We start from the raw sequence: 107,997 nt of genomic DNA on the forward strand, positions 1-107,997 counted from the left end.
ACATCAAAGGGGTCCAGGCACAGAAATGTGTCTGTCCATACAGAAATAACAGCACAACTGTCACACTGATGGCTTGCTGCATGCCTGACAGGTCACATCACTGCCACCACTGCTGTGAGGGTGAGGAGCATTGGGCACCACTGCAATTTGGGCAAAGGGTGCTTTGGGTGGTGACTGGCATTTACTTCTCACTCAGAGGGCAAGGAACCAGCCCCAAACACAGAATTTAGACCAAATATGACTGAAAGTGTCTGGCCCAAGAGACACTTTCAGTTGCTTTTATTAAAGGGTCTTTTGCAAGACCTTCCTGTGAGGGTAGACATCTACCTTGGGACAGTGTGGAGTTAAGGTTTTAACATATAGCTCCAGAAAGCTGTTGCCTATTTAAATATTATTGCTAGATTATTCTTGCAATGGATAATCTGGACAAGACCTGTGATACTTTGTCAGGCCAAGTTTTACAAAGCTGAGAGCTTTACAATTGCTTGGGAGATGTTATAAAAAGAAATTATTTTATCCACAAAAGTGAGTGGCAGCAGGGATCTGTATGAAAACTTTTAATTCTGTCTCCAAAGAGCCATAATCCTGCATGAAAGGGGAAATTTTACACCTGTCCAGAAAAACCCAGCCCAGCTTTGGGAAAAAGTAAGAATCTGGAACAAATGTAGTGAACTAAAAGAGTAAGAAAAACCCTTTGAAAACTGGAAACCCTGGAATAGCCATAAAGGAATAGTCATGACATAAACAGCAGTACATAAAATACTTCACAAAGCAGCAGGGGGTGAGATTGGCCATGATTAGGTGAGGAAGGTCTGTCTGCTGGCACAGACCCACGAGAGCATCAGGCCATCCATCTGTGATGGCCATGGAAGAGCTCCAGTACCAGAGCAGACACAGTTCATGTCCTGGGCTGGGTGAAAACCTGTCCTGTAGCAATCATTTAGCTGCTTGTCCTTCCAAAAGGAGATGATCGTGCAGATGCTTCTTTAACTTTGTCTGCCTTGGCTGTTTAAAGGAATAAGATTTCTGAGGCTGGGTCTGTGCCTTAGGATCTACTGCTTGAGTAGGGAAGGAGCAGGGATCTCGGAGTGAGACACTGGGGTAACTCACTGAGAGCTGAGGGCTCTGCCTCCTGGTGAATCCCATGGCCCACAGCATCCTGCATTCCTCCCAGGAGCCAGCACTCCTCTCTGCCCACAGCTGGTGAGGAATAACAGGGCTCAGCCTCTGTGTCCACACTGGGGTGGCAGAGCCCTTGTCAGCACATCTTACACCTCCCTGTGCCAGCCACCGCACACCTGGGCAGCACTGAAACCCAGGGCATGCTGCCAGTACGGTGCTGGGGGCAGAGGGCTGTGTGCAGGGCCCCAGGGAAATGCTCCCAGGTCAGCAGCCAAACCCTCTTTTTATTTGATGTACACTCTTGGCAAAACAGAATATTTTGTTCTCTGACCAGAACACAGAGCTCTTCTCATGGAGCGCTGTGAATTCCTGCTGCTCTCAGACAAAGTCCCAGTGATGCTGCACCTCCCTGACCCCAGGGTCTGTGGCCTTGGGAAGAGCTGGAATAGATAAATGGCACCATGTCTGAGGGCATGGGAGAGCACAGCACACAGCCTTGCTGGGCTCATGCTGCCTGTTGCAGAGGTCAGCTGCTGCGCAGAAGGCATCTGGTTACACATGCTCCCTTAATCATGGAAAGCAAGGAAACTTGACAAGAGGTTAGGCTGAATTTTTTCCCAACCATAGGTGCAGCATGAGTGTAAATGGGAAACTCTGGAGGTTGCAGTACTTTGACTCACAGAGGATTAATAACACAAGCTGGATCCCTCACTGTTCCAGAGCAGGAGTCCTCTTTGCAGACTTCGTGGAATAAAGTCATATAAAAGCTCATTTAGCTGAGAGCACAAGCTGGAATCAAAATATTTACTTGTCTGCTGCACATGGGCAATAGGAATCCTTGTCTGGGTGCCAGCCACCGGTGAACAGTCAGCTGTTGGCTGGGTGGCTCTGGCATGAATTAAACACTGACAGAGATGACTGTTTGCTTCTCATTTATCAGCAAACCCCTTTGCTCTTCAAAAGGGAGAAGCACAGCTGCCAACCCAGCCTGATTTCTTCCAGCTCCATTCTCTGTCAGAATCAGAGGGACAAAGGGAAGAAGTGCCTGTTTGTGAACCTCAGGACATCTGCTGCTTACCTGCCAGTAACACCTGAGCAGTTGGTCATGATCAGCTTAAGCAATACCTGTCCTACTGCACCTTCTCATCCTGACAATCATTTTTAGCATTTTTCTGTATATCTGACCCTTCCTAGCAAGCAGGATGAACCTATTTCGTTAACACTTGCATGTTCTTCCCCTCTCTGAACACACTCTGAGCCCACAGAGAGGTTATTCACGCTGTGTCCCAGACAGGAAAGCTTTTACCACAAGGGATGATTTTCTGATGAAGCATGTGCTGGATGTGTGACCTTTGTGGGTTTACACTGGAGAAGCTTCTGGAGTCATTTAGACAAACAAAGCCCTGAGCAAGCAGGATTTATGTGTGGTTTTTTGTAGCCTTTGTGCCCTGAACCAGCCGCCGTGCTTGCTCCTATCAGCAGCAGGTAAAGTGCTTCTTACAGAGAGTGTGTGAGGGACTTTGGAATGGGCTGTGGGACCCCTTGGGAAAAATGAGGTGCAGGCAGTCTGCCACTGCCTGGGGACTCTGGTTTGCCATGAGATCCGAGCTGGAGATCTGCTTGTATTTGTTTCAGCTGCAAAGAGGGAATTGTCAAGTGACTTCTTGCTTGTGCTGTCAAGTGACTTCTTTTGCAAGAGCCTTTGGACAGCAGGGATATTGCAGAAATGAAAGATGAGAAGGTGCATGTCTATGATGGGCTTCCACCAAAGCCTTGGAACTGGGCTTTGGGGACTATTAAACACAAAATTCATTTATTTTCTAAACTGAAGTGGTTCCCTTGGGAAAAATAATAAAAAAAAAAAAGTTGTGGGCTGAGACTCCCACATATCTGGCTGGGACAAACCTTTTGGAGATGTTTGGCACAGAGGCAGCGGAGATAAGGTCAGTGGAAAGAAGTGGCCGGGAAGGGGGAAGGGATGAGCTCGTGGAGTGAAATTGCCCAGAAGCAAAGCACAGCCACTCACTTTGCAATGAAAAGCTTTATCATCTCTGCACAGATTAGTGCAGCTAAAAATAGCTTCAGCTCAAAGTAAACAGTTTTCTGAGTGTGCTCTGCCCTGCTGGAATGCCAGCCCCGCACACAGCCACGATGGAGCAGCCACAGCCGTGTCCCCATGGTCCCAGAGGGGCTCCCCCAGCCCTGCTAATGGGGGTGACCCTGGAGGGGGTCACTAATGAGTTTAGCCTCATTACAAGCTTTTCTGTGTTTCACTTGTTGAACCTTTCTGGATGAGCAACTTCTACAAAAACAAAAAGGGTCTGAACATGGGGTAATTCATTCAGACATCCCAACACTCACCCTCCTTCCCTAATCAACAGCAAGCTGTGTCCCTCCCTTGACAGCAAAAAGAGTGGCTTGTCACCAAAGCTGCTTTTACTTGTTGGCTTCTCTTCTCATGAATCTCCAAGTGAAGCTGTCGTTTGATGGCTTAAGAAATCCACTCTTGCCTTGGGGAGCCCAGCACATCAGTGAAATATGTTCTGTGGGGTTTTTTTGGAGCAAAAATAGTTTATTTATTTAGAGTATTTATTTTACGAGAGGAAGTCTGGAAAAAAAAAAAAAACCGGTTGTCCCATTTTTTCCATGCGTGTCTTGTGCCATTCCACATTTCCTTGCAATCCTGATGACATCAAGTGACACAGGGACCTCAATGCCTGGGAAAGGCAGGGGAAGCTGCTCTTACGTGGGGAGGCTGCGTGCTGCCACTGCTCTGCTCTAACCCTGGCAGCAAGGGCTGCTCTTCTCGGGGAAGCCAGGCTCAGGCTGTGAAAACATTCGGGTCAGAGGCAGGTCAGAGCCTTCTGAAGTGACAGCCTGGCTCCTTGGGCTGCACAGCTTCCCAGAGTGTCCTTTGTGCTGGTGTTTTCCTTGCTGGGCGGGCAGCGTGCAGTCCCGCACGGCAGCGCTGCTTTACATTGCACCCTTGGGGATGCTCTCACTTCATTCGGACATTTGCCCTCTAAGATTGCTTTGGTTTTGTCCCTCTCCCAGCTAAAGGTTGACAGCCAGTCTGCAGGGCAGCTTCTTGCTCTTCTCTGAGTAGCAAAGGTGGCACCCACGGCAGGGGCTGCCAGCCAGCACAAGCCCATCCTTCCCCTGGGGTATTGCCCTCTGCATCCCACTCTGTGGCACAGAACTAAAAAATTCACAGTTCACTGCTGACCAACTGCAAGGTCAAAAGCAGCAGAGCCAAACCTCCAGTTGTCCAGAGTGGTAATGGCATCACCATCGATCCTGGGCTACGCAGGACAGCACAGGATGAGGCAGATGGATACAACAGCCTCTCCAAAGCAAACGTGTGAGTAAAGCTGGGGCCACTAAAGGCTGATGGTGGCTGCAGCTGAGTCAGTCAAAGCTGTGACACCACCCAGCACGCAGGGTGAGCCACGCCAGCAGCTCTGACATCTGCCCATCACCTCGGGGTGAATGGTGGACAAAGCAGCAGGACAAGAGATGAGCCTGGAGCAGCCTGGAGCACTGTTCTGGAGCCATGTCCTTGCCTCATCTCTCCCTCTTCCTGCTTCCTCCTGCCCTCAGTTTGTCAGAAGCTGTGCACTGCCCATTTGGATGCTTATTGGGTACATGTGAGAAATGAGGCTGAGAGTTGGATTGCTTTGATTTTAGCCAGAGACTGCAGAGTAGGTGAGAGTCTCCAAAAGAAAAGGGAAAAACCCTAAGGAAAAAAAAAAAAAAGGGAAAAAAAGCGCATTCTTACAAATTTCCAGCAGTTTTTATTGTGAGCATGAGCATCAGCTAAAAGTTAGGGTGCATCATTGTAAAATGTCAGCTTTTGCTTAAGAGCAGGAAGATTGAGTACAGCCATGCCTTTTTATCCTAATAGATAAGGCTAAGATTTCAGGCAAACTTTTTGGCATCGTGGGACTGCCACCTCTTTTCCCACCTGCAAAAGAAATACAGTCTGTAGAAAAACTGAAACTGCATTTGTTTTACTTAAAATGAGTTTTGATGGAAAATGTTTGAGTAGTCCTTGCAGGGAATGGTGTTAGATGAGAAAGTCACTGTAAGGACACACAAGTGTGTGCAGAAAGGATGGGCTTTGTGGTAGATGCTCTGGGGGGCTTGTTTCCAGGACCACACACAGGACTGGGAGCTTTGAGCAAGACAAGACATGTCTTAATTTAGAAGTACATACACTGAGCTCTTTGCTTTCCAAAGGACTTGGCTGTTGCCATTGTTCTTTGTTGTCTGCTCTGTAATGGTACTGCCCACTTTCTGCCAAGAAAATGCCTGGGTGACTGGGGTAGCACTTGCATTCTCACCAGACTTGGCCTCCAAACCCTGTGCTCCAAGTGTTAGTGTGGAGCTATAACCTTCTGGATCCCTTTCAAATGTCAGCTGGAGTAAAGGGAAAACTGCAGCCTTGGCCAGAGCAGCCCAGCAGTCTCCTGAGGCTGTGCTGGCCCTCCTGCCTCCCCGGCAGCCCGTGGAGACAGGGCATTGTGGTGAATCCCTTACTGCTGCTTTTGGGTGAGCAGCAGCAATGTGTGACTCAAAACAGCTGGAGGGAGATGAGTTCTGCCAGGCAATGCACCTCAGGAAACCAAGTGGGCTTCTTGGGGCTGAACTGAAACTGAGCTGGGTCAGGAGGCTGCACCAGGTCGGTTTAGGGATGCACAGAGCTTGGGTGTGTTTTGCTCTGCTGAGGTCCACTCCCCTTCATCTGTGCCACAGTATTGTCATCAGGGTGTTTTCCTGTGCTGCTTGCTGCTGTTGTTGGTGCTTTTATCTCTTCCTCTGATCCTGTGGGTATCTTTCACAGCAATCACCACGTTTTTGGCCACACACAGATTCTGGCTGGAGGTGGTGATGGCAGCAGAGGTGGAAAAGGTCCAAGTGTGCAGGGTGGTGCCGGGGTGGGAGGGGAGGCTGATGCTTTTCACCTGGCACTGGGTGGCTCTGGGTCCCATCTGTCATGGGAGAGCTGCAGGAATGCAGAGATGCAGCTCCTGTGCCTGCCTGGTGCTAAGCGAGACAGTGAGTTGGGAAAGTGCTCCTGGCTCACATCACTCACTTTGCATGCAACCTGAAACAAAAACTCACCCAGCTCGAGCGGGGGCTGGATCCATTCCTTGGCAAACACCCTTTGTGCTCCCCAGCTGAGTTGTGAGGACCTGAGTGTCTTAGGGCAGGGATGGAGCAAATCTTTCCCTCTCTCAGCAAAGCTATTAGCACTAATGAGCCCTGTCCCAGGCAGCACTGTGCACATTCCTGTGTGCTCACACACCTTCCCTCCACTGGTGGAAAGCTCAGGCCCACAGGATGACTGCAACCTTGATTGTTTGGTTTCAGCCACCCGGTGGGGTCTGCAAGGCTGGTGGGACACCAGGAGGTGATGCCAGCTACAGGGACATTCCTCAATCTATGTGGTACCAAGACCATCCAAAATTTCCTCTTCTCTGTAGTGACCTCGAGCTCCCTGAGAACTCTCAGGGTGTGTGGGAGACAGCAGGGTGCTACAAAGGTGTGTGTTTTAAATGGGGTACTGCCTTTGCACCTTCCCCCTTCAATCCAGGTGCTGTCACCAGCCAGCTCTGCACTTCACCCCCAAATACAGCTGGCACTCAGGGGCAGATGAGCTGAAATACTCCTGGGATTGACTCCATGGGAGGCAGAGGAGCAAGAAGCACTCCAGAACACAGAGCTGGGATTTTCTTGGGAGGCACAAAGGCTTTTCTTGGGAGGCACAAAGGCTTTTCTTGGGAGGCACTTTCGCCGTGCTACACCTGGTGGGATCGCTCAGGCTGCAGGGGTGTGATGGTGTCCCTGCCATCCTGGTGGGGAGGATGAAGGGTGGGATGCAGGTGGGACCCCTGGGCGAGCAGCAGGCAGGAGGGAGCCCCCGGCAGCAGAAAGCCCAGCGCTGAGCATCGCGGGGAGGATGCTCGGGCACACGCAGCTGCCGGGGGATGGGGTTACAAGCCGAAGCTAAACAAAGATCGCTGCGAAAAGGAAACGGATCCCTGCTGCCGACTGTAAGGTAGGAGCCGAGCGGGACCCGCTTGACATCATCGGGCAGAGCATTGGATTACAGCAGGCAGGGACTGACTCCAGGGGAGGAGAACACGCCCCTTGGCCCCACAAGTGCAACTTCATTTAGCAGCTCCCGGCAGAAGGAAACTGCGAGTCTGGAACCGGCTGCGAGGCTCCCGGCCGGCTTGGCAGGAGGGCAGAGAGGGCAGGAGGGTGGGATCCAGCCGCGATCCCTTCATCCATCCATCCCCTCCTCGGCGTTGGGACCGCGGGCTGGCTGTAAGTGGGGCTGTGCTGGGGCGGGGGGGGACAGGGACACCTGTCCTGGAGGGCAGCCAGGAGCAATTCTGGCCGTGCCACCAGCGCGGTTTGTTCGGAGATTCGGTGAACTTTTACCCAGCCGACCGCGAGCAGCGAGGGGTTTGGAGCCGGCAAACCGTGGGCTCAAACAGCAGCGCTGCATCCCGGGTTTTGTGCTGCTGGGAGGGAGAAGCCGCTCGCAGGCTGATGGAAGGGAGGCGGCGACTGCTCCGCTCGGAAATAACGCGGTTCTGCCAAGGGGTAGCGGGGAGAGAAGGCTCAGAGCACGGAAATCACAGAGCACCGTGGATCAGTGACCCCCGTGGGGATTTCTGGCCTCATTTCCTACATGTGTCCGCTTGTTGTGAGCGGTTTGCCGGAGGGAAGCCCTTCCAGCACGGGAGCTGCTCTGTGCTCGCATGGGAGCGGGACAGGCACCCGGGTCCGTGCTGGGGGGGAATCGGGGAATCATCCCAGGGGATGTCAGGGAATCCATCCCATCCCTCGGGATGTCAGGGAATCCATCCGTCGGGATGTCAGGAGCCGGGGGCTGCCCGGACTCCCCTCGCAATTGCGGAGCTTTGGGAGCGTGGCAGCAGGAGCAGGCTCGGAGACTTTGCTGGCATCCGGCTTTCCAAGCAAATGTTTGAAAAGGCAAAGACTCGGGATAAAAAAAGAACTGCTGTGTGGTGGTATTCTCAAGAGGCTTTGCAAATTCCTCCACCTCGAAGCTGGGTGTCTTTCCTCCCTCTGGATTCCCCATAGCAGCTGGTAGCGAGCCGTGGTGGGGAGCTTTCACATGCATGCAATGCCTTGGCCCCAAAGGCGTGTTTGGGAAATTTCCCACTGCTTGGAAGGGGTGAATGGTTCTGCAGACCAAGAGCCAAGTGTAGCTGTGAGCCCAGAGGCAATGCCCTGGGTGGCCGTGCTGGTGACTCAAATGGGAGGAGGACACGCTGGGGTCAATGAGCACAGACAGCCACAGCAGGATGCTGCTGCCATGTGAGGGTGAAGGGACATTTGTAGGGTGGGTATGGCTTGATTGGGTGGCTGAGACTCTCCCATGGTGACAGCCCCTGCAGCTCTGGGCTGTTTGCTCAGCGTGCCTGGCTTGGTTGGTGTGGGGCAGTGCTTGGCTTCAGAGACTCTTGGCTGGAAGGAGCCACCCTGCTAATGTGTGGCCACCCAGCTGAGAAATTGCCACCTTTCAGCTCTTTGTGAGCAATGGTGTTTAAGAAAAAAGGATCCATGAAGAGATCCTCAATGGCTGTATTAGTTTATAATGCAGATGCGGGTTAAATGGCCATTTATAAATGTGGATATACCAATACAGCTTAATGTACCTTGGGCACAGAACACAGCATTGAGTCCTTCAGACAGAGTTCCACAGGGATGTGAGCAACCCATGCCATCGTTTTGGGGGACACTTTCCACAGAGGGTGGACTCAGATGCCTCAGAGAACTGGAGAGCATTGGCTACAGCACATGGGCAGCTTGGTCATGAGGAGATGAAACCCAGGAATGTTCACAGCTGTGCATCCTCCAACCACCTGGCACTTCTGTACCAAGGCTGGTTCTGAGGGGTGTACAGACTCACGAGGAGCTAGGAGCTAGCTGCTTTTTCCTCTCATTCCAAAGAAAAATCAATGCACTTTTGATCCCACTCAGAGGAATACCCACAGGCACACAACCTTGCCACCCAAAATAACTATGGAAGATGTTTTCCAAGCTGCTAACATTTCCTGATCTCCCACATTTCAGAGCCAGTTCCTGCAGCACACTACTGTGCATTAATGCCTCCAGCCTGTCTGGGCACCCAGGCACCAGCATCATTCCTGTTTTACATGGGTCTCACACAAAGCAGATCATTTCCCTGGGTCACACAGGTCTGTGGCAGAACAGGAGGTGAATCTACAAAGCCAAAAGGAACAGCAGAAGCTTCAGCCTGTTTTTTTGTTTGCCTGTGTCACCCTGTTCTGATCGCTCCCATTTTCACATTCCATTTGTTTCTCCACACCATTTTTTTTTAATGTCACCAAAGCTGTTTATATGGACTGAACTGGAAAATAAGTTTTCCATCACAACATCCATTTCAGAGAGGATGAGAAGGGAAAAAGCCCATTGCTTCTAGTTGTCTTTTGCTCAAAACTAGAATAAGACAAGTCATAAGGGAAGCTGCTCCCCAGGCTTGCCAGCAGCCAGGGAGAAGGGAAGGTTCATGTGCTCACAGGCCTTGTCCCAAGCTCCTCATGGTGCATTTAGAGCGGCTGAGGTCGCTCCAGACCTTGCCTGGAACCTGCAGCACAAGCAGGAAAAGCAGCAGTTGGACTATGAACTGCCCTGGGCCCCGCTTCAAAACTCTCACTCTGAGCCTAGGGGAATATGGACTTTACACCGCTCATTTCTGGTTTCCACAGCGAGCTCCCCAGCACTTCCCCTCCCAGGAGAGCCCTCTGTGCCAGGTGCTCTCTGCACAGCTCCTCCCTGCAGGCACACTGCTGGTCTGGGGAACTCCCTGGCGGCACCAAAATGCCATTTCTGTTGATATTTGCAGTGATGTCATAAGCCAAACACGTCCCCACCAGAGTGTCACCAACTTTATGGAGTTACTGTTCCCACAAAGTGTAATTAATCCGTGGTGCTCATTGCCATGAGATACCGGTGGAGCAAAGAGCTCTGAAGGCATTTTCATGGATATCAGGTAGTTATCTCACTAACAAAACAATCCTGGCTATGATTAAGAGGATATTGCACTGGAAGGATTGTAACACCTCCTGGTTCAGAGTCATTAGTGACTTATGGAAAGCATTCCATTATAATTAGAGGTTTTCTTGTGTGTCTGAGGCTGGGGATGCCAGCTGCTGCTGGAGACACTAAATGAGGCAGTCTGGCTGCTGTGGGAGAGGCAGGCTGCTGCCCTGCTCAGCCCTGCATGCAGCCTGGTGTTTACCCAGGAGACACCAGGACAACCTTCTCAACCTTCCCTCTGCTGCTGTCACCTTGCTGGGAACCAGGAAGGGTTTCCTCCCTGGATCAAAGCAGCACCACAACAGCTGTTGTGTAGAATAGTCTTGGATTCTGCCAAGAAAACATTCTGGGGTGGGTTTTTTGGAGCGTGCATTCATTTTGAAGCAATGCTGAGAGAACTGAGGTTGTTTCATGTGTTTGCTCCTTTTGGGTAACAGCTGATCACCATGGAGGGAATCTGAACCTCAAACATGTGAAATGTGCACATCGAATAGGATGAGAGAAAATGGTCTTAAGTTACACCAGGGAAAGTTTAGGTTGAATATTAGGAAAAATTTCTTCACCAAAAGGGCTGTCAAACACTGAAATAGGCTGCCCAGGGAAGCAGTGGAGTCACTATCCCTGGGGATATTAAAAAGATGTGGCACTTAGGGACATGCCTTAGTGGTGGACTTGATGACCTTAAATATCTTTTCCAATCTAAATTATTCTATAATTCTATGCTGATTCCCTTGTAATTCATCCTGATGGGCTATGGATGCTATCTAGCCAATGATCCTTTCCACTAGAGTCTCAAAATAATCCATGGTACCTTGATGTGTTCCAGGACTAAACTACAAAACAAAGTGTTCTTTAACAATTCCCTGTAGCCCATCCTTAGGTAGCACCAATGTACTTATGCTACACCATAAAGTTCCAAACAGCCTGGCCTTTGGGCTGAGGGGCCTCTGGAGCTCTGCCCATCACCCTGGCAGCAGCAGGACCAGGTGAGCCAGAAGGGGATGAGCCTTTGGGGATGGAGCTTCAAATCTGCAGACTCCAGATGCCCAAGCAAGAGCTGTGGGGAGGAACATCTAGGTAGAGCCAGGCCTGCAGGGTTGGAAAGCCAACACCAGCTGCAAAAGAGTTTTTGTCTCCAAAATCAGCTGGTTTTGAGAGAGAAAATGGGAGTTTCCCATCGTGTCCCATCACAAACAGTGCTGCTCAGTGCTAACTTCTACTTGAGAGCATCATTGCTGCTCCAGTTTACTTTAAGCCTCTCTTGGCAGGGGCCCACGTGTTTGGAGATATTTTGCAACACTGCTGAAGTGCTGAAGGTTTAACTGTTTGGGCAGTGGAACACACAAGCCAGGGCAGGAAGGCAAAGGAGGAAAATAAAGGCTTGTGGGTTTCCAAAGCTGTGTTTCTTCCTTCCTGCTTTTGTTTGGTTGTTTGGTGCCCAAAAAAGGGCAGTGCATATTCCCAGAGTTGTGGGAATGCTGTTTCTTTTCCGGTCCAGGGTTTCCAGTAAGCACTTTGCTATAAATGGGGTTAAGACTAACAAAAGTTTATTGTTAAATCCCTGTGTCTTTGTTTAGCTCCTGTCATGATCATAATTAGCATTTTCCACTTCTGCAAGCCTGTCATCTGCAGAGCTGAAAGTGCTTTAAAATATTTGAAGCATCTAACAGGGGGAGGGAGTATTAATAGCTCCATTTAACAGATGGGCAAACTGACACATAAAAGCAGCAAGTGCCCTGTCCTTGAAGCAGGGCCAGAGCCAGCAAGTAGTCAGCTCCAACTACAAAGTTTTGAAAGTGGGTCAAAAAAATAAAGAGAAAGGCTGTGGATCTGTCCCAGTTTGGGAAATGATGGGAAATAGTTCCAGTCTCAGTGGTGCTCAGCCCAGATGGACCAGACAGATGAATTGCTGGATGAGCTACTGCTTATATGGTTAAGTGGCTCATCTCTTGATTTCTGTTCTGCTAACATTTGTCCCTGGGACAAAGGGAAAAACACAGTCCACGATGTTCCAAAATAGTCAGAAAGCTGAAACAGCTGCTAAAATAAGCAAGTGTCCTGTTGGCTGGGCTCTGCAGGTCAGGGATTGCAAAGCACCCACAGATGTTGAGGCCACAGAGGAAATGTCTGAGCAGGGCCTGGGGACAGCAGGAGGAGGCTCAGCTGTGCACCAACAGCAGGGACCCAAAGGGCTGGACGCAGACCCAGCAGAGCGACCAGAACCAGATTAAACTTCCCCTTTCACCTCAGAGGAGCTGATATGGGAGTTTCACTTCTTTAAAGAGCTGCAAACCAATATTCATTTATACTCTGGAGGCAGCTGCTGGTCCCTGCAGCGCAGGTCAGGACAGGAGCTGTGCCAGTGCTCCCAGCACCTGTGGGAGGGCGAGGAAAGCAGCAAAAGCAAAGAGGATTTCTCTGTGCTGGACTTTCCATGGGCTTTGACACAACAGTCCAAGTCCATTAGCACAAACCCTCCTGAGGAGGTGCCATTTGAACACAACATCCCAGAGCCCCTGGGCTGCTGTGCCCCCCAAGCCAGGCTCCACCTGAGCCTGCTGGGCAGAGCCCTGGCACCCTGTGCTGCTCACAGACAGTGGGAAGAGCAGCTGAGCTTTGTGCTTCCCAAAACAAGCACACATAATGTTTTCTTACTTTTTTTTTCTTCTTCTTTCCCAGAAGCTGTTGTCCTGCTGTGCATGAAGCGTGTTTGAAGTCATGTCCAGAAGGAAAGTCCTCTAAATCAGGTAGGGACTCACACTATGGCTCATAAAGCTTTTATTCACAGGGAAATATTGCAAACAGAAATGGGTTTTTTCCTTCCTGTAGCATTGAGTCACTTGACCTCCCCTCTGTATTCTGAATTACTAGATGCTAGAAAGCTGCTAAGAGGAAAAAATTACCAACAATTCTGCTGTAATGATTTTCCTGCTGTATTGTCCACACGTCCTTGTACCAAGCCACGTTGCAGCTGTGACTCCAGGCAGCCCCAGTGCCAGTTGTGCTCCATGGCCTCTCCCTTCCAGTGCAGTGCAAATCCTGCCAAAGGCTGCCCAGATCTTTGCAGGGCAATGTTGTTTAGATGTGAGTTCTGTTCTGTGTGTGAAGTTAGCCCAGCAGATCCAGGGAACCCCCAAAGCTGAACCTTTCCCAGCTCCTGCAGAAATGGCAAATCCTCTCTGTGGATACTCCTGCACTCAGAGCATCCCCTCTGTCCTCAGATCATCACTGCTTTCCCTTGTCCTGTGCTTGGCCCTGGCACAGAGCTCCCAGGGCTGTTTTGGGTTCGCTCTGCAGTGCAGGAGCTCAGGACTCTCTGGTGCACACAGACATCCCTCCTCTTGCAGGTGTCTCAGTTCATCTCTCCATGCAGCACCTTCCCAAATGTGCTGCAGACACCCTGTGTCTGCCCAGGCTGCACATGAAACACCTGGAAATTGATTTTATTGGGAGCTTTCCCTTTTCTGAGGCTGGCAGTGATCACTGAGCACCCTCAGGGCAGTGCTGCAGGCACATCTCCAGCAGCACTTCAGCTCAGGTTTGGATGTCACATCCCTGGGACTCAGGCAGAAAGGTTCACCCTGCCTGCAGGGAGGGTCAGGAGCTGCTGGCACCTGACACAGCTGTAAGGAAACTGAAATCCATCACAGAAATCTTCAGCAAAGGAGGGGTGCAGGCCTGCAGAGCTTCCCCTGCCCAGACAGGGCTCCCAGCAGGGCAGCACAGCCAGAGGGGCTCCTGACTCCATTGGGTAACAGAAGCCATGGAGCCACCTGGAGCCTCAGCCACCCCTCAGTGCCAGCCTGCTCTGAACCCCAGCACTCCCCTTTTCTGGGGGAATGGCCCCAAAGCCAGATCTCCCCCATCCCCCTGCCACAGCCAGCACTGCCCCAGAGTGGGGATCCCTGCAGTGGAGCAGCCACACAGGGCAGCCAAGCCCAGGGAGCAGAGCTGAGCCTGGCTTTGCTAATCAGGTTCATTCTGTGCTGACAGACACTCTTAGGAGGTGCCCTGGTTATTTTTAGGCACCTGGGAGCTGCCAGGGCACCCCAGGAGGCTCCACAGCCTCTCTCAGCCCCTTGCGCTGCTCTGAGTCAGGAGGGCTCGCAGGATGCTGGATGCAGATTCCTGTGGGATTGTGCAAGCCCCACCGAGGCAGAGCCAAGGCAGGTGGCTGAGTCTCAGCTCCAGGCACCCTGTGCTGAGCAGAGCTTCCCCAGCCAAACCTGCCCAGTCACAGCCCTCACAGCTCCTCCCCAGTCCTGCAAGCCCTGCTTTCCCACAGCAGCAGAGCACAACGAGCTGGACTACATGGCTCTGCTTCATCTTAGGCAGAAAAACGAGCATTTATCCTTGTTTATCTCTGTCCTTGCAGAGAGGTCTCCCCCAACCCAGAAACAGAGCTACACCACCAAAGGCTGCTGTGGCTTTGCCTTCCTCTCACATGTGCTGGAAAACAGCCCCAGCTGCATCTCCTCAGCGCTTGTCTGACTCCTCCTTACCCTGCAAGGTGTTGGGGAGATTCTGCTGGGGTTGAGCATCCCTGGACCAGGAATTCAGGTGGGGCTTTAGAGGGTGATGCTCCTGCAGAGGTTGGTGCCTCTGAGCTGTGGGACTGCTGGGGATTCTCCAGCCTTTGAGGTGGGGCCCAGCTGTTCATTTTCTTCATGAGCAGTCTGAAGGAAGGCAGGAACCCGAGCCTGAAGGGGATTTCCATTGCACAGGAGTTCAGCCCAGGGCCTGGCTGTGACAGGGTGATATCACAGGGGGATATATATATATGTGTGTGTGTGTGTGTGTGTGTGTGTGTGTGTGTGTGTGTGTATATATACATGGGACCTGCCTGCCACAGCAGCTGGGGGACTTGTGCAGCTGAAGGGCCACTGCTCTGTGGCTTGTCTGCTTTGTAGCTTCAGGCACCAGCAGATCTTCCACACAGCTGTTGGTGTAAAAATACATTGACACATAAAGGCAAATAAGTAAGAAATTGTGAGAAAATAAAAGTAATGGAGAAGGGACTCAAAGCCCCAGGCTCCTTAGAGCTTTGAGAGGGGTCAGAGGGTCCTGTGGGTGCTCATGGCTGCTCTGGGTGAGGATTTGGCTCTCTTCTCTCCGCCATGCAAGAGCCACAGCTGTGTCCATCCAGTACAAGCCTGCCTTGGGGGTGAAAATGGAGAAAGGTGCCAGCCTGCCATGTCCTGAAGGCCTGCAGGGGCTCAGGTGCCTTATCCCCACTGTCACCCATCCCTCAGAGCCATGGGTGTCTTTTGGAGGGAGCTAAACCAGAGTGCCCACATTCATTAGCACCTTGAGGCTGAGAGATGGGAAAAACAAGCTCGACCTGGGAACAAAACAAAAATACAACTGCTGTCAGGGCAACTGTCTCCAGATGCACAAAGAGACCAATTATTTCCATTAATCAGCTTAGCTAGAAGCTGCAGAAGAGGCTTGAGCTGTAGTGAGGGGAGGGAGGAGCAGAGGGGCTCCATCAAACAGTGATGAGTTTTTGGAACAGATTCTCAGCCCCTGTGCCTTGGGGGGACTGACAGAGGGGTGCTGCCTGCTGCAGGCATGGGGGTGGCCAGGGCTGGGCACTGGGTGGATGGATGGATGGATGGATGGATGATGGATGGATGGATGGATGGATGGATAGATGGATGATGGATGGATGGATGATGGATGGATGGAGTCCGCTGGGGCTGAGCATTGCCCTCCTGCCTCCCTGAAGCTCCCCCTGTCCCCTGGGGATCAGAGCAGAGCACACAAGGCTCGCCCTGCCCCATTCCAAGGCTCAGCTGGGAGTTTGAAATCTGGCTGCAGCATTTCTGACATCAGTGGGGAGCCAGGCAGTGGCTGTGGGGGCGTGGGACAGCAGGAGGTGCCCTGGAACAGCGAGGGCTCTGCAGTGGGGGGCTCTGCTGAAGGCCAGCAGGGAGGAGAAGGAGTCTGGGGAGCTTGGCAGAGCTAAGTACAAAGTTTGTGAAGTCACAGAGGAGTCAGTCTAAGCCTAATCTTAAACACGGGGCTTAGCAATTGGTTATCAGTCCTACAGGCATGAAGTGATCTTTATACTGTAAAACCAGGCCAAATGAAAAGAAGGGATCTATTTGTGGACACTGAACCTCAGCTGTATCTGCTCTCCTCCTGAAGGAATTAAAATTTTCCAGCAAGTCCTAGAGAATGCTGGAAGCTCTGTTCCTGCAAAGCCATTGCAGGGGCTGGAGCAGCTGTGATGTCTGTCCTGGCTGAATTTATCATTTTTAGTGTAAAAGTCTGAGGGTGCAGAGTTATTACAAGGAATCCCACAGCAAAAACCTTCCATAAATACAGATGTGCTGGGCCCAGTGTGATGTCTCTTCATCACTGAAGTCTGGTGAGGTTTTTCTGTGCTGTTCCTGCCTGGGCAGAAGCTGCTCAGCACAGGAGATGGACGTGCCCTGGGAGGAGATCAGGCTGCTGCCCTGCTCCTGTGTCCTCAGCAAACCAGCACAGTCAGAGCTCAGCAGTTTGGAGCACACACCAGTTCTGGCCAGTGAAACCCATCACCGCCACACAGGGCCAGCAGGAAAGCAGGGCAGCTCTGTGCCTGGTGCAGACCTGTCCCCAGCCTCACACAGCTTGGTGCAGCCAGACTGGGCTCCCAACAGCACCATCTTCATCCTCAGCTGCATTTCAGCTCAGTTTCTGGCCATGGATCTGAGCTCTGGTGCATGGGGATCATGAGACGTAAAGCACAGTCACAAAATACCCCAATAACCCCAAAATACCCCAATAACCTCAAAATACCCCTATAACCCTGTTACAGAGCCCTGGCTGGAAATACCCCATTACAGAGCCCTTCCTCTCTGATGCACACCCCCTCATGCATGTTCCCAGACAAGGCCCAGTGGAAAATTTGCTGAAATTCCATCTGGATCTTGTCAGACAGTTGGTGGAAACCCCCTGACCTCAAATGCTGCCTTCAGCCCTGCGGGATATTTTTTTCTGCTCGCTGGATGTGACTGTCCCAGCAGGAAACCTCAGAGCAAACCCCCAGGGAGCACAGAAATCCCGGTGCTTCCTTCTCTGTGCTCTACCAGGCCCCCCTCTTTGGGAAACCATCCTGCACTGTAAATATTTTAAAAGCCCAGCAGGGCTGTGGAGTGTTTTGCTGTTGTTATGGATCCGGCCCCAGCAGGAGAGGTCTAAGAATAGTCCCTGCGCCCTGGAATGAAAGGGCAAGGGGCACCATGAGCAGAGCTGCAAGGAGGCTGCACCACTCCATGCCTTGCTGGTGGGATGTGATGCTTGAGCAGAAAAAGGGGTCAGATCTCTGTTCCCAAGCAGAAATTTGGAATTTCACCCCAAGAACGCAGCGAGGTTTTGTTCAGCTTCAGAGCTTTACAACTTCAAAAGTTTGGGGAGTGTTAAATCCACTGATTATAAAATCTGCCCCTACTTTCCCAGGTTTGCTGCCCAGGAACCAGCAGTATTGGTGCCAGTGGGAAGAGGTTAAATCCACCAGGCAGGAGGGAGAGCGTGTCCTGGGCTGGGCTCTGGGATGTGGGAGCTGCCTCCAACCAAAACCTGCAGCCTTCGGTCCCAGCTGCCACTGGAATGGGCAGCACCAGGCCAAAGCTGGGCTGCAACCCCTTGGGAAGGGCTCCTGAAGCTGGGAACTGCCTGAGGGTGTCCCTGTCCTGCCTCAGGTGTCCCAGGGACAGCACAGCACGGAGGGCAGGGCTGTGCCCTGGATGTGCCAGCAGGGGCCTGAGCTGCCCCAGGGCTCTGCAGTGTGCAGAGAACAAGGTGAGGAAGGTGAGAGGGCAGAGCAGGAGGCACAAAGCAGGCAGGGGGGAATGTTATCAGCTCAGCCTGCTGATAGCCAGCACCCAAAAATAGCCCTTCCTAGGCATAAGGAGGTTAACCTAGACAAGGGACAGATGCAGGATTGTGTGAAAGGTTTCCTTGTGACTGTAGCATCCACCCAGCCCAGGGATCAGCCCTGGGCACTGCTGGGGTGGCAGAGCTTGGGCAGAGCCCTGGGCTGAGGGTCACCTGCCACTCTGACCTTGTGTGCAGGAGCTGTGTGCTGCAGTCCCTGACATCTGTGCTGAGAAGCAGGCAAGGGCGCACAGGAATTAAATGCAGGCCTGTGGAACCCAGCGGGACATGGAGCCGAGCCAAAGGAAATGCCTCAGTTTATTCCACCAAAAGGCAGAGGAAACATTTAACCCTTTAATTTTTCAGCACCTACCTTCTAAATGGGCAAAACTCACCCTGAAATGGGTAGGGCTGGTTTAGGTGCAGCCCCCAGGGCTGAGCCAGCTGCTCTGTCAGCTGCTGGGTGATCTCCCTGGAAAATGCCAGCAATCCCAGGTGCGAACCAACAGCAAAACCACTCAGGAAGCCAAGTCCCCACCAGCAAAGCCGAAACTATTAACAGCTCAGAATTTTTAGTACTCACATGACACCACAGACAAATAAGTCCAAACCAAAGAGCTTGGCAGATGCAGGCCCAAGAGCAGAGGCAGCTCTGGGGACACTCCTGGTGGCAGTGGCAGCTTGTGAGGGGCTTCTTCCCTTGTGGCCAGCTGCCCCAGGACAGTCCCCATGGCAGAGGGGACACAGGGACACTGCCTCCCTCCAAGCAGCAAAGATTTGAGAGATGTGTAAAACGCAGCAGATCCCAGCATCCCTGCCCCATCCCTGCAGGCTGGCACGCTGTGCTCAGGGCACAGGGGCTGTTCCTGTTACACCAGCAGCAGAGAGGGAAGGGAGGGCAGGAAAGGACCCTCTGCATCACCTCTGTGAAGAGCCCTGGAAACCTTTGCATGCTGTATGTGTGGGCCATGGGATTATTCCTGCAATGCCTGGCAATAGCAGGCCTATCATCCTGTCCACAGGAGAATGAAAAACCCAAGGTGGGCAGCCAGCAGGTGATGCAGCTCCCTTTGCACCCCTGCCACCCTGAGTGACTGCCCACAGTGACACAGGCTCAGGTGACACTGAAATGTGTAGGCAAGAGGGAAGGGGTTCCTTCACTCAGTTAAAAGCAGTAACTGAGTGAAAACCCACAGAACGGTGGGTTCTGTGCCTGGAATTATGGAAATGCTGTTTGAAAAGTCAGGTTTTCCTATCACAACTGCTCCCATCACCCTCTCAGCCCAACAGCTCCAGGAGGAGGAGGCTGGAATCTCTCTGCAAGGGCTTTGAGAGCCACCCACCTTGAAAATCCCGGGGGAATTGCTCAGATATGAAAGTTTCGCTGTTAAATCTGCCTGTCTCCAGCTCCTTGCACAGAGAGCCGAAGGCAGGAGCCCTCCCAGGCACGGAAATAAATAAATCCCATGCGCCATCTCCCGGCCACCGAGCGGGGAGCCCGAGCTGCACACTGCTGCTTTCTGCTTTTATTCAGGATCCCATCCCTTTCCCGTGTGAGGGGAAATTATTGTATTAAATACAATTATGGCACAGCACTGCCAATAATAATAAGCCCCGTGTTTAAGATTAAGCTACCATTGGCAGCCACATCAAGGGAAAATGCTGCATCCCTGGGCTGGCTCCTGCTCCCCAGCTTGGGGAAACCTGCTGCTCCTGCCCCTGGGACCAGGGCAGCAGAACTGGAGCAGATCAGCTCTGGAATGACCTCAGTGCTGGGAGATGGACCTGGGCTTGTCTGGATCATTTCTAGGGAAGCCTCCCCAGTCCATGGGGGCTCTCTCTGGCTGTAGAACATCAGCAGAGTCTGGGCTGCAGTGACCTCTGAGAGCTTGTCTGGGAATGCTGGATGCTTGTACTGTCCTGTGTGACAGTGTTCACAGGGGTCTTAGGATGAGGGAAGAGACGAGGATCTGACTCCATGTTTCAGAAGGCTGATTTATTATTTTACAATATATATTTTATATTAAAACTGTACTAAAAGAAGAGAAGAAAGGATTTCATCAGAAGGCTAGGTAAGAATAGAAAAGGAATGATAACAAAAGCTTGTGTCTGACTAAGACAGTCCAGACAGCTGGACTGTGATTGGCCATTAATTAGAAACAACCACGTGAGACCAATCACAGATGCACCTGTTGCATTCCACAGCAGCAGATAATCAAATTTTGTTCCTGAGGCCTCTCAGCTTCTCGGGAGAAAAAATCCTAAGGAAAGGATTTTTCATAAAACATGTCTGTGACAGTCCTGGTGGAAGGCACTTTGCTCACTGAGCTCAACCAGAGTAGGTGCCTTGTCCCAGGGATGTAAGGAGAGAAGATGGGGAAAAATATCTGGGGCATCTCTTCCAGGGACAGATGATGCAGCTTTTCCCAGGGCTCATCTAACAGGAGCTAGATGGATGCCAAGTCTGTACAGGAGGCAGGTGGTCACAAGAATTGTTAGCTTTGGGGAAACAGGATCTCCTGCAAGATCTGGGTGGGCCAAGCCCCACATCCCACCAGTGAGGCCAGCACCCCCTGAGCTGGCATCAACTCTAGGAGAGGACTCCCTGGGGCTGCCAAAACATGCTGGGTTTCTGTGGGGCTTTGGTTCCTGCATCCTCCTCAGCTCAGGAACAGAGAGAATCTGACCTCTTTCATCCCAGTTACTGCATCTTCATCTGCATCTCCTTTCTACTGCCTTGACATTAAAGTGAGGAAAGAGTGTGACTCCTGTTCAGGCTGGTGCCTGAATCTGCCAGCAGATTTCCCTGGCAGAGAAATCAATATCAAGCAGGATTTGTAAAGGAGACTGAGCAAACTCCTCTGTGGGTCATTAACTGCAAGGCACAAAGGCAGTGAATGTGCATTAAATGTGCATGAATTTGTTTTCACTGCACACGAGCATTTCTAATGGGGCCTGCTCCAGGCACTGCCAGCAATCAGCAGGGCTGGAGGCACATTTCACAGTGATCAGAGGCACAGATAAGACAGCAATTAATTTCTTGATTCCATGCAGTAAAACAAAGTGCCAAACAGGAGCAGGAACTGGGAGCTCCAGGTTTCCTGTGCAGAGGCAGTGTGTGCCAGCTCTGTGCCCAGCAGCCAGGATGCCCACAGCACCATCCTGAACTCTGTGTGCTGTGCAAGTGCTGGCAAGGGGAGCCAGCAGCCAGAATGAAAACCCAGCAACTTAGGGATTCCTCAGCTGCACTCAGAGCTGGCTCACAGCAGAGCTGGCATGTGACAAGTGGCTGCTCCGGGCCTTTCTTGGTGCTGTGCACTTGGCACTGGCACAAATTTGCAGTGAGGGGATCCAAATATCTCACAGAAGGGCTGATTTTCACATAGTAAAGTGTTTATCTCACAGCAGTCCAGCCCAGTGCTTCTTCAGTGCCATCCAACAGCCGGAGGAGGCCAGTACTGCTCCAAGCCTGTACCTATAAAATATTCCCTGCTCTCCTGACTTTCCACTGGGTATCCATCATTCCCCATTACAAATTCAGGTTGGATCACCACCCCATCCCCCAAGCAGTGAGCTAAATTTGGCCTGGGTTCAAGGCTCCCGTGGCATTTTGAGGAGGAAGCAGGGTTTTTTCTCTGTAGTGCTTTTCCTGTAGGGAAAAGCTGCAGCAAGCGACCTTGTGTGCCCAAAGGAGAAGGCTGGAAACTCCCAGGAGGGACAAACACCGTGGCTGCCTTGGCAGGGGAAGGCAGAACAAGGCAGGCATCTGGGATGGAGCCCTCCTGCCTGACAGAACCCAGGACATTCCTCTGGCTGCCCTGGAGGACTCCAAACCCTGGCAAGGGGCTCTGAGACCTTGGCACAGAGTCAAAAACACCTGTGCCTTTGATTTTAGCCCATGGAAAAAATTACCAACTTTATGTGAGGATTTACAAGCCACAAGAGTTTGAATAGAATGATAGTTTATTTGTCACAGGGTGAAAAAGTAGAATTTTGGGGATTTAGAATGGGGGTTCAAGAGGCAAGATGGAGGAGTCTGGGTGAGTGTAGGGGGATACAATATAAGAAAATAAAGAGAGTGTAGAAAGTAATCTCACCCCTAAGGAGTTGCAGCTGGGCCAATTATCAAAGATTAGGAACAGGCCTGACTTTAACACGCCACAGCTGTAAGCAATGAGAAGCAGATGCTATAAAAGAGTGGGGTGGCTGGGTTGGGAGGGGAACTGGGGTCAGTGGCTGCTTTGTGAAGGTGAAAGAGCCAGTGCTCTGAGGAGATGCCCATGAGAAACATCAGGAAGGTATGGAACTTTTGTGATAAGGAGACAACAGTATGGAACCCCTGCTATAAGATGATGACAGATGTGTCCTGTCTACCCCCTTCTTTGTCTTCTTTTCCTCCATCTTCTGCTGTGATGGTGACACTTCTGGATTGATTTAGAATAGAGACAGTCTAACATAGGTGATAGGTATTGGAAAGTTATTGTAAATAAAGTACATGTAGTTCTTAGTATAAAAAGCTAACACCACCCTAAGGGCAGTCAGTGTGCCACAAACCAACCTGCTGGACAGACCTCAGCAGGTCAGAGAAAGAATATTATGGATAAGAGAAAATAAGCAACCTTGAAAAGCAGAGCTGAGGCATGTCAACTTCTTTGGTTGTGGGGCTGGGAAAAAAGACTTTTTAATATCTCGAGAGATATTTCAACCACAGAAAACCCAAGACCTGCCCTCACCTGTCACAGTGGGTTACCCAGCATGGTGGGTTTCCCCACACATTGCCCCACATGGGGGAGGTGATATCTGGCCTTTCAGTGCCTGCTGTCTGAGGAACTGGAGCACAGTTACAGGCACTGTTCTCTCAGGCTGTAACCTAACCTGGAGGGTGCCATGCTGAGCATCCTGGGCCTCACAGCTGTGTTTTCTCCACAGCATTTTGCAAGTGAATAGAGATGCAATGGAGGTGGAGTCCAGCACCTACACTGACTTCATCTCCTGTGACCGGGCTGGCCGGAGGAACGCTGTCCATGACATCGAGAGAGAGGCCACCACCATCAGCATGCGCCAGCTGAGCCAGGACATGGGGGAGCTGGCTGTGCAGGGAGCAGGTGAGCTCACACACACACAAAAAATCAACGTTTAAATAGTTCTGCAGAATTTCAAATAACAACAGAAATAGCTTTCACACCAACAGCCATGTCCAAATCCCCCTCTGCAGCCCAGATGTGGCAGAGGCATCACCCTGCTGGCCCTCAGGCTGTGAGGAGCTTCAATCCTCTGTCCAAAGATCTCATTTCACTAATGAGCAACACAACATAGACTGTCACTGTAGAAGGGAAACTCAGTTTTCCCCCTTACTTGCTTAATCCTCTAGCCTACAACCTGTAACTATAAAAACACTTTAAATACATTCATTTCCCCAGCTGTACTTCTTTTAGCATGACCATACCAGCATGTGTCCATCCACCCATCCATAGTAAGCACAAATTGGAGCTGCTTTACCAGAGCAGCTTAGGCTCTGCCAGGCTGTCAGGAAAACAGTTCTGGAGCACTTGAAAGTTGGGTGAGTGCACATCCCTATCTTGAGGCTCCCTCTCTGCATTGCCAGGTGTGTTGAGAAGTGGTTTTACTCCAGGAATGTGGAGGGAGAACCCAATATTCTTAATCATAGAGTCATAGAAAATGGTTTGGTTTGGAAGGGACCTTAAAGACCCCCTGCCATGGGCAGGGACACCTTCCACTAGACCTCCCAGTGCAATCCAGCCTGGCCTTGAACACTCTCATGGATGGGTCAAGTATCTGGTCACAGGAGGGGAGAGATAGATCTTCAGGTGAAAGTCTTTTGTCTCTCTGCATGAAATCATCTGTAGCAATCACTGATGGCTTCAAGTGTCTTCAGCAGGGTGTAATAACTGTGCTTTCTTCCCAATCCTCCCTTCTGCAGAAAGCCAAAGAGATGCCAGTTCTGACAACGACCCTGGAGCAAGACCAAAGGGGCAGGAAAGCAGCCCCTCCCCATGAGAGCAAAAAGGGTGTGGGATGGGCAGAAGGAGGGCCTTGCTGTAAACATTGAACAAGAATTTGTGCATCTGTGGACAAAAACCAACCTGGAACAGCAAGTTCTCTGTCAAATGCCTCTGCTGGATCCGTGCTTGTGTAGAGAGACACAAGACACTTGCAAGGACTGGCACCTCCAAAAGACTTCTGCCCCCATCCCTAATGGTTTAGAGCAACACTGCCATGGTTGTAGTGGTATGAGCCATTCTCAAGATGCCTTAGCTGCAATTTTCTCTTAGGAGAAAAACAGTTTCACTAATAATAGACACCAGATTTTCCTGTCCAAGGTACCTTCCTCCTTTGCAGATTTAGACTATTATTTATTCTGTTTCCGTAGGTTAGAAATTTCGATTCTTGGTTTTTCTAAGCCTCGCCCTCATCTGCAACTTAGGCCTGGCCTCTGGATTGTCCACATGGCCCCTCATCAGGGTGGGCAGTGGGGAAAGGACCCAGCCTGTCCTGCTGCCCTCATGGCAACACCACTCACCTGTGCTGCTGCTGCTGCTTAGCATCAGGAAAGGACCAAAGCACAGCTCTGTGGGGATCAGCCCCACCTGGAGACCCAGCAGCACCAGCCACAGGCATCTTCTTCTTCAGGTTTGAACACTTCAAGATGTTATTAAGGGGAGGGGAGAAACATTTTGCTGGTTTGACTGTTGACATTCAGGCTAAACTTTGCAAGCTGTTAGCTGAGATGATCTCTGGTAGGATCTCACACCCTTCTGTCTTTAAGGAGACATGTTTTGTGTTAAGGATGGTTTGATAAAACTACATAAGCTGTTGGAATAAATGACACAGCCTTCAAGTACTGAAGGTGGTTTCTTTCTGCCTGGATGTTTCTTCTTCCTTTGTTTTGCCTTCAGCTGTGGGGTGGTTTCACAGGGAGACACAGAGCTGTGCAAGAAGAATCCCATGGATTGAGGTCTGTGAAGCCCCAGGGGTTTGCAGCACATGGAGGGAGGCAGATGTAGCTGGGCACAGATTATGAAAGTCTGTCCCCACTTTCCCAGGTTTACTGCCCAGGAGCCAGCAGGATTGGTGCCAGTGGGAAGAGGAGTTTTCCCTCTGCAGCACAGAACTACAGGAGCATTGCTGGTGTTCCACTGATCCCAGTGGAGCAGCCTGACTGGGACTGACCCACCAGCACAGGGACAGGGCACAGCTGACCTGGGAAACTCCACTGGGGACAAATCATCTCCCTGACAGCCTGGAGAAGAGCTGAGTGTTACAAGTCTGAGACTTATCAACCTAAACAAGGCCATAAATCAGTAAAGAAGTGGCTGCCAGGCAGAGGGAGAATTGTCTGTGAGAAGCGATGGCCACAGGGTGAGCACAGAGGGCTCCACAGCTCCAGCCCCCACAGGAAATGAGGAGTTGGCAGCCAGGCTTTGGCAAAGGGCTCCTGGGCTGGCTGGGTGTCACTGCAGAGCCGTGGATGGTGGCCAAGAGCCTGCTCCCACTTCCCGTGCCCAGGGGCAAAACAGCAGGGAGCTCCTGGACCTGGCTGACTGCATAGCTGTGGCTTTAAGACCCATTTCCAGCTCTCCTTACCACACAACAGTAATCTTGGCTCATGCTGACACACACACAGAGCTGAAAGGCAGAGCAGAAGAACTGAGCACCACACAGACCTCCAACAGTCAAATGTGGGCTAATCTTAGCTCTCCCTGGTCAGAAAATATCTGTTTCAGAATTATATTTAGGCAGAGGAGTAGGGAGCTGTTGGCCAGCTTCTCTCAGGGGCTGGGTGAGAGGCATCAGGTTCCCCCTGCAAGTGCCAGCCAGCTCAGCCACTGTCACTGCTGAAAGACCAGGGGCACTGCCTTAATCCAGCCCCATCCTCATCTGCAGAGCTGCTGAGCACAGGGATGCTCCCAGCCCTTCTTTCCAGCTGAACACGGGCATGCCAGAGCTGTCAAAGTCCAACCAAGCACTAAATAACCCAAAAACCTTGGGGCAAACACTCCCCTATCCACGCTGATGGTGAAGCCCAGCAGCCCAGACTGCCCCTCTTTGGCTCTGAGCATCACCCAGCTGTGCAAAACCCAGGAGAAAGGAAAAAAAAGTGACTACTTTTGATAAACACTTGGAAAGGTGAGATGTGATGGCATTGTTGCTCCAGCAGTGGCACACAGCCCTTCTATTACTGAAGGGAAAAGGACAGGGGAGGTTGGAACAACCTGGAGCCACAAATCCAACTGGGCTGCTGGGCAAGGGAGAGGCTTCCCTCTGGCTTCCCTTCCAAGCTGGAAGCAGGAGAAGGCAGCAAAGCCCCCATCACACCTATCAATGAACCCCCAGCAGGGATTGGACACCACAGGCCACAGCTCCTAACACTCACCCTTGAACAGAAAGGCACAAGGATTTCTCTTTTAATACAAATTTGTTATTTTATTAAACAGGATTAAAAATCAACTATCCAGAATCCAAGCAACTTTTCCTCAGAAACAATTGTTGGAGAAAAATGACTCAAAACCTGTTTCTTACCACAATCATGTCCTTAAAAGTAATAGTTTATCTTTTGCTTTATAAAAGTAAGAAAATCACTCTCTCATCTTCATTTATCTATGTGTCTATATGCACCACATTCTTCAGAGATGAGTGTTTTACTCTGAAGACCAGCATGGAAGCCCAGAAAGAATGGAAACACTCCCAGCACACCATCCCTGCTGGCAGGGACTGGGCCAGTCCATGGGCTGTCCGTGGCAATGCTGACCATGGCCCCTTTGCAAAGGCAAACTTTTGGTACAGAATCTTTGGAGTGAGCATCTTGGCAGAGCCCTGGGATGCTAAAGCACACCACACACTCAGGTAAGAAAGCAATGGTCTCTTCTTCTCTGGATGCACAGCTCTATTGCTTATTGAGTAAAAACACTCTAATGCCATAAAATCACTAAGGAAATTTTGGTGAGTCTCCCTGTATAAATTCTACACCAAACTGAAGATTTGACTTCTAGCCAGTGTCATAATTGAGTGAGAGAAGCAATCAGATGGGACCCGAGTCAATGTGTGACATTGGGTCCAAGTTAATTTACTTATTCAGCCTTTAGAGTACCTAATGATTGAGTCAAATCAGAAAGAGGGCAGAATTGTTAAACCAGGCAATCAATCATGCTTTTTCCAAGCCCTAAACAAAGGTAAGAGGAAGATCAAACTGCAGTTCACAGGAGTTCTCCAAGATTAAAAAAGTGGGGAAGATCCCAGAAGGCAGATTTTGGCCTGAAGTGGTAAAATTATGTCCCAACTTGCCCTGCATGTGCAAGCATGGTCATGGCCAGCTGTGAGCACAGCTGGGGCCTGAGCCCAAGGTGTGCACTCTGCAGCAGTGACATTGGCAGGCCTGATACATGGGAGTTCTCTGCAAGAATGGATGCAAAACAAAATTGTATTTTGTATTAAATGCCCTTTGGACTTGTGCACTGGCAGGGGCGGCAGCTTGCGGCTTGTTCTTGTTCCAGTCTTGTTAGTACAAGACTAACCCTGGGTAAATAGAGCTGAGACCAGGCCCTCCCACACACAGGGACAAGAATAAAGCCTCTGTGTCTGAAAGGGCTGCCAGCACTAGCACGCCTCTGCCCTGGAAAGGTGAATTAAGCCAGGCCACAGCCAGAGCTCAAAGTGGATATTTCAGCACTGAGGCAAGGGCCAGGCAGGTCAGTGGGACAGGACAGGTAAAACAGGGAAAGAGGGAAGGAAAAAACCCCTAAGGGAGTTTGTTCTGTTTGCATTTGCAGCACAGAAAGCCCAGCAGATGGAGAAGGGAGGCAGGCCAGCAGGCAGAACCAGTCTGCTCGCACAGCAGCAGGACAGGAAGCTGGAGATCCATTCAGGAGACACTGTGGGCTACAGGTAGGTGTGTGTGATTGATGGTCTGATTCTGATGGGCACTGTGAGGGTCAGCACAGGGCTGCCAGCAACAGAGGCTGGCTCTGGGCACCCCCTGCCAGTGCTCCCACTGGCACACAGGAGAGCCAGGCTCTTGTGCAGAGGGGCCCCACTCCAGGCTGGCTCCAGGGACAGGTCAGGATGCATTGGGCACCATCCCATAGGCTTCATACAGCTTGCTGAGCAGCTCCTGCTTTTCCTTCTCGGGTAAGAAGCTGGACTGGGCTGCATTGATGTTCTGAGGAAGCAGAGGGGGAACACAGGGGCATTAGGACACATCAGACATGAACACACAGCTGTGCACATCCCAGCACCTGGCTCTGAGCAGCAACAGGCAAGGGAGGGCGTAAAGTTTCCACTCTCAGATTCATTGCCATGGCCTTATTTGATGCCAACTGCTCTGGCCCACCACTAGCAGCAGTCCCAGGAGAAATGAGACCAGCACAAAGCAAAGGCCTTTAAATACTCTGGAATTTTTGGGAGATGTACTTTGAGCCTGGTCCTACCTTCCTGCTTACAAGGCCAGAGCGGAATTTTCTGCTTCCCATTAAAAACTCTTCAGCTTATAAATAAAACCAGCAGGTTGTTCTGGGCTGCACTGACACACCAGCAGAGCACCCAGCCAAGGCTGACTTACAACTCTCTTGAACTCCTCTTCAGTGAATCCCATGTGTTTCTTCACAATGCCATAGTCCTTGTCAAGGGTGGAGTTGAAGATCAGGGGGTCATCTGTGTTTAGAGAATAGTTGGCACGATCCTTCTTAAATCTGCAAGGAAATCAGGTTGAACTGGTGTGCAGAGCACTGGCTGTGATACTGTGCACTTCTCAGGGTGAAATGCAGCAAAAGCAAAGACTTTGGGACTCCTGGAGAAAAGCACAGGGCTCAGCTTGTCCCCTCATGGCTCTGCACTGACCTGCCAGGAGTGGCTGGGCTGTAGCTTCTCGTGCCCCATAGCTCAGAGCAGGGCAGGAGAGACAGGGGAGCATCCCCAAGGGACCCCCACACCCCTCCAGCTGCACCAGGCTCTCCTGTGCCAAGGTACATGGATGTGCCACATTGTCCTACATAATTAGGACACTGTGCCTGAGCTATGTAAAGCAATAAAGCAGCTGTAACAACCCCAATCCTGGTTATTTGAGATTTCACATAATTGAGAAGTCTTACTGTATTACAGGGTGTTTGGTGAAGTCCGGAGGACATGCCCCAGTGAGATAACTGGACCAAGGACAGACCTGTTTGGGGGAGTTGAGCAGGAAAACCAGAATCAACCACATGCATCTGAACCCCAGCTGTGGACACAGATAGCTCAGCACTGGTAAAACCAGATCAGAGCTTTGTTCACAGCTGCCCCTCAGCACTGCTCTGACAGACCATTGTGTGTCCCAGGACAGGGATGCAAGGAGCCCACAGCACTGTGACAGGGCTGTGGGATGTTCCCCATGGCCAGTCAGTCACCAGCCCTGTGCCAATCACAGCTACAAAACCACCTGCATTAAGTACGTATTCCCTCTATTAGTGGATATCCCCGTTCTGGGGAAAAGCAAAAGAATTCCTTACGTGCACTGTAACTCCCAGGCATTCCTACCCACTAACCTGACTTGTTCTGGTACAGCAGCCTGATTTGTGGAAGGATGAGCCTTCAGGCTTGAGGTGTATAAATCAGTGAATAACCCCTCCAGAATTCATCCATGGCCACACAAGGATCCATTCTCTCTGCTGCATCCCTCCCACAAGCTGCTGCGCACACCAGTGCTCCCAGCAGACACACAGATTTGTCCCCAGCATTTTTCCTGTGCAGCTTTGGGCATAAACACAACATCACTGTACACATGGTCAGCACCTGGGTGTCAGGTCCTGTCTCTGGCTGTAGAACAGCCTGAGTGAGTGCTTGTTTTCCTCTCAGCATCTCCCTGGCTGTCACAGTCCCATGGCACATCCTTACCTCAAAATGCATCTTTGTTTTCAGCAGCTGCTTGTAGAGCTCAGGGTCCTCCAGGACGTGGTACCCATGGCCAACACGCTCGGTCTTCAGGACATAAACTGCCTAGAGAGCACAGGAGAAGCACTCAGAGCCTCAGGCACAGCTCAGCCCTGCCTGCCCAGAGCCCCCATCCCACTGCAGGTACAGCCACACCACCGAGCTGGCCCCTGGCATGTCCCTTTCCAGCCATCGGGTCAGATCTGTGCCCATGTCCCCAGGGTTCCCTCTGCTATGGATTTGGGGACAACATGGATGCCTCTGTGCCCTGAGGCAGGAGCTCCTCATACCTCCTTGACCATGGCAGCCGGGCCAGCCTCCCCAGCATGGACGGTGCGATGGATCCCACACCTCTCAGCTTCCTGCAAAACAAGGGACAACATCCTCCTGTGCCATCCCTGCAGCAAGGACAGCCAGCTCTGGGGCTGGCACTGCTCTCACTGCAAGGCTCCTGTGCCAAGAGCCCACAGATCACGAGCCTTGCGCTCCAAGGGCTGCAAGAGCTCTGTATGTCACACACAGAGACACTTAAAAATCCTGGTTATCTTCCACTGGAGCCCAGACAGGCTCTTCACGGGCTTTTAACCCTGGCTGAGTTCACCACTGCCTCCTCTCCAGACAGCAGCAAGCTCTGAGCTCCTCTTCCTCCACTCACCAGTCTTTCTGCATGAAACATGCAGCAGTTCCATGCTATGGAACTTCTACATTTTTGGCTACAGAGAGGCTTTCCCTTCCCTTGGAGCCACTGCAAAGGCTGAGGTTTGGGGAGAGCCTGGGATCAGGCTCCTGAAGCCATTCCAGTGTTTGCACTTGAGATGATCAGATAAAAGCCCTGCAAATGTGCAGTTTCTGCTCTGCTCCTCAGTCATTTCTGCCAGACTGGAAAGGCCAGTCTCTTCCACCCCTGGCTGTGGTTTCACCAAGCCCCAGGAGCCAACAGCAGAGGGGTGGGGGTTGCTTTGGGCTCCATGGAACTCATGTCACACTCACAGAGTGCCAAGCCCCAGCTTTGAGGCCATGTTTTAGCAATGATGCCTGCCATTAATCACTTAGGAAATATAAACAAATGCTTTTTCTATTTAACTGAATGTTTTTAATAGCTGCAATGAATTTATAAGCTGTCCCAGCTGTTTTACAGTTTGAAAAGCATCCCTTCACCCACACCCCCTCAATATATATTCTTCTAGTAATTTCTTTTTAAAATCTTATTCCACAAACCTCATAAGCCTTCTTATGCTCAGCATAATCCTCCACCGTCAGAGTCCCATCTCCAGCCAGGTCAACACCCACTACAGAGTCATTCTGGTACTTCTTGCAGAGCTCCACCACCTCTGGAGACCAGCCTGGGAGAGGCAGCAGCAGCATTCAGGAGGAAGCATTCATAGGGTCAGCCCTTCAGCATCTTTCTAAACAAATCCTGGTTCTATAACTAGAGGGCAAGAGCTATTTTCTTTAGTCTTTCCCAAAATTTGATGCTCAAAAAGAAAGCTAGCAAACTCCTAGGAAGGTCTGTCATCTCTCTGATCTTCAGGCAGATAAAAGCTGTCAACTGATCAGTCTGTTGTCAGTGAAAGGGAAATTAAATGCATTCACCAGCTATTAAACTGCTCCCATCATGTTTTTCTGCTCACTTCAAGCAGGGGAAAATTAATTTAAAAAATTCCAAGCAGTGGTGACTGCTGTAGTAGCTGGAGGTTAAGATGAACTGCACTGCCCTGGGGCTGTAACATGATGTGTTGGAGAAATCCCCCAACTCCTGAGCTCTCATCCCCTCCCTGGCTGGGCAGGGTGAGGGTAAAGGCTGGAACTGCCCCACCAGATGAGCTGTGCCAGGGAGGAGATTGGGCTGGGAAGGGTCTCTGGGGGGCCCTGTGCTGCAGCCATCCCTGTCCTGTTGCATCCTTGACTCTCCCAAGGATTCTACTCCTGATAGGAAGGAGCTGAAATTTTATCTATTTGCCAGCAGGGACAAAGAGACTAACAAGTGGCCAACAGCTGCTTGAGAGCTCTGTGATAAGGACAGATATCCTCTGAGAGAGAGACTGCATCTACCACCTCACATAGCACTTAACCACTGCAGAAGGCCAAGAAACAGAGAGAAACATTTGAGTTAATAATTGACAGGCACCTGCTGTGTACAGAAAATCCCCAAATCATATGAACACACCAGGATGATGTGTGCAACTTCATCATCTAGTTTTTCCACCATTTTGTAATTTGCTGGGTTAGAGTCATTCTTTTATTAACAAACTTAATATGAGTCAGTTCTGGCTGGTATCTCTGCCTTTCTCTCATCAGTTCATTAATTACAGGGTGGCCTCTCAGTGTGCAGCACATCCTGAATGCACTGCTAAAGACTTTTATCAAGCACACCATTGGATCTGGGTATCAGCTGGGACACAGGTATGAGAATGCCACCTCTGCTGGTTGCAGCAGCAATCCCTCCTGCAGGGCAGTGCAGGCTGCACACACCCTTGGGTGCTCCTGGCCTTTGGGCAGGGAGCAGAGACCACAGCTGCCCCAGGAGAGCACAGAGGAGCCCCTTTTGTCTCTCTAGCAAGGCACAACCAGTTAGGATACTGGTTGTACCCACAGACCCCCACTCCTGCATATAGCAGAGCTTTGCCCTACAGTGAAGGAGCAGAGACCCCCAGAGACCCCCAGCACTGACTGGTGCTGCACCAGCCCCACAGACTGGGGCTCTCTCCACATCCTGCAGGGCCCCAGCCCCAGGGACATCCCCCCACCCCTCAGGGAAGGGAGCAGAGCAGCAGGGCAGCTGCAATACATTACTTGGCATATGGCTCATGCAGCATAGAATAGACCTGGCTTTGATGTGGAAATCCCTCTCTCCATCCTTCAGTCCCTGATTAACGAGCTGAACCACTTCATCTGGAGTGAGGTCCCCCCTGCAGGGAAGAAAAGCCATCAGCAAGAGGCCACACACTTGCCAGGGAGGCAGGCAGGTCCAGCCCAGCAGCCCCACAGCAGGACAGGCTGCCCCAGGTTCCACTTGCCCAGGGAGATCACCCAGAGCCCTTTTACAGCCCTGCCACAGCCACATTTACCTGGTACAGGTGTAACCCCTGGGCCACTGCAGCAGGCACAGATGACACCAAGATTTAGAAAGGCCTTGGGGAACTGGGTGTCCATCCTGCCTGAGCAGAGCAATCCCCTCTTTGCCAGAGCATCTCATTGGAGCACACAATTCTCTGCAAGCCCAGGGCTCTGCACCCACCACAGCACACTCTGCAGGGGCCCCAGAGCCCAGCACTGATTTAATGAGAGGCACATACCACAGAGGGGATGTCATGAGAGGAAGGGATCAGAGCAGCAGCCCCCTCCAACACCAGCCACCACCTCTGCCAGCTCAAACTCCATTCTGTGTCAGGCAGTCCCTATGGGCACATTCCTTTCCCTCTCACAGGGAAGGCCTTCAGCCAGAAGGTTGAGCACAGAACTCAGTGCCCAGAGCAAGGGACATTAAAACACTGCAGCACACAGAGGTGTTCAAGGTGAAAAACTCTGCTGATGGGAGAGGTGGAGGCATGCTGGCTCTCACTGCATGGAGGAGAAAGGAGGTTTGCTACAGCAGCCTTTGAAGGCACAGTGGCTGACTGGCATGGGGATGCCTTCTCCATGCCCACCCAGCAGCTCCCAGCTCCCCAGGATCACTCACTCAGCTTGTCCCCAGGGGATGGGATCCACACCAGAGTTGGCCAGGAAGTGAGGGCTGTACCGAACCTCCACATAGGCAACTCCTTCCTTGGCTTTGGTCTCCACAAACTCGTAGGCAATTCTCCTCACTGCCTCACGGTCACCCCTGCAGGGATGGCAGTGCCACTGTCACCCTCAGGGCCCACAGGGCACCTCCAAGGCTGATCCTGACAGGGGTTGAGGGGGGAAAAGCAGAAAGCAGGGTACTTACGCAATGGCAGGCATGTAGTAATTAAATTTCTCTAGAAACAGGGCAAGTGTCAGTGGTGTGTCACAGCTGACATGCTTCATGAGCTCCTCAACAGTGTTCCCAGGGAGAGGGATGCCTCTTTTCCTGGAAACAAAGCCACATGTTACTGACAGGGAAGGTTATCCCATTTTTAATCAGCCCATTGTACACACCAACTGCATCCAAAGCTGGCAGCATCAACCATCATCTCCTCACAGGAAAGATCCAGCACACCCTATCCTTCCAAAAGCTCCTCACGGATGGAGCCCTGAACATCAGCAGAGAGGAAGGCAATCCAAAACACAGGCAAAGCACAAACAAACCCAAATACAAGCCCAGGCTGACCCAGCAGGAACACAGCCACGGCACATTTTAAGCTTAAGAAGGAGTTCATCTAAAGGGGCTCTGGATTATTTCTTGGCACCTCCTAGACCTCGCAGCAGAATTGTCAAAATTCTTCAGAAGAGTTTTCCATTCATGCAGGCTCAAAGGATTAAAAAACCAAGGAGATGCTCCAGGGCCTGGGATCACACCGGCAGAAGTGTTGTGGCCCATGGGTTTAGTGCCAGCAGCTCCTGAGAGGGAGCTGCTTCCTGAGCCCAGCATCCTGGTGGCATCTCCAGTGACAGGAACAGCTCTCACACAGGAACAAAGGGCAACAACTGCTCTCACTGAAGGGACACACACACTAATCCCCACGTAAATGCCTCCAAGAGGGAAGAGCCACCTTTCCCAGGAGCAGCTGGAATTCTGAGTGGGTGAAGGTGTTCCTGGTGAGGGGACAGCTGAGATACAGCAGGGAGCTGCCAGCCAAGGGTGCTGCAGCTCTCTGGGCAAGCTTTGCCATCTCCCCACCCTCTGGTACCCTGCACAAGCCAAAACAAATTTGAAATAATAACCAGACATTTGTTTTTAATCCCCTTTCCTGCCACAATGAATTACAGCTGACTGATGGGAGAGCTCTGCTAATAGAGACAAAACACCAGAGCCAGCTGCAGTGCTGCCCTGCCAGCAGCCATCCCCATGAGCCATGCAGGGACACAGTCCAAAGGACCCTGCTCCTGGCCTTGGAAAACATTGCTCCTGCCCCACTCAGGCAGCAAGGAAAGCAGCCCCATGCTCAGCCCTCACATGCAATCTGCACAGATTAAGTTGCAGGGAACACTCACTGCTGCCAAGGCATCGGTTTTCCTCCCTGCCTTGCCCTTTCCATGGCACTCACACCTCAGTCTCTGCTCCAGGAGCCGACCTGCACCTTCCTCCACCTGCCCCAGCAAAGTTTCCTACAGCAAAGCCACCTCCCTGACCTGCTCCATGTGCTTGCTGAGGCAGTGCCTTCCTGCAGGCACCAGTGGCAGTGCTTTGGGATGATCCACACTGGAACCACGCCTCTGCATGGGGAGACCTGGTGCATCATGCCAGTGTGGCTTTTGGGGCTGCTGCTGCCCCTCCTTGTAGGTGGGATCCTTCTTGCAGCAAAGTCGCCAGAGGGGAACGTGTTTGTCCTCACTGCCACCTCGGTGTCCTGCCCAGAGCTCCCTCCAGCCACGGGCAGCACCGTGCACACCGTGCCACCACAGAAAGGGCACCTCTCCTGGGGACACCCAGGCCCCACGAGGGGTCTGTCACACCTCTGAGCCCTCTGGCTGAGCAGGAATGATGCAAAGGCTGACCCAGACCTGACAGAATTGGAGACAAGGTTTCTAGAAACAGCTCAGTTCAGCAGTGCACTGCCCATGGGGGCCTGTGCATCCCAGCAGCTTGGGCTTCTGTCTACACGGTCAAACACCACCCAGCAAAATTATGTCCAGCTCTTTACCTTTAAAAATAGACCACAAGCAGCATTTCCTACCCAGGCTGAGGTTATGAAGGCAGTCAGTCCCCTACAGCCTTCTGCACTGCCCCAGAGGTTTGTGTGTGAGTGCAAGTTTCAGAGCCCATGAATAGCACAGCCTTGCTCCACCCCAGGGCTGGCAGCTCAGGGGGTGCCAGGGCTGTTTAAAAATAAGAGGGAGCTCAGCACACGCTCAGGCAATGAAGGTTTCTGCCCTAAGAAAGGATCCTGGCACAGGATCCCCAGACAGCCAGTGCCTCCTGGGTGTCAGGGCTCCTGCAATTCCCCTAGGGCACTACACTGGCATTTTCTGTTTGCAGGCAGAGGGACCCAGCACAGCCCCAGGGAGTCAGCACCAGCTCTCCTGTTCACTTGGAGCTGCATTCCAGCCCTGCAGCCCAGCAGCAGGAACCCTGAGCTCACCATGCCAGCATCCAGCAAGCAAATGGGATGGACAGCCCTGACCCACACTCCTTTCTCTGACAGTGCAGCAAAAAGTATGGCCAGGGCTGCAGAAAGAACAGTCCTCCCTAGGACTGCACTGCCTTGCAATCTGCTGGGCTCACAGGATGCTAGAACAAGTTCCCATCCTCCTCCCCAAAGTACCAGAACTGACTTCCTCCCCAAAATACCAGAGCTGTGCCTAAGAGCCATTTACTGAAATCCTTACCATTGCCACCTTCTTGGTGTGAGAGTATCAGTGACAGCTGGAGGAAATCTTGTTTGTTTTGCCTACAAATGTGGAGCCAGGCCCTGGCACAGGTTAATCATTCACCCCGTGCTTCCCACACAACCCACACTGAAGGAAGATGCACGTGGGCTCTGTCAGGGAAACAACCTCTCTCTGAACCCCTGCCAGGTGCTTCCCTGGGCCAGCCCCACACCAGTGAGACTCCCTGCTTGCTGCACCAGGCACACAGCCTGGGATTCAAATGCCCATGGCAGCAGGGCAGGCAAGGCCACCCAAGCTGGCTTTTCCTCCCAAACCATGTAGCAGCAGCACCACCACCAACACAACACTCCCAGCCTGCTGCCATTCCACTTGGCCTTGTGAGGAGGAATGTGGAAAAAGAAATGAGACTGCAGCACCTCTGCTGTGTCATGGGTACATTTCAAAGGCTGGCAGCTCTTTATGAGACATCTTCTGCACTTCTCTCATAGTGCTCCTCTGAGCTTGCCCAGCTCCCAAACCCACCTCAGTCCCATTCCTGCTGCCTGGGAAGCCCCCCTGTCTTTTGGGGTGTGCTCAGTGCCCTCACACTGGGCAGGTCTGGGCAGAGCCAGAAGCAGCAGCAGCCAGGTTTGCTGCCTCAGGAGCTCCTCTGTCACAGACAGCAGCAGCAGAAGGGAGGATGCCTTTGCACTGCAGCTCCCAGAGCTGATCTCCCCCCACAACTCACTTGCCAAAGTACAGGATGGTCTCTGGTCTGATGGCTCCATCCAGGTGGACGTGAAGCTCCACCTGCAATGGGAGAAATGGGTCAGGCACTCTTGAGCTGCAACAATAATTCAGACAGAAGTAACTGGTGCTCAAATGGGTATAAATGTACCCAAGACAGGGACAAAGTCATGACACATCAACATTTTTTAAATATAATCATTATGAAATTTATTTTTCAGTATCTATGTATTGTCTAAGTATTTTGCTGCAGCTCACACATTTAATGAATCTTTAGAAATTTATCCTATTTACAGTAATTTTGAGGAACTGCCCTATCCTTATTTAGAGTTCAGGAGGAGTGAAAAAAGCAAACTCCAGACACCTTGACTTTCCAGCACACTTCCTCCCTGAAATCACAGGAAGCCAAACCCTAATTAATTTGCTAAGAGTCATTACATGAAAACTTTGACCTCAGTTCCAAGAGTCAGCTCCTGATGGGTTGTTAGTTACATGGTATTATCAGGGTTTAGAGGCTCTCTAATCCTACACAAGGGGTCACAAAGGTGCTGTAAAAAAATAATGATAACAAGTTGCCCCATAGAGATAACAAGGTTTCAAAATAACACACTTAAATTTTTACCCATTAAAAATAGTACAGTAACTCATGTCTTTTCACTCTGAAGCCCTATTTCCCCATTATTGTTGAAACTTTGAATTTTGGAGAAGGAGAGCCAGAAAAGCAAAAGCAAGCTTTTCCCATTAGCCAGCTGGGGCTTTCAGAGGAACATGACAAATGTGATTTGGAAGTCGAACTGGGAAGGAAAATATTAGCTGTAAAATGTTTCAGCTAGATATCCATCTTTCCAGAACTGTTTTCTTTAAGGTAACAGAATAGCTTACAAAGTACATATTTGATTTTACTGTATTTTTAAATGAAACTGTAGATTAGAAACTTAAAACAGAAGGATCTTTTAAGTTATAACATCATGGACATTTAGTTATAACACCCGTGCATTTTCCTGCATAGATGAGAGCTGCAGGTGCCAAGGGTAAGAAAGGAGTAGGACTCAGAAGAGGACTGGATATTTGCATGGATAACTGACCTACCCAGGGTTACTAATTCCAACCCAAAAACCCTCTGGTGTCAGGGCAGATATCAAACAATAACTACCAAGGAGCTGGGAGAAAACTGAGTAAGCAGTGCCTGCCAGTGCCCAGGAGCAGGTGAGGTGAGCTCCTGGCACAGGGCTGGCAGTGCCCATCTCTGGGGCTGCACGGGTGCCCAGGAGCTCACTCCATGCCCACACACACCCTGCACACCTGCCCTGCAGGCACAGCGCCTGCCTCACTGCCAGGGCTCCCACTGGCCGCTCCTGCTGCAAAAGGCAGGGCAGGGACAGGGCTGGGGCTCAGGCCACCCCCTCATGACGGCCACCAAGCTGCCACCCAAACACTGCTGGGTGCAAAACGCAGCTGGGGCAGGCTGAGCATAGATCAAACTGCTGGTGGCAATCAGCTGGTCCAGGGTCAGGGATACACCCACAGCCACCACTGACAGCAGATTGTAAAAACACACCCCTGCCACTGCTCCTACCCTCAAGATACCAGCTCAACCTACACAGAGGAAGATTTTTAGAAGGGCAAAACCTGATCTTTCCCCTCTCCTTGAGTTATGCAATCCTGCTTACGAGGACTAAGTGTCCTGCAAAGCAGCAAATAAAATAACAGCATACAAACATGGTCTGCATTGCCAGATGTAGATGCCTGGCATGTTTTCCACTCTTGAGCTCCAATTCTTATTTCAAAACCATGCAAGATCCACTCCTTGAGGTATTCAACAGCCCTCAAGTCTTTCTGATGGAGTTACAGGCTTGAAATTTCCTCACATTGGATTTAAAATCAAAGCAACCTGAACCTGTTGAGGTCTTCTACCTCAAACACTTTTCAAGTATTTCCTGCAAGAACATCCCAACATGACATTCCCATCAGTGAGAAAGCAGATTCCATGGCACCTTCACCTATGTAAGTCACCTCCTCCTGCCTCTTCTGCAGGTGCCATGCTTGTAAAGCAGCAAGTGCCTCTCCAATACCAGCAACAGGCTCTTTGTCCCCTGCCAGCCTTTTTTTTGGGTCTGGAGACACTTAAACCAAGTGCTAAGAAACCCTTGTGCAATGTTGCTCAACCCAAAAAGTTTTGGCTTTCTGCCAGATCAGTGCTTGAGAGCAGAGTTTGAACTCTCCTATGCTGTGTAGATGGCCAAAGGACATCCAAGAGCAGATGGAAGTGCCTACAGGCCTCCAGATAAAGATGCAATCAGCAGAGGCAAAACCCAGCACTTTATCTGCCCCTGGGCACCTTGCTCACAAACCTTGAGGGTTTCCAGGTCCGTGGGAGGCTGCTCCCTGCAGATTACATTGCAGCTCTCTTCCTGCTGTGTTTGTTTCGGGTAAACAAGGCACAAGTCTTTTCCACATACAAACGGGTTACATGACCTTGCCTTAAGCCAAAGAAAGTACCCAGATAAGGATGAAAGAGTTTTCTCTGAGCTGTGGCTCCAGGGGACGATGCCTGAGCAAGCAGAAATCAGGTGAATGCAGGAGTCCAGTGCTCCTTCCAGAGCTCTCTGTTCCTCAGTACACAGCTCCATGTGCATGTGCTCTCACACCCCAAACCTTCTGATTTATTTGTAGAGAAAGCACGAGCACACACATTGTATTGGGATCTCAACAGCTGGTGAAGGATCTGAACAGCACCACAGGCTGCGGGGAGCACCGGGCCCGGCCAGCGCAGCGCCCGGCCGGGACCGCGGGGTGACAGCGGGGGCACCGAGCGCTGACCCGGGGCACATTCCCAGAGAGGGCACGGCCGGGCCGCAGCTCCGGCCGGGGCAGCCCCGGGCTGCGGGGAGCAGGAGCGGCCGCCTCGGCACCGGGCACGACACCTCAGCACCGGGCACGGCACCTCAGCACCGGGCATGGCACCCCCGAACCGGGCACGGCCCCTCAGACACGGGCACGGCACCTCAGCACCGGGCATGGCACCCCCGAACCGGGCACGGCCCCTCAGACACGGGCACGGCACCTCAGCACCGGGCATGGCACCCCCGAACCGGGCACGGCCCCTCAGACGCGGGCACGGCCCCTCAGACACGGGCACGGCACCTCAGCCCCGGGCACGGCCCCTCAGACACGGGCACGGCCCCTCAGACACGGGCACGGCACCTCAGTACCGGGCATGACACCCCCGAACCGGGCACGGCCCTTCAGCCCCGGGCGCGCCGCGTTCGCTCCCGTTCGCAGCGCCTCGGTGCCGGTGCACGCCCCGTTCCCGGCCCTGCGCCTCCGGCAGCGCCGCCAGCCCACCTTGGGTCCCTCGAAGATTCTCCGTGCCTGCTCCATGCCGCCGCTGCCGCCGCCGCCGCCGTCGTTGCCGCTCCGCGCCCGCCCCGCTGGCCCGGGCCCGCCCGGCCCGCCCCGGCCCGCCCCGCGCACGCCGGCACCAGGGCAGGCAAAGGGCGACGGAGCGCTTCGGCTGAGGGGAGACGCTGGAGTTAACTGTTTATCTTTTGCATTTTTAGGGAAAATTACAGGCAGCAAAGTAGGGGTAAAACTGATCTTGGAAGTTATTCCAATGCTTATTTCCCAGGAACTGTATTTAAACCTGTTCCCTTTCTCTTGCCCCCAGTAGTTAATACCAGCTGTGTGTCAGGGCTGCTGACACCTGAAAACAGCTTTCCAAAAATATTAAGAATATTTATGCTAGGCTTAGATCTTAAAAAAGGTTCCCCCTGCAAGTGACAGCCACTGTCACTGACTGTGCTGAAAGACCAGGGGCACTGCCTTAATCCAGCCACATCCTCATCTGCAGAGCTGCTGAGCACAGGGATGCTCCCAGCCCTTCTTTCCAGCTGAACACGGGCATGCCAGAGCTGTCAAAGTCCAACCAAGCACTAAATAACCCAAAAACCTTGGGGCAAACACTCCCCTATCCACGCTGATGGTGAAGCCCAGCAGCCCAGACTGCCCCTCTTTGGCTCTGAGCATCAACCAGCTGTGCAAAACCCAGGAGACAGGACAGGGACTACTTTTGATAAACACTTGGAAAGGTGAGATGTGATGGCATTGTTGCTCCAGCAGTGACACACGGCCCTTGTGTTACTGAAGGGAAAAGGACAGGGGAGGTTGGAACAACCTGGAGCCACAAATCCAACTGGGCTGCTGGGCAAGGGAGAGGCTTCCCTCTGGCTTCCCTTCCAAGCTGGCAGCAGGAGAAGGCAGCAAAGCCCCCATCACACCTATCAATGAACCCCCAGCAGGGATTGGACACCACAGGCCACAGCTCCTAACACTCACCCTTGAACAGAAAGGCACAAGGATTCCTCTTTTAATACAAATTTGTTATTTTATTAAACAGGATGAACAATTTAAACAGTCCAAAATCCAAACAAGCAACTCTTCATCAGAAACAATTGTTGGAGAAAAATGACCCAAAACCTGTTTCTTACCACAATCATGTCCTTAAAAGTGATAGTTTATCTTTTGCTTTATAAAAGTAAGAAAATCACTCTCTCATCTTCATTTATCTATGTGTCTATATGCACCACATTCTTCAGAGATGAGTGTTTTACTCTGAAGACCAGCATGGAAGCCCAGAAAGAATGGAAACACTCCCAGCACACCATCCCTGCTGGCAGGGACTGGGCCAGTCCATGGGCTGTCCGTGGCAATGCTGACCATGGCCCCTTTGCAAAGGCAAACTTTTGGTACAGAATCTTTGGAGTGAGCATCTTGGCAGAGCCCTGGGATGCTAAAGCACACCACACACTCAGGTAAGAAAGCAATGGTCTCTTCTTCTCTGGATGCACAGCTCTATTGCTTATTGAGTAAAAACACTCTAATGCCATAAAATCACTAAGGAAATTTTGGTGAGTCTCCCTGTATAAATTCTACACCAAACTGAAGATTTGACTTCTAGCCAGTGTCATAATTGAGTGAGAGAAGCAATCAGATGGGACCCTGTCGCAGACATTTTTTCACAGAAATCCTTTCTTTCAGATTTCTGCATTTTCTGGGAGGCCAGAGGCCCCAGAAGATGAATGTAAACAGTTGTTATCAGCTGCTGTGGAATGCAACAGGGGCCTCTGTCATTGGTCTCATGTGCATGTTTATAATTAAGGGCCAATCATCAGTGCAAGCTAGGGAACTGAGTCCCTGGACACAACTTTGTTTGAGATTCTTTCCTTTCTATTCTTAGCTTAGCAGCATCTGCAACTTCTCTCTTTATTCTATTTAGTATAGTCATAATGTATTTTATATCATATATCAATAAATCCAGCCTTCTGATCAAGCAACAAGATTCACCGTCTCTCTCTCACCAGCAGCGACCCACTCAGGCGCTGTAACATCTGGTGACCCCTCGTGTCAGAGCAAAAATTAATTTGATAAGACCAGAGGAGCAAAATTGCTGCACTGGGTAAAAATCCTGTATGTGTAGCATTTGATGGTTGCTTTGAAGCGACCACAGAAGTGGATTCAAGCCAAGAACTGAAGATCCTGATTTGGACAGAGTTCACAGCCAAGGCTAACCACAACAGAACCTTCTTCTGGAAAACCGTCAGGAAAGATGATGGAAAAGAGCAGCAGACCTGTGGAGCTGGCCAGAGCAAGCTGGACTCTTTCAAAAGGTACTGTGGGCTTTTCTATCCCTGATGAACCAGCCCTTCGTAGCTTGTGGCTGTTTGTATGGCAGACACATGCCTTGCCAGAAGAGATTCAATTCTCCCCTTCAGAGGAGAAACTTATAGCCCTCTGGAACCATTGGTCTAGAGAAGATGGTTGCTTTTTGTCAGAAACAGATCTCTATAAATTCTTTAGATGGGCAAAGCTTTTTGGGTTCTTTACTGATGTCCTGTACGCTTTAGATGCTTTTGTCTGGGAGTGCATGGACTCCATTTTCCAGTTCGTCTGGAGCCAGGGACGTGTCCTGCCTTCTATCTACCCAGCATTTATACAGCTTTTCCCACTTCTGAAACGCAGAACAGCTTGTTTCCAATGGATTTCTAATTGTTATGGCCAGGCACCGTTTCCCCCCTCCTTGGCAGAAGACCCGGTGGGTGATGACTTTGGGCTTTTCCCCCCGCCCTGCTTCGCGGCGGGGGGGGCTGAAACTTCGCTGGGCGAAGAAGTTTTTTTCACTCTTGCTCCGGAGCATGCTCAGATGGAGTTTTCTCCTTCCCCCCCTTCTCTCTCTCCGGGGGGATGGGAGTGGCCGCTCAAGCCAGCGCCGGCCTCTCAGACTCCGCCTTCAGACATGGGGGCGGCACCGGTCTCTGAGGTTTCTCCGGTCCTGCCAGCTCCGCCTCTCCAGGAGATCCCGTCTCCGCCTCTCCAGGCTGTCCCGCCCGCGGTTTCACCGGCCTCCCCGCCCCCTGAGCTGTTGCTAGGCAACGACGAGGATGCGTCTCCAGCTTCCGGCTCAGCGTCGGAGAAGGCAGAAGAGACAGCACTTCCTGTGCTTGAGCTGTTGCTAAGCAACAGCGATGCTCCGCCGCTTCTCCCGGCTCCGCTGCTGCCTGTGCCGTGCCTGCCGCCGCTTTCAGAGCCAAGGGACGCAGCAACAGCGTGTTCCCGCGCATCCCCGCCGCCTCAAGGCGAGACAGTTCCTGTTCAGGATGGGGCTGAAAACGGCGCTGAACCTGCGGGACCCTCCGAGCAGCCCGCGGCTGATCCCACTCTCAGCGCGGTTCCCTCCCCAGTTCCGGCCCCCCCCTCGCCGCTCGGACTGGCCGCTCCAGCGGCTCTGGCGTTGTCGGAGGCTCTGTCCTCCGTGTCGGCGTCAGAGACTGCCATGGCACCGGCGGCTGGTTCGAGCCCGGACCGTCCTGAACCGGCCGCCCCAGCAGCTGCCCCGGCCGCGGGTCTCTCCTTCGGTGGAGCGGGGGCTGCCCGCCAGCTGACTCTTGCGGCAGCCCGGCTGCCGGCTTTCAAGCTCGGTGGTTTGGGGGGTGGTGTTTTGGTTGCTGTCCCATGGAGGCTGCCGCCTCTCCTGCGTCCTAGTGGCATGGGGGGGCAGGTGCATCCCGAGAGCCCTGCCTCTGATCCCCAGCCCGGAGGGGGTGGGGGTGATGCCATGAAGCGGATGGAAGACAGACCCCAGATGGCATTGCTGGGGAAGGCTTCTATTTCCCTGCTGCTGGCATGCCTCAGTGGTTTTGGGGAAAGGAAGCATCTCACTACCCGTGCTGCCACTGTGCTGGCAGCAGGGTTCAGGCCTGCGGGAATGCAGAGCCTCTGTCATGGGTTTGGCCTGGGCCATTGGGCTGAGAAAGTTTCTGGGCCAGGGCCAGCATTTGGCCTCCTGATGTTTCTGGGGGTTGTGGTCTATCCGACAGGCCCTGGTCCCCCTTTGTGAGCCAGTTTTGGGGTTCCTGGTCCAGCATGGGCCAGGGCCCCCAGGGCCTTTCCTTCTCTGGCACTGCTCTGCTCGGCTTCTGCTCTTTTGCTTCTCGATCAAAAAAAAAAAAAAAAAAAAAAAAAAAAAAAAAAAAAAAAAAAAAAAAAAAAAAAAAATTTAAAATTAAATAAAAAAGATTGAAAATAGCGGGCAGCGGCTCTGAAGCACTGAAGCACTGAAGGGCCAGAAAAGGACATTCCAAAGTTGTTCAAATTGTTTGAAATTGTGTTATGACTGTCAATGGTTTTTTGATAACTATTGATGGAACTCTTTTGCAGCAAGTTTGTTTTCAGGACCAAAAAGGACTCTCAGATGTCCAAAAGAAACAACTTCAGCTGATGGACTGTTCCTGAAACTCAGCTGCATGGACTTGAATTCTCTTTGCATTGTTTTTTGCATTTTCTTAGATTGTAGGATTGTTTTTAGTGATTTGTTAGTATTGTATATTTTACAGGTGAAGAAATTTCCTGTTCATTCCACATCAGCATTTTTTTTTATTTTATACAATTTAGAAAGGTGAGATGTCGCAGACATTTTTTCACAGAAATCCTTTCTTTCAGATTTCTGCATTTTCTGGGAGGCCAGAGGCCCCAGAAGATGAATGTAAACAGTTGTTATCAGCTGCTGTGGAATGCAACAGGGGCCTCTGTCATTGGTCTCATGTGCATGTTTATAATTAAGGGCCAATCATCAGTGCAAGCTAGGGAACTGAGTCCCTGGACACAACTTTGTTTGAGATTCTTTCCTTTCTATTCTTAGCTTAGCAGCATCTGCAACTTCTCTCTTTATTCTATTTAGTATAGTCATAATGTATTTTATATCATATATCAATAAATCCAGCCTTCTGATCAAGCAACAAGATTCACCGTCTCTCTCTCACCAGCAGCGACCCACTCAGGCGCTGTAACAGGACCCGAGTCAATGTGTGACATTGGGTCCAAGTTAATTTACTTATTCAGCCTTTAGAGTGCCTAATGATTGAGTCAAATCAGAAAGAGGGCAGAATTGTTAAACCAGGCAATCAATCATGTTTTTTCCAAGACCTAAACAAACGTAAGAGGAAGATCAACTGCAGTTCACAGGAGTTCTCCAAGACAAAAAAAGTGGGGAAGATCCCAGAAGGCAGATTTTGGCCTGAAGTGGTAAAATTATGTCCCAACTTCGCCTGCATGTGCAAGCATGGTCATGGCCAGCTGTGAGCACAGCTGGGGCCTGAGCCCAAGGTGTGCACTCTGCAGCAGTGACATTGGCAGGCCTGATACATGGGAGTTCTCTGCAAGAATGGATGCAAAACAAAATTGTATTTTGTATTAAATGCCCTTTGGACTTGTGCACTGGCAGGGGCGGCAGCTTGCAGCTTGTTCTTGTTCCAGTCTTGTTAGTACAAGACTAACCCTGGGTAAATAGAACTGAGACCAGGCCCTCCCAGCCACAGGGACAAGAATAAAGCCTCTGTGTCTGAAAGGGCTGCCAGCACTAGCACGCCTCTGCCCTGGAAAGGTGAATTAAGCCAGGCCACAGCCAGAGCTCAAAGTGGATATTTCAGCACTGAGGCAAGGGCCAGGCAGATCAGTGGGACAGGACAGGTAAAACAGGGAAAGAGGGAAGAGAAAAACCCCTAAGGGAGTTTGTTCTGTTTGCATTTGCAGCACAGAAAGCCCAGCAGATGGAGAAGGGAGGCAGGCCAGCAGGCAGAACCAGTCTGCTCGCACAGCAGCAGGACAGGAAGCTGGAGATCCATTCAGGAGACACTGTGGGCTACAGGTAGGTGTGTGTGATTGATGGTCTGATTCTGATGGGCACTGTGAGGGTCAGCACAGGGCTGCCAGCAACAGAGGCTGGCTCTGGGCACCCCCTGCCAGTGCTCCCACTGGCACACAGGAGAGCCAGGCTCTTGTGCAGAGGGGCCCCACTCCAGGCTGGCTCCAGGGACAGGTCAGGATGCATTGGGCACCATCCCATAGGCTTCATGAAGCTTGCTGAGCAGCTCCTGCTTTTCCTTCTCGGGTAAGAAGCTGGACTGGGCTGCATTGATGTTCTGAGGAGGCAGAGGGGGAACACAGGGGCATTAGGACACATCAGACATGAACACACAGCTGTGCACATCCCAGCACCTGGCTCTGAGCAGCAACAGGCAAGGGAGGGCGTAAAGTTTCCACTCTCAGATTCATTGCCATGGCCTTATTTGATGCCAACTGCTCTGGCCCACCACTAGCAGCAGTCCCAGGAGAAATGAGACCAGCACAAAGCAAAGGCCTTTAAATACTCTGGAATTTTTGGGAGATGTACTTTGAGCCTGGTCCTACCTTCCTGCTTACAAGGCCAGAGCGGAATTTTCTGCTTCCCATTAAAAACTCTTCAGCTTATAAATAAAACCAGCAGGTTGTTCTGGGCTGCACTGACACACCAGCAGAGCACCCAGCCAAGGCTGACTTACAACTCTCTTGAACTCCTCTTCAGTGAATCCCATGTGTTTCTTCACAATGCCATAGTCCTTGTCAAGGGTGGAGTTGAAGATCAGGGGGTCATCTGTGTTTAGAGAATAGTTGGCACGATCCTTCTTAAATCTGCAAGGAAATCAGGTTGAACTGGTGGGCAGAGCACTGGCTGTGATACTGTGCACTTCTCAGGGTGAAATGCAGCAAAAGCAAAGACTTTGGGACTCCTGGAGAAAAGCACAGGGCTCAGCTTGTCCCCTCATGGCTCTGCACTGACCTGCCAGGAGTGGCTGGGCTGTAGCTTCTCATGCCCCATAGCTCAGAGCAGGGCAGGAGAGACAGGGGAGCATCCCCAAGGGACCCCCACACCCCTCCAGCTGCACCAGGCTCCCCTGTGCCAAGGTACATGGATGTGCCACATTGTCCTACATAATTAGGACACTGTGCCTGAGCTATGTAAAGCAATAAAGCAGCTGTAACAACCCCAATCCTGGTTATTTGAGATTTCACATAATTGAGAAGTCTTACTGTATTACAGGGTGTTTGGTGAAGTCCGGAGGACATGCCCCAGTGAGATAACTGGACCAAGGACAGACCTGTTTGGGAGAGTTGAGCAGGAAAACCAGAATCAACCACATGCATCTGAACCCCAGCTGTGGACACAGATAGCTCAGCACTGGTAAAACCAGATCAGAGCTTTGTTCACAGCTGCCCCTCAGCACTGCTCTGACAGACCATTGTGTGTCCCAGGACAGGGATGCAAGGAGCCCACAGCACTGTGACAGGGCTGTGGGATGTTCCCCATGGCCAGTCAGTCACCAGCCCTGTGCCAATCACAGCTACAAAACCACCTGCATTAAGTACGTATTCCCTCTATTAGTGGATATCCCCGTTCTGGGGAAAAGCAAAAGAATTCCTTACGTGCACTGTAACTCCCAGGCATTCCTACCCACTAACCTGACTTGTTCTGGTACAGCAGCCTGATTTGTGGAAGGATGAGCCTTCAGGCTTGAGGTGTATAAATCAGTGAATAACCCCTCCAGAATTCATCCATGGCCACACAAGGATCCATTCTCTCTGCTGCATCCCTCCCACAAGCTGCTGCGCACACCAGTGCTCCCAGCAGACACACAGATTTGTCCCCAGCATTTTTCCTGTGCAGCTTTGGGCATAAACACAACATCACTGTACACATGGTCAGCACCTGGGTGTCAGGTCTTGTCTCTGGCTGTAGAACAGCCTGAGTGAGTGCTTGTTTTCCTCTCAGCATCTCCCTGGCTGTCACAGTCCCATGGCACATCCTTACCTCAAAATGCATCTTTGTTTTCAGCAGCTGCTTGTAGAGCTCAGGGTCCTCCAGGACATGGTACCCATGGCCAACACGCTCGGTCTTCAGGACATAAACTGCCTAGAGAGCACAGGAGAAGCACTCAGAGCCTCAGGCACAGCTCAGCCCTGCCTGCCCAGAGCCCCCATCCCACTGCAGGTACAGCCACACCACCGAGCTGGCCCCTGGCATGTCCCTTTCCAGCCATCGGGTCAGATCTGTGCCCATGTCCCCAGGGTTCCCTCTGCTATGGATTTGGGGACAACATGGATGCCTCTGTGCCCTGAGGCAGGAGCTCCTCATACCTCCTTGACCATGGCAGCCGGGCCAGCCTCCCCAGCATGGACGGTGCGATGGATCCCACACCTCTCAGCTTCCTGCAAAACAAGGGACAACATCCTCCTGTGCCATCCCTGCAGCAAGGACAGCCAGCTCTGGGGCTGGCACTGCTCTCACTGCAAGGCTCCTGTGCCAAGAGCCCACAGATCACGAGCCTTGCGCTCCAAGGGCTGCAAGAGCTCTGTATGTCACACACAGAGACACTTAAAAATCCTGGTTATCTTCCACTGGAGCCCAGCCAGGCTCTTCACGGGCTTTTAACCCTGGCTGAGTTCACCACTGCCTCCTCTCCAGACAGCAGCAAGCTCTGAGCTCCTCTTCCTCCACCCACCAGTCTTTCTGCATGAAACTTGCAGCAGTTCCATGCTATGGAACTTCTACATTTTTGGCTAGCTGCAGCCATGTGTGAGGGTGTAGAAGCACCCCAGGGCAGAGATGAAGAAATGCTCTGACACTGTGAGGGGCTGGAGGTGGAGGCAGCCCAACCCTAAGGACCCTGTGAGTCCAGCTTTGGGTTCAGCTCCATCATCACCCAGATAATTTCTTTGTCTGGGGGTCACAGGTCACCTGGCCTTTGGGAAGCCATGGAGCCTGGAGGGAAGCCTGGCTCCTGCTCTGCTGGAGAAGGGCCACCCAGCTGGCAGCAGCAGACAGGCTGCAAGCCCCATCTTGCAGCACATGTTGTTCACAGACATTCCTTCAGGGCTTTGCACTCAGGAGTGTTTTGCTGTTACTTAATAGGGATGGGAGGAGAGGTTGCTTCAGCATCTCAGAGCCTGAGTGAGCCCCTGACACAGAGACAAGAGGCATCCTTCAGACAGAGGAGGCTGGACCTGGTACTGCTGGCTCACCAGCGCAGGATGAGGCTGCCTTCCCATCAGTTAATGAAGCCCTGCTCCTGTGTCATTGTCTACATCCACCCTGTTCACTCAGCACAGCAGGGCAGCCCTGTATCAGCTCCCACTGATGGGTAAAGACCCCAAGGAAGCCCCAAGTCCTTTCAGACCTGAGCAATGCTTGCAAACCACCAACCTTTCTGTCAGTGATGGTGCACAGCCTCCTCCCCACTGATGGTGGGGACAGACAACCCCAAACTCCCACCAGCCAAGAGCAGAGAGGCTTTCCCTTCCCTTGGAGCCACTGCAAAGGCTGAGGTTTGGGGAGAGCCTGGGATCAGGCTCCTGAAGCCATTCCAGTGTTTGCACTTGAGATGATCAGATAAAAGCCCTGCAAATGTGCAGTTTCTGCTCTGCTCCTCAGTCATTTCTGCCAGACTGGAAAGGCCAGTCTCTTCCACCCCTGGCTGTGGTTTCACCAAGCCCCAGGAGCCAACAGCAGAGGGGTGGGGGTTGCTTTGGGCTCCATGGAACTCATGTCACACTCACAGAGTGCCAAGCCCCAGCTTTGAGGCCATGTTTTAGCAATGATGCCTGCCATTAATCACTTAGGAAATATAAACAAATGCTTTTTCTATTTAACTGAATGTTTTTAATAGCTGCAATGAATTTTTAAGCTGTCCCAGCTGTTTTACAGTTTGAAAAGCATCCCTTCACCCACACCCCCTCAATATATATTCTTCTAGTAATTTCTTTTTAAAATCTTATTCCACAAACCTCATAAGCCTTCTTATGCTCAGCATAATCTTCCACCTTCAGGGTCTCATCTCCAGCCAGGTCAACACCCACCACAGAGTCATTCTGGTACTTCTTGCAGAGCTCCACCACCTCTGGAGACCAGCCTGGGAGAGGCAGCAGCAGCATTCAGGAGGAAGCATTCATAGGGTCAGCCCTTCAGCATCTTTCTAAACAAATCCTGGTTCTATAACTAGAGGGCAAGAGCTATTTTCTTTAGTCTTTCCCAAAATTTGATGCTCAAAAAGAAAGCTAGCAAACTCCTAGGAAGGTCTGTCATCTCTCTGATCTTCAGGCAGATAAAAGCTGTCAACTGATCAGTCTGTTGTCAGTGAAAGGGAAATTAAATGCATTCACCAGCTATTAAACTGCTCCCATCATGTTTTTCTGCTCACTTCAAGCAGGGGAAAAAAATTAATTAAAAATCTTCCAAGCAGTGGTGACTGCTGCAGTTGCTGGAGGTTAAGATGAACTGCACTGCCCTGGGGCTGTAACATGATGTGTTGGAGAAATCCCCCAACTCCTGAGCTCTCATCCCCTCCCTGGCTGGGCAGGGTGAGGGTAAAGGCAGGAACTGCCCCACCAGATGAGCTGTGCCAGGGAGGAGATTGGGCTGGGAGGGGTCTCCGGGGGGCCCTGTGCTGCAGCCATCCCTGCCCCGGTGCATCCTTGACTCTCCCAAGGATTCTACTCCTGATAGGAAGGAGCTGAAATTTTATCTATTTGCCAGCAGGGACAAAGAGACTAACAAGTGGCCAACAACTGCTTGAGAGCTCTCTGTGATCAGGACAGATATCCTCTGAGAAAGAAACTGCATCTACCAGCTCACATAGCACTTAACCCTAGCAGAAAGACCAAGAAACAGAGAGAAACAATTGTGTTAATAATTGGCAGGCACCTGCTGTGTACAGAAAATCCCCAAATCATATGAACACATCAGGATGATGTGTGCAACTTCATCATCTACTTTTCCCACCGTTTTCCAACTTTCTTGGTTAGAGTCATTATTTTATTAACAAGTTTAATATGAGTCAGTTCTGGCTGGTATCTCTGCCTTTCTCTCATCAGTTCATTAATTACAGGGTGGCTTTTCACTGTGCAGCACATCCTGAATGCACTGCTAAAGACTTTTATCAAGCACACCATTGGATCTGGGTATCAGCTGGGACACAGGTATGAGAATGCCACCTCTGCTGGTTGCAGCAGCAATCCCTCCTGCAGGGCAGTGCAGGCTGCACACACCCTTGGGTGCTCCTGGCACCTCCTGCCTTTACCACTTGTGCACTGGCAGGGACTGTACCTGCAGATCACTGTGCCAGTGCCTGACAGCTCTCCTATTTCTACAAAGGAAAACATTTTCTTCCCCTAGAAACCAGAAATATAAGGATCAAGTTTTCAAAGTAATGTTTTGCGTTGACTGTGCAAGTAGGAAAAAAAAAAAAGAAAACCCCACTTTCAAATCTACCAAGATTCTACCAGCTCCCAAGAATATAATTTTTGACATTTCTAGATACAATTTAATCATGTACTCACTAGGAAAAATCTTTCCACCATCTACCCTACAAAGCCTACCTAAAACTGGTGTGAGATATGAAGATACTCAAAATAAAACCTTCACATAAAACACCTGCTGTCACACAGCCTCTCTCTGGCTGCATCCTTCCCTAGAGGAAGATGCTTGTGAAACTCAGCAGCCCATTGAAATGCTTGTAATTGGTTTTCTTCCTGTTCTGGGTCACAGCACCTGTTACCAACAAAGCTTTTTGTCAGAACTGCTGATTTTTAAAAAAACCATTTTATATACGTGCTTAAGTGTATCTGACTTGTGTTTTCAGTTTAGCCAGCAGAGACTGGCTGTGCCAGTGGATTCTCTGGCTGCCCCATGACCAGGCTAAGGAAAGAGCATCGTGCAGTAGGACCATGAGCAGGGAATGTGAGATGTGCTGCCTGCTCCACCTCCCACGACCATTTTCTCTCAGACCTCCAGCCACTCATGGCAGATGAAAGTGCTCACTGTGCCAATGGCATCTAGTGGCCCAAGGTGAGCTCTGGCCTTTGGGCAGGGAGCAGAGACCACAGCTGCCCCAGGAGAGCACAGAGGAGCCCCTTTTGTCCCTCTAGCAAGGCACATCCAGTTCAGATACTGGTTGTACCCACAGACCCCCACTCCTGCATCCAGCAGAGCTTTGCCCTACAGTGAAGGAGCAGAGACCCCCAGAGACCCCCAGCACTGACTGGTGCTGCACCAGCCCCACAGACTGGGGCTCTCCCCACATCCTGCAGGGCCCCAGCCCCAGGGACATCCCCCCACCCCTCAGGGAAGGGAGCAGAGCAGCAGGGCAGCTGCAATACATTACTTGGCATATGGCGCATGCAGCATAGAATAGACCTGGCTTTGATGTGGAAATCCCTCTCTCCATCCTTCAGTCCCTGATTAACGAGCTGAACCACTTCATCTGGAGTGAGGTCCCCCCTGCAGGGAAGAAAAGCCATCAGCAAGAGGCCACACACTTGCCAGGGAGGCAGGCAGGTCCAGCCCAGCAGCCCCACAGCAGGACAGGCTGCCCCAGGTTCCACTTGCCCAGGGAGATCACCCAGAGCCCTTTTACAGCCCTGCCACAGCCACATTTACCTGGTACAGGTGTAACCCCTGGGCCACTGCAGCAGGCACAGATGACACCAAGATTTAGAAAGGCCTTGGGGAACTGGGTGTCCATCCTGCCTGAGCAGAGCAATCCCCTCCTTGCCAGAGCATCTCATTGGGGCACACAATTCTCTGCAAGCCCAGGGCTCTGCACCCACCACAGCACACTCTGCAGGGGCCCCAGAGCCCAGCACTGATTTAATGAGAGGCACATACCACAGAGGAGATGTCATGAGAGGAAGGGATCAGAGCAGCAGCCCCCTCCAACACCAGCCACCACCTCTGCCAGCTCAAACTCCATTCTGTGTCAGGCAGTCCCTATGGGCACATTCCTTTCCCTCTCACAGGGAAGGCCTTCAGCCTGAAAGTTGAGTGCAGAACTCAGTGCCCAGAGCAAGGGACATTAAAACACTGCAGCACACAGAGGTGTTCAAGGTGAAAAACCCAGTTGATGGGAGAGAGAGGTGGAGGCATGCTGGCTCTCACTGCATGGAGGAGAAAGGAGGTTTGCTACAGCAGCCTTTGAAGGCACAGTGGCTGACTGGCATGGGGATGCCTTCTCCATGCCCACCCAGCAGCTCCCAGCTCCCCAGGATCACTCACTCAGCTTGTCCCCAGGGGATGGGATCCACACCAGAGTTGGCCAGGAAGTGAGGGCTGTACCGAACCTCCACATAGGCAACTCCTTCCTTGGCTTTGGTCTCCACAAACTCGTAGGCAATTCTCCTCACTGCCTCACGGTCACCCCTGCAGGGATGGCAGTGCCACTGTCACCCTCAGGGCCCACAGGGCACCTCCAAGGCTGATCCTGACAGGGGTTGAGGGGGGAAAAGCAGAAAGCAGGGTACTTACGCAATGGCAGGCATGTAGTAATTAAATTTCTCTAGAAACTGGGGGAGTGACAGTGGTGTGTCATAGCTCACATACTTCAGGAGCTCCTCAACAGTGTTCCCAGGGAGAGGGATTCCTCTTTTCCTGGAAACAAAGCCACATGTTACTGACAGGGAAGGTTATCCCATTTTTAATCAGCCCATTGTACACACCAACTGCATCCAAAGCTGGCAGCATCAACCATCATCTCCTCACAGGAAAGATCCAGCACACCCTGTCCTTCCAAAAGCTCCTCACGGATGGAGCCCTGAACATCAGCAGAGAGGAAGGCAATCCAAAACACAGGCAAAGCACAAACAAACCCAAATACAAGCCCAGGCTGACCCAGCAGGAACACAGCCACGGCACATTTTAAGCTTAAGAAGGAGTTCATCTAAAGGGGCTCTGGATTATTTCTTGGCACCTCCTAGACCTCGCAGCAGAATTGTCAAAATTCTTCAGAAGAGTTAATTTCCATTCATGCAGGCTCAAAGGATTAAAAAATCAAGGAGATGCTCCAGGGCCTGGGATCACACAGGCAGAAGTGTTGTGGCCCATGGGTTTAGTGCCAGCAGCTCCTGAGAGGGAGCTGCTTCCTGAGCCCAGCATCCTGGTGGCATCTCCAGTGACAGGAACAGCTCCCACACAGGAACAAAGGGCAACAACTGCTCTCACTGAAGGGGCACACACACTAATCCCCACGTAAATGCTTCCAAGAGGGAAGAGCCACCTTTCCCAGGAGCAGCTGGAATTCTGAGTGGGTGAAGGTGTTCCTGGTGAGGGGACAGCTGAGATACAGCAGGGAGCTGCCAGCCAAGGGTGCTGCAGCTCTCTGGGCAAGCTTTGCCATCCCCGCACCCTCTGGTACCCTGCACAAGCCAAAACAAATTTGGAATAATAACCAGACATTCGTTTTTAATCCCCTTTCCTGCCACAATGAATTACAGCTGACTGATGGGAGAGCTCTGCTAATAGAGACAAAACACCAGAGCCAGCTGCAGTGCTGCCCTGCCAGCAGCCATCCCCATGAGCCATGCAGGGACACAGTCCAAAGGACCCTGCTCCTGGCCTTGGAAAACATTGCTCCTGCCCCACTCAGGCAGCAAGGAAAGCAGCCCCATGCTCAGCCCTCACATGCAATCTGCACAGATTAAGTTGCAGGGAACACTCACTGCTGCCAAGGCATCGGTTTTCCTCCCTGCCTTGCCCTTTCCATGGCACTCACACCTCAGTCTCTGCTCCAGGAGCCGACCTGCACCTTCCTCCACCTGCCCCAGCAAAGTTTCCTACAGCAAAGCCACCTCCCTGACCTGCTCCATGTGCTTGCTGAGGCAGTGCCTTCCTGCAGGCACCAGTGGCAGTGCTTTGGGATGATCCACGCTGGAACCACGCCTCTGCATGGGGAGACCTGGTGCATCATGCCAGTGTGGCTTTTGGGGCTGCTGCTGCCCCTCCTTGTAGGTGGGATCCTTCTTGCAGCAAACTGGCCAGAGGGGAACGTGTTTGTCCTCACTGCCACCTCGGTGTCCTGCCCAGAGCTCCCTCCAGCCACGGGCAGCACCGTGCACACCGTGCCACCACAGAAAGGGCACCTCTCCTGGGGACACCCAGGCCCCACGAGGGGTCTGTCACACCTCTGAGCCCTCTGGCTGAGCAGGAATGATGCAAAGGCTGACCCAGACCTGACAGAATTGGAGACAAGGTTTCTAGAAACAGCTCAGTTCAGCAGTGCACTGCCCATGGGGGCCTGTGCATCCCAGCAGCTTGGGCTTCTGTCTACACGGTCAAACACCACCCAGCAAAATTATGTCCAGCTCTTTACCTTTAAAAATAGACCACAAGCAGCATTTCCTACCCAGGCTGAGGTTATGAAGGCAGTCAGTCCCCTACAGCCTTCTGCACTGCCCCAGAGGTTTGTGTGTGAGTGCAAGTTTCAGAGCCCATGAATAGCACAGCCTTGCTCCACCCCAGGGCTGGCAGCTCAGGGGGTGCCAGGGCTGTTTAAAAATAAGAGGGAGCTCAGCACACGCTCAGGCAATGAAGGTTTCTGCCCTAAGAAAGGATCCTGGCACAGGATCCCCAGACAGCCAGTGCCTCCTGGGTGTCAGGGCTCCTGCAATTCCCCTAGGGCACTACGCTGGCATTTTCTGTTTGCAGGCAGAGGGACCCAGCACAGCCCCAGGGAGTCAGCACCAGCTCTCCTGTTCACTTGGAGCTGCATTCCAGCCCTGCAGCCCAGCAGCAGGAACCCTGAGCTCACCATGCCAGCATCCAGCAAGCAAATGGGATGGACAGCCCTGACCCACACTCCTTTCTCTGACAGTGCAGCAAAAAGTATGGCCAGGGCTGCAGAAAGAACAGTCCTCCCTAGGACTGCACTGCCTTGCAAGCTGCTGGGCTCACAGGATGCTAGAACAACTTCCCATCCTCCTCCCCAAAGTACCAGAACTGACTTCCTCCCCAAAATACCAGAGCTGTGCCTAAGAGCCATTTACTGAAATCCTTACCATTGCCACCTTCTTGGTGTGAGGGTATCAGTGACAGCTGGAGGAAATCTTGTTTGTTTTGCCTACAAATGTGGAGCCAGGCCCTGGCACAGGTTAATCATTCACCCCGTGCTTCCCACACAACCCACACTGAAGGAAGATGCACGTGGGCTCTGTCAGGGAAACAACCTCTCTCTGAACCCCTGCCAGGTGCTTCCCTGGGCCAGCCCCACACCAGTGAGACTCCCTGCTTGCTGCACCAGGCACACAGCCTGGGATTCAAATGCCCATGGCAGCAGGGCAGGCAAGGCCACCCAAGCTGGCTTTTCCTCCCAAACCATGTAGCAGCAGCACCACCACCAACACAACACTCCCAGCCTGCTGCCATTCCACTTGGCCTTGTGAGGAGGAATGTGGAAAAAGAAATGAGACTGCAGCACCTCTGCTGTCATGGGTACATTTCAAAGGCAGGCAGCTCTTTATGAGACATCTTCTGCACTTCTCTCATAGTGCTCCTCTGAGCTTGCCCAGCTCCCGAACCCACCTCAGTCCCATTCCTGCTGCCTGGGAAGCCCCCCTATCTTTTGGGGTGTGCTCAGTGCCCTCACACTGGGCAGGTCTGGGCAGAGCCAGAAGCAGCAGCAGCCAGGTTTGCTGCCTCAGGAGCTCCTCTGTCACAGACAGCAGCAGCAGAAGGGAGGATGCCTTTGCACTGCAGCTCCCAGAGCTGATCTCCCCCCACAACTCACTTGCCAAAGTACAGGATGGTCTCTGGTCTGATGGCTCCATCCAGGTGGACGTGAAGCTCCACCTGCAATGGGAGAAATGGGTCAGGCACTCTTGAGCTGCAACAATAATTCAGACAGAAGTAACTGGTGCTCAAATGGGTATAACTGTACCCAAGACAGGGACAAAGTCATGACACATCAACATTTTTTAAATATAATCATTATGAAATTTATTTTTCAGTATCTATGTATTGTCTAAGTATTTTGCTGCAGCTCACACATTTAATGAAACTTTAGAAATTTATCCTATTTACAGTAATTTTGAGGAACTGCCCTATCCTTATTTAGAGTTCAGGAGGAGTGAAAAAAGCAAACTCCAGACACCTTGACTTTCCAGCACACTTCCTCCCTGAAATCACAGGAAGCCAAACCCTAATTAATTTGCTAAGAGTCATTACATGAAAACTTTGACCTCAGTTCCAAGAGTCAGCTCCTGATGGGTTGTTAGTTACATGGTATTATCAGGGCTTACAGGCTCTCTAATCCTACACAACGGGTCAGTCCCATGGCAAAAGGTGCCATAAAATAATAATAGTAATAACAATAAGAATAATAATAACAAGAAGAAGTTGCCCTATAGAGCCAACAAGGTTTCAAAATAACACACTTAAATTTTTACCCATTAAAAATAGTACAGTAACTCATGTCTTTTCACTCTGAAGCCCTATTTCCCCATTATTGTTGAAACTTTGAATTTTGGAGAAGGAGAGCCAGAAAAGCAAAAGCAAGCTTTTCCCATTAGCCAGCTGGGGCTTTCAGAGGAACATGACAAATGTGATTTGGAAGTCGAACTGGGAAGGAAAATATTAGCTGTAAAATGTTTCAGCTAGATATCCATCTTTCCAGAACTGTTTTCTTTTAAGTAACAGAATAGCCTAGAAACTACATATTTGATTTTACTGTATTTTTAAATGAAACTGTAGATTAGAAACTTAATACACAAGGTTCTTTCTAGTTATAACTTCATGGACATTTAGTTATAACACCCATGCATTTTCCTGCATAGATGAGAGCTGCAGGTGCCAAGGGTAAGAAAGGAGTAGGACTCAGAAGAGGACTGGATATTTGCATGGATAACTGACCTACCCAGGGTTACTAATTCCAACCCACAAACCCTCTGGTGTCAGGGCAGATATCAAACAATAACTACCAAGGAGCTGGGAGAAAACTGAGTAAGCAGTGCCTGCCAGTGCCCAGGAGCAGGTGAGGTGAGCTCCTGGCACAGGGCTGGCAGTGCCCATCTCTGCGGCTGCACGGGTGCCCAGGAGCTCACTCCATGCCCACACACACCCTGCACACCTGCCCTGCAGGCACAGCGCCTGCCTCACTGCCAGGGCTCCCACTGGCCGCTCCTGCTGCAAAAGGCAGGGCTGGGACAGGGCTGGGGCTCAGGCCACCCCCTCATGACGGCCACCAAGCTGCCACCCAAACACTGCTGGGTGCAAAACGCAGCTGGGGCAGGCTGAGCATGGATCAAACTGCTGGTGGCAATCAGCTGGTCCAGGGTCAGGGATACACCCACAGCCACCACTGACAGCAGATTGTAAAAACACACCCCTGCCACTGCTCCTACCCTCAAGATACCAGCTCAACCTACACAGAGGAAGATTTTTAGAAGGGCAAAACCTGATCTTTCGCCTCTCCTTGAGTTATGCAATCCTGCTTATGAGGACTAAGTGTCCTGCAAAGCAGCAAATAAAATAACAGCATACAAACATGGTCTGCATTGCCAGATGTAGATGCCTGGCATGTTTTCCACTCTTGAGCTCCAATTCTTATTTCAAAACCATGCAAGATCCACTCCTTGAGGTATTCAACAGCCCTCAAGTCTTTCTGATGGAGTTACAGGCTTGAAATTTCCTCACATTGGATTTAAAATCAAAGCAACCTGAACCTGTTGAGGTCTTTTCCATCAAACACTTTTCAAGTGTTTCCTGCAAGAACATCCCAACATGACATTCCCATCAGTGAGAAAGCAGATTCCATGGCACCTTCACCTATGTAAGTCACCTCCTCCTGCCTCTTCTGCAGGTGCCATGCTTGTAAAGCAGCAAGTGCCTCTCCAATACCAGCAACAGGCTCTTTGTCCCCTGCCAGCCTTTTTTTTGGGGTCTGTGTCCTAAGAAACCCTTGTTCAATGCTGTTCAACCCAAGAAGTTTTGGCTTTCTGCCAGACCAGTGCTTGAGAGCAGAGTTTGAACTCTCCTATGCTGTGTAGATGGCCAAAGGACATCCAAGAGCAGATGGAAGTGCCTACAGGCCTCCAGATAAAGATGCAATCAGCAGAGGCAAAACCCAGCAGCTCATCTGCCCTGGGCACCTTGCTCACAATCCCTGAGGGTTTCCAGGTCCGTGGGAGGCTGCTCCCTGCAGATTACATTGCAGCTCTCTTCCTGCTGTGTTTGTTTCGGGTAAACAAGGCACAAGTCTTTTCCACATACAAACGGGTGACACGACCTTGCCTTAAGCCAAAGAAAGTACCCAGATAAGGATGAAAGAGTTTTCTCTGAGCTGTGGCTCCAGGGGACGATGCCTGAGCAAGCAGAAATCAGGTGAATGCAGGAGCCCAGTGCTCCTTCCAGAGCTCTCTGTTCCTCAGTACACAGCTCCATGTGCATGTGCTCTCCCACCCCAAACCTTCCGATTTATTTGTAGAGAAAGCACGAGCACACACATTGTATTGGGATCTCAACAGCTGGTGAAGGATCTGAACAGCACCACAGGGTGCACCAGCACTGGGCAGGAGCCTTCAGCCATCCCACGATCACTGATCATAGAATCACAGATAGGTTTGGGTTGGAAAGGAACTTAAAGGTCATTCAGCCCCAGCCCTCCTTGCCGTGGGCAGGAATGCCACCCTCCAGAGCAGATTGATAACTTCCCTTATCAGCCCAGCTGGATGTGGTACCACCTGCTCTGATGAAGAACAAGAGAGCAGCAGAACTCTCCAGTGCTTTCCTGAGGAAGCAGCTTTGTTCTTCTCCCAGGTACAGGGAGGACCCTCAGGACCAGCTTTGTGCAGGAACCCTTCAGTCCTTCCTGCACCTCCACTGACCTCCCACCAGCACATCAAAAACCCAGAGTGTAATGCAATAAAGCTTTTAGTTTCACTCCAGACTTGTTGGAAGCCAGAGGCATGGGTTCAAAGAACGTTCAAAAGTCTGTACATTGTGTGTTCCTCAGCACAGACAGTCCCCAGCAAGGCCATCAGAGCAAACCCAGCCATTTCCACTTTTATGCAAAAAAAAAAATTTAGCTCAACCATGGCACATGACTCATTAGTGCAGATATCAGCAAGTTGGTTCAGATTTTTAAAAAGGAGAAGTGTTAAGGGCTCTGGCTTGACTTCTCTGAAAATATTGTAATGTTTTCTTTGAGATGAAATAAGCTTCAAAAATAAATTCAAACACAAAATGAAGGTACACATATAAGTACGTTCCATTCCAAGATCAAGTGTGATTATTTTCATTTTAGTGAAATTAAGGGGAAAAAGTTAACCAAACATTCAAAGTATTTTTATCCACAGTCGACCCAACACAATTTCTCTATTATGGTTTGATCAGTGGACCATGGCAGAGCAGTTACCTGCTCAGCTTGCCCATTATATGGCATAAAAAGAGCCATTCAAGCTAAGGCACTTGAAGGATTTTCTGTACTAGGGGGTTGTTAGGGTCTTTTTAAAAATATATACAATGACCAAATTCAGTCCTCCCCTTTTATTGTGAGGTTTGCAGCAGACGTTAATAGATAATCAGGCTGCTGATAAAGCTGCATCACTTTAAAACCCTTCACAGTGACTTTGCCCAGGATTATTTATCAGCCTCTTGAAAGATGGTGATTTAGGCTCATTCTATTAATCTCAGTGGCTGAAAACCAGGCTAATTACAGCTCTAATTTGTCAATTATTTGATAAGCATGACAAATCACTGGAAAAAACAAGTCTGGTTTTAAGGAAATGTGCTGTTAGGAAAAAAGAGTTCCTCATCCTAAATTCATCTCAAATGCTCATTTAGAAGCAAGAGGTGAGAGTGGCTCAAGAGGGTTGTGAAGTGGAAGTAGCACAGCATTATCCTCAAACCTGAACACATCACAAATGCACCTGGGAGATGTCACCTGCTGGAAAGGGTGAGCCTTTACAAGAGGAACATGGGAGACTACAAGCCCCACAGAGCTCCCCTGGAGGAAATATTTGTGCTTTCTATGCATCTGGACAATGATTTATGGGTTTGGTGGCTGAGGAAGAGGAGGATGCTCCAGTGCTGAGCAGCCTGGCACCAACTACATCACTGACCTCAGTGGGAGACTCCTGGTGACATTAATAGGTGATGGTGGCTGTGTGCCATTACAGGTGATGGTTCCATGGGGTGGCAGGGCCGTGTGCCCACCGACCCACCACAGAGCTCACCCCCACCCCTGGCTGGAGCACAGCACCCCTTCAGAGCAAAACAAAGAGTAAAGCAGAGTCCTGGCACTTAGTGCAGCACCAAGACAACCTTTTACTGCCACCTGGATCTGGGATGGTTATCCAAGAGCGTCCCTGTGCCACACTGGTAAAGCACTGAGCACACAAGGCAGCACTGTGTAAGCCTGGCTCGAGCTCAGGGCAGTCTCAGCAGCACCAGGCTCTGACCACGCCAAGTCAGGGCTCAGACTGGGCACAAGAGGTGGAGGAGACAAATCTAACATCATCCTCCACACACCATCGTGGACCTGCAGTCCCCTGATGGGCAGGGAGAGTCTGCAGGGCCACAGGGAGTGGGGCAGGACATCCCAACCCAAACCCCCTGGGTACAGCCAGCACAGGCACCTTTGGTACCACCCAGACTGAGCCCGCAGCCACTCTTCTGTGAGAGGCTGACACACACAGTGTGCCTCACAGAAAAGCTCCCCCATGTCACCTGATGATTATTTTATAAATGAGCTACACCAGTCCCTGGAGAGAGTGGGCCTGACCCCAGAAAGCCCTGTTCCCATTCTGCTCTCCACAGCATGGCACATGGAGCTGCAGGAGAAGACAGCCACACGTCCCGAAGCCCCCAAGCTGGGGCTGGCCTACAAGAAGAGGGCAGTGAGCAAGGACACGGTCTCTGCTCTGGCTGTGGGACAGAAAGGGTGATGGCTGACATCAAAGGAACATCAAACTTCTCTGTTCTTTTATGGCCTGAGATAAGCAGGGTTCAAAGTTGTCCTGCCACAGCTCCCTGTTCATCACTGCCGCCCCTGGGAGTCAGCGAGTTCCTGAAAAACACAGAGGCAGCCCCAGCCCCACATTCAGCTGGGGCAGAAGCTGCTCCAGTTGCTAGAAACATCTCTAAAACACAAAACTGATCGTTCCCAATGGCAGAGCATCCAGAGGAATGAATAGAGCTCATTAACTGACTTCAGGCCCATTTTTTTCACCCAAGCCTGACTTAGCAGGTTCACAGGACTGAAAGGGACTGCCTGAGTCAGGAAAACCAGTCCCATAATTGCCAATAGCCAGACAACAGAAGCCTGATCTTAGCAGTCAAACCCTGCAGTTTTTCCTAGGTCTTTCTCTTTGGTATTCCAGTCTCCCATACACTGGGAAAGTAGAAGCACAAATGAAAGAAGAACTTAAGTTACTTGTCTTAACCAAAAGTTTAAAATCACCAGGGTGAATCAACAGCCTTTTTTCTTAGTGGAGCTGATGAAGCACCACCATCTCCCAAAACTGAACTGCACTTAAAAAGGCTTTAGCCATCAGCAGCTGCCAATGCTCCCTGGATTTTGGTATCAAGGTTTGCCTGCTACTGCACAGATCAGCTTCCTGGAAAGGGAACCATAGTGATAGAATGAAAAATGAATCAGACCTGTGCACACTGCCCTTTCCAAGTATGTGAGACTTTCCTGGTGCAAACTCAGCTGAGAGATAAACAGAGTGGGAAAGGATGCAAACAGCAGCAAAACCCCCCATCCTTTTGTGGTTTTAGAGACAATCTTCTTCTCTAGAAAAGCCACAAGCAGTTGCCACCACTCACGTTCTCTCAGAGCAGCACCACAACTCCCACATCACTTTTCTTGGTCTCCTCTGCCTTGACTCCTACTTTCCCACAAGAGCCCAGCCTGGCACACCAGGTACAGCACCTTACCCAGACCACAGCGTGATGGCTGAGCCATCCTGCAGCACAGGCAGTGCTCTTCCATCAGATACAGGACTATTGCTAACCACAGCTCTTTCATCGTCTTCCTCCTCTAGTCCTCTAGGTTACAATCTGGATAATAAAAACATTACCATATGATCCTACTAGAGATGTAGTACACAAGGCATGGAGAGAGTGAAAGACTGGTGCCTGCTGTCAGAGAGTGCTCCAAAGTGGTGCCATGGGTATCTGAGGAATAACTGAACTAAATGTGTAAGAGAAAAAAACCAATGAAACCACAAAAAAAAAAAAAAAAAAGAAAAAAAGAACAAAAAAAGCACACGCAAACCAACCCCCAAAACAAAATAAAAGACACAAGAGAAAAAAAGACAAAACATCTGTTTTAGCAGGCTACGATAGCGGTTGGGACGCAGGGCCCTTCAGAGCCTCCCCTTCCCCAGCCGGGCCACCTGTGCATCCCCAGCCCGGCGGAGCCGTGTCCCCGACCGGGTGCCGGGATGAGCCTGACCCGCATCGCCCCGGCGGCGGGATGTGCGGGACACCGGGCCGGCCGTGCCCGTCCCTGTGGGGAGCACCGGGATGGCCCGTGCCCGTCCCTGAGGGGAGAGCACCGGGATGGCCCGCGCCCGTCCCTGAGGGGAAAGCCCCGGGCCGGCCGTGCCCGTCCCTGAGGGGAGCACCGGCATGGCCCGTGCCCGTCCCTGAGGGGAGCACCGGGACCGCCCGTGCCCGTCCCTAAGGGGAGCACCGGGCCGGGACAGTGCAGCGCCCTTCTGGGACCGCGAGGTGACAGCGGGGGCTGCTAGCGCTGTCCCGGGACACCTCCCCAGCGAGGGCTCGGCCGTGCTGCAGCTCCGGCCGGGGCAGCCCCGGGCTGCGGGGAGCAGGAGCGCCCGCCCGGCTCCGGTGCATGGCCGGACCGCGGCACCTCCGAACCGGGCACGGCACCACAGGGCACGGCACCTCAACCCCGGGCACGGCACCTCACCCCGGGCGCGCCGCGTTCGCTCCCGTTCGCAGCGCCTCGGTGCCGGTGCACGCCCCTTTCTCGGCCCTGCATCTCCGGCAGCGCCGCCAGCCCACCTTGGGTCCCCCGAAGATTCCCCGTGCTCGCTCCATGCTGCCGCTGCCGCCGCCGCTGCCGCCGCTCTGCCGCCGCCCCCGCTCCGCGCCCGCCCCGCTGGCCCGGCCCCGCCAGCCCCGCCCCGGCCCGCCCCGCGCACGCCGGGCCCGGGGCAGGCACAGGGCGACGGAGCGCTTCGGGTGAGCGGGCACGCTGGGTGCCTTCCCTTCCTCCCCCCTGCCATGGCCGGGCCCGGGGCAGGCACACGGCGACAGAGCGCTTCGGGTGAGCGGGCACGCTGGGGTGCATCCCCTTCCTCTCCGTGCCATGGCAGGGACACCTGCCGCTATCCCAGGCTGCTCCGAGCCCCGTCCAGCCCGGCCTTGGACACTGCCGGTGATCCAGGGGCAGCCACAGCTTCTCTGGGCAAGCTGTGCCACCCTCACCGTTCTCACAGGGAGGAATTTCTACCTCACGTTTAATCTAAACCCACCCTTCCTGCAATCCCACTTTTGTTTCCTTCAGGAGCTGAGGGCCCGGACGGACCTGCTGATCCAACGATAACAGTGGCAGAAAATGGGACATGAAAAAAAAAGTGATATCTTGGCCTGAAGAACAGGAAAGCAATCACCAGCTTTGATTTCAATCAGAAGCCAATTCAACAATGTTTGTTTTAACCTTTCCTGCTCTCAAACCTGCTGCTTAGTGACTCACTTTATTTTGTCTGATGGAGTTTGGTCCACCACATCTACTTGCAGCTCCTGCAAACTCACACTTAGCTTTCCATTTCTTATTTTCAGTGACCCAGCCATGTTTTACGGTGCTCCTCTGCCTCCTGCTTTCCTCTCCCGTGGGTGATGCACATGGCAGCCCACATCTTTTAAGACAGTGAGGCAAAAAGCCACAGAATCACAGAATGGTTGGGAACGGTGGAGATCATTTAGTCCAGCCTCCCTGCTAATACAATTTCACCTAGAGCAGGTTGCACAGGGCCGTGTCCAGGTTGACTTTAAGTATCTCCAGAAAAAGAGGCTTTCAGAGTAGCCCTCCCTGCTCCTCTCTGCATGGATTCTCTGATTCTGGGAAGAGCAGAGTCCACTCACTCCAGACCCAGTGTGCCCATCTAGCTAAAGGCAAATTTGCCAAATGGAACCTTCCCTAGATTGAGCCTTGGGGAACACCCCTGGGGCCCATGTGCAGCCCTGGGTGAGATGAGCTCTAAGATTCCCAGGAGGCACTGAGCAGGCAGCTGGTATTTCCAAAATCACTGCAGAGACAAGCACCACAGTTCAGTTCTTCATGACAGGAGTTCACCTGCCCAGGTGAGGCCATGCCCAGACCACAGGCTGGGCCTGCAGAGAGCCTTGGAGACAAAAGTCACTATATCAATGGAAAATACTATTGTTATTTGCTCTGGTGCGTAAGCAGAGAAAGCGCTTGAGGCTGTGGTTGTGAACACTACCACAAATGGTTGCAAAATAAAGTTTCTTCATCTCCCTCCCCAGCTGTTTTCACTCCAGATGGACACTGTTTGTGGAAGCTGGCAGCAGGGGATTAGCTGCACAGAGCTCTGCTCGTGGGGATGGGCAAGGCTGGGTGCTCCTCCAGCCCTGGGCTGTCACAGGGGGCTGCAAGCTGCTGCTGGCACTGCTCAGCGAGTGCAGGACATGCCACAGGCTCCCTCTCCACAGGGAAATGTCACCAGCCTCCCTTGTCACTCCTCCCTAGCTTTGCCATGAGAGCAGTGATGGAATTTCTGCCCCAAAGCCAAGTAGGCATTGAGAAAACAGTGGTTTTTCAGCTCAAATCCCAAGGTTATTTGGGTATGTGCACTGCAGTGCAGCCTGTGGGAATAGCCCAGGGCTTGGCTGATGTGGAAGCTTCATCACCATGTTCTCTTTTATTAAATACAACCTTTCAGGGGTGCCCTGACTGCATCCATGCTGCACAGACAAAGCACATCAGTCACAGCTAACAGGCAAAAATGTTCTTCACAAAATAGTGACTGGCAGGGAAAAGTAATCATTGGCTGCTGCCAAGTGTGGGGCCAGCAGCACTCAGGCTTTCAGAAGGCCAAGGGATGGAGCAGCACTGACCAGGCTTATGGAAAACGAGCAGGAATAAACAGCAGATATATATTAAATATTTTAAATGTTAAATCTATTTAATAATATAAATTATATATATATAAATATAAAAATATATTTAGTGTATGATATATTAAAGATATTAAATATTTTATTAATATTATATTAAATATTTTTAAATAATTTCAAGCTCCCAAAGCTTTTAAAGTGCTGAATTTGGAAAACACACTCCTCCCATCTCTGGATGTTTGGGGCACAAACAAAATGGTCCAGGCAGGGTACAAATCAGCCACTGGGTGTGAAACTGCCTCTGGGCAAGGAGAGCTCTGGCTCCCATGGACCATTTCACCTGCATATCATGGGCTTTTTTTATCAGCCACCTGAAAAACATCTATTTTGCCTAGATAATGACTCACAGCATATTTGACGTCTGACTTCTGGTTCAAAGCAATTACAACAATAAATAAACACAATAAATGGCAATTTATTGTATTTAATGAAAACAATAAATAAACAATGATGGAAATAGACAGTGCTTTACAAGGATCTTTTGTGGGCACAGCCCTGCTCAGTGTGCCATGTACACTGGGAGGACAGAGGTCAATTAGAGCATTTATTTGAGATTAGAGGAAATTACAAGGTAAAAAAAAAATAGCCTGTGGGTAATTTGTAATTTTCTGCTGGGAGGAGAGTTGATAGCAAAGGTCAGAAAAAGGCAAATGGAGCTGAACTGGCCCCATGGACTGGGAATGGTGCAGTAAGGGGTTTTTGATGGGTTTTTTTCCTGCTTAGCAAATACATGTGTGCTGCAGACTCAGCTCTTTCCAGGAGTGTCAGCACAGTGCATTCATTGGACACAAGTGTGCTGCAGAGCCTTAGAAACACGGCTTGGGCTGATTTTAATTGACCTGACCCTGATCCACTTTATCCATCTTTACCTCTGGCTTAACCCAGCGGCTGCAATAGCTGCTGGGCTGCTGGCATTAAATCTGTGTTTCCCTAGGAGAGCACCACATCTCTCTACAGCCACAGTCCTCAAATCTGTCTTTTAATGGTGAATTCCCACTTTGGAAACCAGAGAGTCACAAGGTTTGTCTGGACAAGCACAAGGATGCTCTGGGGCCATCCTGGAGGAAAGCAATTGCTCCTCTGCACATGTGTCTGGTCCCTGAGGTTAACTGTTTATCTTTTGCATTTTTAGGGAAAATTCCAGGCAGCAAAGTAGGGTAAAACTGATCTTGGAAGTTATTCCAATGCTTATTTCCCAGGAGCTATATTTAAACCTGTTCTCTTTCTCTTGCCCCCAGAAGTTAATACCAGCTGTGTGTCAGGGCTGCTGACACCTGCAAACAGCTTTCCAAAAATAATAAGAAGTATGTTTATGCTGGGCCTAGATCTTAAAAAAGGCACTTTTCTATTTTGGTTTGGAGTTTTTTGTTAGTTTGTTGGGGTTTTTTTTATTTTAGGTTTGTTTTCTTTTTATTTTTCTTACCAGATACCAGTATCTCACTGCAGCCCATTCTAAGGGGTTAATTGAAGAAAATGTGTTTAGATTCATTAATTCTATGAGTGTAAATGCCACTGTCATGTATAAACAAGACATAATGCTGTATTGGTCAACTTTGCCAGACAAGACATTCTCAGCCCAAACATCCATTGCTTCTGCAAAGTTTTTGTTTTTGAAGCAAAGCCTTAACTTATCTCAGCAATTCCCATCTAATTTCTGCAGCTTCCCTGCAGGGCAGGGAGAAGCTCTGCCCCAGGGTGAGCCATCACTGGGGTCACTGGTGGGAACTCAGCTGTGTCCCCTTTGGCTCCTGCTGGGGACCACGGGACTCTGTGCTCAGTGGGAAGGGCAAAAACCCTGCTGAGGATCCACCCTGCTGCCCCAAGGGACTTCATTTCCCCTCTGCTCTCAAAGGAGCTGCAAGCAGACACAGCACTGGCCTCCAAAAGCAGAAGCAGACTGGTCTCAAGCAGACTTTCTCCCATCAGCAGGGAGAGGGTGCTGGCTTTTCCTAAGGGTATTGCAACTGCAGGGCCAACGGTGTCGGAGAAAACAGAGAGGGCCACCAAGCAGCTCCTTGGAGGGCTGGTGACTCCTCAGAGGCACCACTGGGCAGACCCCTCTGGGGGCTCCTGTCTGGCACTGCTCACAAGGAAACCACAACCCTCACAGCCCTAAAACAACGCCAACCTGGAAACAGAACCTCCGCAGCAGAAACCCCCTGAGACACACCCCAGGGAACAGAGGGTTTAACAGGTTGCATTTTCCCATCTTGGGGCATTTTTGAGCAGCACAGAAATTCACATCCAGCTGATGACGTGCCCAGCATGGGCACAGCCCAGGATGCAGCCACTGGCAGAGCCACGTGGGCTGAGGCAGCCTGCTGCACTGATCCCCTAACCAGATTAGGGCTGTAACACACAGGGCCAATTTGCACCCAGCATCGTGTGTTTCAACCTATTCTGAGCATCTCCTGGACAAAAATGCTACCTGAAATGAGCTAGGGGGGAGTTGGACTTCTCCAGATCCCACTGGACAAGAATGAACCCCCCAGGGGCTGGTATATGGCACAGCTTTGAAAGGGAGAAAGCAGAGAGAAGGCAGAGGGACACAGTCAGTGCTTTGGGCTGTGGGAAAGAGCAGTGGTCTGTGTTTCAGATTTGGAAATGCCTCCAAGGCTCACTCTGGAAGCTGTGGGATGTCTAAGGATAATGGCAGCCCCACTCACACACCAATTTGGGTCCCAGGTGAGAGGAGCACACAGTCCCTGCAGTGCAGAGCAGCCTCTCCTCAGCGGGGGCACCACCCTGCCCTCTGCTCCACCTGCTCTGTCACCCTTTGGCACTGCTCAAATCCAGTGCTCAACTCCCAGAACAAGGCCATTATCATCACAAATGGAAGCAGGGTTCGCCTGGCCAGACAGCTCAGCTCCTCCTGGGCTCTGGCTGCCCTTGGATTTCTCTTGTGGGTAAAGACAAGGAGCAATCTCAACCCTGTGGGTAAAGATAAGGAGCCAACTCCACCCTGTGGGTAGAGACAAGGAGCCAACTCCATCCTAGGGCAAGATGTGGCACCATTCCTCTTGTGCCAGTGCTGTCAAGAGGAGCTGAGAGAAAGCTGAGCCAGCCACAGCAGCTGAGACAAAAACCTCACCAGGATGTGATCTCTGCCAAGGACAGACCAACATCCTTTCATGCCAAGACCAAGGAGATAAGGAGGTGGGTGGGTACCAGGCTGCCATGGCCAAGTGCACCCGCCACCTTCACCACAGTGGATGATGCCTCAGGTTCTGGGAAAGGCTTTGCTGCTGGGAATTGCTGAACCTGATGCTGCTTGCAACATTGGAACCACCTTACTTATGGTGGGATGGTTCCCCCTCCTGCCTGGCTGAGTGCCCAGAGACCCCACCATGCAGGACAGGGGACCCTTGTGGTGCCTGCACACCATGGGACTCCAGCCCAGGTGCACAGCAGTCCTTCCCTGTGCTGAGCCCAGATTTCACAAAGAGATGCCCAGAGACAAGAGCAGCACATGAGCCAGGCATGTTCCAGCATACCCCAGTGGGTTCCCTCACCATGCTGGGCAGGTCTCAGGGCAGCTCAGTCTGATTTCCAGCCATCAGGACGTGGGGACACGTTCCTCTTTTGTGTTCCTTAAAAGAATAAACACATCCTGATCACAGCTGGGTGTAGCAGAGCCGTGACTCAGCAATGCAGCCCTGTTTGCTGACATTGCTGCCCTCCTTGGAAACACCACACACCAACTGAGACAAGGTTTGCACCCAGATTCACCCAGTCTGGCACAACAAACTCCTCCTAAGGGTTTTTAGCACCATCTCAAAAGGTTCAGCTCACCTGCAGATCAAAACCTCCGCAGGAACAGCACTGCTGTGTCCAAGCTGTGGTAGGAACATGACCCAAGTGCCCCATTGTCACATTCCTGCCCTCTTCCACAGAGCTGGAAGAGCCCTTCTGGGCCTGGCCCTGAGCTCCCTGAGCCCACAGCACAACCTCTTGCTCTGGGACCTGTTGGGGAGGGGTGAGGGAGGCGTTCCAGGCCCCATGCAGGACACATTCCCCCCTCCACCCCTTCCTGCAGCACTTCTCTCCAGGGAATTGCACCGGGAGCAGGATGCCCTGCTCCAGCAAAGGGTCACTGAGCAGGGCAGTACAGATGCAGCTCCCAGGCTGAGCACAAGCCCAGCTGTGGCCAGGGAACACATGGCTCTATTCAAGTCCCCTTTTTGAATGAGGACCGAGACACACACGGGCTGACACCTCTGATTTTATCTCTGCAGAGCAGGCCCAGGGGAGCCGAGGCTTTTGCACTTTTTCACGTATGCAAAGCTCCACAGCCCCAAACCCACAGTGCCCCTGAGCTCTTCCCCCCATTATCCAGAGCTGAATGAGGAGCAGGTCTCCATCCTCACAGGCAACTCACAGCTACATCCAGCAAAGGAGCTCAATCAGATGTCACACCATGTTCCATGGCCTAGAAGTCACAGAGTCACGGGGCAGTGACAGAGATCCCAAAGAAACTTCTGGCCAGGGTGCTGTCTGCACACCCCACAGCTGTGACCAGCAGGACAGGCTGCTCTGTCCCCAGAAGAGACTCTGATTCCAGGGTTTAACAGCACATGTCACACTGTGGAGGGCTGAGCTGCTCCCCAGCCCTCAGGGTAAGCAGGTAATTAGATTATCAGCACACGGCCAGACGCTGCCATAGGGCCACTGAAGGACAGAGAGGAGCTGAGGACAGCGTTTCTCAGGACTGTGCTGCCACGGGTCAGCACCATCCTCACTGGAATGGCACAAAGAAAAAGCAAGGGAAAAGGCTTTTGCCAAATCTGACCTTCTTAGAGACAGTTCGGATGGGATGGAGCAGCAGGAAACAGAAATTATCTGCATAATATTGCCCCCCTCAGACTCTTTCTAATATCACAGCATCAGCCCAGGCTGCTGCCACAGCAGGAGACTCCAGATCTCCCCAGCTAAAAGCATAGCACATCCCCTGCACAGGGGAGTTTGGGAGTCCCAGCTGAACCAAAATGCCACTTCTCACCTCCCCACAGGGTGCCCAGACAGCACCTTCTGGAGCCTGGTTTGTTGGGTTGTGGATTCCCACACACCCCAGGGACCCACAGCAGCAGCTTTGTGCTTCCTCATGGATTTGAGCTGAGCTCTCAGCCCTTCACCTCACACTCATTTTGGGTGGGACAAGGGGGAGAGGGCTGGTCAGCTGCTGTCAGGATGCAGGAGACACAGCTCACATGTGGGGAGGTGCTCTCTGTGGAGCCCCTCAGAGCTGGGGAAAGGAGGGCATTTCATCCACTGAAACCCCCAGCACACCAGGGGTTTAATGCTGGGTAATTCCATGGATACAGGCTCTGCCCAAGCCATCCTGCTCAGGCTGGAACATAGCAGTGCCAAAGCTGAAGGGAGTCCCTGATCTTCTCAGCAGCACTCACACACCAGGGCTAAAGAGTCCATCATTGCCCCAGAGCTTCATCTCCAGCCCAGATCTTCATGGCTGTGCCCAAACCCAGATGTTGGGCCAGAAAAAGGAGCAGCACAGACCCAGAGGTGGCAGCCAGGTCCAACCAGGAGCACAGATAATGAGGCAGCATCACAGTGATGGGGCAGGTCCTAGCCAAGCCAGAAGTCAGTCTGATCCTCAGGGCTGGGATCAGGTCCAGGAGCACCAGCAGGTCCAGAGCAGGGTACAGGGATTTCCTGAGGCAGGAAAACAGTCAGCAGGTGGAAGTCAGCACAAAAGGACCCATGGCCAGGCACCACTGGGCTGTAGTGGAGCCCAGCATTGTCCCAGCACAGCCAGGAAAAGTCTGAAGCTTTCTTTAAGCTGAGCTTAAATACAGCTCCTGGGTCCATGGGCATGGAGCAGGTGAGGCTACAAGGCCCCTGAGTGTTTGCAGAGCTCTGACATTTGCAGGTCACATCCTGCAAAGCAAAGCAAAGCAGAGCTGGGGGGATTGTCCCCACTCTTCTATCACCCTGACCCTGTAGAGCCCTCAAACATGGCAGACAGCAGGGTTTGGTTCTGGCATTGGTCCATCCCTGCGACTGCTGCACCCTGCCTGTAGATGGCTTTGGTACAGGAGCTGTTCTCCTGCCCAGATTTAGGATATGAAGAGCAGAAATGTAACTTAAATTGTCCTCCCTGATCCCAACTCAAAGATGCCATCCCAGGGATGTCCAGATTACTCATCCTGAAATGCCAGTGAGGGTCTGGCTGCTGCCAAACTGAGGATCCCAAACTGAGCACTCACATGAGTTGTTGACTCCTTAGGACAGGACTTCCTGAGCAGCACCAGAAACATCCACACCAGGAGTTTCTGCAGGTGGAGAAAGGCAGGTGAAGGGGAGAAGCAGAGAGAGAAGGGGAATAACCAGGTATTCCCACATTTCTGCCCGTGCTGGCTCCTGGCAGGACTGGTACTGCTGGGTGTACTGGAGCCCTGTCATGGCAAAGGTGGCTGTGAGCCTCAGGGCCAACTGGCCACAGCCTCTGCTTCAGCAAAAAGTGCTTGAACAGCAACCAGTCTTCACTGTTGTGAGCTGGAATTTTCATGAGCATGAGATGTTTTAATTAATCTAATCTAGGGCCCTGATTCAATTAATATTTTATAAGATCCCCTGGAGCTCTTGTTTTGTTCAGTTCTTGGCTTCAAGGACAGGAGAATTGAAATCAGATTACTTGGAATAAAACAGCTTCAAATTTTAGGCCACTGACTCTGGTGAGGTTGGCTTTGTTTCCAACCAGGTGTGATGCAAAACTGCCCAGGAAGAGTTCTTCCCTCAGTGGCAGCAGAAAGGATTTGCTCAAAGGCAAGGGTGAATGTCCAGGAGCGGTTCCGGCCCCGAATGCCCACGGGGGACACGGGACAGGGCGGGAATGCCCGCGGGCACGGGGAGCCCAGCACATCCCGGCGGCCACGAGAGGGAGGCAGAGCCCGTGAGCTGCGGGGACCGGGGCTAAGGGATTGGTAATAAGGGATGAGGGGTGAGGAACTGGGGATAAGGAACCGGGATATAAGGGATCCGGGATGAAATATCGGGGGTAAGGGGCCGGGAATAGGGGATCGGGGTAAAGGGACGGGGGATAAGGGATCAGGGGTAAGGGACTGGGGCTGTGGGACCGGGGATAACGGATTTGGCAAAAAGGATAGGGGGTAAGGGGTTGGGGATAAGGGACCGGGAATAAGGGAACTGGATAAGGGATCGGGAGTAAGGGATCCGGGATAAAATATCGGGAATAAGGGATTAAGGGTAAAAGATTGGGACTGCAGTATCGGGGCTGTGGGACTTGGGCTGAGACGCCAGGGATAAGGGATTGGGGATAAGGGATTGGGGCTGCGGAACTGGGGTTGGGCCTGAGGGATTGGGGCTGCAGGACTGGGAAACTGGGGCTATGGTACCAGGGCTTCAGGGCCACCACCCCATCACAGGCAGACCACAGGCTCAGTCCCTGCCCTCTGCCCCAGGAACTCTCAGTTTGTCTGCTTGGCCTGGCCAGGTGAAGAAGCCAAGCACCTGGGCACACAGGTTATGGCTAAACCCTTCCCAAGGGCTGTTTACTCCTCCTCCTCGGATGCCAAGGCTTTGTGTCATTCCCAGCTCACACCAGAGGTGTGGGGAGTGAATGGGACATCTTGCAGGACCAGAGGAACACCTGGGCAATCCCTGTGGTAGAGATCCCATCTGTAAATCCAGGGCAGTCACCCCACTGTGCATTACAGAGGGACTGCCAGACAGATGCATTAAGCAGGGCAGGAGCTCATGGGGTGGGCTGTCAGTCCCCAGAGTCCACCCTGGGTCAATGGTTCTGGCTCAGCCCCAGTTAACACCATGACAGATTGCACCAGGTGGGGCAGAATCCCTATCACAGGTTTGGTGCTCAAGTGGGCCCCAAAAGCAGTCAGGAAACCCCAATGAAGCCCATCATTGTCACACCCTGTGAATGAATAGTCCCTTTGGATGCTGCTGACAAACCTGAACACTCGCTGCCAGCAGAGACTGGGCACTGGCAGCTTCAGACATGCCTGGTCTGGGAGGGGAAGCTGAAAAACTGCAAAATGTGGGGACTACCAGGGCCAGGAAAGCAGCTAGTGGAGGGGAGGAAAACATGGGGAAGCTTCTGGTTGTTTTTACAGTCACATCATGCCAGGTTCAAGCATAGACTTGACAGTGACGTACAAGAGAACTGGCTCCTTGACACAGAAGTGGCCCAGACAGTGATCCACAATAGCCCAGTGACATTTTAAACACCTGATTTCCAGCTAACCAAGAACAACCTGAGGTCAACCCTGTAAGCTGCCACGTTGTGAACAAAACATTCCTTGCAGAAGTCAGCCTTTGGAGGGGTGTTGCACAAGGGGTGGCACCTGGACACAGTGGAGCCAGTCCTCTGGCTCTGTCAGCGTGCTCATGTGGCCAGGACAGTGCCAGCAGCACTCTGAGCCAGGGCTTGGCTGCCTCATGCATTTCCAAGACAGACCAAAAGCCCAAGGCTGCCCACCCTCCCCATTCACCACCTCAAGAAAGAAACTGGGGATGGCAGAGGAATGTAAACCAGGCCAGAGCACTCATTCATCCTCCCACTCCGGCTCGGTGCATTCCAGGCAGCCTCAGCACAGTGTTGTGTGTGCTGCAATCCAGCCCTGCACACGCCTGCCTCTCATCCTCTGCCAGCCCTGACTCTCCAGAGCCACCTCGAGCTGAGGCCGTAATAAATCAGGCAGCAGCTTCCATCCAAGACACGCATTCCCCGGGTTGCTGTGCTGAAAAATCAGTGCTGAGCTTTTCATGTGAACACCTGCAGCCACCAGGCAGCCGTGCTGACCCGGGGTGTGGTGTGGCCTCCCAAATCAAAGGCACCTTGCTGTTCAGACACTGTGAAACTACAGCCAGTTTGCTGTGCTCAGGACTGGGATTTGGCTCCCACACCTGATCCTGCAGCTTCTGGGAATCCTGGGCTGGCTGAATGGTTGAGTTTGAATCCACCAGCCTCTAAATTCAGTGATGAACCGTTGCTCTGTAATGAGCTGGTGAGAGGTTGGCTGTTGTCACCTTATCACAGGGGTTCCATACTGGTGTCTCCTTATCACAAAAGTTCCATACCTCCTTGGTGTTTCTCATGGCCATCTCTTCAGAGCACTGACTCTTTCACAAAGCAGCCACTGACCCCAGCTCCCTTCTCACCCAGCCACCCCACTCTTTTACAGCACTCTTCTTCTCATTGGCCTGTTAAAGTCAGCCCTGCTCCTAATCTTTGATAATTGGCCCAGCTGCAACTCCTTAGGGGTAAGAGTTTACTTTCTACACTATCTTTATTTTCTTATCTTCTGTCCCCCTACAATTGGCAGCAAAATCCTCCCAATGGAAGGAGGCTGGGAGGGAGACCTGGGAATGGGTACACGCTGGAGGGATGTGCCACAGGCATCTGGAGAAATATCTCCAGCAGAAGAGGTGGGAGCAGAGAGATTTTGCCCAGGGCTTCTGTGGTGGCACCCTGGCAGATCCAGCCTGGGGCAGGAGCTCTGTCAGCCATGGAGGAAGAGCAGCAGTGCTGCTCAGAGCCCACTGACCCACCTGGGAAAGGCAGGAGAGTGAGCAGAGCCAGGACACAGGTGCAGCAGCGGCCACACTCCAGTGACAGTGGCCAGGTCTGGGTCAGTGCTGGTGCCACTGCAGCTGGGCAGAGCCTGCAGGGCCAGGGGCTGGAGGTGGGGAGTGCACAGCCTGAGGCTCCCCCAGCTCCACAGAGGAGCCCATGCTCCTCTTCCCCAACTAGGGAAGCTGGAGCCAAGACCAAGCTCATCTGGCTCTGCTTTGCACACTGCTGAGATCTTTCTTGGGTTTATTTTCATGCAGATTCCCAGAATGCAGAGACAGGCAGGAAAGTGAGAGCTGAAAGCAAACAGGAAAAAGGCAGGTTCTCTTCATTTCTATTTTTAGCACTGCGAACAACATTAGTGTCATTATATTTAGGAAAAAAAATATTCAGAGCGTTTCCTGCCTCCCCTTTCAATACCTTCAGCTATTTCCTTGCAGATGTTTCCAGGAGCCAGGGTTCAGAGGCAGGAGGAGCAAGGCTGGGCTCTCAGTCTGCAGACAAGTCCTGGGAGATGGAATTTGGCTCAAGGCAGGTGCCTGTGGTCCTGTGGACAATCAGGATGTGTCCAGGTCCAAGCAGAAGCTGTGTGACAATGCAGGACCTTCAAGCTGCCTCTCTGTGGGATGTAGGTCAGGGTTACAGGGGGAGGCTGCAGCAGCCAAGGCTGGAGGCACAGCTCTGCTTCACTGCAGGACCCTGGGCTGAGCAGAGCATCCTGACCAAGCTGCTGGAGAAGGGACTGCTCTGCAGGAGAGGTTGCACCACGGGTCTGTGGTGAGCTGTGGCAGCAGCAAAGTGAGATCTCAGAGCTGGGGCTGCTCATAGAGAGTGGCTGGTGTCCCCTGGAGCCAGAGCCTGTGGCTGCATCTCTCTTCACAGAGAAGAGCAAGGCACAACTTCCCAAGGAGATTTTCTGGGAATTGCAGCGAGGAACCTCAGAGAAAGAAAAAACAGTTCTTATCTCAGTTGCTGCTCCTCTTGTCGTGCCCAAGTGGAATTCATTGTGGAAGATTGTTTACCTGAAGGGAATTGGATTCTGTTTTGTTTTCTTGACCAATCTCTGCAAGCTGTGTCCTGTTGGTCAGGAGACAGTCACAAGAATTGATTGAATTCTTCTGCAGTTTCAGTTTAGATGCAGTGTAATACAGTATAGAATAATACAGTATAATAAATTAATTAGCCTTCTGATATCAATGGAGTCAGGTGCATCATTTCTCCCAGATTTGGGGTCACCTTTCTTTTCCAATAAGAGCCCCTGCATTTGTCCCTTGTCCCCTTGTCCAGGCTGGCTTGGCCTGTCCTGCACAGCTCAGAGGATGTTCCTTTGCTCTGACAGCCCTGGGCCCATTGCCTCACACTGGAGGGCTGCAGCTTGCCAAGCGGTTATGTTTGATCCTCCCAGGGATGCTCCAGAGCAGGATGTCTGGGTGGCAGGCCAGCAGGATGTGAGGGTGGCCGACCACAGCTCAGCAGGACCATGGAATGTGAGGAAAACCGGGATTTGACTGTGGTCAGCTTCTGGCAGGGGAGAGAGAGGGCAGCCAAATGCTGGGGAAAGGGCTCTCCTAACCCCAGCCACAATGCTACGTGTGGTTTGCAGCAAAATCACAGACCAGCATTTTTCCATGTGGCCTAGGGAACTCTCTGCCCCAGGAGATAATGTTGGAAAAGTATCATGGACAGCATACACAGCAGTGAAATCAGCTCACAACATTCTCTGCAGCTGGGCCAGCAGGGAGGGCAGAGGAGCAGCCTGGCTGCCCCACACACACTGCTCCCCACACTCCAATTGCTGCCTGCTGACAGCAGTTCCAGGCCACATTGTCCTTCCTGGAGCTTGGCTCATGAGAGGAACTGCTTTGTAGGATGCTCCTCTGGGGCTCTGGCTGACCCCAGACTGGCTGGGAGCAGCTCCTGAGACAAGCCCAGCCATAGCCAGGCTGCCATCTCCAGCCTTGGACAGCCAGGTGCAGACAGACACAGAAGTCAAACATTCCCTTTCTCTGTTTCTCTCCCCAAAACCCTGCAGCAGGTGGAAACCCACCCCAAAGGTTCTTGATTGGAAAGCACAGGAGGAATGTCTTGCAATTCCCAGTCCAGCCCAGCCCATCTTCCTGGGGAACAGCAGGACAAAAATGGGATTGTAACAGCCATTCTTCCCTTTCCTGAGAAACCACCAATCCATGGGAGACCCCCATGCCCCAAGGCACCTTTTCCCCAGCCTCAGCTGCTTTCACAGGGGGATATTCCCACCACCTTCATATGGCCACAGGCATCATTCATGGACACCTGCTGCAGGGCATCTTTGAATCACAGCATGGCTTCAGATGAAAGGGATCTTAAAGACCATCCAGTTCCCAATCACCTGCTATGCCAGGGACATCTTTCTCCGGACAGTTTCTCAAAGCCCATCTGACCTGGCCTTGGTCTCCAGGGATGTCCCAGGTTCCTCCTCCTGATGTTCTGCTGAGGTGCAGCTCTCTCAGGCACAGCCCTGAGCAGGAAGCCTCTCTCCAGTGCAGATTGACTCACCTGGCACAGCTCAGGCTCAGGCAGCAGGTCTGAGGACACTGTCCTCTCCAGCTGTGTCCCCATGGTCCTGCAGCTCTCCTCAGTGCCCTCACTGAGCCCCTGGCTGGGCTGTGCTGGGTGCCAGCCCCCCAGACCCTCCCCACACTCTGGGGGCACCACAAGCCTCTAAAAAACCAATCTGTGATGTTGCTTTGTGATCAGAGCACAGAAGAAGGCCAGCCAAGCAGGCTGGCTGCTTTTATTTGGGCTCAGGGCCTGGATGGCGCAGACCCCTCCCTGTTCCTTGGGGGGATTCTCGTTTGGGGGGATTCTCATTTGGGGGCCACCAGTTTGCAATCAGCAGATCACTGCTCTCCCACAGCACCAGGTCACCCAGCCCAGCAGGCAGGGAGAGAGCCCCCAGAGCCAAACACCTTTTACAAATCACTCTGCATAGTTCACATTCTCGGCCGGTTTATGAGCGTTTTAGCTCCTCATATTGATCAGGGCTGGAGCCGAAGTAATTACATTAATCAGAAATCATTTCCCATGATTTTGAGTCATCTTTGAGCTGGTGCCCAGCTGCTCTGCTCTCCCCCCTGCTCCCTGGTACATTCTTTCCAGGCGACATCGCTGCTTCCACAGCCGTGCTGAGACCCAGAGGTTTGTTTGTCTCAGATGAATCCCACACACACCCTAAAGGTTTCTGTCCTGTCTTTGTTGATTTGGCTGAGGAAGAGGACAAGAGGAGGTGGTTTATGTGAAGTTCATGCTTGGGAAATGTCTCCAGATGTCTCTGGCATCAGGAGGGGTGTAGGGAAGGGCTGGGGGCCTGGGATTCCTGGGCACATGGAGGCATCACTTGCTTCAGCTTTTCCAGTCTTGTTTAGAAGATGGAGAGCAAGCTCAGCCATTGCTTTGTTCCCCAAGGTGGAATTTGGAAGTGGGACTCACCTGCAAATCCTTTGGCATGAGCAGATGCCCCTGCCATCTGGTTTGGGTGCTGACAGTCATTTGGGGTTTCCATGTGCTGGGTGTGAAGGGTGAGCTGGCAGCTCATCATTCCCCCCTGCCCAGCTTCCCAATGTGCCCAAGGGCTGTGCTGAAAGCTCCTGCAGGAGCCAGGCTCCTCCAGTCATCAGGGACACTGAGGAATGCCCTCTTCCCTGCCTTTGGGAAGGTCCCAGCCACAGCCAGGGGTTTCAGAGCATCCCCTGGAGATGTGCCAGCTGAAGAGGGCTGGCTTTGGCCCAGGTCTCTGTCCCTTCCCCAGAACCGCCCTGGCCCAGCAGCCTGAGCTGCTCCAAGAGCAGCCCTGGGGGTGTGAAGGGCAGTGACATTTGGGGACAGATACATCCTGTGTCACCCAAAGCTCCTCCAGCACCACACACTCAGCACCAGCTGCCTCATGTGGGCAGCACTTACATCCTCAAAGCCTTCCCAGAGGCACAGAAAGCAGGGAAGGAACACAACCATCCCCAAACCTTTCCTAAAACAGGGCTGGGAGGGAGCACAGCCATCCCAAACCCTCCTAGAGCAGGGCTGGGAGGGTGCACAGCCATCCCAAACCCTCCTAGAGCAGGGCTGGGAGGGAGCACAGCCTCAAACCCTCCTAGAGCAGGGCTGGGAGGGTGCACAGCCATCCCAAACCCTCCTAGAGCAGGGCTGGGAGGGAGCACAGCCATCCCAAACTCTCCTAGAGCAGGGCTGGCACAATTTCAAGGTGAGTTTGGAGACACCCACCAGCATCACTGCCTGCACATCAGTGGGTGCCTCCATTTGCAGCCCCTTTGGGACATGGCAGCTGTGTGAGAACATGCAGGACCCTGGAGCAAGACAAGAACTGAAGGAAAACAATGTCTATTTTAGCCTGAAACCACGAGAAAAACAGAGATGGCCAAAAAGAATGAGAAATTTGATCAGGAAACATGAGTGAACCATCCAGCTCCATGGAAAATACAAAGGGTCTGTCAGTAACCACACAAGGTCAGGATCTGGGGATTATATCTTGTCTGAAAGGTAAAACTTCTAGTGATATTTGTAAACAACATTTATGTTTGATGATGTTTGATACTCAATAAAAAAAATTAACTCCCAGAGGATCACAATATTGAATATGTGATGATTTCTGACACTGTTTTCCAGATAACAATGGAAAACCTCATCTGGCTGAAGTTTCCAAGCTTTGTTTTACAAAAGTCTTATTCTTTGAGTTATCTGAATGTTTAACTTAGTGGGACAATTATGAATTGCTCTTGTCTGGACTGCAGGAAAAAAAAATCTCCCAGAAGTTTTGCCCAGGGTTTGATGTTTCTCTGTTGTCCCTTCACAACAGCTGATGCAAGGCTGTGCTGTGCTAATGAGAAGTCCCTCCGCCTGAAGGATGAGCTCTCACTATAATTTTGGCTAAGCCAAGCCTTTTCCTGGTTGTGACAGTCCATTTGCTCCTCATGTAATCACTCAGCTCCTTCCTCTTGGCACTGTCAGACTCTGAGAGCAGAACCAGCCCCAAGCCCCATTTATCAGCACTTCTTTTTACCTAAAGACCTCTGGGGAATGGTGAAGGATGCAGTGCTGCCAGCACCAGGCAGGGTTCCTGTCTCTCCTTTGGCAGGGGCCATGCCCTGCTGGCCTTGCCACCGTGGCTGGGAGCTGGGAGGGCTCAGCTGGTCCCAGATGCAGCCAAGGCTCCTGGTGCCGCTGCCTGACCATCAGAACCTGGACAGCAGCCCTGAATTCTTTTCTCACAAGTCACTTGGCCAGGCCCCAGCTGGTAAATACTTTCAGTCCCTGCATCCCAGCCCGGGGTGGGAGCAGTGACCTCAAGGTAAAAGAGTGCCTGGCCCATCCCTGGTCCCTCAGGGTGGCCAGTCCTCTCAGCCTGGCTCTGCTCAACAGCTCAGGTGTGAGAACCAGAGGGAATAAAAATGCCCAGACAGAGGTGGAAATAGCCATCAGCACCTCTCTCTGCTCTTGCTGTTTGAAACTGGAGCCAGATTCATTCTTGGTAGGAAACAATTCTCCCATCTTGCCAAAAAGCAGAGATATTTCAAAATTTCCCAAAGCCATGGTGTTTTCCAGAAGTCTCATGAAAAACATGAGCAGCAGCCACCCCAAAGTGTCCAACAGCCAAAGGAGACCTGAGGCATCTCCATTTCAGCTCAGGGCTCTCGGTTTCTCCAAGCTGGATGTCTGTCCACCCTCCAAGGGCAGCCCTGCTCCTCTGCAGAGGGGATTTGGGCCAGGAGTGCCCAGGAGCAAAGGGAATGTTCTCCCCACCAAGCCATGGGGCTGGGCAGGAGCAAAGGGAATGTTTTCCCCACCAAGCCATGGGGCTGGGCTCACTCACATGTTCACATCCAGGACCCAGAACAGCTTCACAGAGCTGAACAGACAGACAGCCTGCCAGAGATGGACATCCAGACCCTGCTCTGACCTCCCCAGCTCTAGGGAGGGTGCTTAACACATGATGTAGAGTGAAGAAGAGGAGTCTCCAGCAAAGGAAAGGCATGAAGGGAGAATATGCTCAATATCCACCCCAGATGGATGCAATTTCAGCTGAGCAGGGTGTGCAAATGAAGCTTTTCTGTGTTATTCATGATGGCACGTTAGGAGAGCAAACACATGAAGAACTCAGCTCTCTAAAATGTAAATTCACTGGGGCAGTTCCTTCATTTCTATAGAAACAGCAAAGCTTGCCAGTGGCTAACTCAAAGGAGATGTATTCAGATCCCTGTATCAACTATTTTCTTGCACAAGTGACCACAAAAAAAAGAAAAAAAATTATAACCCCCCAAAAAAACCTAACAATAATACCATGGAAACTGCAGAGTGAGACATATGGACTTAATTACTTGCTCTGAAATCACACGTATGGTACAGAACACTCACAGGTTATGTGCTCCAGAGGGGAAGGGCTATAACAGCATTTATAAAATGAACTGCTAATGTGCTGTTCTGCTGCAGCTTTGCACATCAGAACACTTGCAGGGGCTGGATTCCTGTGCCAGGCTCTGCCTGCAGTGACCTGGGTGGGGACCTGGGACCCAGAGCTGGGAGAAGGGAAGCCAAAGTCCAAGTCACCCATGGAGAATCCTCTCTGGGAGGGCAGATCATGGGAGAATTTGTGGGTACAACTCCAGCCAGCTCCACTGGGCACCTCCAAAACCCAGCCAGGTCCCAGAGAGGATTGCCAATGCCATCAGAAGTGTGGGCAGCTTGCCAGGCATGGGATGCTGGGTTTGGCCCCATCTGACTGCTTGACTTGGGGGTGTTGGCTTGGCTCAGGCTTGATTCAGGCTCTCTGTCACTGCCTGAGCTCTCACAGCTTCCTGGTGATGTCAAACCATCTCAGTGACATCAGGTGTGGGGGAAGCAAGGTCCTCTCTTGTTCAGAGCTGAGCAAAGAGTACAGAAAGGAGCTGACCCTGTAGCCAGGACACATCAGGGGACAGGGGATCCATGTCCAGCTGTCTCCCCTGGGCAGCCCTGAGCCTCAGCCTCCCCCAGGGGTGCCCTGCTGCCCCTGAGACCTCACACAGGGGTCTGTCAGCTGCTCCAAGGGTACCTCATTGTGGAAATGAGAGGTTTTTATTTCTGTTACCAGCACTGATTTCTACCTGGGAAATGAACTCATGGCCACTAATCAGGAATCCCTAATAAACCCAAGGCTGGAATAATTGATTGTGGCAGGGCTGGATCAGTACTTTGGCTCTCCCAAGGCACTCCCAGGATGTTTGGCTGAGCTGTGGGAGGGCACCAGCTGTGGGGCAGAAAGTGGAACATGAGAGGTGCCTGCAGCCCCAGGTATCAAACCCTTGGGCTGTGAGCACCTGTCAGTGGGTCTGAACCACCCCCTGCCGGTGAGTTCAGAGCAATGTGCCCTCCTCATGCCTCCCCTGCCACGGGCAGGGCTCCAGAGCAGCTCCCTGACCTCCAGGCATGGCCTGGCTGATGCACAGAGCTGGGGCTCCACCATGCAGAGCAGGGGCTCTGGCCCTTGCATAGTGACAGCAGCCTTTGGAAAGTGTCCTGGTGCTCCCACGAGCTGCCATGACCTCGTTGACAGCCTGGCTGCAGCTCATGAAGCACAGCAGAGATTTGGGGTGGCAATGTGAGAGCTCAGCCCGCCCTGCTCCCTGCTGGGCTGTGCCCACCCTGCTCCATGCCCTGCCTGCCAGGCTCTGGAAAACATGGAGCTGAGGCCAGGATTGCTGCTCAGGTGACTGAGAACCTGTTTCACCAAAGCAAAACAGAGGGAGAAAAGGCCAGAGGGAGAGATGGGGCATCACCCTTGGCTGTGTGGTGTTGGTGTTCTGCTTGTAGCAGCCAGCAGCTCCTGTGTGTTGGCCATCACAGACCTGATATCCAGCAGCATTTCTCATCATGCCTGAATGAAACAGGCACCAGGATCATCCCCTGGCCAGAGCAGGAGCAGCAGTCCTGGCCCCAGAACTCATCCTGCAGGAGCCAGGGAGAGCTGCAGGACATCCTGCATCCTTTGAGCTCTGGGCTCACAAGTTGTCCTCTCATATCTTGTGATAAGGTTTGGGAATGGGAATATGGGGAAGTGGCTCTGTCTAGTGTAGGTCTTGGGGTGCTAAGGTTTGTCTTTCCTAAGAGCCAGCCTCACATCCTCAGTCACAGGGGACAAGAGAAAAGCTTGCACAGGGCAGAATGAGAAAGCCTTGGGAGGCAATGGCTGAGCACCTGCTTTTCCTCCCCAAACTTGGATTTATAATTGTCACATTTGATTAAGATGATCATAATACTTCAGGGGCTGAATTTGCATTTACAGGGATTGAAATCAGCAGGGTCAGACTGCAGCCTTCTCTGCAACAGGTACATGCAACAATGTACCTGTTGCAATGCAACACGATGTGCATCCAACCACCCCACCCCACCCCACAGCCTCCCCAGTGGCCACAGTCCCTCTCAGGGTGGGGATGATGTGGCAGCATCACCACAGCAAATCCATTTCCAGCTCCTTTGGGTGACCCCTCTTCCACAGCCTGCCATGCATTAAATACAGGGGTGGATGTCCTGTTGCTGCCTGGTCACAGCACTGTCCCACAGCAGCAGCAGGGACAGCCCTGCCAACCCCTTCAAATCCCAGGGGGAAGGTGCCAGCTCTGCCTGGCCAGACTTTGATCAGTAGGACAGGGCATGAAGATTCCCTGCCAGGCTAGGGGAAGGGAGCTGGATCACCCCAGCAGCCTGGTTGCCCAGCCTGCTCCCCAGGGACAGCACAGCATCCCTTCCCTTCACTCCTCATCCCTGTGGACAGCATATTCTCACCTTGAGAAGAGTGGAAATGGCAGCTGGAATGTGGGCTGGAAATAAAAAAAAAAAAAAAAAAAAGAAAAAAAAAAAAAGAAAATCTTGAGGCCTGTCCAAACCTACTCATGTTTATATTGGAGCCTGTGAGTGACATCAGAGCAGGGAGAGTATAAACACCAGCAGGACCTACTCTGGGCTTTAAAAACCTGCGAACCCTGCCTCCAAACTGCCTGGGGGGTGATGTGCTGAAGTGGCACGGGGAGAGCAGCATGAGCCTCCAGCTGGAGAAGCAGCTCCTGTTCCTCTCCCTGCTCTGCATCCTCTCCAAGGTAAGGCACACGGGGCACCGGGGCAGCTTCAGCCGAGGGGCACCCGGACAGGGCTGCAGGAGGGATGGGGTGTCACCAGCTCTGAGCCCGGCAGCCGGGCTGTGCTGATGCAGGGGGCAGAGCTGTGCTCGGAGAGGAGTTTGGGATGAAGCAGCGGGCTCCGAGCGTTCCTGGGCCCGAGGCTCGCCCGGAGCGCACAGGAATGCCGGCAATGCGCTGCGCGCCCCCGCCGCTCTCTGCGCTCGATCCCCGGCAGGCAGCGAGCAGCAGCGGGGCGGCAGCGGCTCCTCCGGGCTCCTCCGGGCTCCTCCGGCCTCCTCCGGGCTCCTCCATCCCCGCCCAGGCTCCCGAGGCAGGGGCCAAGCCACGAGCACCAGCCCTGGCATTGCTCAGCTCTCCCCACTTCTCGGAATGCTCACGCCAAGCCAGTGCCTCCAATGGGATTTGAGTTGTTGTAGAGGTTTTATTAATTTTATTTTTTTTTCCTCTTGGACTCTGTGTGAAAATATTTGCCTGTGCAGAGAACAGGAATGTTGAAAAATGTGGGGCATCTCAGCTCCAATTTCTAATTGCTGCCTGAATCCCCGGACAGGGATGTTGTGGCCATGTCGTGCCTATTTGACTCTTTTCCCAGAGTTCAGATCTCTGACAGAAGCCACATTGTCATCTAAAGACAAGTAAATTACAAGGAGCAGGGAGAAATAGATTTATGGCTTGGCTAATCTATCTAAAATATTGATTTGTAATAACAACCTCCTGAAAGATGAAAAATGCCCTTGGCAAGCTGTAACAGAGCAGTGATTCCTGCCCCAGGTGCTCACGAGTGTCTGGAGAATCACCAAAGGCCATTGTGCTGCCAGCCCAAACCTGGCCACTACAGCTGGTCCCACAGTCCCTGCCACATTAATAATGCTGCTCACTAGCAGAACTAGGACAAGACCCAGATTACCCCATCCCAATCCATATTTTAACTCCATTTATTGGCACTGACACTCCTGCAGCCCCAGGAAAAGCATCTGAACTGCTGCAAATGGGGAACAGATAGAGCAGCAGGAGCCACCCTCTCTGTCTGACTCATCATGTCAGAGCTGTTGCCCCTGGGAGAAACTGAAAGAAAAAGAAAAGTGGTATCTAAAACCTACATGGTCTGGCTGAGCCCATCGCTCTCCTGGGAGACTCAACAGTCACACCAGTACCTAGACCAGGGCAGGGATGAATGTTTTGGTTGCAGGTTTGCTGTGCTGCCCTCAGCATGTGCATGGTGCTGAGCAGCAGGGCTGCCAGGGGGCTCTCAGCACTGTCAGGCCAGCACTGGTGAAGAATTCACTCCCAAACTGCAGATTCACTGGCAGAGGATTCACTCCCAAACTGCAGAGCCAGCTCTCATGGCTTCAGGCTCTGTATGCAATAGCTCTGTCACATGTGATGTGATGGGAGCCCAAGAGCTGCCTAAAAGAGCTGGTGGGGCCAGGGTGATTGTGCAAGCAGGATGAGCCAAGGGTATAAAATCCACCTGCCCAGGTGAACTCCTGTGGGCACCTCTCTGGCAGACAATTGGCTGAGCAGGCAGAGGACTGCAGTGCACAGCCCTGCCAAAGGGATTGCTCAGTCTAGGCACGAGGGAAAACAGCTCCCAGTCCTTGAAACGTGCCTGTCTCTGGGCTCCTTGCCCAGTGGGCCAGGCCAGGTGAGAATGCTGCAGCCAGGGACGAGCAGAGGATGCAGCTGGACCAGTGAGGATTGCAGTGAGCTCTGCCTGGCTTCAGATCCCCACTGCTGATGCCATATCCTCTTTCTTTGCATAAATGAGAGCTCTTGACATTGTAAGGAGTGAGGTGCTGTGCACTCCCCATGTGAATTCAGTCCCTGCAAAGCCACCTCTCCTGGGCTGGGCACAGCATGCTGCCTTGGGAGCAGGCATGGGGGTGGGCTGCTTTACCTCCCTCCCTTCCTCTCTCCCACAGGGCTGTTTGGGGCTGCTGACCTCACTAAATAACCACCACTGCCTGGGTTGTTCACCTTGTAACTCCATTCTCCTGTGTGTTCAGAGCAGTGGCACACTAAAGCCCCCATCTTTGAGTGCTGAGCCTCTGAGCATCCTTGATTCTCCATGGTTTTCCATAGGTGCCCTTCAAAGGGGACAGTAGCTTTGTAGCTTTCCAGGATGCTTTAAGATATTCCCATAGATTTGGGGCCTCCCTTCACCAAAAATATGTCCCCATGGTTGAGACAAAGTTACCTGGCTGTCCCAGTGACAAAGCAGCTGCCAGCCCAAAACCACCCGTTATGGATTCAGCTTTGCCCCCACAGGTTTGTGCCCAGCTGTGCCGGCGGCCCTGCTACTGTCCCTGGGTGCCACCGCGCTGTCCCCGAGGCTCCCCGCTGGTCCTGGATGGCTGTGGCTGCTGCAAGGTCTGTGCCCGGCGCCTGGGAGAGCCCTGCGACTTCCTGCACGTCTGTGACCAGAGCCAGGGCCTCGTCTGTGACTACAGCTCAGCACCTGCGGGGACAGCAGGCACCTGCAACTGTGAGCACAGGGTGTCCCCTTTCCCCGGGGGTACCCCCACAGTCCAGCCCAGCACAGAGCCCCCCTCCAGCCATGGCCTCACATGGCTACAGACACCCCGCAGCACCACCAGGGGAGGGGGTGAGGCCAGGAGAGCAGCTTTCCTGAGGATGGTGCATGCAGCTTGGCCGTGGCGCTGTGCCCCATCTCCTGCCAGCTCTTGTGCTGCTTTCTGGCTGAGAATTCAGGGTGGTTTCAGTGACAATGGACAGGGGGGTCCCAGGGATGCCAAGGCTGGAGCCTGGGGGTCCTGCAGAGGAATCTCAGAGAAACTTTTCCCAGCCTGGAAATCCTGAAGGCAGGGTCAGAGCCAAAGGGCAGGGGGGTTCTCACAGCTTGTGAGCTGAAGCTTTGAAGAAACAGAGAGATGGGGAGAGAAGGCAGGGAAAGGGAGGGGACTGAGTGATGAACATGCTGCTGCACACCCATGTCTGCCCTGCACGCCACTCGGTCATTCTGTGGTTCCCCACTTCAATCCCTTTGTCCAGGCCCACAGTTACCTCCAACAGTGCCCCTGCCATCCCCATCTCTCTGCCCCTCTGTCCCTCTGTCCCTCTGCCCCTCTGCCCCTCTGTCCCTCACCGGCACCCCGGCTGTCTCTTGCAGTTGAGGACGATGAGGAGGGCTGCGAGGTGAACGGCCGGCTCTACCGAGACGGGGAGGTTTTCCAGCCCAGCTGCAAGATCCAGTGCCACTGCCTGGACGGGGGCTTCACCTGTATCCCGCTGTGCCAGGAGGATGTGCGGCTGCCCAGCCCCGACTGCCCCTTCCCCCGGCGCGTGGAGATCCCAGGGAAATGCTGCCCCGAGTGGATCTGCCAAGGTGCCCGGGAGCAGCCCCTGCCCCGCGATGCCAGGGCAGGTGAGATGCAGGGCAGCGCCAAGGAGGGGATGTGTGACGGTGTTCACAGGGGTTTTTGGTCGAGGGAAGAGACAAGGATCTGACTCCATGTTTCAGAAGGCTTGGTTTATTATTTTATGATATATATTACATTAAAACTATACTAAAAGAATAGAAGAAAAGATTTCATCAGAAGGCTAGCTAAGAATAGAATTAGAAAGAATGATAACAAAGGTTTGTGGCTCGGCTCTGTGTCCGAGCCAGCTGGGCTGTGATTGGCCATTAATTAGAAACATCCAACATGGGCCAATCACAGATCCACCTGCTGCATTCCACAGCAGCAGATAATCATTGTTTACATTTTGTTCCTGAGGCCTCTCAGATTCTCAGAAGGAAAAGTCCTCAGGAAATGATTTTTCATAAAACATGTCTGCGACAGGGATGCCCACGGAAATCTCTGGGGATGGCCCCTTCACCCCAGGCTGTGAAACACCAGCAGGGCCTCCCAGGTCTCTTTACCTGCAGCACCACAGCGTGCACAGCTCCTGCCTCCAACCCCCCTTTCCCCCGTGTCGTGTGTTGCAGCCCCCGGGGCGGTGTCCCCGCTGCTGCGGTACCCCTGCCCGCCGTGGGGCACGGAGTGGAGCCCCTGCTCGGCCACCTGCGGGCTGGGCTTTGCCAGCCGCGTGTCCAACCAGAACCGCCTGTGCCGCCTGGAGACCCAGCGGCGCCTCTGCTCGGCCGGGCCCTGCCCGGCCCTGCCCGCAGCGCTGCCCGCGGTGAGTGGGGCTGGGGGGCTGCTCCTCCGGGGGGGACACACGGGTGATGACAAAGGGAAGGGCCAACAGCGCTTCTGACCTGTGGGCCCCCATCAGCCCTCCTCAGCCACGAGCTGACCGTGTCTCAGGACACACGAGCCCTCTCCTGAGACAGCCGATGGAGGTGCTGACAGAATGTTGGGGTCTCTGGATGTCTGAATCCAGGAGCACTGTGGATGCCACTCAGGTGAGCTCTGCCCCTATGGCCAGAGATGGATTTGCAGCTCCTGCCTGGCTCCCTGGGCACACATGGGAGGTGCTTCTGCCACCCTTTATTAGCCTGGCACAACCCCAGTGTGGACACAGTGCTAATCTGCCTTTCTGGTGTGCAGGTGGCACTTTCTGCCCACTTCTTTCCCCCTGCACTGCCATGCTACATGCAGGGGACACACCACCAGCCCTCCCCATCTCCCCACTGATCTCCATTCTGCCTTTCCAGAGGGCAAGAGGAGGTCGTTTGTAGCTGTGCCCACCCTGGATTCACCCTGGAGCCAACACCTCATCCTGCAAAGAGTCTGGCACAAACCCATGGCACTGTGGTTATGGTGAAGATGGAGGGTGTTTCCACTGGGAAAACAGAGAGGAAATGATGGACTTTGGCTGCAAGGGAGGCCTGGAAACAGAGAACAAGATCCCCGTGTCACCCATCACCTGCCTCCTCTGCACACCCCACTGCCCCAGGCAGGGGTACTGGGCAGCATTCCGAGTTCCTTAGGCTGAATGAAATGGGAAATGGGGAAATCCTGCTCCAAGCATAAACCCACCCAAGAAACCAGGAATTGGTCTTTTCCTGGAGCAGTGAGGCTTCTGAAGAGATGATGCTGCTTCTCTGCCACATCACGCAGCTCTGCTTTGCAGGGACTTCAGGAGAGACCTTCTCCAGCACCTGGAAGCCAAAATCCCTGCAGGGAACCCTCATGCCCTGGCCCCCCAGGGAGGGAGCAGGTCATCGAGCTCCCTGTGACCCCACAAGTCACTGCCACACCAGGCTGAGCTGCTCAGCCATGCAGGAGCTCAGCCAGCCCACGGAACCCACCCTGCCTTCCCGGGTATGGGCAGGGTCCTGCTGATGGCAGCTCTAACTCACCTTCCCCTCATCCCTCCAGAATAAACACGAGCCTTCCCGCTCTGCCTGGCCTCCTCCTCTGGTGGTTTGGCAGGGCTTCGGCAAGGCAGGAGCTCAGACAGCAGCAGACAGACCCGCCTGCCATCCAAGCACATTCCCCGCGAGCCGGGGCCAAGGGAGAAGCAGGGAAAAGGGAAAACAAATCGCAAAGATGAGTCGGGGCCGTCTCCCGACGGGCTGGAGCTGCTCCAGCCATGCAGGAGTCGGCGCAGGAGAGCTGCTCGGCTGCTCTGGCTGTACTTTGTCCCAGGGAGAAGTGCTTCTGGGTGATGGAAAGTGAAACCCAAATGCCCTCTAACGGCCTCGCACAGATGTGCAGAGGGAACGCGCGGCTGGAAGGAGCCGCGGTTTGGGTGACGCGTCCAGGTGAGAGATGGACTTCTTAGATGGGTATTTCTGGAACTAAAAATAAAGATGTGCTCATCCAGGAGTGGAGCTTGTGTGTGCAGGGCGAGCCCAGCCCTGCTGCTCAGGGCCAGCTCGGTGGGCGCAGGAAAGTCCTGGCACAGGGTGGGGCAGTTTGGAGGCACCTCAGTTCAGGCTGCTTAGAGTAAGGGAAGGAAAAAGAAAAAATGTGAATCAAAGCACTGAACACAATATTACAATTTATTACATTTTGGTTTAAATCCTTCACTCTAACCCAGCCATAAGCTCTGCTGATGGCACAGCCCTGGCCATAGCAGTGCCCAGGTCTCCAGTGCTGGGATGTGCAGGAGAGCAGGGCAGGGCATGGCACTGCTGCTGTGTCTGCAGCCACAGAACAGCCTCTTAGCTCCCAAAAATCAGTGCCAAAACTCCCCTGTAGGTCATCCCTCCTACTGCCAGGCCCACACTTCCTCCATTCCCCTGGGCTGGGATTTCCCCAGCGTGGTGCAGCACCATCCCCAGCTCACTGTGCTCCTGAGCAGGGCAGGTCTGGGGGTGAAGGGACCAGAGCCTGAATGGCAGGGGAAGCTCCTGTCTCCAGCCCAAGGAAAAGCCTCCCCTGCAGCAGCAGAAATGCAGCAGGCCCAAGGCAGCTCATTCATTCATTCCCTCAGGCCCTGCAAGAACTGAAAAGAAAATGAAAGTAAAGGATGCGGCTCAGCCACCTCATGGGGGTAAAAAAAAAAAAGAGAAAGAAAAAAAGAAACCTCACTGCTCTTGCAGTAATACATTGCCTACAAAGAGAATTATTTACTGCAATCATCTGGTGCTCAGCCTGAATACAAATCATTAATTCTGTTTGATGTGGGGCACATGGTGAATCTCCAGCAGGCAGCAAATTGCAGAACAAACAGCTTGGGTTGGCTTTTTCAGTTCTCTGGTGGCCATGCCAAACAAGTGGTGACCCAGAGCTCATGTAGACTTCAAAACTACCACATTCCTCGACTGACATGGATAAAACACATTGTGGGTACTGAAAATCCTGGTTCTAAGCCAGTTCTTGTTCAAGCATGTTGGGACTCGGCCACCAAGGCTGGGTGAGCTGCCAGGGCTGTCACACACTCCCAGATCCTGCCTAGCCACCTCTGGGTGATGGGAAAAATCAGAAGGTCACTTTTTAGGCAGCAACCTGCAACTCTCATCTCAAACAAATGACTCAACACACCTCTGCTATAATTATCTTTTTTTTTTTCCCTGCAGAATGTCTCTCTGATTCACTAAGCATCTAAATAATGAATTAATGATTCCAAATAAATCAGAGTTATTTTTCCCTATGAATACACGGAAATCAGCTCTTGCAGTTTGATTGCTAGTCTCACAATATTTCTCTCTAAAGCCCTGCTACCCTGGAAACGTGGTTATTTGAGGCTCTGACGCAGGGTCCTGGCTTTGCCTGCTTGTGTGGGGCAACAGAGGAATATTCCACCCCATCCACATGTGATGTGTAAAGATAAAAATCCCCAAACTGAAAGAAAATTCACTTCTGTCCTCAAGGCACAAAGCCACATCTGCATAGAGCCTGGGATGTGCCAACCACACTCATGAGCCAGTGATGAGCAGCAGAGCACAGCTCATTTCTGTGCAAGCACACGCAGCAGCTGAAGGAAAACTGTCCTGCTGGATGAGTAAACAACATGCATCAGAATTTCTGTTCCAAGCCTTTCTCATGATTGATGATTTTTAAATGCATAGAGTTGGGTGAGAGAGGGCTGGATGAGCCCCTTGTTACAGTGAAACATTTTCAGAAACTGAGCACAGGAATGCAGCGCTCAACTGAAAAAAAAATCAAGTAGATCAAATGGGTTTTTTATTTTTCCTGGAAACACATGATTCAGGTTGTGTGTTTGCCGGAGCTGTCTTGGCCCTGTGTTCTCATCCTGACATCAGCACTGCTGCTGCCTGCCAGAGCCAGGAGCCAGAGGGGAGCATCCTCATGCAGGATGTTTGGGGCTCTCCCCATGGACAGAGTTCCCCATGCCCTGCCCTGCTCCTCTCTTCCCACAGCAGGAGGCACCGACTCCAAGCTTTCATTCTCGGGACAGGGAAAGCTTTGCCCTCATTGCTGAGAGCAGCTCATGACCCTTCCCACGATCACAGAAGCCCTCCCAGCCAGCTGCTGTCTCTGCCTCAGTTTCCCCAAAGGTTGATGCTCTGGGGAAGTTCCTGTTCTTCTCGTCTTGCTGCTCTTCCACAGCTCCATGAAGTTGCTCTGCAAGTGCCACCCCGAGCCCAGGCTGCAGGAGCAGCTGAAGCACACAAAGGGGGCAGGAGCAGGGCAGGACGGGGTCACTTCCCTGAGGGGTGCACCCCCAAGGACCCCCCTGCTGCTGTCACTCCAGCGGCACACACCCACCAGAGCATCTGCAAGCCGCAGCAAAGCCGTATCTTCACCACAAGGAAACAGTTCCACACTTCACCTTTTCGGCGGCACACCCATAACGATGAGATTTTACTGCACCGGCAGGAAATAACACACGTTTCCCACCGCTTATCTGCTCCAGCAAGCGCTTTCTGAAGTCAACAAACACGCTGGTACCTTCAACACTCAGCTAACCCCCATCCCTTCTGCCTCTTGGGCCTGCCCACCGTGTCCCCGAGCGTGGTCCAGAGGAGATGCTCGGCCGCTCCCGGGGAGGGATGGACGCGGGTCGGGATGGCTGGGCTGGACTCAGCCTCCCTCCTCCTCCTCCCCCTCCCCCTCCTCCTCCTCCTCCTCCTCCTCCTCCTCCTCCTCCCCACTGGCCGGTGAGATACCAGCCTCCTCCCGCCCCTGCCCGGATTCAATTCCCGGAAAGCAAGCGGACGCGGTCTCTCCAGAGCCTAGCCCTTCACCTCAAGCCGTTTCCCCAAGGTCGAAATGGCTTTTCAGGGTAAACCTCTCATTGCTTCCCCGTCAGCTTCCGCGCCTGCAGAGCCGAGTGACTTCTGGCCCCGTTTATGCTGCAGCAGCGGCTCAGCAATGCGATAGGGGCTGCCCTTCCTCGGGGTCTGGTTTGGGGTCGCTGCTTTTAGTCCTTGGTCCAGTTTCGCATTATCTGGGTGTCTCCTGTGACGGGAAAGGAAGGGCACAGCCCGTCTCACGTCCTCCCTGCACAGGTCTGGACGGCTCGAAGGAGGAACGGGGAAAGGGTTTTTGTGCTTGGGGAGGAGATGGAAGTAGGCAGCAGGAGCAGCTGTAGGGAGGGGGCAGCTCTTGAGCAGGGCTCACTCTGCCTGTGCTGGGGCAGCCAGCCCGGTGCACCTCTGTCTGTGCTGGGGCAGACAGCCCGGTGCATCTCTGCCCGTGCTGGGGCAGACAGCCCGGTGCATCTCTGCCCGTGCTGGGGCAGACAGCCTGGTGCAGCTCTGCCTGCTGACACTGCCTGCGGCCCCGGCGATGGCAGCAGGAGCCCCATGGAACACTTCCAGTGCCCTCCCGGTATTTCTGAGCCTTGCAGCCAGGAGAAAAGCTGTCAGGAGTGGCAGGGAGAGCAGCTCATGGGGTGCAAGCTTCCATCCCCCGGTGTGGATAACTGGGAGGTTTCTCCTGACCGCGAGTGGGACAGAACAGGAACAGGCTGAAAGCTTTGGCTCTCCTCCTCAGGCATCCCTGTGCCTCCTCCCTTCCTCCTGCTCCCTGCAGGCACCCCGAACCAGCCGGGGGTGACCCCGGCTCGGAGCGGGCTGGGGGAGGCGCCGGGGGAGTGGCGGAAGCCGCTCGGCCGAGGCTGCTCTCGGCACATCCTCCCCGTGTCCCGGGGAAAGTCCAGCGCCCTGAAGCCCCGGGCCGGGCTCAGCCGGAGCGGAGAGGCGAGGGGAGCCGCAGCCTGTGCCGGAGGACACGGAGCTGCCGCGGCACCGGTGCCCCCGAGCTCTGCCACCCTCTGCCACCCAGGCACGGCTGCCGCAGCCCCCGATGGCCGCGGACGCTCTCTCCACGTGGCCCGGCAATGGCACTCGGGCTCTTTGCCCCGTGGATTCCGCCTTCGCCCAGCGCTTCCTGCCCGCCGTGTACCTGACCGTGATCCCCCTGGGGCTGCTGGGCAACGGGCTGGGGCTGTGGCACCTGTGCACGGGGCCCCGCGATGGTGCCCGCCAGCCCCTGAGCCTGCTGGTGGGCAACCTGGGGCTGGCCGACCTGCTCTATGTCAGCACCCTGCCCTTCCTCGTCAGCTACTACCGCCAGGGCAGAGTGTGGATCTTCGGGCAGCCCTGGTGCCGCATCACCCGCAGCCTCTTCCACGTCAACCTGTACGCCAGCATCGGCTTCCTCAGCTGCATCAGCATCCACCGCTACCTGGGCATCGTGCACCCGCTGAGGGTGCGGGGCAGGTGCCGGGGTGCCGCCTCCTCCGTGTGGCTCAGCGTGGCGGTGTGGCTCTGGGTCATCGCACAGATAGCTCCCGACCTCGCCTTCAGCAAGGCAGACGGCAACAGGACAGAGTGCCACGACACGACGGGACAGGAGCACCTGCACGTTTACTTGCCCTACACCTTTGCTGTCACCGTGACGGGCTTTGTCATCCCGTTCCTCATCATCATCGGCTGCTACTGCCACGTGGTGTTCGTGCTCTGCAGGAATGACAGCGTGGACGCCAGTCTCAGGAGGAGAAGCATCGGGCTGGTGATTCTCGTCATGGTTCTCTTTTCCATCTGCTTCCTCCCCTACCACATCTTCAGAAACCTCAACTTGTTTTTTCGCTGGCGGCCACCAGGGTCCTGCACACAGGCTTCAAAGGATATCTATGTTTCCTATCAGGTGACTCGGGGCCTGGCCAGCCTCAACAGTGCCCTCAACCCCCTGCTCTATGTGATCACCAGCAAAGACTGGAGGTCACGAATGAGAAGCATCAGCCAAAGTGCCAGACAGTGTCTGAGGCCACCCTTCTGGAGCAAAACCTCTGGCCAGGCAGCTGAGGAGAAGAGGAACGACACTCTTTGTAAGGGGGAGGCTTCTAACGAGCTCTGAGGTACCTGACACCCTCCTGCTTCTGCCACATCAGCTTGTGCTTGGCACCTCCCTGGGGGCAGCCCCCACCTGCTTTGCAGAGATGGTGACAGCAGCATCACGGGCTCTGTGCACACAAGGGACAGGCAGCACTGTCAGCATCTGAGAGAAAACCGGGACCAGATTTCAGAAGCAAAACTACTCAACCCGACTATTTTGGCTATGGAAAGAGATGATCACATTTGCTCCAGTCCACAGTACTTCCCTCCAGCCTCTGCTGCAGCAGGCTGAGCTGGTTAACATCCCCTTGCTTTCCAGCTCCTGTGTGACTGAGGGATGGAGGGAGTGACACCTTGTCCCTCCACTGCATCCTCCCTTCTCTACTGTACATGGGTTTGAGACAGCATTCCCTCTTTCACCTAAGGAGAGGTCCTGCATTGCAGAACAGCTGAGAGGGCAAATTTTTGCAGTGGAGGAAGAGCTTTGGAAATAGAAATATTCATTTAAAAATCAGGTTTTAAGTACATTACCAAGCTGTGCCAGTTCCTGGGTGATTGAGCTGTTTCGGGATCTGTGGGATCCTCTATTGCCCACCTCCTTCGCAGAAGAAAAAGACATTTTTGGCATCACTTCCTCTCTTTTGGAAGAGCACATAGCAGAACTAACAAATGGGCATTTTAAAGTTTTTGGAGGCTACTGGTCGGGGTTTTATTTTGGAAGGTGAATGACTGCAGTAGCCTGAACTCCTGCTTTCAGATAGATATTACTTGTAGATTACTTATAGATATTACTTGTAAAAATTAGATGGGCAAATAAAAAGAGAAGCAGCCCTGGCATGAAGGCTTGTGAAGGCAGGATGTGATGGTGAGATTTATCATCACCAGGGGTGACAGATCTCTGCTGTTAAGGTTAGCAGAGGCTCCCAAGCAGTATTTTCATTTTTATCTCGGTGTTACCCACTATGACCAGCTCAAACACTTCAATTCAATAATGTGATTTGCAGCAGCAGCAGCTTTTGGAGGCCAGCTGAAGGAAGTGGACTGTGAGCTAAAATCAGCCCTTTCTGGGAAAGCACTGGCCCAGGGATGGATGTTGTGCTCTTTTCCTGACATTTATCTCTGTCAGCTGCTCCTACATAGACCCACCTTAGCTGGGCAGAGGAGGGAGCACAGCTGGCTTTCAGTGCAGTTGTCTGCAGTGCAAATAAACACCTCATGCTTTCACTTGTGAGTTGTCTGCCTTCTTTTAAAGCTTTATGGGGGCCTGGGAGCCAGCTGGCCTGCGGGCTGGAGCAGGGGCCTGCCTGCTCAGGTAGTGGTGATGATCTTCCCAGTGCTCTGCAGACAGAAAACTGCGGGGAGGCTGCAGGGAGTGATCTGTGACAGGCACACACTGAGTCAGCTCAGCACCACTCAGGGTGCTGAAATGTCTAGCTCCCACCTCATCCAGAGGAAAACCAAAAATAAAGCATAAATGCACCAATGAGATCTTCTCTCTCTCTGTAGGAGGAAGATTGAGACATTAGGATCAGACCTGGTCCCTGCTCCTTGCACACATGCTTCAGATCTGGGCTTCTCCAGAGCTCTGAACTCTTCTCCTTTCCTCAGAAAACACCCACGCCTCTGAAAGCTGTCCAGCTCTTCCATCTTCACACATGGATCCTGCCTAAGATGCTACAGCTCCCCTCTCAAAACCTCCCAGGGCTCTTTATCCCTGGAACCAGAGGGTGGGATTGTGCCTGGAGCAACCAGGGCAGCACCCAGCCTGTCCCAGGTGCCACCTGTGGCATGGGAAGAACTTTTGGGACTGGGTAAACAGGCAGGGAAGGCAGAGAGCCATCATAATTGTTCTTCCCCTTCTCCCAGCACTCTGTCAGACATTGGCAGGGCCACCCACAAGCATTTGCTGCTGGCAGGAAGGGGCTGGTGTCACTGGAGAAGCTGTGCCATGGTTACCTCCTGAATCATCACCCCTTTCGGGCTCCTGCCTTATGGCCAGCTGAACATTCCCCTTTCCCTCCCTTAGCTATCTGTTGCCAGACTCTGAAGATGTCTAAAAGCAAGTGAGAGGAATCCCACCTGTGCTCTCTGCTCTTCCCACAGCCTCTCTGCTGCAGCAGCATGGAGCAATGGTCTTGTCTGCAAAATCAAGCTGAAAGCAGATTTTTAACTCCTTTATCAAGATTAGACCCAACCAATAAATCAAACATGGTGGGAATTCTCCTCCTGACACTAATGGGATCAGGATCAAGCCTGGAAATTTGGCAGCATTTCTTGCTTCATTAAATAAACTGCTCTTAGTTGAGGATATGTTGCAAACGCAGTCAAGGTTTGTTATGTTACTGAGAACTTTTGAGCTGACAGCCCAGGGAAGCCAGTCAGGCAGAAATATCAGGCACACATACAGATGCACAGATGTGCAATCACTTTTTTCCTCCAAAATGCAGAACTGTGGTGTTTTTTTGGCATGCAAAACACTCTACAAGAAGGAAATATTGCTATCAGCAACATCTAAATGCATAGAAGTCAACTCTGATTAATTCTTTATTTCATTTTGCACACATTAGATAAAATCAGGCTCTGACTCAGTTCAGGGGTGTTGATATGGCCAGTGGAGCCCTGATTGCTGAACAAGTGTGGGTTGGCTGCCCTGTGCTGAGGATGTGGGCTCGTGCCTTTGTGTCAGAGACTTCACAGCCCGGGAGAGGGGAGCTGCTGCACACAGGGCTGGGGGTGCTGGGGACATTTCTGTGGCACTGGCATGGTGCAGGGGCCCCTGTTGGACAAACAGGCCATGGCCATAACATGAGAACCCTCAGCCCAGAGCATGTGTGAAGCTGGAGGAGAAGCAGCCAGAGCAGGAGGCTCCCACAGGATTTGGGTCCCCATTGCTGCAGGCACCCAGCAGTAGGACTTTGGTGGAGCATCTTTTACAGCATGGTGGGAGGCTGCAGTGTGCACTCAAAAAGGGATGAGTCACTCAGGTCACTGATGAAAGGTCACAACATCCTCAGACTCTGTGAGAGCCATTTATTTCTTCAGCAAAACAATTTCATTGCTGAAGTACCTTTGGCTGCAGTGACAACAGACCTGACAGGTTATCTTATTTACCAAGGGTATCGATCAGACTGGGAAGGAATAGTAGATGCAATTATCCAGGTGAGCTCAGAAAAATGGTAAATATACCTGCCACTGGGGTGCTGTTGGTGAATATTTTAATAAAAGAGAAAAAGCTGAGTCTTTGTCTACACTACACGGAGTGCTCTGGCATCCGAGGGACCAACAGCTTGTGCAGAAGAGAGCAAATCACAGAAATAGAACAACACTTAGCGTGCCTGCGTGAAGCCATCAGTCCAGTGCCCCTCCTGCGGTGCCTGCAGTTATAAATAGGCGATGGATGCCGTGCTGCGCGGACCGGGGCGGCGGGAGGGCAGGAGCGCTCGGCGGCTCCGGCCCCGCTCGCATTTGTATGTACGCTGCGCAGCGACTGCGGTGCACCCTGCGGGCACCGAGCTGTCCTCGAGGACTCACCCAGCCCACGTTTAAAAGAGCTGTGGCATTTTTTACGCCGTTCCTTTAAATATCCCCCGCAGCAAGAGCTCCTTGCCCCGGATCGCTGCTCGAGGCAGGCGCCAGCACAGGAGCGGGGCAGTGAGAAAGCCCCGGGAGATGCGCCACGACCTGTGCTGCCTCCTCAGCATCCTGGGAGGAAGCTATCATTTGAATTTTGCCCAGCACCTCCGTTCTGTCATGAGCAGGAGACGCTCAGATCCGATCTGGCTCCCTGAAGAGCCCTTCGTGCCAACGCACAGCCCAGCCAGCGTGAAATTCTTCTGCTTGTTTGGACTTATGGGCAAAAAGTTTACCCTAAGGAGCATCAGAGAGCTCCCAGGCTTTCCAAAGGCACCACAGCTCCTCCTTGGAGAGGCTGCTTCCGTGCTGTGCTCAGGACATCCAAGGACAGGAGACAGATTAACCCTGTCCTGGCTGCTTTGCTCAGATGTAGAGGTGCAGAGGGGCACATCTGTGCTCAGCAGAGGTGGGGAGAGCCACCCACCACAGCTCCCAGGCTGCTCCTACCAGCACAGCCCACCCTGCAGAACCTCTGTGAGTCCAGTCCAGCAGTGGGGGACAGTCCCATGGCAATGGGGAGCTGCTGGCACGGAGGAGAGCTCAGGGGCAGTTCACTGGTGGGGGTGCCAAGAGCCAGGAATTCTCACTGAATGAAGTGTTACTTGGTTGGGAGGCACAAACCCCTCTTTGAAAATGTGTAGTGCTGGCCACACAGTGCCATGCTGAGAGCCCAGAGGAGATGGGGATGCAGCTCCTTTGGGATGCAGCTCCTCCATGAGCCTGGGGCAATCCAAGACCCCAGCAGGTCTGCACTACCCATCATGAGATGCTGCAGCTTCCTCAGGGCTGTTGGAGGAAAGAAACTTTCTATGTGCAAAGCTGAAACAACAGATCCATCCCTGGAGCCACTGTCCCACTGCACTGAGCTGGGATGTGGGAAAAGCTCTGGCAGGGTGCCCCAGGGCAGACACCAGCAGCACAAGGGACACACTGAGGGAGAGAGGCTTCATGACCTGAAACTTTATTTTCCTTTCCAGTGGGGCATGTAAAAGCAGAGGGTGGCTCATGGACAAAGCAGCAGACTCAGCTGGGAGTACAGGACACATCCTCTCCCAAAGGCTCAGCACTGGGATGAGTGCTGGACTTGCAGCCACTCCTGCCAATCCCAGACTAGGGGAGGTACTCATTGCCTATATAAAGGGGGCTGCTCACACGTGGTTCTCAAGCCAGAAACCCCCAAATGGCCATCCCTGAGCATGTGTGGAGATGCCCAAGGGACACCCAGAGCATCACCGCCTGTTATTGCCTCAGCTCCTGCCTCAAGAGACACACAAAGCACCTAAAAGTCAGTTAAATGTTTCAGATCACAGAAAGCTTCTGGTTTATTTCTCCATTTACCTCAGGTGGTTTGTCTGCCTCCAAAAAAGCCTATTGTTAATTTAATTCCCTCTGTCACATTCATGGCAGATCTGGTGTCCCAGTGCCTGGAACAGCTGGGATTCCTGTGCCATGGTTTGCTGTGTCCCAGGGACACCACACAGCCCCTGAGCATGGCTGGAAAGGAAGGGCCAGGGCTGGAGCAGGGGACAAGCAGCTGGGCCAAGCAAACATAGGGATGTTTTTGCATTTGCAATGCAGAGAGGATCTGTCTTACCTCCTCAATTAGTCCTTCCAGAGAAAAGCCTGGAGAGAAACAGCTGGAAACTCTTTGTATATAAACAAGACTTAGTAAAATCTGCAGTTTTAAGGTGGAGGAAGAAACAAGTCACTAAAACGGTGCTTACACTGCAAGAGAAAACAAGATATTTCATTTTGTTCTGTTCATTCCCCACTGGGAACCTGCTGTGCTGTCAGGCATGGGCAGCAGGAACACTTTCACAGGGCATTTACAGCTCCCTTGGCTGGGAAATCGCTTGTGGCCCCAAACCTAGAGCTGTTCTGGCCACTGGAGTGTGGGACCAGCCACGGAGCATCGCTAGCAGGGGGAGAAAAATGAATCTGGGAGGAATCAAACCCTGCATTGAAATAAGCCGGTGCCTGGCTGGGAAGCTCAATCAGCCTCTCAGCACCGGTTCTTCAGAGAAAAACAGGAAAGGACATCTTGAGTTTTACTAATAAATGCACTTTTCTCCGGTTGAAGTCGTGGGGTAGCGGGTTATTTTTAGTATCGAAAGGAGCCATTTGCTGTAAACTGTCTGCCCGGGAAGCGGAGCCCGGGGGGCCGCAGACGGGACTGCGGCAGCGCCCTGGCCCCTCACGGCCCCGGCCCCACACGGCCCCTCACGGCCCCGGCCCCACACGGCTCCACACGGCCCCACACGGCTCCACATGGCCCCACACGGCCCCACACGGCCCCACATGGCCCCGCACGGCCCCGGCTCCGCACGGCCCCGCACAGCCCCGCACAGCCCCGCACGGCTCCGGCCCCACACGGCTCCACACGGCCCCGACCCCACATGGCCCCACATGGCCCCGGCCCCTCACGGCTCCACATGGCCCCACATGGCCCCGGCCCCTCACGGCTCCACATGGCCCCGCAGGGCCCCGGCCCCGCACGTGGAAATTTTCCAGAGTAGAAATCCATTTTGATTTAGGTGATATGTACGTCTCTGAGTTAAGTCTGTAGCTTGCTGTTTAGTCTGAATGCCTATTCTCTTGAAGGGCCTGTGCTTGGAGAGGCTGCTTCAGCCGAAGGAAAGAGATAAGGGTGGAGCAGACAAAGCAGAGCAACCAGACCCAAGAGTTCTTTCTGATAAAGAATTAGAAGCAAGAGCCACGCGAAATCAGTGAAATAAATATGTATGAATCTATTGTGAAATTGAATGCATACGTATTTGAGAGGGAGATAAAAAGGGATCTAGAGTTCCCAGAGGTACGCATGTCATTTTATGCATGTCATTTTAGGGGAAAGGTTCCCACATGCGTCCAGCGCTGTAATAAACATACTGGCTTTACAGCTTTCACAAAAGTTGTAAAGTTTTGTTTCCCTCTGCAAATCACCACCTCTGACCCTGCCTGAGGCACATCCAGGCAGGCACAGGCGCTGCCTCCTGCCCCACCAGCCCCGGTGGGGAAGGTCAGTGCTATGGGGTGGGGAGGACCCGCTGAGCCCATCCAGCATGTGGGCAGAGACCCCTGCACTGAGGGCACCCAGCATGGCAGAGCCCATCTCTTAGGGAAGATGAAACAGGAAAGCCTTATAAATATGATTGTCTGGCAAAAGATTTTGAGAATATAGAAACTATAAGCGAGATTGAAATGAAAGCACACTTTGAGATACCTGAGTTACTGAACAACGGGAAAACAATCCCTTACACTCTTACCCTCTTACTCTCTTACCCTCTCATCCTCTCTCCCCCTCTCCTCTCTCGGGCCTGCTCTGAGCTGTGTCTGGCAGCTCCCAGCAGGGCCCTGCCCCCAGGCCCTTTGCAATAAACCCCAGGTTCCAGCCCTGGCTGCAGAGATCTCTCATCTCTGTCTGTCCCCACCGTGCTACCCCCCGAGCTCCTACACCCATCCCTCCCCCTGGGGTGTCCCACAGGATCCCTGCATCTGTCCAGGACCTTTCCAATCCCTGCACAGCCGTGCTACCATGCCTCCTAGGACAGGGGCAAAGTTGTCAGCAGGGATCCCTCCAGAAGAGCCTCACATATTTGTAATTCCTTCCCAGAGCCTTTGTCCTCCTCAGGCCTGACCTTGCTGGCAGTGCCACAGGCTGTGATGCAGGGCAGTCATTTATAGCACCGTGATGCTGCTGGGAGCAGAGGCATGCCCAGGCTCCAGCCCTGCTCTCCCTGGGGCCATGTTCCTACACTGAGGCTGTGCAGGGGACCACGGCAGCTCAGTTCCAGACTCACCTCACCCAGAAGCAGGACCCTTCTCCAGACACACTCCCAAAGCCTCTCTCCTTCATCCCAGGGATCCAGGGTCTCCCCAAAACCCAATCCTGACTGGCCAACAGCTTTGATTTAACAGGCTCTCTGCAAATATTTCCACAGATTTTTATGTAGAGGCATTATGATTTTATCTTATTATTTTATAATTAAAGCCAAGATCCTCAAACAAAATAAATGAACTGAACTAAAGCGTCCAAGATCAAGAAGTTGCTAAAGCAGAGCAGCACCTTTCCCGTTTGGTTGTGGTCCAGGCACTTTATGGCAGGTACTTTGTGCCTGGCTGATGTTCAACTGACAGCTTTCCAAGCATATAAAAAACTTATTAGGCTGAAAATAGAGTTTGTGACCATCCACTCTCAAGAGTGCTGTCAGCATTTCCAGCCCAGGTCTGCTTTGTGTACAAGCACTGGCAGATCAGGCTGCTTGCGGGGAGCGGGGTGGGAGGATGGGGCTGTGTGTCCCCTCACAGAACCCATTTTGGGTAGGAAAGGTAGTTGGGGAAGGCTTCCCAATGAGTTCTGGGCTATTAGGAGGTGGCATGATGAGCTTTAGCCTGGCTGGTACTGGGTAAGGTGGTTGAAGACAGTCACAGGTGGAACTGTGTCCAGCTGCTCTGGGGTTGGAAACCTGGAAGTCACCTCCATGGGAGAGCACGTGGAGGCAATCTGCATTTACAACCAGTTTACATCCAATGCTTCATTGGTTCCTTGCTGACTTCCACACCACAATGCAGAGCAAAGTGCCTGCAGCCATCCAAGCTCCAAAGAGCCCAGGAAGGAGGCAGCAGGAATTCTCAGAGCCCAGGGAAAGCTGTGAGCTTCCTGAGCCTGCAGTAACTCTGAGCATGGCCAAAGGACAGCTCCAAGGCAGCTCCAGCATGCAGGAGGATGTTTTATAGGATGGTTTGTGGAGTCATGGGACAGAAGCAAACACTCCATCCAGCCTGGATGCAGTCAGGGGTGCTGTGTCTGCAGAGGAAGGCATTGCCATGGCCCTGCATGCAGACAGGAGGGATCTCTCCCTGTGCCCAGCTCATGGTGCTGCCTGGCAGGGGGCAGCCCAGCTGAGCCTGGAGTCTGCTGTGGCTTAGGAGGACATCACCTGGGCACCTGCAGCTTGTTGTTATTCATACCCTGACACCTAACACTTTCTGGAAATTAACTAATCCATTGATTTAGAAATACCCTGTGGCTTTCCCAGGCTATCTATAATCTAAGTATAAATGGCATTAAAGCTAGAATAGCTGATGCTTTTACTAAAGCAAACAAAAACATCAATTTGGTGTTTAAAAATAACCAAAAGAAGCAGAGTACATCAGGATGCTCCCCAAGCCCTCAGAGAACTGGAGCACCTTGCAGGTGGAACCAGGGAAGGGGCTGACACCTGGTGGGGTTTGGGATTGACTCAAGCAGACCCACACAACTGGTTCCCTGTTTAGTGCTTTTCATCTGAGACTGCTAAGCAGCTTTGCTTATTTCAATCCATTAGAACTAGAAAAGCTTTTTAATAAACTCCCTGCCAGCCTGGAATTAGTAGATGTGGGCCAATTAGACACATTAATTAGGCACTGGTTTAAACACAGATGAGGTTTGACTTTGTTTACCAGCCTCAGAGGAAGCAGCTTCTCAAAATTCACCTCCAAAGGATTGGGAAAAGGCACATTCCCTCCCAGTCACAAGCACCTCCCCACACAAACACAGCACTTGGACTTAGGCTTTATTTTCAGAGCTCCTGCTTTTTCTTTGCCTCCCCATGCAATAAAAATGAGACATTTAATCTCATAATGCAACTTCTCACTGAAAATCAATGATAAAGTACATTATCTTGCCTGCCCTGAGCCCACGGCTCCAGCTTGACCTTCCTCAAGCAGAGTGAAGTCCAGGAAAACACAAAGGATGAACTTATGGTTTCCCAGCAGGAAAGTGTGAAACTTTCCTGTGCCTCAGGAGAACAGGACAGGATGGCCCTCCTCAACAGCCATCTGACACAGTTTGGTGTCACCCATCCCTGTGATCACTGCAGGCAGGAAAAAGCAGTGTGTGAGCAGTGAGAGGCAGAGCAGGCTGAATCCAGCCTGAATTTTGAAGCCTCCAGTCCCACTCCAAACACAGCCCTGGCTTGTTACTGGGGGATTCTCATTAGGAGATGGATCCTGCTACTCTTTTTCCTGTAGAGCAGCATTTATTCTACACTTCTGACCTGCAAAAGGTCAAAGCAAGCCCCAAAAGGGGAAATCAATGACATCCCAATCTCTGTAACTCCCAGGGCAGCAGGGAAAGGCCATGCTGAGGGAAGTTCCAAGACCCTGCAAGGTAAAGATTTCTTCTGGGGCCAGGAGAAAACCTTGAAGCTAGCCAAGGTCAGCCCACCACAAGCCACAGAGAGGACAGGGCTAGCAGAAGGGAGCACTGAGAGCTGCTCATACTGTGTCAGCAGAGATGTTCCTCCTGTACCCAGTATCCCCAGCCCCACAGAGGGGCAAATGCCACCCACAGACCCCTCTCTGTGTAGGCAGCACTTGGGAAAGCCATGCTGTACCATCTCTGCCCAAGCACTGCTGGCTCTCATCACAAACACAGGTTTGGAAACAAACTGTGCAGGATTAAATTGATGATCAGCTGAGATTGATGCTGCTCCTAAAGAGACTGGGCAAGCACTTGGTGCCTATTGTCACCCACTGGTGGAGAGCATCTCCCAGGGTTTTCCTGGCTGTAACCTACAATGGCACATTGGCCCAACATCTGCACAGAGCAGCTGCCTTTCAATAACAGGCTACAGCATCAAATACCACCCAGGGACCCCAGAATTTGATCTGCAAGGCACTGCAGGTCCCAGAACTCCTCGTAAAATATGTGTGACAGGCACCTAGAGAGGCAATCATCATAAGATCTCCTTCCTCTGTAATGGAAGCAACAGAAGCTCAGTTAGCAGCTCTGGCTCCTGTCTCCAAGGTGGAAAGTCATTGCTGACCAGTGGAAAAAATTACCAGCACCAGGTGAAGTGCATCTTCATGAGCAGGAGGCCCACACATGCCTGGGGCTGGAGGTTTGACAGCATCCCAGGCCCTGAGAACACAAAGCAGGCACATTCCTCCAGCAGAGGCTCTGCCCCATGATTTAGGAGCCTGCAAGCTCTGAGATGTTGAGCAGCACCCGACAGCTTTGCTGCTCCTGATGGATGCTGGAGTCTATTTTTTCTCCAGTAACAACTTTCACTAATGGTGCTGGCACGGAGGCTCAGCAAGGAGGAGGGAAGTGGCAAATGGCCAGGGTGAAAAAGAGTTCACAATTACAGTAGAAAAGGCCACTGTGTCCCTTTGCTGGCCATGGCAATGCTGAGGACAGGGATGGACGGGGCTCTAGGAGAGCACTGAGTCACCCCCTCCTTCAGGAGAGCACCCACTGCACCCAGAGCATTTTCAGCAGACACCCAGACATCTCCTTATCTTATTTTTAAACTCCTCAAGTGACAGGGTGCCACAATCTCCCCCACCAGTCTATTCCAGTGTTTCACTGTCTTCATGGTTAAAAGTTTTTCTTATGTCCACTTCAAACCTTCATTGGTGCAACTAAATCCCAAAGCATCTTCTCCTCTCCAGAGAGAGAAGCAAGATGGATGAAGAGGGATGTAAGCCTTGTTGTTTTTTTCACTTGTGGGTTTTATTCCCAGCCAAAAGAAGAGTTTATTTTCCTGAAAGAGATACTATCGCCTGCAACTCAACACAACTCAGAAGTATCTTTCTATTTTTAAAAGTGAAGTATAGGAGTTACATAAAAGCTATGGCAACCAGGAATGAGAAACAGGGTCTTCAATTTGTGGGCTCTGCCTCCTACCACAGCTAACTTCCCTGCTCCTTGGGGCTGACCTGGGCTGTCCACAGCACATCAGTGCAGAGAGGCTGAGCTCACTGCCCCCCACACAGCACAGGCTGGACAGGCCCCACATCCCCTGTGCCTGCAGCCTCTCACCAATGTGCCAAAGAAAGAAGCAGATACGCTGATTCTGTTTTTCTTCCTTTCTGCCCTCTTAAAACAGCACTGGACACAGCAGGCCAGACTCTGCTCTGGTAACCAGCTGGGAAAAGGATGACACAGATAAAGCAGACAGATAACGCAGACAAATAACACAGATAACACAAATAGATAATGCAGGTAACACAGACAGATAACGCAGATAACATAGATAAATAACACAGATAACATAGATAACACAGTTAACACAGATAGATAACACAGATAACATAGATAACACAGATAACATGCACAACACAGCTAACACAGTTAACACAGATAGATAACACAGATAGATAACACTGCACAGATAGATAACACAGATAGATTGCACAGGTAACACAAATGGATTACACAGGTAACACCTCAGTGTTTCTCAGCACCATGGGTGTGAAGCAGCCCAGAGCTGGGCAGAGCAGCAGGAACCAGGGCTGGCCATGCAGGGGTGATACCACAGGGGTGATAGCACAGTGATGACACCACAGGGTACTTGGCGACAGCCACACAGCCCCAAAGGCCCTTGCTTTCGGGAGGGCAAGCCAAGAGGGTGTAGGCACAAGAAACTCCTCCAGCCTGGGAGCATCCAGGGGCAGCTTCGGGGACGGGGATGTTACTCCTGTCACTGGCACGAGAATGAACCGT

The 107,997-nt window shown here is 52.3% G+C and overlaps 5 protein-coding genes across 6 annotated transcripts; 3 read left to right on the top strand and 2 right to left on the bottom strand.

The window, feature by feature from the left end:
• Nucleotides 1-7,100: 7,100 nt before the first annotated feature.
• Nucleotides 7,101-24,926, top strand: PKIG (cAMP-dependent protein kinase inhibitor gamma). The gene is made up of 4 exons (XM_054274666.1): nt 7,101-7,183; nt 12,904-12,971; nt 23,017-23,192; nt 24,029-24,926. The coding sequence occupies exons 3-4, from the start codon at nt 23,042-23,044 to the stop codon at nt 24,103-24,105; spliced, it is 228 nt and encodes a 75-aa protein (XP_054130641.1). The 5' UTR covers nt 7,101-7,183; nt 12,904-12,971; nt 23,017-23,041; the 3' UTR covers nt 24,106-24,926.
• A 2,620-nt stretch (nt 24,927-27,546) lies between these two features.
• On the bottom strand, nt 27,547-40,577 carry LOC128935969 (adenosine deaminase-like). Of its 2 annotated transcripts, XM_054274611.1 has the most exons (11): nt 40,531-40,577; nt 37,187-37,248; nt 33,935-34,057; nt 33,686-33,829; nt 32,800-32,915; nt 31,225-31,349; nt 30,297-30,368; nt 29,971-30,072; nt 29,193-29,260; nt 28,664-28,793; nt 27,547-28,264 (listed from the first exon to the last, which is right to left on the bottom strand). In XM_054274611.1, exons 1-11 carry the CDS (start codon nt 40,564-40,566, stop codon nt 28,163-28,165), a joined length of 1,080 nt encoding a protein of 359 aa, XP_054130586.1. In that variant the 5' UTR covers nt 40,567-40,577; the 3' UTR covers nt 27,547-28,162. The 2 variants fall into 2 exon arrangements, with proteins under 2 accessions (XP_054130586.1, XP_054130587.1); XM_054274612.1 differs by lacking the exons at nt 32,800-32,915; nt 33,935-34,057; nt 37,187-37,248; nt 40,531-40,577 and having other exon boundaries at nt 33,686-33,758.
• Nucleotides 40,578-46,556: 5,979 nt separating this feature from the next.
• On the bottom strand, nt 46,557-64,397 carry LOC128936007 (adenosine deaminase-like). Its single transcript, XM_054274664.1, has 11 exons — nt 64,349-64,397; nt 57,105-57,166; nt 53,852-53,974; nt 53,603-53,746; nt 52,713-52,828; nt 50,338-50,462; nt 48,691-48,762; nt 48,365-48,466; nt 47,587-47,654; nt 47,058-47,187; nt 46,557-46,658 (listed from the first exon to the last, which is right to left on the bottom strand). The coding sequence occupies exons 1-11, from the start codon at nt 64,382-64,384 to the stop codon at nt 46,557-46,559; spliced, it is 1,080 nt and encodes a 359-aa protein (XP_054130639.1). The 5' UTR covers nt 64,385-64,397.
• Nucleotides 64,398-85,058: 20,661 nt separating this feature from the next.
• On the top strand, nt 85,059-91,548 carry CCN5 (cellular communication network factor 5). Its single transcript, XM_054274648.1, has 5 exons — nt 85,059-85,174; nt 87,485-87,701; nt 88,347-88,601; nt 89,166-89,359; nt 89,838-91,548. Exons 1-5 carry the CDS (start codon nt 85,115-85,117, stop codon nt 89,859-89,861), a joined length of 750 nt encoding a protein of 249 aa, XP_054130623.1. The 5' UTR covers nt 85,059-85,114; the 3' UTR covers nt 89,862-91,548.
• A 3,297-nt stretch (nt 91,549-94,845) lies between these two features.
• LOC128936080 (P2Y purinoceptor 1-like) lies at nt 94,846-95,898 on the top strand. The gene has a single exon (XM_054274777.1). The coding sequence runs from the start codon at nt 94,846-94,848 to the stop codon at nt 95,896-95,898; it is 1,053 nt and encodes a 350-aa protein (XP_054130752.1).
• Nucleotides 95,899-107,997: the final 12,099 nt, after the last annotated feature.

Source organism: Melozone crissalis, unplaced genomic scaffold (genome assembly GCF_028551555.1).
Source record: "Melozone crissalis strain CALT ecotype California unplaced genomic scaffold, PUWL_Pcris_2 ptg000017l_1, whole genome shotgun sequence".
Taxonomy (NCBI): Eukaryota; Metazoa; Chordata; class Aves; order Passeriformes; family Passerellidae; genus Melozone; species Melozone crissalis.

What these genes read in the sequence shown, in the direction of transcription:
- PKIG (XM_054274666.1), top strand. Translation starts at nt 23,042, where the DNA reads ATGGAGGTGGAGTCCAGCACCTACACTGACTTCATCTCCTGTGACCGG. An exon ending in GCTGGCTGTGCAGGGAGCAG is followed by an intron (nt 23,193 to 24,028) that starts GTGAGCTCACAC and finishes TCCCTTCTGCAG; the next exon opens with AAAGCCAAAGAGATGCCAGT.
- LOC128935969 (XM_054274611.1), bottom strand. Translation starts at nt 40,566, where the DNA reads ATGGAGCAGGCACGGAGAATCTTCGAGGGACCCAAG. An exon ending in AGCATAAGAAGGCTTATGAG is followed by an intron (nt 30,369 to 31,224) that starts GTTTGTGGAATA and finishes CTTGTTTTGCAG; the next exon opens with GAAGCTGAGAGGTGTGGGAT. An exon ending in AAGAGGAGTTCAAGAGAGTT is followed by an intron (nt 28,265 to 28,663) that starts GTAAGTCAGCCT and finishes CTGCTTCCTCAG; the next exon opens with AACATCAATGCAGCCCAGTC.
- LOC128936007 (XM_054274664.1), bottom strand. Translation starts at nt 64,384, where the DNA reads ATGGAGCGAGCACGGGGAATCTTCGGGGGACCCAAG. An exon ending in ACCATCCTGTACTTTGGCAA is followed by an intron (nt 53,975 to 57,104) that starts GTGAGTTGTGGG and finishes CTTTGTTTCCAG; the next exon opens with GAAAAGAGGAATCCCTCTCC. An exon ending in ATCCCCTGGGGACAAGCTGA is followed by an intron (nt 52,829 to 53,602) that starts GTGAGTGATCCT and finishes TCTTCCCTGCAG; the next exon opens with GGGGGACCTCACTCCAGATG.
- CCN5 (XM_054274648.1), top strand. Translation starts at nt 85,115, where the DNA reads ATGAGCCTCCAGCTGGAGAAGCAGCTCCTGTTCCTCTCCCTGCTCTGC. An exon ending in GCCCCGCGATGCCAGGGCAG is followed by an intron (nt 88,602 to 89,165) that starts GTGAGATGCAGG and finishes CGTGTGTTGCAG; the next exon opens with CCCCCGGGGCGGTGTCCCCG. An exon ending in TGCCCGCAGCGCTGCCCGCG is followed by an intron (nt 89,360 to 89,837) that starts GTGAGTGGGGCT and finishes CTGCCTTTCCAG; the next exon opens with AGGGCAAGAGGAGGTCGTTT.
- LOC128936080 (XM_054274777.1), top strand. Translation starts at nt 94,846, where the DNA reads ATGGCCGCGGACGCTCTCTCCACGTGGCCCGGCAATGGCACTCGGGCT.